The 144,179-nt window shown below is 32.1% G+C and overlaps 10 protein-coding genes, 1 long non-coding RNA gene and 2 pseudogenes across 18 annotated transcripts in view; 8 read left to right on the top strand and 5 right to left on the bottom strand.

Moving 5' to 3' along the window:
* LOC128177537 (uncharacterized) overlaps positions 1–396 on the top strand; it is a 5,754-nt gene extending 5,358 nt beyond the window's left edge. Inside the window, exon 1 of the mRNA XM_052844274.1 lies at positions 1–396. This exon is cut by the window's left edge and continues 5,358 nt beyond it. Coding sequence (XP_052700234.1) covers positions 1–396 — 396 coding nt within the window.
* Positions 397–27,820: 27,424 nt separating this feature from the next.
* On the top strand, positions 27,821–30,028 carry LOC128157702 (uncharacterized). Of its 2 annotated transcripts, XM_052820300.1 has the most exons (4): positions 27,821–28,127; positions 28,349–28,431; positions 29,195–29,285; positions 29,641–30,028. In XM_052820300.1, the coding sequence occupies exons 2-4, from the start codon at positions 28,371–28,373 to the stop codon at positions 29,963–29,965; spliced, it is 477 nt and encodes a 158-aa protein (XP_052676260.1). In that variant the 5' UTR covers positions 27,821–28,127; positions 28,349–28,370; the 3' UTR covers positions 29,966–30,028. The 2 variants fall into 2 exon arrangements, with proteins under 2 accessions (XP_052676260.1, XP_052676270.1); XM_052820310.1 differs by lacking the exon at positions 28,349–28,431.
* Positions 30,029–32,920: 2,892 nt separating this feature from the next.
* On the top strand, positions 32,921–37,982 carry LOC128189394 (uncharacterized). Of its 4 annotated transcripts, none has more exons than XM_052861016.1 (9): positions 32,921–33,032; positions 34,549–34,721; positions 35,077–35,212; positions 35,545–35,637; positions 35,812–35,904; positions 36,446–36,475; positions 36,554–36,595; positions 36,750–36,822; positions 36,955–37,982. In XM_052861016.1, exons 1-9 carry the CDS (start codon positions 32,936–32,938, stop codon positions 37,403–37,405), a joined length of 1,188 nt encoding a protein of 395 aa, XP_052716976.1. In that variant the 5' UTR covers positions 32,921–32,935; the 3' UTR covers positions 37,406–37,982. The 4 variants fall into 4 exon arrangements, with proteins under 4 accessions (XP_052716976.1, XP_052716960.1, XP_052716953.1 ...); XM_052861007.1 differs by lacking the exon at positions 32,921–33,032 and adding an exon at positions 33,433–33,543; XM_052861000.1 differs by lacking the exon at positions 36,554–36,595 and having other exon boundaries at positions 32,922–33,032.
* Positions 37,983–42,505: 4,523 nt separating this feature from the next.
* On the top strand, positions 42,506–44,824 carry LOC128164768 (uncharacterized). Its single transcript, XM_052828762.1, has 4 exons — positions 42,506–42,559; positions 42,837–42,924; positions 43,143–43,233; positions 43,683–44,824. The coding sequence occupies exons 2-4, from the start codon at positions 42,870–42,872 to the stop codon at positions 44,023–44,025; spliced, it is 489 nt and encodes a 162-aa protein (XP_052684722.1). The 5' UTR covers positions 42,506–42,559; positions 42,837–42,869; the 3' UTR covers positions 44,026–44,824.
* Positions 44,825–46,915: 2,091 nt separating this feature from the next.
* LOC128190420 (uncharacterized) lies at positions 46,916–57,073 on the top strand. Of its 2 annotated transcripts, none has more exons than XM_052862474.1 (7): positions 46,916–47,007; positions 48,875–48,993; positions 49,166–49,301; positions 49,735–49,827; positions 52,565–52,606; positions 55,758–55,830; positions 56,005–57,073. In XM_052862474.1, the coding sequence occupies exons 1-7, from the start codon at positions 46,965–46,967 to the stop codon at positions 56,486–56,488; spliced, it is 990 nt and encodes a 329-aa protein (XP_052718434.1). In that variant the 5' UTR covers positions 46,916–46,964; the 3' UTR covers positions 56,489–57,073. The 2 variants fall into 2 exon arrangements, with proteins under 2 accessions (XP_052718434.1, XP_052718426.1); XM_052862466.1 differs by having other exon boundaries at positions 48,875–49,056.
* Positions 57,074–57,191: 118 nt separating this feature from the next.
* LOC128190460 (uncharacterized) lies at positions 57,192–57,763 on the bottom strand (annotated as a pseudogene).
* LOC128190436 (uncharacterized) lies at positions 57,562–79,187 on the bottom strand. 3 transcript variants are annotated; one of them, XM_052862503.1, is made up of 3 exons: positions 65,451–65,716; positions 58,185–59,140; positions 57,562–57,802 (listed from the first exon to the last, which is right to left on the bottom strand). In XM_052862503.1, the coding sequence occupies exon 2, from the start codon at positions 59,131–59,133 to the stop codon at positions 58,186–58,188; it is 948 nt and encodes a 315-aa protein (XP_052718463.1). In that variant the 5' UTR covers positions 59,134–59,140; positions 65,451–65,716; the 3' UTR covers positions 57,562–57,802; position 58,185. The 3 variants fall into 3 exon arrangements, with proteins under 3 accessions (XP_052718463.1, XP_052718454.1, XP_052718445.1); XM_052862494.1 differs by lacking the exon at positions 65,451–65,716 and adding an exon at positions 79,100–79,187 and having other exon boundaries at positions 57,676–57,814; XM_052862485.1 differs by having other exon boundaries at positions 57,676–57,814; positions 65,451–65,715.
* A 6,571-nt stretch (positions 79,188–85,758) lies between these two features.
* LOC128190454 (uncharacterized) lies at positions 85,759–86,800 on the bottom strand. Its single transcript, XM_052862514.1, has one exon. It carries the CDS (start codon positions 86,798–86,800, stop codon positions 85,880–85,882), a length of 921 nt encoding a protein of 306 aa, XP_052718474.1. The 3' UTR covers positions 85,759–85,879.
* A 15,855-nt stretch (positions 86,801–102,655) lies between these two features.
* On the bottom strand, positions 102,656–104,513 carry LOC128177532 (uncharacterized; the record flags this gene model as incomplete). The annotated part of the gene is made up of 2 exons (XM_052844261.1): positions 102,656–103,442; positions 103,680–104,513. Coding segments are annotated over 2 exons (1,572 nt in total), but the record flags the coding sequence as incomplete, so codon positions are not given.
* A 5,092-nt stretch (positions 104,514–109,605) lies between these two features.
* LOC128159862 (D-beta-hydroxybutyrate dehydrogenase, mitochondrial-like) lies at positions 109,606–114,820 on the top strand (annotated as a pseudogene).
* A 4,597-nt stretch (positions 114,821–119,417) lies between these two features.
* On the top strand, positions 119,418–127,862 carry LOC128156398 (D-beta-hydroxybutyrate dehydrogenase, mitochondrial-like). The gene is made up of 6 exons (XM_052818513.1): positions 119,418–119,688; positions 125,030–125,236; positions 125,539–125,691; positions 126,117–126,310; positions 126,406–126,642; positions 127,547–127,862. The coding sequence occupies exons 1-6, from the start codon at positions 119,559–119,561 to the stop codon at positions 127,643–127,645; spliced, it is 1,020 nt and encodes a 339-aa protein (XP_052674473.1). The 5' UTR covers positions 119,418–119,558; the 3' UTR covers positions 127,646–127,862.
* Positions 120,990–122,511, bottom strand: LOC128156407 (uncharacterized). Its single transcript, XR_008239713.1, has 4 exons — positions 122,178–122,511; positions 121,898–122,037; positions 121,519–121,584; positions 120,990–121,311 (listed from the first exon to the last, which is right to left on the bottom strand). It is a non-coding gene; the product is annotated as an uncharacterized LOC128156407 (long non-coding RNA).
* Positions 127,863–132,301: 4,439 nt separating the features above from the next.
* LOC128177521 (uncharacterized) lies at positions 132,302–141,571 on the top strand. The gene is made up of 10 exons (XM_052844250.1): positions 132,302–132,535; positions 133,723–134,049; positions 134,153–134,259; positions 134,429–134,612; positions 134,695–134,800; positions 139,598–139,773; positions 140,343–140,669; positions 140,786–140,892; positions 141,071–141,266; positions 141,375–141,571. Exons 1-10 carry the CDS (start codon positions 132,367–132,369, stop codon positions 141,482–141,484), a joined length of 1,809 nt encoding a protein of 602 aa, XP_052700210.1. The 5' UTR covers positions 132,302–132,366; the 3' UTR covers positions 141,485–141,571.
* Positions 141,572–144,179: the final 2,608 nt, after the last annotated feature.

Genomic DNA, 144,179 nt, shown 5'->3' with positions numbered 1-144,179 from the left:
GAACTTCCCCAGAAGAATATTGAGGGTATGGCGCTAGAGCTTTGCAAACTGAACATCGTCATAATAGTGATATACCGACCAGGCAACATAAACGTTGGTTTTTTTCTAGATGCCCTACATAATATTATAGAGTATTACCAAAAACATAGATTTCAGTGTGTTGTTGTTGGAGATTTCAACGAAGATGCCAGATCGAAAGGACCAATTACGAGTTATCTACAGTCAAAAGGCTTTGAACAAAAAGTTGATTTTTCCACAACAGAAGGAGGGACTATCCTAGATCACATTTATGTTACTAAAGGCATGTCTGTTAAAGTTGTGAAAGTTCCTGTTTACTTCAGTTATCATGATGCTATCAAGGTGTACTTGCAAGGTACTTCACCGGTAATCGACTAATCAATTGGAAATTAGTCAATTGTCAATTGTTGTTCCATATTCTTGCTTCAGCGTTATTTTTCGTTATCTGATTTTTTAGGATAGGTAGACCATAGTTTGAAGTTGTGCCTATTGTATATCTTAACGTCACTAGCGCAAATTCTTGACGCTTGCCTAGACACGCAAATTGCGTACGAATTTTGAATCAAAATTTTCATTCGATTTGATCGGTATCTTTTTATGAGTTGATATTTTGTAAGTCATATATAACAAAAATGACAAAGTATGGAAAGTCCAGCGGTACGAAATTAAGAAAAAAAAGACGAATTCCCTTAATTAGCGGCCAGGAGACTCGTAAAGATTATTACAAAAAACTTAAAAACGATAAACATAATTTAATGCATTATAAAAGCATAATTGTTGATCGTAATAATCTATTATGACGTAATTAGGAATTTTTAAGAGCCAAAGTCCTTAACTTTTGATGCAATATATCTAGAAATAGGAAACTTATTTTGTTTAGCATTGTTTAAGAAAAAAATGTGTGTATTGATTGTATGAACCTTAATTTGAACATAAATGTTTATCCCCATTAAGGATCTACAGGACTGCCCCATTTGTATCTCAGAAATGAACAAAAACTGTGTAAGAACAAAATATGCTAGTAATCTTAAGGTCGTATGGGACATCTGTCGATATTAATGTGGATTAAAGTACTATATGATTAAAAAAAACTTTCACCGGTTTAGAATTTTCAAATTTTACAATATTTAACCAAAAAATGAAAGTCATATATAACAAAAATGACAAAGTATGGAAAGTCCAGCGGTACGAAATTAAGAAAAAAAGACGAATTCCCTTAAATAGCGGCCAGGAGACTCGTAAAGATTATTACAAAAAACTTAAAAACGATAAACATAATTTAATGCATTATAAAAGCATAATTGTTGATCGTAATAATCTATTATGACGTAATTAGGAATTTTTAAGAGCCAAAGTCCTTAACTTTTGATGCAATATATCTAGAAATAGGAAACTTATTTTGTTTAGCATTGTTTAAGAAAAAAATGTGTGTATTGATTGTATGAACCTTAATTTGAACATAAATGTTTATCCCCATTAAGGATCTACAGGACTGCCCCATTTGTATCTCAGAAATGAACAAAAACTGTGTAAGAACAAAATATGCTAGTAATCTTAAGGTCGTATGGGACATCTGTCGATATTAATGTGGATTAACGTACTATATGATTAAAAAAAACTTTCACCGGTTTAGAATTTTCAAATTTTACAATATTTAACCAAAAAATGGCTTGTATAAATATTTGAAAAGGTGAAAAATGTAAAACCCCTATCGGGATTCAAACTCATGACTTAAAGGTTCGTAGTAAACCCTCCAACCCACTGCGCTACGGAGTTAGGTGACCATTTTTGGAAAGAAATTACTTATATAACTAGATACGATCTCGTTACGAGTAACGAGTAGGTCTTCCGTTCAATTTTTAAAAGATGCGATTAAAATATCAATGAAATTTCAGAATTCTCCCTCAAACACTCCCTTTCAGATAATGTATATGATTGTCAATACATGTATCCTTTAAAATGCTTCACAAGGTGTTTTGCTTTGTCACATATTGCACAATTAAGATTTAACAGTTAAGTCCAATAAAATCCCTAACTAGGTCATTAATGGGTGTGGCAATGAATTTTACTGACTGATATTGTTACGATCAACAACTTTATTTCTGTAATGCATCGTTTTTAAGGTATGTGAAAAAACTTTACGAGTGTCTAGGCCCTTAATGAAAGGGGCCAGCCCCTTTTTCCTGAGTTTATTCAAAAGGTCTCACAAAAACTAACAATTTTTGATCTTACACGTATCTTAAATTGTTGTTCAATTTTTACATACAGATGATTCCATTAATCAAAACATTAATGTCTGTCCCCATTAAGGATCTAGAGAACTGGCCCTTATAATATTCAACCATTTATATCTAAAACACAACAATTTTAGATAAGTGTAAGAACAAACAATGTTATTATTCTTGAGACCTTTCGAATGAACTCAAGAAAAAGGGGTTGGCCCCTTAACTTAGGGGCCAAGCCACTCGTAAACTCTAAAACAAATAACTTTAAAATGATAAAGATTTTGTAATGCGTTATAGAAACAAAGTTGTTGATCGTAACCATATCTATCAGGTAAAATCATTGCCACGCCCATTCATGACGTAATTAGGGATTTTGGGGACCAGCGTACGGAAACTTTGACGCAATATATGTAGAGAAGGAGACATATTTTGTTAAGCTTTGTAGAAGAGAAAATGATTCTCATCGATTCCATCAATCAAAATACCAATCTCTGTCCCCATTAAGGATTTAGAGGGCTGACCCCTAAAATATTCAAACATTTGTATCTCAAAAACGATAAACAATTTTAAATAGATGTAAGAACAAAAAGTGTTAGAATTTGTGAGACCTTTCGATTGAATTCAACACAAAAGGGGCTGGCCCCTTAAATAAGGGACTAAGACACTCGTAAACTCTATTACAGATAACTTGAAAATGATAAACATTTTGTAATACATTATAGAAGCCAAGTTGTTGAACGTAACAATATCTATCAGCAAAAATCATTGCCACGCCCATTTATTACGTCATTAGGGATTTTTAGGTGCCAAAGTACTTAAACTTTGACGCAATATATTTAGAGAAGGAGTCATATTTTGTTAAGCATAGTAGAAGAGAAAATGTTTGCATTGATGATTCTCATTGATTCATCAATCAAAATGCTAATGTCTGTTCCCATTAAGGATCTAGAGGACTGGTCCCTAAAATATACAATCATCTGTATAAAAAAAAATGAATTACAATTTTAGATACTTGTAACAACAAAAATTGTTAGTATTTGTGAGACCTTTTGACTGAATCCAAGAAAAAGGGACTGGCCCCTTACTTTAGGGGCTAAGCCACCCGTAAAGTCTTTTTCACATACCTTTAAAACAATCAAGATTTTGTAATGCATTACAGAAACAAAGTAGTTGATCATAACAACATCAGTTTGTAAAACTCATTGCCACACCCATTGAAGACGTAATTATTGATTTTAGGGGACTAAACTCTTAAATCTCTAATATGCAAAATGTGAAAAAGCAAAACGCTTTGATACACATTTAAGAGGATATTGACAATCGTATACATTATCTGAAAAGGAGTGTGTGGGGTGGAATTCTGAAATTTAATTGATATTTTAATCGTATCGTTTAAAAATTGAACGGAAGACCTCCTCGTTGCTCGCAACGAGATCGTGTCTAGTTTATTATTATTATTATTTTTTTCCAAATTTTGTGCACGCGATTTCTCGGAATCAATTCGACCGATCTCAACCATTTTTTCACAGATGTTAGGGCGTGATCTAAACTTAATGCATTTTTCTTAATTTTTTCGTATTCACTTCCGGTACCGAATTGTCGGCCATTTTGTAATTTTTGACGACCCATTTTGTGCAGCTATAAACTCGAAAACCATAAGAGATATGAATATCAAATTTTCAGGATAGGTAGACGATAGTTTGGAGTTGTGCAGCATGTAGTTGTTTAATGCCAATTGCGCCATTTCTTGGAGCTCGCCTGGGCACGAAAATTGGGTACGAATTTTCATTCAAAATTTTCACACGTTTTGATTTATATCTTTTTATCAGTTGATATTTTGTTAAAACATATATAACAAAAGAGGTAGATAATCAAAAGTTCTTTCAAACAAAATCAAAAATAAGGGGCTGGCCCCTTTATTTAGGGGCCAAAACACTCGTAAACTCTATTACAAATAACTTAAAAACGATAAAGATTTTGTAATATTTTATAGAAGCAAAGTTGTTGATCGTACCAATATCTATTAGAAAAAAATATTGCCACACCCATTTATTACGTAATTAGGGATTTTTAAGGGCCAAAGATCTTTAACTTTGACGCAATATAACTAGAGAAGTAGAAATATTTTGTTAGACATCATAGAATAGAAAATTTTTGAATAAATGATTTAAATCGATTCCACTTATCAAAACACGAATTTCTGTCCCCATTAAGGATCTAGAGGGCTGGCCCCTAAAATATTCAAACATTTGTATCTCAAAAATGATCAACAATTTTAAATACGTGTAAGCACAAAAATTGTTAGTATTCTTAAGACCTTTTCAAAGAAATAAAAAAAAAGGGACTGGCCCCTTAAATTAGGGGCCAGGGCACTCTTAAACTCTATTACAAATACCTTAAAAACAATAAAGGTTTTGTAATGCATTATAGAAGCAAAGTTGTTGATTGTACCAATATCTATTTGAAAAAATCATTGCCACGCCCATTTATTACGTAATTAGGGATTTTTAGGGGCCAAAGTACTTAAACTTTGACGAAAAATAACTAGAGAAGTATACATATTTTGTTAGACATCATAGAAGAGAAAATGTTTGAAAAAATGATTTAAATTGATTCCACTTATCAAAAGACGAATTTCTGTCCCCATTAAGGATCTAGAGGGCTGGCCCCTAAAATATTCAATCATTTGTATCTCAAAAGTGATCAACAATTTTAGATGGATGTAAGAACAAAAAATGTTAGTATTCATGAGACCTTTCGTATAAAATCAAGAAAAAGGGGCTGGCCCCTTAAATTAGGGCCCAATAGACTCCTAAACTCTATTACTCATACCTTAAAAATGATCAAGATTTTGTAATGCATTATAGAAGCAAAGTTGTTGATAGCAGCAATATCTGTTTGTAAAACTCATTTCCAAACCCATTGATGACGTAATTAGAGATTTTAGGGGACTAAAATATTAAATCTTTAATGTGCTGTATGTTAAAAAGCAAAACTCTTTGTTAAGCATTTTAAAGGATATTGACAATCGTATACATTATCTAAAAGGAGGTGGTTGAGGGAGAATTCTGAAATTTCATTGATATTTTAATCGAATCGTTTAAAAAATTAAACGGAAGACCTACTCGTTACTCGTAACGAGATCGTATCTAGTTAAGGTCTTCCGTTTCCAACGGAAGACCTTATAGTTTTCGTACTGTTTCTTATTAAGGTCTTCCGTCTTCAGCGGAAGACCTTACTGTTTTTCTACGCGTTCTCATTCTTCTATATTATTATTTTTCTTCTTGGTAGTCACCCTTAATTTCTCAGCCATTTCTCAATCGATTTTAATGATTTTTACAGGGATGATGTCTTAGGTGAATATCTCTTTGCATCTTACTTCCTGTCTGAAAATTCACTTCCGCTTCTGAATTATCTCCCTTTTTCGTGAATTTTGGAACATGATATTGTTCACGCATCTCCTCAAAAACTGTTATAGTTAGGGACTTGAAATTTATATGCAAGATAGAGTGGTTATGGTAGATTTGCTTGCTTGTTTTAGATTTGACCAGAAGTCATCATCCTTGAAGCTCGCCCGGAACTGAAAATGTTGATGTTAAATGTTTTTGACAATTTTTACGAAATTTGAGATTTGATCACGAATATCTTTCTTCTAATCAATATTTTGCTAACACATGTAGAGCATCAAAAATTAATCTATAAAAGATCTTTCAACTGACACCAAGCAAAAGGGGCTGACTTCTCATATAAGGGGCCAAGAGGGGTCTAAAGTCTTTTATCTATATCTCTTTAATGAGAAATATTTTGTAATGTATTATAGAAGCAAAAATGTGTATCTTCCAGTTATCTACCTATATTTGTTAAGAGTTTTCTGATATGTTACATAATTTGGATTTTAAAGGGGCTAGAAGTCCAATATTTTGATCATTTATTTCTTAAAAAGGAGAAATATTTTGAAATGCATTATAGAAGAGAAGATACTCAGAATAATATTCGTAATAATATTTAACCACCAAAGTTTCGTTTAATGGTCCTTATAAGGAGATAAAGAGTCGGCCCCTAAAACAATCTTTCCCTAATATCTCCAAAACAGTAACAAATTTCTAAACACTTGTTGAACAAAATGTGTTTAATATTGAGGGACCTTTCATTGATATCAAGAAAAAGGGGCTAGCCCCTCAAATTACATGATAAGAGGGATCTAAATGTTTCAATCAAAGCTCTTATACATATATCAGAAACAAAACAAGGGCCAGAAGTCCAATACATTTATGATTTATTTGAAAAAGAAAAAGAGGATATAGAAATTGAAGAAAAGAGTCTGTTTAAAATCAAAGGATTTTTCATTCTATTTCCAAATCATGTTTAGCTAGTAAATAGCAAAATAAAGGTCAAGCATGTATCTCAAACTCTAGTGATATTGGGAATTTAGTATTTTCCGTTTAATATAGAAGTCACCGACCACCGCCCCCCTCCCCCCCCCCCACCTTCATAAAATCATTTAGTTTTTCTGGCCCGATTTTACTTGATCTTTGATCTCGGACCTTTAATTTCAACTTAGTACCATTCTAGATTACCGCACTAATTACCAGACCAATTCGTTCATTATTAACAGAGTTATGAACTTTTTGGCATTTGAGTTTTAATTTTCGTGTTTGACATGTACTGTAGAAAAAAATTCTAACTCCCGAGCCCTTCACTCAATCCTCATGAAATTTTGTGTAAATGTACCTCGGACCTCATTCTGTTTTTCTGCCAAATTTGCAGCGGGTTGAACAATTAAGAAGAAATTTCCGATATCAAGCCGCGAGTATAGCCTGTACGGGGACTTAAAAATTTACACAGTGCTAGGGATGTAAGCAGCCGCGTAATATTTCTGTTGCATGTATATTTCTTGTTTTCCGTTTAGTCTGTATCTACGATAGCGTGTGAACTACTTATGAATGTAAGAACTGTGGAAATTACTGTCATCAATTTTTTTATGAATAAATTTACGTGTTACTGATTTCGTTATTTCTACATTATAAGAATTTTATCAATCCTGTTGATATAAAACAGTCAAACATAATAGTAAACGACACAACAAAATCTCTACTCTGAAATACATGTGTAAAATGCATCAGTCATTGTTTTAGGACTTCCCCTAGTTGTCGTTAACCGAATCCGAGATCCACACCTCAAAATTCTACTTTCGATTTATTTACGACGAAAATCAAGCTCGGTCCTTTTCATCCCCCTCCAGACACAAACACGCATCAATATTTTAAATGACCTCGCACTGTTACCAAACCTGAATAGTGAGACATCTTACACGTTGTTTTTCATCTCATACAAAAATTCAGCTCCTGTCCCGGGCGGAAACGCCCCAAATTCAAAGAGAAAATCGGGAATTATTTCGCGTCAGCCATGTTTTGACGTGAACCTTCGAGGATGAAATATAGACTGGCAATGCCTGTCTGTTATGTGCGATATATATTTCGTACGATAGAGACAGAGGACCAGTCTACGATGAAATACTGTTATGACACATGCAAAGGCTGTGTGTTCGAATCTCGCTGGAGCCAAGATTTGTTCTTTCTCTCTATTTCCTTCTCTACATTTTTTTTTTGACTTTCTAACTAAGATGTTCAAAATAAAGGGGTTGTTTGACTGAAGTACAAGTTGAAAACACTCGTACATTAAGATTTTGACAAAAACATTCTTTTATTATTAGGGTCTTCCGTCTTCAGCGGATGACTCTTCTATTATTCTATTGTTTCTTTTTCACTTTTCTATTATTTCACTTATTAAGGTCTTCCGTTTCCAACGGAAAACCTTTTTGTTATTGCTTTGTTCCTTTTTCCCTATTCTTCTATATTATTATTTTTTTTCTTACAAATTTTGTGCACGCAAGATCTCGAAAACTACTCAATTGATTTTTATGAAACTTGTCGATCTAATAGATGACGATGTGAACCGTATTGCAAATTTTTTTTTATTGATGACGTCACTTTAGGTTTTGAGATATAGTCGTTTTGTCGATTTTCAGAGAGGTATTTTTTCGGCAGTACTGCTTTTAAACTATAGCAGACATACACTTAAAATTTTCAGTGATGGTAGACGGAAGATTGAAATTGTGCATAGAGGTTTAAAATCATTCTGATCGCAAAAAGCGCCGAAGCTTGCCTGGACCCAAAAATTGAGATTAAACAAATATCATAATTTTTCTGGTTTTCTTTGTATATCTCTTTTCTGAATAATATTTTGTTAAAACATATAATGTTAATTTTTTTTTACATTTATAAGACCTTTTATTTGACATCAAGACAAAGGGGCTGGTCCCTCAAATTAGGGGACCAAAGGGCTCTCAAGTCTTTCATCTATAGCCCCTTTACTGAGATATATTTTGTGAAAGATTATAGAAGCAAATATGTTTATCTTACAGTTATGTATCCAAGCAGTGTCATGATTTTATAATGTGGTACGTAATTAAGGTTTTTAAGGGGTCAAAAATCCAAAACTTTGATCACCGATATCTCAGAAAGGAAAAATATATTTTGAAATGCAGTATGGAAGAAAAGATACTCAAAATGATCTACTAAACAATATGGATTCTTCAAAATTTCGTTAAACGACCCCAATAAGAAGATAAGGGATCGACCCCTAAAACGCTCTTTCTGAGATATCTCAAGAATGGTAACAAATTTCTATACACTTGTTGAACAAAATATCTTTAAAAGTAAATGACTTTTCATTTGATACGAGGAAAAAGAGGCTGCCCCTCGAATTAGAGATCTAAATGTTTTCAACCAAAGCTCATACATCTAAAACAAAATAGTATCTGGCCCTTAGAATGTAGACCTTTGTCTTATATGTTAAATCACGTTAAGCCGTTAAATAGCAAAACCAAGGTCGTACATGTATTTCATGTTCTAAAACACACGGAAGACCTCCTCGTTGCTCGCAACGAGATCGTGTCTAGTTATTAAGGTCTTCCGTTTCCAACGGAAGACCTTATTGTTATTGCTTTGATTCTTTTCCTCTATTATTAAGGTCTTCCGTTTCCAACGGAAGACCTTCTTGTTATTGCTTTGTTTCTTTTTCACTATTATTTTTATTGTTTTTTTTTTTCTGTCACGTTTTCTCAAAAATGCTTCAGCCAATTTTCATGAAATTTTCAGATCTTATTCATGACAAAATTTGTAAGAAAAGTACACGGGCTTTTTTTGGTCGTCACTTCCGGTACCGAGATATTAAAGATTTTACGTTTTTGCTTGTTCACGATTTTTCTCAAAAAGTATTTACGATAGAACCTTCAAATTTTCAGAGAAGGTAGAGAGTGAACGGCCGCAGTGCCCTTCGCATATCCGAACGTCCGCCGTCACTTTAAGTCGTCACCGGAAGGAAATGAAAAACCTTAATTTTTCAAATTTTTAGATTTGAATTAAGGTCTTCCGTTTCCAACGGAAGACCTTATTGTTATTGCTTTGTTTCTTTTTCACTATTATTTTTATTCTTTTTTTTTTTCTGTCACGTTTTCTCAAAAATGCTTCAGCCAATTTTCATGAAATTTTCAGATCTTATTCATGACAAAATTTGTAAGAAAAGTACACGGGCTTTTTTTGATCGTCACTTCCGGTACCGAGATATTAAAGATTTTACGTTTTTGCTTGTTCACGATTTTTCTCAAAAAGTATTTACGATAGAACCTTCAAATTTTCAGAGAAGGTAGAGAGTGAACGGCCGCAGTGCCCTTCGCATATCCGAACGTCCGCCGTCACTTCCGGTCGTCACTGGAAGGAAATGAAAAACCTAAATTTTTAAAATTTTTAGATTTGATTTTTTTTATGTTTTTATTCGATAGAGACGCTTAAAACACTTTAGAATATGAAATTCGTGTTAAAATCGATCCAGGCATTCCCGAGATTTTGAGTTCAAAAGTTCTGAAGCGAGAGTCCGCGTAGCTCAGTCGTTAGAGTGTTGGACTTGTGCCCAGGCGACCCAGGTTCCATCCCCGAGTGCCGATTATTTGTTCTTCACTATTTTTGTTTTGTTTAACGATTTTACCTTTAAAATGATGGTTTTTATTGTTTTCCGTTTTATTTTTATCATAAATAAAAATAATAACAGCTTTTTTAGTACAAATATAGAGCTCGTTTTTGTCAGCAGTTCGCATCGCCGCCATCAAAGACATGCCGCCGAAGCGCCCCTGCAGTACGACCGCATTAGAGTTCACTGGGTCGCTTTGCCGGCATCAAAGAAATGCCGCCATCTCAATGACTGTATGCACACAACATTTAGCAATGCACCAACGTTATTCTACATGGCTTTAAAAGGAGGACTGATTAGTATAGATACACGCTTGCATGTATGCATGCGTTTATTGACATACGTTGCTGATATACTAATTCCCTAAACACTATAAAAAACTAGAAAATCTCTCTCTCTCTCTCTCTCTCTCTCTCTCTCTCTCTCTCTCTCTCTCTCTCTCTGAAGTACATAAGAACTAAGTACAGGTAACATGCAGTAAATTGGATAGAGGCTAAATGTACATTGGCGTCAAAAAATTATACATGTATTTATTTCAAGTTACGGGATAATGTCTATGGATTCAAATAATTTTAAATTCATTGTTTAATGATTGTCTTCTTACTGATTGGAAATCAACGCTAAAAAGTCATTTTTATTAATGATGGTGTACTTTTTCCTTTTTTGTGCATGTCTATATACTGATACAAATCTGTTGCCTGTCTGGGATTAAGAAAAACCTCCGAAGTTTATACTCGTAATTATACAAACGAACGGGTGACTGCGACAAGATTTGAAAACTGACCACCCGTTTATGAGTGTTTGAGCCTAAAAATAAACAGATGTAAAAAAAAAATTACATCTTTCAAACAACACTTATACATTGTTTTTAACATATTTTATTTAATACCACATATTGCAATATGTGATATTTAGAATTTAATTTTCTACGTTTAATATAGAAGTCACCGACCGACCCCCTCCCCCCTCCAAATTCATAAAATCATTTAGTTTTTAGGGCCCGATTTTACTTGATCTTTGATCTTCGACCTTTAATTTCAACTAATTACCATTATAGATTACTGTACTAATTACCGGACCAATTCGTTCATTATTAACAGAGTTATGAAGCTTTTGGCATTTGAGTTTTAGTTGTTGTGTTTGACATGTACTGTAAAAAAAAATTCTTACTCCCAAGCCCTTCACTCAATCCTAATGAAAATTCGTGAAAATGAACCTCTGACCCCATTCTTATTGTCTGTCAAATATGCAGAGGATTGAACAATTAAGACGAAATTCCTGAGATTAAACGGCGCTTGTTGCCTATACGTGGAAATTAAATTTACACACTGTACACGCACCGACCCCCCCCCCCCTTCCTATTCACAAAATCATTTAGTTTTTCTGGCCTTATTTTACTGGATCTTTCATCTTGAGCCTTTATTTTCAATCTAATTCAATTCTAGATTACTGTACTAATGACCAGACATATTCGTTCATTTTTAAGAGAGTTATAAATTTTTGGGCATTTGAGTTTCGATTGGCGTCCTTGACATGACTGTAGAAAAAAACCTTGGACCCCATTCTTATTGTCTACCAAATATGCAGCGGATTGAACAATTAAGAAGAAATTCCTGAGATCAAACGGCGAGTATAGCCTGTACGGAAACTTAAAATTTACAGACTACAAGGGATGTAAGCAGCCGCGTTATATTTCTGTTGCATGTATATTTCTTGTTTTCTATTTTGTCTGTATTTACGATAGCGTGTGAACTACTTATGAATGTTAGAACTGTGGAAATTACTGTCATCAAATTTTTACCGAATAAATTTACGTGTTACTGATTTCGTTATTTCTACATTTATAAAGATTTTATCAATCAAATCAAACAGTCAAACATAATAGAAAACGACACGAAAAAAAATCTCAACACTGAAATACATGGGTAAAATGCATCAGTCATTGTTTTAGGACTTCCCCTAATTGTTGTTAACCGCATCCGAGATCCACACCTCAAAATTCTATTTTCGATTTATTTAAGACGAAAATCAACCTCGGTTCTTTTCAACCCCCTCCAGACACAAACACGCATCAATATTTCAAATGACCTCGCACTGTTACCAAACCTGAATAGTCAGACATCTTACACGTTGTTTTTCATTTCATACAAAAACTCAGCTCCTCTTCCGGACGAAAACGCCCCAATTTCAAAGACAAATTCGGGAATTATCTCGCGTCAGCCATGTTTTGAGATACCTGCAAAGGTTGTGTGTTCGAATCTCGCCGGAGCCAAGCTTTGCTCTTTCTCTCTATTACTTTCTCTCCTTTTTGTTTCTTTTTCTAACTAAAATATTCAACATAAAAGGGTTGTTGGACTGTAGTACAAGTCGAAAAACACTCTTCAATTAAGATTTAGACAAAATCAGTTTTTTATTATTAGGGTCTTCCGTCTTCAGCGGAACACCCTTCTATTCTTATTGTTATTAGGGTCTTCCGTGTACAAAGGAAGACGCTCTTTTTTTCTTTGGTTTCTTTTTATTACAGGTCATTAGACCCGTTATTAGGTCAAAATATGATATAAAATGGGGCTGGTCCTTCAAATTAGGAATCCAACGGGGTCTATAATCCTTCATCCATCGCTCTTTTAGATCACATCTGCATTTCTTGATATGTTTCGTTGATGAAGATAAAAGGCAAGGTCATTTCCTCTTCTAAAAATCGGACGGAAGACCTCCTCGTTGCTCGCAACGAGATCGTGTCTAGTTATTATTATTCTTTTTTTTTTCTCCCACGTTTTCTCAAAAATGCTTCAGCCGATTTTCATGAAATTTTCAGAGCTTATTCATGACAATATTTGTAAGAAAATTACACGAGCTTTTTTTGGTCGTCACTTCCGGTACCGAGATATCAAAGATTTTACGTTTTTGCTTGTTCACGATTTTTCTCAAAAAGTATTTAAGATAGAACCTTTCAATTTTCAGAGATGGTAGAGAGTGAACGGCCGCAGTGCCCTTCGCATATCCGAACGTCCGCCGTCACTTCCGGTCGTCACCGGAAGGAAATGAAAAACCTTAATTTTTCAATTTTTTGAATTTGAATTTTTTTAATGTTACTATTCGATAGAGACACTTAAAACACTTTAGAATAGGAAATTCGTTTTTAAATCGATCCACGCATTCCCGAGATTTTGAGCTCAAAAGTTCTGAAGCGAGAGTCCGCGTAGCTCAGTCGTTAGAGTGGTGGACTTGTGCCCAGGCGACCCGGGTTCCGTCCCCAAGTGCCGATTATATTTCTTCCCTAATTTTGTTTTGGTTAATGATTTATCTTTAAAATGATGGTTTTTATTGTTTTCCGTTTTATTTTTATAATAAATAAAGATAATAACAGCTTTTTTAGTACAAATATAGAGCTCGTTTCTGTCAGCAGTTGGCTTAATTCAGACGCTCGTCGCATCGCCAGCATCAAAGACATGCCGCCGAAGCTCCCTTGCAGTACGACTACATTAGAGTTCACTGGGTCGCTTTGCCGGCATCAAAGAAATGCCGCCATCTCCTTGACTGTATGCACACAACATTTACTAAGCAATGCACAAACGTTATTCTACATGTCTTTAAAATGAGGACTGATTAGTATTTATTTACATAATTATATAGATAAACGCATGCATGAATACATGCGTTTATTGACATAGGTTGCTTATATATTGATTTCCTGAACACTATAAAACACTATGAAATCTCTCTCTCTCTCTCTCTCTCTCTCTCTCTCTCTCTCTCTCTCTCTCTCTGACAACCAGGTGACTGCGATACGGTGTGAAAACTGACCACCCTTGTATCTGTGTTTGGGCCTATGTATTAACAGATGTAAACACTGATCGTTGATATACACTGTTGAAACAAAGAGTCTGATTATTCACTTTTGATTTATAAAAATCATTACGGCAGGGTGGATTGGGATTATAATCATTAAACAATCAGTCTTTTAAAGTTTAGATTTATTTACAAAAGTCTATAAACATGTACATGCTCGCCCAAAAGCGGGATTAGTGATTAAGCAGCGGGGTCAATAATTCTCTCTCTCTCTCTCTCTCTCTCTCTCTCTCTCTCTCTCTCTCTCTCTCTCTCTCATTATAGCTAGATAAACAATGAATGTGCATATCCGTATAAATTAGCCTAGCGAACATTTTCATATGGGTATAATATATGTATTAATTTATTAAATCGAAATTTGAATTAATTATTCTCCCCTGGGAATAAACCCCGTTTCAAAATCGCCCTCACTTGGTTTCAGACTTTTGACGAGTCATGGGACAATATGCTTTGCCCTGCGTATAATCTCTCTCGGATGGGGATCCGATTACTATTGATGAAATAAAATCACTATTATTGATGAAATAAAATGTTTTTCTATTAACTTATATAGCAAATTAAAAATGCTGAGGTGGATTGAAAATACGCTTCATATATCAGACGTCCGCGTCAATTTGTTCCCGCCCATTTCAAACGTTTTGACCTGTTGCATTCATCTCCATGTACCTAATGTTAATGCTATACATATATTAGAATAAAGGTAAATATCAAAGAAAAAATCATAATTAAGATTTTGAGATTTTTAATTTTAAATCCATGGTACAGTGGCTTATACAGCGCTTATACATTGTTCTAACATATGTATTTTGTTTAGAAATTGTGTAATATGTGATATTTAGAATTTAATATTCTATTTTAATATAGAAGTCACCAACCAACCCCCCCCCCCCCCATTCATAAAATCATTTAGTTTTTCTGGTCCTATTTTACTTGATCTTTGATATTGGTCCTTTAATTTCAACTAAGTACCATTCTAGATTACTGTACTAATTACAATTAATTATAGTACAAATTATACTAAACTATACTTCTATAGTACAAGTTGAAAAACACTCTTCAATTAAGATTTAGACAAAAACAGTCTTTTATTATTAGGGTCTTCCGTCTTCAGCGGAAGACCCTTCTATTCTTATTGTTATTAAGGTCTTCCGTTTACAAAGGTAGACCCTCTTTTTTTTCTTCGGTTTCTTTTTATTACAGGTTATTAGACCTGTTATTAAGTCAAAAGACCTCTTATTAAATGTGTAATAAAATGGGACTGGTCCTTAAAATTAAGGATCCATCAGGGTGGATAATCCTTCATCCATCGCTCTTTTAGATCACATCTGCATTTCCTGATATGTTTCGCTGATGAAGATAAAAGGCAAGGTCATTTCCTTTCTAAAAATCGGACGGAAGACCTCCTCGTTGCTCGCAACGAGATCGTGTCTAGTTATTATTATTTTTTTTTCCAAATTTTGTGCACGCGATTTCTCGAAAACTATTCGACCGATTTTCAACATTTTTTCACAGATGATGAGTCATCATCTGAATTTTATATGTTTTTGAAATTTTTGTTGTCGTCACTTCCGGTATTGATTTATCGACCATTTTGTAGTTTTTTACGACCTATTTTGTGCAGAGCTGATCTCAGAAACTATCAGAGATATGACTATGAAATTTTCAGGATCGGTAGTCTATAGTCTGAAGTTGTGCACTATTATTTTGTTTTACGCCAGTGGCGCCATTTCTTGGAGCTCGCCTGGGCACGAAAATTGAGTACGAATTTTCATTCAAAATTTTCAAACGTTTTGATCTGTATCTTTTTATCAGTTGATATTTTGTTCACATATATATAACAAAAGTGGTAGATAATCAAAAGTTCTTTTCAACGAAATCAAGAAAAAGGGGCTGGCCCCTTTTTTTAGGGGCCAAGGCACTCGTAAACTCTATTACAAATAACTTAAAAACGATAAAGATTTTGTAATGCATTATAGAAGCAAAGTTGTTGATCGTACCAATATCTATTAGAAAAATTATTGCCACGCCCATTTATTACGTAATTGGGGATTTTTAGGGGCCAAAGTACTTAAACTTTGACAAAAAATAACTAGAGAAGTATGCATATTTTGTTAGACATCATAGAAGAGAAAATGTTTGAATAAATGATTTAAATTAATTCCACTTATCAAAACACGAATTTCTGTCCCCATTTAGGATCTAGAGGGCTGGCCCCTAAAATATTCAATCATTTGTATCTGAAAAATGATCAACAATTTTACATTGGTGTAAGAACAAAAATTGTTTATATTCTTAAGACCTTTTCAACGAAATCAAGAAAAAGGGACTGGCCCCTTTTTTTAGGGGCCAAGGCACTCGTTAACTCTATTACAAATAACTTAAAAACGATAAAGATTTTGTAATGCATTATAGAAGCAAAGTTGTTGATCGTACCAATATCTATTTGAAAAAATCATTGCCACGCCCATTTATTACGTAATTAGGGATTTTTAGGGGCCAAAGTACTTAAACATTGACGCAATATAACTAGAGAAGTATGCATATTTTGTTAGACATCATAGAAGAGAAAATGTTTGAATAAATGATTTAAATTAATTCCACTTATCAAAACACGAATTTCTGTCCCCATTAAGGATCTAGAGGGCTGGCCCCTAAAATATTCAAACATTTGTATCTCAAAAATGATCAACAATTTTAAATAGGTGTAAGAACAAAAATTGTCAGTATTCTTAAGACCTTTTCAAAGAAATCAAGAAAAAGGGGCTGGCCCCTTTAATCAGGGGCCAGGGCACTCTTAAACTCTATTACAAATAACTTAAAAACGATAAAGATTTTGTAATGCTTTATAGAAGCAAAGTTGTTGATCGTACCAATATCTATTAGAAAAAAATATCGCCACGCCCATTTATTACGTAATTAGGGATTTTTAAGGGCCAAAGAACTTAAACTTTGACGCAATATAACTAGAGAAGTAGAAATATTTTGTTAGACATAATAGAAGAGAAAATGTTTGAATTAATTATTTAAATCGATTCCACATATCAAAACACGAATTTCTGTTCCCATTAAGGATCTATAGGGCTGGCCCCTAAAATATTCAATCATTTGTGTCTCAAAATGATCAACAATTTTAGATGGGTGTAAGAACAATAAATGTTAGTATTCTTAAGACCTTTTCAAAGAAATCAAGAAAAAGGGGCTGACCCCTAAATAAGGGGCCAAGACACTCGTAAACTGTATTACAAATAACTTAAAAACAATAAAGATTTTGTAATGCATTATAGAAGCAAAGTTGTTGATCGTAACAATATCAGTTTGTAAAACTCATAGCCACACCCATTGATGACGTAATTAGGAATTTTTAGGTGATTAAAACATTAAATCTTTAAATGTGCTGTATGTGAAATGTGAGTGGAAATTCTGAAATTTCATTGATATTTTAATGGTATCGTTTGAAAAATTGAACGGAAGACCTCCTCGTTACTCGTAACGAGATCGTATCTAGTTATTATTATTTTTTTCCACGAATTTTGTGCATGCGATTTCTCGAAAACTATTCGGCCGATTTCGACCATTTTTTCTCAGATGATAGCCAGTGGTCATAATTCTAGAAGTTTTTTGAAATTTTGAAATCGGCACTTCCGGTTCCGATTTACGGCCGATTTTGTCAGTTTTTACGACCCATTTTGTGCAGACATAAACTCAGAGACTATCAGAGATAGGAATATGAAATTTTCAGGATAGGTAGACCATAGGTTGAAATTGTGTACAATGTAGTTTTTTGGCGCCAGTGGCGCCATTTCTATGAGCTCGCCTAGGCTCGAAAATTGGGTACGAATTTCGAATCAAATTTTTCATACGTTTTAATCTGTATCTTTTTATGAGTTGATATTTTGTTAAAACATATATAACAAAAAAGGTAGATAATCCAAAGTTCTTTTCAACAAAATCAAGAAATAGGGGCTGGCCCCTTAAATTAGGGGCCAAGACACTCATAAACTCTATTACAAATAACATAAAAACGATAAAGATTTTGTAATGCATTATAGAAGCAAAGTTGTTGATCGTACCAATATCTCTTAGGAAAAAAATATTGCCACGCCCATTTATTACGTAAATAGGGATTTTTAAGGGCCAAAGTACTTAAACTTTGACGAAAAATAACTAGAGAAGTATACATATTTTGTTAGACATCATAGAAGAGAAAATGTTTGAATAAATGATTTAAATTGATTCCACATATCAAAACACGCATTTCTGTCCCCATTAAGGATCTAGAGGGCTGGCCCCTAAAATATTCAATCATTTGTATCTCAAAAGTGATCAACAATTTTAGATGGATGTAAGAACAAAAAATGTTAGTATTCATGAGACCTTTCGTATAAAATCAAGAAAAAGGGACTGGCCCCTTTTTTTAGAGGCCAAGACACTCTTAAACTCTATTACAAATAACTTTAAAACGATAAAGATTTTGTAATGCATTATAGAAGCAAAGTTGTTGATCGTACTAATATCTATTAGAAAAAAATATTGCCAAGCCCATTTATTACGTAATTAGGGATTTTTAGGGGCCAAAGAACTTAAACTTTGACGCAATATAACTAGAGAAGTAGAAATATTTTGTTAGACATCATAAAAGAGAAAATGTTTGAATTTATGATTTAAATAGATTCCACATGTGAAAACACGAATTTCTGTCCCCATTAAGGATCTAGAGGGCTGGCCCCTAAAATATCCAATCATTTGTATCTCAAAAATGAACAACAATTTTAGATGCATGTAAGAACAAAATATGTTAGTATTCGTGAGACCTTTCGAATAAACGGAAGAAAAAGGGGCTGGCCCCTTCAATTAGGGACCAAGACACTGGTAAAGTCTTTTACACATACCTTAAAAACGATGAAGATTTTGTATAATATTATAGAAACAAAGTTGTTGATCGAAACAATATCAGATTGTAAAACTCATTGCCCGACCAACTGATGACGTATTTATGGATTTTCAGGGACTAAAACCTTAAATCTTTTATGTGCTGTATCTGAAAAAGCAAAACACTTTGTAAAGCATTTTAAAGGATATTGACAATCGTATACATTATCTAAAAGGAAGTGGTTGAGGGAGAATTCTGAAATTTCATTGATATTTTAAACGAATCGTTTAAAAAATTGAACGGAAGACCTACTCGTTACTCGTAACGAGATCGTATCTAGTTATTATTATTATTATTATTATTATTTTCCACGAATTTTGTGCACGCGATTTCTCGAAAACTATTCGGCCGATTTCGACCATTTTTTCTCAGATGATAGCCAGTGGTCATAATTCTAGAAGTTTTTTGAAATTTTGAAATCGGCACTTCCGGTTCCGATTTACGGCCGATTTTGTCAGTTTTTACGACCCATTTTGTGCAGACATAAACTCAGACACTATCAGAGATAGGAATATGAAATTTTCAGGATAGGTAGACCATAGGTTGAAGTTGTGCACAATGTAGTTTTATGGCGCCAGTGGCGCCATTTCTATGAGCTCGCCTAGGCTCGAAAATTGGGTACGAATTTCGAATCAAATTTTTCATACGTTTTGATCTGTATCTTTTTATGAGTTGATATTTTGTCAAAACATATATAACAAAAAAGGTAGATAATCAAAAGTTCTTTTCAACAAAATCAAGAAATAGGGGCTGGCCCCTTAAATTAGGGGCCAAGACACTCATAAACTCTATTACAAATAACATAAAAACGATAAAGATTTTGTAATGCATTATAGAAGCAAAGTTGTTGATCGTACCAATATCTATTAGGAAAAAAACATTGCCACGCCCATTTATTACGTAATTAGGGATTTTTAGGGGCCAAAGTACTTAAACTTTAACGAAAAATAACTAGATTAGTATACATATTTTGTTAGACATCATAGAAGAGAAAATGTTTGAATAAATGATTTGAATTGATTCCACTTATCAAAACACGCATTTCTGTCCCCATTAAGGATCTAGAGGGCTGGCCCCTAAAATATTCAATCATTTGTATCTCAAAAGTGATCAACAATTTTAGATGGATGTAAGAGCAAAAAATGTTAGTATTCCTGAGACCTTTCGTATAAAATCAAGAAAAAGGGGCTGGCCCCTTTTTTTAGGGGCCAAGGCACTCTTAAACTCTATTACAATTAACTTATAAACGATAAAGATTTTGTAATGCATTATAGAAGCAAAGTTGTTGATCGTACCAATATCTATTAGGAAAAATCATTGCCACGCCCATTTATTACGTAATTAGGGATTTTTAGGGGCCAAAGTACTTAAACTTTGACGAAAAATGACTAGAAAAGTAGAAATATTTTGTTAGACATCATAGAAGAGAAAATGTTTGAATTTATGATTTAAATCGATTCCACTTATCAAAACACGAATTTCCGTCCCCATTAAGGATCTAGAGGGCTGGCCCCTAAAATATTCAAACATTTGTATCTCAGAAATGATCAACAATATTACATGGGTGTAAGAGCAAAAAATATTTGTATTCTCAAGACCTTTTCAAACAAATCAAGAAAAAGGGGCTGGCCCCTTAAATTAGGGGCCAAGGCACTCGTTAACCCTATTACAAATAACTTAAAAACGATAAAGATTTTGTAATGCATTATAGAAGCAAAGTTGTTGATCGTACCCATATCTATTAGAAAAAATTATTGCCACGCCCATTTATTACGTAATTAGGGATTTTTAGGGGCCAGAGTACTTAAAGTTTGACTCAATATAACTAGAGAAGTAGACATATTTTGTTAGACATCATAGAAGAGAAAATGTTTGAATTTATGATTTAAATCGATTCCACTTATCAAAGCACGAATTTCTGTCCCCATTAAGGATCTAGAGGGCTGGCCCCTAAAATATTCATACATTTGTATCTCAAAAATGATCAACAATTTTAGATGGGTGTAAGAACAAGAAGTGTTAATATTCTTAAGACCTTTTCAAAGAAATCAAGAAAAAGGGGCTGGTCCCTTTTTTTTGGGGGGGGGGGGCAAGAAACTCGTAAAGTCGATTACAAATTACATAAAAACGATTAAGATTTCGTAATGTATTATTAAAGCAAAGTTGTTAATTGTAGCAATATCTATCTGGAAAACTCATTGCCACATCAATTTATTACGTAATAATGGATTTGTATACATTATCTGAAAAAGGGAGGGGGGATAATTCTAGAATTGTATCGATTATTCATGGTATGATTTAAAACAGAAATCGCAAGGAAGACCTACTCGTTACTCGTAACGAGATCGTATCTAGTTATTATTATTATTTTTTTTTTCCAAATTTTGTGCACGAGATTTCTCGAAATCTATTCGACCGATCTCAACCATTTTTTCACAGATGGTTGGTCGTGATCTAAACTTAATACATTTTTCTTAATTTTTTCGTAGTCACTTCCGGTACCGAATTGTCGGCCATTTTGTAAGTTTTGACGACACATTTTGTGCAGCTATAAACTCGGAAACCATAAGAGATATGAATATGAAATTTTCAGGATAGGTAGACTATAGTTTGAAGTTGTGCAGCATGTAGTTGTTTAATGCCTGTTGCGCCATTTCTTGGAGCTCGCCTGGGCACGAAAATTGGGCACGAATTTTCATTCAAAATTTTCACACGTTTTGATTTATATCTTTTTATCAGTTGATATTTTGTTTAGACATATATAACAAAAGTGGTAGAGAATCAAAAGTTCTTTCCAACAAATTCAATAAAAAGGGGCTGGCCCCTTTATTAAGGGGCCAAGGCACTCTTAAACTCTATTACAAATAACTTAAAAACGATAAAGTTTTTGTAATGCAATATAGAAGCAAAGTTGTTGATCGTACCAATATCTATTAGAAAAAATTATTGCCACGCCCATTTATTACGTAATTAGGGATTTTTAGGGGCCAAAGTACTTAAACTTTGACGCAATATAACTAGAGAAGTAGACATTTTTTGTTAGACATGATAGAAGAGAAAATGTTTAAATTTATGATTTAAATCGATTCCACTTATCAAAACACGGATTCCTGTCCCCATTAAGGATCTAGAGGGCTGGTCCCTAAAATATTCAAACATTTATATCTCAAAAATGATCAACAATTTTAGATGGGTGTAAGAACAAAAATTGTCAGTATTCTTAAGACCTTTTCAAAGAAATCAAGAAAAAGGGGCTGGCCCCCCTTTTTTTGGGGGGGGGGGGCAAGAAACTCGTAAAGTATATTACAAATTACATAAAAACGATTAAGATTTCGTAATGCATTATAAAAGCAAAGTTGTTAATTGTAGCAATATCTATCTGCAAAACTCGTTGCAACACCCATTTATTATGTAATTAGGGATTTGTATACATTTTCTGAAAGTGTGTGTTTGGGGGGGGGGGGGTAATTCTAAAATTATATCGATTATTCATGGTATGATTAAAAACAGAAATCGCAAGGAAGACCTACTCGTTACTCGTAACGAGATCGTATCTAGTTCTTTTTATTCTTTTTTTTCTTCTAGACGTTTTTTAAAACTCAAATATCTTGCTTGTTTGTTGTCCTATAAAGTTCAAATTTTCAGAGCTTATTTGTAGTTACTATTTCTCAATATCTAATGAAAATCGTTGAAATCGACACTTCCGGTACCGAGTTATTCCCCTTTTTCCCAAAAATATAGGCATTCTTGTGCACGCAAAGGCTCTGAAACCGCTCACAGCATGTGTTACAAAGTCACAAATCTTAAAAATAGAGAGTTTGAACGTTGTCTTCCGAGTTTTCTTTTTACAATTTTCCTCCTTTAAAGTTTCAAAAAATTAATTTGAATTTGTGTTTCCAAAAATGCTGATTTTTGGGTGTGTTTTTGTTATGTAGCTCTTTAGTTTAAAATTTTCTCTAAACACATATAGAACAAAATATGTGCAAAATATCAAGGGCTTTCACCTGACACCATTGCAAAAGGGTTGGCCCCTTAAATTAGGGGTCTAGAGCCCTTAAAAGTCTTCGCTTTATAACTCAAAAATGGTTAATATTTCGCTATAGCTGTCGATAGAAAAGTTGTTCATTATTGTGTTATTAATGTCGTTACAAAATTATTTTGTACCGGTAATGCGAAATATGAGTGTAAAAAGCTTGTCTTGTTAACATGTACCTGTATTCATTTGGCAAGTAAGCGAATCGTCTTTGTGCGCATAACGTACATAAATTAACAGCTGAAAGTGTACCAGCATATACGGGATGCTTTGATTCATTTGAAAAAGTGTCTAAAAAGTATACGTGTACATGTTTTTCTTACAGCCTTTTTTTTGGAGTCACCTCTGTTTAGGTCCTATAGTGGACAACCGTGAAGAAAAACAAAAACGAGAAAATATAAACGTTCTTTTTCTTATCTAGTGAGATACATAAACTAGATTTAAAAAAAAAATAACTTCCATGAAATAGATTTGAGTCATTTTACTGCAAGCATTTCAAATCGACCCAAATTCTTTGTTGTGTGCGTCATTACATAACCCATCTCGCCCGCGGCCGAGAAAATCGATCGCCAAGGTCGCCTATGGACTACCTAGCGGTCAGCGGTTATCTAATACACAAGAATCGCGTCTGTCATATGTGATTTTATTTAGCCGCAAACACAAGAATCGTACACAATGCCATTAAAGCTTACTATTCTTAATTTGAATTAAACGATAGAGTGTCAATAAGAAATCGTTCTGTTTAATCATAAAAGCAATGCTATTCTCGAACTGAAGCAGTGTCAGACAGAAAGATCAACTGTGGGATTAATTGGGGAAAAATGTTATATTAATTAGAGTTTAGTAATCATACTGCAAACATTGTAAATCTTCCTGGGTTCTGAGCTCTCTATGTGTGTTTTACCTTTACGTAAGTCGGCCGAGGAAATCGGTCGCGGCTGCACTACCTAGAGGGAAGCGGTTATCTAATAACAAGATATATATACAAGAAATGTTTCAATTTTATGTTCTTAAAGTTTGTTCACCTTCAATTTATTTAATTAAACATTAGAATGTGAATTGAGAAGCCCCTCTAAAAATTGATATAAGCGATATTATTCCAAATCAGAAACATCATCAGACATAAATCAATAGTGAATTTGTAATTCTAAAATGTTCTAAAAACTATACATGTACTAATAATGTTATAGATAAACAACGAAAAACCACAAAGATTAAACCTTAAAATGATGATCACCCCTAGAACATAGCCAAGGAGATCCCGCGCGAGTGGACAAGTGATCCGCGGTAGCTTCGTGTTCTTCTACATGTACTTTATCAAACGTGCATGTTTATTGATATTTTGTACGATTCCAACTATTTGTTTATTCGAGATTTTGACCGGTACATGTAAGATTGACTTGTGTTTCAATTTAAGATTTTTTTATTTACCCACGAATATTTCCACTAAATACTGCTGAGAGGTTTTATAGCTATCGTAGAAAGTAGTTGACATCTTCATAATGTTGCACATAAAATGAGAGAGAGAGAGAGAGAGAGAGAGAGAGAGAGAGAGAGAGAGAGAGAGAGATAGAGAGAGAGAAAGCTCAAAATTGGAAGCATTATTTAGCCGAATATAGAAAATGAAACAGTCCCCAAGCGTTCAAGGCAGGATAAAAAAAATCAAATATCAAATTAACACATGCGGTAGAGGCAATTGCAACCTCTCTGGCCTTTCCGGCAAGTTTGGAAATACACCTCGAATGTATTAACATCACCGGATGTTAGAATTTTATACAAAATGGAGTCGCTTCCCATTAAAATAAGTATCGGCAAGAAGTCTTGTATGTCGTTTCTGTGTTATATTTTAGTGTATATTGATACCTTTAATGAAGTATAGCTCACATCTCAACAGATCATAAAATGTGTTGTAATTATATCAAGTTTTATAAAAAGGGGGGTTGTCATGGACGCCTAGGTAAAACATTCGAAGTGTTTTTCCGAGCTTGCCGGAAAGGCCCGAGAAGTTGCGATTGGCTGTAGAGGCTGACACGATAAAAGAATTGTCCAGAATTGAGGGATTTAGTGATTATTTTTAGAATGTTCACATGAGTTCTTAAACAAGATTTGTTTAGATTTTATCGGTTTCATGATCACAGTGCAAGGGCTTTATTTTTTTTCAAAATGTGGCGAAGACCTATTTTTGGCTACTACTTAACATGTGTACATTTTTCTCCTCAATGTATGTCACTTTCCCACCCGTGTGTTTATTTGGTCAGTCTATGCTAAGTCAATCCGCTCCACGTGCGACCGAAAATCTCGTGTCGCGTCAGCGATCAGAATATTGCCCCCGGGCTGCAGATCAGCAATTGATAAATAATTGAGTAACATTTGGAAGGATGCTTTCACTGCAGCGGTCAATTGTTAAACAATAAGTGTCTAAATATTCGATGTCAATCAACCTCACATTAAACGTGCGATATCGCAATCTGAGAATGTGGATAAAAAATTAACCTGTTGAACACGCTAAACTTCTATAGTTATGAACAGAATAAAATATATATTATCAGAGACATAAATAACTTAATAAGTTATTTATGTCTCTGGTTTTATAAGTTAACAGTTTTAAGTCAAAGATTAAATAAAATTTGTTCTCAGGATTAGAAGTAATGATATAGAGTACTGCAAGTGTCAACAGTTTCTTATTTCTTTGAAATAATTGTAGTAGTTCAATTGACTTGCAGACTATAATATAGCGACTTTTCTGCCTCCCAAAAATGTTTGCATTTAATTGCGATAGATATTTGTTCTTGGGGATTTTACGTATTGTTATATGCACATTGAAAAAAAAATCATTGAAGTTGTGTAGTATGAGGTTGTAATGCAGATTAAGTGACCTAAAACTCAGCTGAATATTTTATTTTTAATCTAGCTTGTCAAAATGGGAGATTGTTAATTTGTAGTTTGTTAACTCTGAAAAAGTCTAGAACAGAAGAAATAAAGTCTTTATAGCTTTTGCTACATCTTCTTATTTATGTGTACGCGTACATAAAGCTATTTTAGATTTTTTTTTACTGTATGAAAAAGTGTTTTTTTTCCTAACCTTAAATTTAAATATATAGAAATTCAATATCTACATGTAACATCTCAAAAGCTTTGATAGCTTACCGCTTGGAAATCATTTAGTGATGCAAATTGACAAATGCCCATGAAAAGACATTATTGGACCCCAAGGGTTTCTTATCCTTTCCGACGATGATGAGAAGAACTCAAATGTGCATACAAATCATACATTTCAATGTATATTTATATGTGATATAATAGAAATAATTGAAAAATATAGGTCTTTTTTTGTGCCGCACAAAACGGGCGAAAAGGATTTTTATACTCCACGAAAATAAATTCAGGGGGGGGGTGTAAATAAAAATCACCTTGTCCGTCCGTACGTCGTGTCCGGTCTATATCTTTCTGATGGAGAAACATTGGAAGTGTTCTTACTTCATACAAATATTACTCATTACCTGACAAAGCGTCATGACCTAAACCCAAGGTCATTTGGACAAAGTAAAGGTCACTGGCAGGAAAAGTGCAAAATTTGTTTCCGGTCCACTTTGGAATTTATTACTTCACACAAAGATTGCTTATGACCTGAGGGTGTGTAATGATTTGTCCCTAAGGCATTTAAGGAAAGACATTGGGAGTTTCTATTTCATGTAAAGATTCCTGATGACCGATGATGTGTCACGAACTTGACCCAGGGTCAGTTGCGTAAGTTCAAAGTGATATTAAACATGTGCCATATATTGTATTAATGGAAATGAGTAAAAGCTAGAGTTTGACATAAAGATTACTTGTGACCTGTAAATATACCCTGCCTTGTCTGACTCACTAAAGAAAAAGAACGATCCATTATTCTCTGATAGAGAAATAAGTGATTAATGACTTCTTTCTTAGCGGGGATATCATTTGTGAACTTGCTAACAGTACCTTTTAGATGGTCCAGTGGGAGCAATGCCCCCCTTTCTCTCAGCCAAAATTTCCCTTAAGTTAACGCTTAGAAACTTGATTTTTGGGTCATTTCCCCCACCACCACATCCACACTTTTATTATAATTAAATTGATTATATACATGTACATAAATGATGTACTTTTTAAAGTTATCCTAAACTTGAAGTAAGTTAAACGAAGAACTTGCCTGGTATGAAAATAATACTTTGAAATTGAGTCTCGTTTTCGATTTCTTGAACTTACTATTATCATATTGATAATCCAGTATCATTAAAAACCATTTCCCTTCTCCTTACACTCGCCAGGTTCTGATAGACCTGTATCAATAACAGACAGATCTCCACTTGACCTCCACATTTGCATACAATCTAAATAAACACCTTCTTAGCAATGATATGCCTTTATCTGTTTAATGAGTGGTGCAATACTCAATCTAGAGGTTACATAGAAAACAGGCATGAATTAATTTTATTTTGTCTCCATTTGAAGAGTTCCAATCAATTTTCTAAAGCTCTAATTGTTAAGAAGAAATGGTCGTGTAAAGATGACCTTTTATCAAAACAGGGTCTGTCAGGCTCTGAAAAGTGTCAGGAGAAGGAGGTGTTTTAATCAGACTGATGGACAATCCTTTCGCGACACGAAGTTGCGACGGAAGACCTACTCGTTGCTTTGCAACGAGCTCGGCTCTAGTTTTAAATAATACATTTAGAGCTTGAGTCCTTGATGGAACAATGTAATATAAACGATACTAAATCCGTTTAAAATGACAATGCTCTTACTTATGGTTATGATAATGCATATAGCATTGTTCGATTTAGTTTTTCCAAAAAGTATTTTAATTGAGATTTGAAATAGAATTTGTATTATATTTTCCATTTAAAATCTAATTTCTATTTGTAAATGCATGCATGCGGAAAAAATAAAAAGTCAAAAGTATCCGTTAAGTAAAAATTCAATGAAAATGTGATGTTATTTCCTTATGAAATAGACATGCTTTGATAGAGGAACTAAGATTTTCCTCATTGACATATGGTTTGGAGGATTAATTCATTCATTGGTAAGTGCTACTTAAACTAATAAATCTATTGACCATATGCCAATAAACGATAATATTGTTATAAATTTATAATATAAAAAAAACCACACTAAATAAAACACACGCACACACACAAAAACAAAACAAAACAAAAAAATTTCAAGCTTGTGGAATTATAATAAGATATTTACTAATTAAATCAATTTCTAATATGAATTTCAATAAACAATTATCTTTTCTAGTTTGCCCTGGCTCATTATTTGAATGGCATCGTGCAATGAAACTGTAGAGACGTTATTCACACATCGACAAGGATTTGCTATAGGTATTTGATAAGTACGAAAGACAAATAGAGCCATAAAAGATATTTTTATCTCGTAATTACGAGAAAGGATCTCGTTAATACGAGTTAATTATCTCGTTATCACATGTAAGAGAAAAGATCTCGTTTTTACGAACTTGAATTTTCGTACAAGTTGAAATTCATTTACAAAAGAATAATATGTTTTTCTAAAATTTGCAACTGTGATTGCTTTATTAATTTTCTTTGCAGATATTTCAAATTACATTAATTGAAAAGAGTATAAAAAGGTTATCATATCATTTTAGATCTTTAGCATATGTAAAGCCTTTATTCAGAAATCTTAACTCTTTTCCGTTTCACAGAATATTCAACTCATAATTTATTTTGGGACGAAATATCTTATCTACAATGAATTACTTGTATAATTAGATTACCTCTTTTGAAAACTAGACGAAAATCCTTACTACATATAAAGATTAGAGAAAATTTGATCGAACATCCAATCCTCAAGTTTATGTCCCTTTATTTTAGGAAATAACTAAATAACCCGACATGCAGGTGACATCTTATAAAAAGTCGAAGGGTTTTTGCTTTTTGCACCGAGTCGGCCTCCTTAAAAAAGGCGCATGTAACCATTTTAAAAAGACAAATCATTAGAACCATAAGTGTAAATACTGTAGATTTTGTACAATTGCATGAACTTATCTTTTTAATGACGTCATAAATTATGAGGCAGTGATTTCCAATAAAAATACGCCATCGATTGTTATAATTATCCTGTTAGATGATGGAATGTTGACGACGGTATTCCTGTTTGTGCTCATCTTAGCCAACCTAATCCTGACGATCCACTTTTATCTGTCTTGGAGAAGTAGGTAAGTGGTTATTTATTGAGTCATGAAGCCAAACAAATCTTAACACAATCGAAAAAGCAGTTACTTTCTGGTATTTTCGAATCAATATTTAACTATTTGAATAGCCCGCGATAAATAAAATTTGTGACAAATCATTTAGCGGTCATTCCTTTAGGCTGTTGGAAGAGATGATAGTTCATATTTTCTTATTAGTTGTGAATTTACTTCATAATGATTGAAAGGTAATGCTCTATGTATGAAATGTAATTAAGTAATCATAAGTGTCACAAAAGGTTTAAAACAGGGGAAATGGTAGTATCAGTTGCATTACAAAACATGAATGGGGAGCATAAAAATTGATTTTTTTATTCAACAGACGAAAATACCTGCTTTTACCAAGAGGAATTAAAAGGAAACAGGGTGTCTCTCAAAGGCTACAAGCAGACCCACAAAGAGAAATAGATCCAATCTACGCCGACATTAGAGAATCTTACTTTTCCGACACACACGGAGAAATGTACGCATGTATCGACACCAAGCTTGGGGGTAAGAACACCTACAGAAGACTGAAGGACAAATTTACATGGCGTGGACGGAACAGAGATAAGACGAAAACTCTGACAATGTTGTTTGATATGCATTCACAGGACGTGAATAGAACGGTCAGGCGGTTAGAATCTGAAGAGATTACCACAGAGTGATGTTAACTATGAGTGTCTTCTTTTTTAAACAACGATCATGATGGCATGTGTGGTGCTTTTTCAAATTGTAATTGGTAAAATTAGGTGGACCAGAATATGCTTTTCAAACTTAAAGAACAACAAATATTTAAGAAAAAAACCTTTAAGGTCAAGATCTAGTAAATGATTCCAAACTGTCTTTTTGGTGCTAGAGCCATTGTGACGTCATAATTGATTTGATGAATCTTTCCCGTATTTAACGGCTTTAAAGCAATAATGTAGAAAATAAAATATTTTGACATTTTTTGACAAAAATATTTTGATTTTCTATATTTAATCGCGGGAAAAGGAATCCCGGTACCTATATTTAATTTGACATCATTTTAAAGAGGAGGTCAAAGGCTTGTTCAATGCCGTTTTTGGAGACACTCTAGGCATTCAAGATATATTTCATTAGTCAAAAATAGACAAAACCCCGAGATTTGTTACTTTTATCCTTCATATAGAAAATGATTGTTTAAAACATGATTTTTCATTGTGTCTGCCAAAAATTGCCCCCAATGAAACAAAGATATTGTCATGAATATTTCATAAACCTGTAGGCACCTTTCATTTACTAGATCTTGACCTTAAGAGACACCTCTGCATATGGACTTTTTTCGACTGCGGTACAGGATTGATAAGCTTACTTGTTTCTGTTCAGAACGTGATTGCTTTTTGCTATATCGCCTGGCCTTACTGGGATATTGTTTTGAATTTATTCAGCTTTACGTTATTCATTTGACATATTAATTGATAAAGTTATTAAGATAGCATAATTAATACCATAATTATACTAGTTATCATTGTTATTTGACAAACTTGATCAATCTGGATTTATATAACAAGCAAAAAATCTTCTGAAAAGAGATCATGTGTAGTTTTTATAATTTTTTGGTACATTAAGATACATATTCAGAGCACAGCCTAACATGTTAGAAAAATATTTTTTAGTCCGATGATGCTAATTATATATGCAACGAGTTATTTTTAAAAAGAATGATAAGGCCTTTTATACATTCCAACTCTTATAGTGTGTGTCACTTTGCGATATTTCATATGGGAAATAAAGTATGTAAAGGAAACCCTGCCTTACTGAATAAATCTAAAAATAAAATAATAAAATTAATGCATATTTTTGTGTTTAAGATTTAGGACAATTGAACCAATGATTAAAGATACTGTATCCGGTTCCGATCGAACCCACCTAACAGAAAGTTAACCTCAACTTAAACGTGGGTTTACTTTCTGGGTTTACTCCAGGTTTACTAGAATGGACCCAGAGTAAACACAAATTAAACCAAGAGTGTACACAGAGAGTAAACCCGCCCAAGAGTATACCCCTGAAAGAAGACGCTAACTGTGTATCCGGAATATACCAGGAGCAGGAATTACAGGCAGTAGAATGTAAAGATAAAAGACAGGTCTGCTTCACACTTCAGTACGTTCAGTTGACCTCAAAAGCAATTTCCAATTAAACCCAAAGTAAAACCCAAATTTTCAAAAAGCAAACCCAGAATAAACCTCAAGTAAACCCCAAAGGAAAACCCGGGGTTCAGTTGGGGTTTACTTTGACGTTAGGTTGGATCTGATCGGTACTGTACATAATATGAGGCTGATATTACCTTACGTTATGTCATTATTTCATTACATGAAATGCCAAGTCTGCCTAACAGCATTAAACTATAGTTATTAATATTTTGTGAAATTGTTATTTTATTATGTCTAATATACCATTACGTAATGTATATACATTTTTTCAAAACATTATAATGTGATGTCAAAGACCCATTAGGTGAAGTGATATCTTATTAAATTTACACCCCGTTATTAAATGTTGATACATTGTATTATAAAGCATAAATTTCCATCACGACGTAAAATGTTGACATCGTGCAAAGATAAATGTATGTTGACTTCACCTGGCGTTTTTCAAAATTGCATTCATCTTTATAGCACGACAGATTGAGACAGGGGTAAATCTTACACATTAATTTGTAAAACATGAACAGTATATATGAATTAATGATGCATGCATAAAACAGAGAAGTTGACTCCCTCTCTACTTTTTTTTTCAAAATAGTTGTTTTTAAATATTTGAATTTTGTTTTGGGACACTGATAAAAATTATAATTATGAAATTTGTCTGAAAGAACAAAATTATAAGATATGACGCCCAGTCTTTAAGGTTTGAAATAAAATTAAAAAAATGTTATTTTTTCCCAGTTAGCTGCAATAAGAATATATAAGAATGTTAAAGACACGTATATGTATATATATCATCCATTTCAGTTTAGATTTTTCGTCCCTGTTCGCTCCTCGTTCAGCCTGTTCAGCCATGCATTTTTTAAATATCATTTTTAATTTTGATAATAGGTTAATTAAGAAAAAATGGACACAATTTATACAGAAATAAAGGAAGAAAATTAGGGTTCATCTTATTAAACAATGTATCACATATATTAAGTGGTAACTCACATCATTCGGATAAGTAAAGATATTTATCCAATATTTTTTTTATTCTAAGAACAATGATTTAATTATGTGAAACATCTATTTTTTTTGGGAACCTCATTTAAATCATATGTAAAATGCTATGTGCAACAAAGGCAAATATTTACTAAAAGGATCTTTAACAACATACACAAGAGTGGTGATATTTCATAATCATAGCTTTAAAAGTTTAAGTTTCAACCCACTGTCAACTTGACATTTCAAAATGTAAAAAAAAGAGCACGCAGAAAAGAAAAGTAATCTGACAAGCATGAAAAAGTCACCTGTAACAATATGTCCTTAACATAACAAATATTTCCTCAACAAAACGGATATACAAAATCAATCTGAGTTTATGTTTTATCTTATTACACTCGAAATACTTAATTAACTTGATTGGTTTTCAAAATTAAATACTTAAAAAATCTAACGAGGCAATGATAAACATATTATATAGTTATGTTGATGCATATAAAAGTAATAGTCGAGGAAGATGCAATCTGTATAGCAATGGAATTGTTAATCCCTGTGATTGTAACAATCATCTTTATCAAAGGTGAGTTTTACTTTTTTTTATATATATATCAGTTCAAAAAAAATAATTCAAAATGCCAATCAAATCTAGAGTAACGAATTTAAAGAATTCAGCAAAGATTAATTATCACTAATTTCTGACTTAGTCTGTTTAAAGTGTACTTTCAAACTTGTCAGTTTTTCCATAATCAACAACTCATGATTAGTTTTACTCCTCTTATAATATCTGTTTTCAAATAACCAACGATTAATATCAAATGTTTGTTAATTTCTTAATGAAATTGTTTCTGTGTGTGTGTGTGTGTTCTATATACATTGCTAGGTGGGATTTTCCACGTACAATTGTGTATTCTTATTTGACCATTCGACTACCCATTTGACCTGTTCGATAACTTTCTAAGTTTAACTTCTATTAACGAGTTTTTCCGCCTTACTTACCAGGCCCGCTCACACTTCGTCCTACTTTGTGAGGAGATGGAGATGACTGTTAGATTAAGTGAAGCTTGTTCTATTATAATAGCTGCCAGTGTCTGGTAATACTTGTTCAATTAAGTACTAATTCATATGAATATATTGTATGATTCTCTTGTTTATAACATAACGATTCCATATTGATATGTATTTAATAACATAATTCTAAATATTTGAAGCGTATCCTGAGATCAAATGAATAAATTGTATATGCTTTATGTTTTTCCCGATGTATTGAATAAATTGCACACTGACCCTTACTGGTGTTTAATCTACTGCATGGGTTAAATTTGTTAAAAAAAAAATGATACCTTTTTAAAGTCTAAATTCATTTTATCCTATCAATCATGAATTTTGTTAGGGTTTGAATACATTCATTTTCTTTTGAACATATTATTTTTTATTGGATCAAAGATACTGTATATTCCTTATATTACGAGAGTATTTAATTTCGCGATTCAACGGTTTTTCATCAAATTGGGAGAATATTAAATCGCGAATGCCGAAATTTTATCATACTTTTATGTAGTCTACATATGTCCAAAAATTAAAAACGAGATTTTAAAATTCGCGAGACGGGTTTCTCGCGATCTTACGTGGATATTAATTCCTCGCATTTTATTAGGAATTTACAGTAATCCTAAGCTCAGACTTTTTCTTTATTAATTAAGATTGGTAATTGTTGAGCACGAGTTCAGACAGTAAAAAAGGAAATCTTGAGTCCATTAAACATGTACTTGTTTAACACGTTTACTGAAACAATTACATAACATTTTAAATTTTTATTTCATGCAACAATCTTTGCTATATGAACATGAAGGTAATACTAGATTAAGATATAATGAATTGAAGGCTCATAACAGTATAACCACTTCGACAATGTGACGCAACCGTCACTTTTTTCGAGTCTTTACTTACGACAGAGCTTCTGCAACAGTGTCAGTTACATTCTATGTAAAGTAATCATCGTTTTCAATATAAATCTATACAAAAAAACAAATTAAACATAGTAATAGCAGTATAAGGACTTGTAAAGTAACACATTTCATATTATCTCTACCTTTCAGAAAGCGCATGTTTGTGCGAAGATCACTTCAATAAGAAAAAAAGAGTTATATCCATGAAAGATGCCAACTGTACTTGGACATTTGCTGAACCAGAATATAATCGTGTTTGGATGAGAGTATCTGTTCTGCAGACCGACAAGGACAATTCAACAGATTGTCAAAACTATCTGATGGTATATCTACGGATCCAATTATAGTTTCACTGGTTCTTGTTTTATGTACATATATACAATTTATTGATTAAAACAAACTTTACCTTTGATTATGTTTGTAAAAATATCTAAAATTTAATGTTTTTACTTTTCAATGGTTTTTTATTTTAAAACTGTTTACTTCCCATTGATTTCCAAAATTTACAATAGAAAACAAACACAGGGGTTTGATGTGGCCATGGGTACCATTTATTTTGATCAAGGCATTGCTTTTGTGAATAAATTGACTTCAAATGTTACATTTAATCTGCTGTTTTGAAGTCAACGTTCTTTAACTATGAGTGATCTTAGTTTTTTGTTTGTTGTTTATTTGAAGCTAGAAGAAATCAAAGACAATAAGAGACATTTGCTTAAGAGATACTGCAATCCGGTGGCTCGTGATTATGTGAAATCGAACTTTAACCAAATCCTTGTGACGGCCAACAATATCAAGTTCAAAATTTCCTGGAACGGTAGTTTTAAATGGGGTTTTTAATTTGATATACTGTTGTTAATAAATGTTAAACAATACTGAACTGAACTACAAATAATATGTAATTTTGTTTTTTTCAAATATAGAAGATAAGAAGAGATAAGATTTAGTTGTTAATTTATGATTAACAGTTTTTAAAAATAAGATTATACAATCTACTAAAAAATAACTTTATTTAGTAACAAATTATTACATAAAATAAAGTTTTACTTTTAGTTACTTCTGTACAATCTGATAATCAGGTTAATAATTTTGTATGAACCAACCTGGTGGTAACATAAATTCATTCTATGACATTAAAATATGCCGTAGGTTTAAAGAGAAAGAAGAAAAGCTTTCAGACAGTTGGTTTGCATTCAACCACAGAAAGAACTTCCTTACAGAGAACAAAGAGCATGCTGACAAGTAAACCCTTTCTTTTGGCACAGTTTGTAATGTTAAAATTCAGCATGATTCATTAAAGTAATTAACGCCATCAGATAGAATAAAATCATTAAGCTATTATCAAGTTAATTTAAATTGATATGAACAAATGTGATTTAAACATTATATGATATGATAAATGGAAACTACTCGTAGGGTTGGATATAATGAAGTCAAGTTTTGAGACGGCTGATTTGATTTCTTATAAAGAAAAAACTTCTCTTCAGACTACAAACAGCGGAGAGAAAGGTAAAACTCCTCTTCTGGCGGAACTTTTCAATGTTTTAACTGACATTCGTAGTTAATTAAAGCTGATTCGTAAAACATTTTGTCGGCCCAATGTTAAAAGTATGTACGACGTCAAAACAGTGCTTTACTTGGGAATATTTTGTAACGAGTAGTTTTGAAATATGTGTGGATGTCAGGAAGTTCAGCGAGACGTCTCATTGAATATTCCACAAGAGTGCAATGGCTGTATTTTTTGCTTCAAAAAGCTTTTCTCCAAATCTTTGCACCCAATTGAGTTCGGATGATTTATATCTTAAAATGCAGTGCAATATAACCATCCTGATACAATGAACGATAATCAAGAAATAAAAAGTGAAAAAAATGAGGGTGTATTGGATATGAAAAGGAAAAAAATGCATATTTGTGAATTCATGTTAGCTTTATGATGTGTGTTTCGGTTAAAATTTATTCATTAAAATCTCAGAACTTTATTCAGCAAAGATTACGGTTATTCAAAGAATGGGGGCAAAATTGATGCAGTTTTTATTTTTTTTAACAACAGGTAAGACAAAAATAAACAGCTTCCAAAAAGGTAGGGCACTGTCAACGAAATTTTGAAAAAAAAATTGAAAGAACTTTTTAAACAAGTATCTTTAAATTTATATTTCAGAAAAAGCAATTTATGCTGCTATTGAAGAAAACAAATACATAGGTAATTTTCATGGTAGCTTGATAATAAGATGTTTGCATACTATCCGCTGACATTTTATTTTAATTCACACTGACCGAAATTTGTAGGTATAATGACTTGCAGCTTCATCTGAAAAAAAAAACCATACAGTCGTCTATTTACTTGTATATTTCAGTTATCGGGTCCTCTTCAGGGTTGCTTTTTGTTTTTGTCTTTGGCTTCATCACAAAGAAAATATGCAATAAAAGGTAGAAAGTTATAAGAAAAAATTGCATACATCGATCAAATTTCCATTTTCATCTCATAAATAGTGTTAACGATCAATAATCTTCCCTAGTACTTCTCTACAATAGCATACATATCAAGTTTATATTATCTAGATCAAATCATATTTCAAAAGACCAAACTACCGAAATGAACCCGTCATCTATGAAGACTGAAAATAAAAATTGTTCTCATGAAAACTCCCAGTCGACATCCAAGAAAACACGAGAAAAACCAAATCTAAAAAAATCGGAATTGAGTGGATCAGACAAGAGCAACAAAATGTTAGGGAAAACTGGTATCATGAGAGGTTATCAGAATAAAGGAGAGACAAACCAGTCCCCGACTCGAAGCCAGAGGAGAGCCGACGACTACAATAAAGAGCATGAATATAGCCTCGCAAATTTCACAGGAGGAGAGGAGGAAGACCACATTTATCAAGAATGTCGTTTTGTAAACAAAGTGGACGATGGAGCTTTCTGCGACGCATACAATACATCAAAGACAGATCATCGCCACTTGTCAGCCTTGTCGTACGAGAGTGCAGAATACATGAATCTGAATTGACCGTTGTTTGTTTGATTTTCTTGAAATTTTAATTTGTAAAGTCCTTTTTCTGCTACACTGTTGCGATAAAAATGTTTCTGTGGACAACGATTACATCAAATTCCTAAGTGAAACAACTCTTTTGACCTGTTGCAAAAACTTTATCTTTGGTGAAATGAATGATATAACTGAAGTTAATTTGTTTAACGAGGGAATATCCTGTACAGACTACTTTTTGTTGCGTGTAAATATTCAACATAATAAGTGTGATGATTTAATTCTTTTAAAAATATGCACATTATACCATTACATATTTTAGTCAAGCTTATGATTTTGCCATAATTTCTACATGTTGTACATTTGTTACGCATATGAAGAAAGTTTATTGTCAGTTTGTTATCAAATGACAAGTGTTGATTGGTTTGGTTCATTATTTAAAAATGAAATCAGCAGAATCATTCAGAGTATGAGTTGACAAAAGTTACATTTTGTACCATACAATTATGTGAAGTTTTTATAAACCAATACTATTTTCGTTTCAGCTTAAAGCATTAAACTGAAAAAGTTTTATTGTCGTTTTGCTGAGGTCATTTTTGTACAAATTGCCAAAATGTGTTTTATATTACATATGTTTTATGTTAATTGGAAAATTTTAAAACAAAGGTAAAAATCGAGTTTAATTCTCTATGTGCAAAGGAAGCAGCAATACCATGATCAAATAATCTAATCCAGTGAATTATGAATAATTGCTAATCTATAACAATTCAATTTAAAGATGTTACATAAACTTAAAAATATACCGGTGTACGTCCTTAAAGAAATGTCCTTGCGATAACTTGGCGGTCTGGGTTTAAGTGTGATTCAAACAGTCATGAATTAAAAAAATTCAAATATCAAACATTAAGAAACGATATTGATTTTTAAGTTTTCAATGCGTCTGAAGATAGCAAATAATAGATTTACTTGACATATTTACATGCATCACTCGTGTGGTTCTTATTATCAATCCTAAAGTAAAGGTTTTAAATACATTTTAATTAGAGCTAAATTATGCCCCTTCCCCCTTAAAAGTTTTTTAATGATAAAAATGAAAACTTTTTTGCATTATAGAAAAATCTGGCGCGGTCGTTTTCAGAAGAAAATTTGCTAAAACACACTTTTATCAACAACAGTTCAAACAAATTATATTTGCTCTTTCCAAAAAGTTTAATACCTCATTCAACCAATGGTACTTTTTGTCCGGACTGTACCATATATCATACTACTAATTATAAATATTGCAGTGTAGGAAAATAACACTGGAAATTGTCAATAAATATTCCCTGTAAATTCCACTGGAACTGGAGAGTATGTGCATGATTCTAGTATTTATCGCTAGGTAGGTAGTTTGAAATCATAAAGCAACTAGAGTTTAGAGGATTCTTTAAACATGCTATACATGCAGTCTGATTAGAAAAATCTTAAGAAAAACTAACATAAATATGCCCGTATATGCTTTATTCAAATAATTCATTCTAAATTTTAGACACATAGTACATGTATATGTTTAATATGTAAACACGACTCAGTTCTGCTTGGCCTCCACCATACCCACAATGCTAAATATTTCATAAAGGAATTCGTCAAACTGGGTGAAAAACACCAAAGTAGCAGAGTAAAGACACCAGCAAGAGTATTTTTTCCTTACATTCTTAAGACGTACAAAATGGAAACAAAATATGAATCCACTGTTAATTTATCCAGGTATTTGGGGGGAAAAATAAACACAAAGACACATAGATGTATTTAATGATTTAAACCCAGACTTTCTTCCTCAACAGCAGAAAGTGGATTTAATTCTTTGATTAAATATAACTACACTTGTTAGTCTTCATTACGTTTTCCAAAGCATGTTTTGCACAGGTGAACAGGAGAGGTTCTAATCTGAGAGGTTAATCATCTGATAAATAGAATACACCACAGTTTGATCCACATTTGCTGTGATCAGTTGTAATTCAAATCTGATGCATCATATTGCAATTTGATCAATGAGATATAATTGTTTACTATTAAAATTATAAAGTGATTATCATTTCCTGCTCAATTTGTTATATATTGGGGAAACACAATCGTTCACACGGAAGATATTCAATTGCAATACACGAAGTGAAAATGTATTTTTAGAATATAATAAGTGACCTGGCCACGCTTTGTGTTTATACACAGAAACGTTACCCTCGATTTCTACAAATATGTTGTACGTCAATGGAGCACATATATTGGTTTCGGTAACACCTCATTCTATCGGAGCATAATACATGTATATCAAACCAGTTTGTTTCTATGTGTGAACATGCAAAAAGTCTGAAAAAGGTTAAAGTTATCGTAATGGATTTTACTATAAATAATATTCGAATGACCTAAGTAATGTTAACATCAAAAATGAACAATTGTCGTAAATTTTATTGCCTTTTCAGTAAATTAAAGTCTAACAGAATTAAGACCCCCTGTCTGTCTGTCTGTCTGTCTGTCTCTCTCTCTATCTATATATCTTATCTTCAGGCCGTAAGGAAAATATACGACATCTTTCGTACTTTTATTAATACTCTATGAACATTATTCCAATTTATTGTTGAGATCCTAACGAAATAGGAGGGTCATGAAATAAAGGATGTGTGGCAAAAGATTACCTTGACGGAATCATTGTTCAAGACATGATTAGTTATCACAATTTGTCAACGAAAATATCAATTTTATTAAAATATGAATTGAAATTGAAAATGTCAATGTATAAGGTAAGATATCATATGATTAGTGAATTGGCTGAGGTTGTTTAGATATAAAAGGAACTTAACATTTGGATTTTTTATGACTTTATTTCCATGTTCCTGACAGCAAGGGCGTCTCTTCTTTCCGATGTCTGAATAATCTAAATAAATGATGTATATAACATATTTATAACGCGAAAAAGCTTGCTACAACATGACGATAAATAATCTTCAATCTAATGATCTATAAATTGTTTGATATAAGACAAATATGTAGCAATATTGAATTACAGTTTTCCTGTTAATAAGAACATAATTAGTTTTGAATGATAATTAAAAATCGTCACTGAGATTTTCAAATGTTCAATATTAAGCATACATGTAATACATTTCAATCCATCGAATGCAAGGCATGACCACAGTTCCGGTAATTAAACTACCTGTATGACAATTGGTGGACAGCATATGAGGTTTGTGTACAGACTGTCCATCTAGTGTCAATTTCAGTTTTTATTTGGGGACAGGATTTTAAAACAAGCAAATGTACGACAGACTTATCTCAGATCTGGAAGATGTAAACTATAAACAGACAACCAAGATACAAAGGTTTAGGGATTATGGGTGAAGTGATTAAAATTTGGTTAAGATATATAGTCTGTCGAAATTACAATTATTGTTAAATGTTTTTATATAAAGAAAACAGATAATATAACAAGTTGGTAAAAAAATCCTGTAAACTCATTGAATTTTTTGCAGGTATTGTTATTGTTTTTGTAAAGAATTGATATAAGACTGTACAATCTATTTCATATAAAGTTAAAATACAAACTTTTTTTTCATTGTAAAAAAGCTATGAAACCTGTTCTTTGTAATTACAAGAAAAAATCTTTCATGAATGGAAGTATAATTCAGGATCTTTTATTTGTATTAAGAAGGAGCAAGTTATTTGTAATATTAAACATACAGAGACATATCTTGAATAATTATGCTTCATTGACAGAAGGAACTTTGACAACAATGGACGAATCTTTTGCCTCCCCTCTTTTTAAGGATGCAGCAACATCTGTTTCGAAATGTTCTCTTCTTCTTCATTATTTAAACCAACGACAACTTAAAAAACAATGTACTCTAAACTATGAAGACCCCTAAAGCTGTACTGTATTGTTTTCATTTAGAATGAATATTTAAAATACATATCAGAAAGGATCTTAAGTGTTCACAATCATATGTCTTTAATAAACCTCAATTCTCAAGTTTGATAAATTAAAACATTCAAATACCGGTTACTGTGATTTATTTACTTTTTGTGGCAGATACAGTTGTTCTTGCTCGTCTGTGACCCTTTTATTATGTTACAATTTCTGCTTTTCCCGTTTAACAAAGGTCGTAAGACATTAAAGCTGAACACCGCTCGTAAATAGGAACCGTCACAGGGGTACCTGGTATATAAACCCTTCGATTTCGTTACACCCGATTGCACATCTGAAACTCGTGGCCGACGTTTAGTGTTCCTTTCGTTGTCTTTGGATTTTTATGCAGTTAATTCTTATTTATATGCATATTATGTCTGTAAATAATGCAATGACCAGTTCATTTGATGTTAGTACTCTCCTGGTTTGAAAAAAAGTGCGTAAAACTAGACAATTTCATCGCGACCGAGTAAATGGCGAGGCAAGATGTACGTCCACACAGGTGAGACCTCTACAGCGATATACTTTGAACTGTTAAGAGGTCTATTGCTTGTATAGGGGTGTAGGAAGAGCGGTGCTGCAAGAGAAATATGGCGGACAGTGCCTATTTACGAGCGGTGTTCAGCTTTAACCTGGTTACTTGGTTAGTTCATCTCACAGGAATTTTCATTTGTAAGCAAACGTTAAATGGTTGATATTACCTGTCACTTCAACGGTACTTACAGATATTTGAGGGTAAAAAATTCATAGCTTTTAGCAAGTCAAAATAAGATTGGGTGTATGGGGTAAAGAGCTTAATTCTTTTTTCATATCAGAAAAAAAATCCTTAAACATTCGGAACTAAAACAAACTCATTTTCAGAAAAAAAGTGTTTTTAAACTCACCTAATGCATGAAATATTGAAGCCCTATATTCATAAACGTTTTAAATGTGATTATATTTACATGTATATCAAACTTCTGTGTATCATATTTATTATCCCTTGTACATCTGACTTAAAATGCATCAACTATCAACGGTACTCCTTTAAGCAAAACAAAATTGGCTAACAAATTTGTCCGGAACGATCGTAAACAGGTTAATTACTATTTGTGTATGAATGCGGAACCTTTTTACAAACAATGCTAAAATTGTATGCATATATACACCCTTTCCGGGTAAGATATTACTATAGTGTAATTACTTGTCCTATCTTTTTCATCATTTACGTTTCATCTGAACGCATCACTTAAGCATTGGTAAGTGCTGTTTAAACCTAATGACATCTTTAAGTTTAATTATTCAAATTAAATTGAAGTATTTTTGAAATGAAATTTCGCACAACACAATAAACAGAAAGAAATGCTTCTTTAAATTGAAATATTGTCATTAATTTTTTTTTTATTAAAGAGATGGTTGTAAAATGATAAGTGTTTAAGATACAAGCAAGCGGTAAAACAAAAAATACTAATTATATTTCTTTGTTTTACCGCTTGCTTTTATCTTGAGCCGTTTTTTCAATTCTTCATTCCACAGATTTTGTTTTCTGGGCTTGTTATTTTGGTGATCATGTACAATGAAACTTCGAGGGCGTCTAGCAACCATCACAAGGAATTTGAAATAGGTTTGAAAAACTTTATTTAAAATTACACAAATCTAGAAAAATTTTGGATGATTATATTATCAATTATAATTGTGTCGCATTTTATCTTTTGGTGGAAGCTAATATATAGATATAGATATGTACTATTCTTCAGAAAATGTTAATGATAAAAAAGATAAAGAGCTTTGTTCAGTGTGTTCGATTTGATAAACTTCTAATTGTCTCAGTATCCCTTTCAGACGGAGGAACAATAACGACGATTTTTCTATTCGTGGTTATCAGTGCCAACCTTATTCTGACGATCCATTTCTACCTGGCATGGAGAAAAGGGTATATTTTTCGAATTTATGACTTGATAATAACATAAAGCGGTATCATATATCGGTAAATATTTACTCTCGAATTGGTAGTATTTTTTAGTATTTAAAGTAGTATAATATTAGATGGTCATTTAAAATTTGTGATTTTGTTAATTTTATAAATTTTTCTTTGAAGAATATTTACGCTCTAGACGATAAAACATACAATAATATCGGTAATCTGAGCAAGAAAACGTGATTGCATAATATTCTGGTAATTTTACCTTGCTATTTTTGATCTCAGAGTTTTGGTGTATAAAATAATAATAATAAAAGAGATGTGTATAATTATAAGTTATCTTGGATATAATGTTATTTTTTGTACTTCGCAAACATGCAGAACTTTGAGTTGTTGTTGTCACCAGAAGTGAATCAATTAGCATGAAGATTAGTAAATGTTTTTTCTTCTTCTTTATATAGTCAAATAACCAAGCATTTATCAACTGGAATTGAAAGGAAATCTTGTGCATCATTTCGATACCAAACAGATTCCCAGGATGAGAAAGATGACGTCTATGCTGATATCAGGGAGTCTTATTTTACCAACACCCAGAGAGGAACGTACAAATATATCGACCCAGAGTTTAAGGGAAGGAACACCTACCGAGAGCTAAAGCTTAAGTCTGCACGACGAGGAAGAAACAAAGATGGAAGAAACAGAAATGGAAGAGACAGAGATAAGCTGCAGGCTCTGAACTCCTTTTGTGCTAGAAATTTACAGGACGTGGACAAGTCAAAATCTGAAGAGATCCTCACAGAGTGAGCTTTTCTAAAGATTTATATTTGCGGCCAGAAACTTGACTGTCTTTACACTCATGAAGGCATGAACTGCGCATCCTCAAACATTTTTAAAAATCTGATTATGAACACATAAAATAGAAAAAATATAAACGGTGTTCAAATCAAGAAAAAAATATAAAAAGCCTGAATGAGCTGAACATTTTACCAAACGCGGTAAAGGAAACAGTTAAAAGACACGATTTTTGTTCAGGAAGTGACTATTTTTTTGGTCGGTTACCGGTAAAACCTAACCAGGGACATCGTTTCCGATCAACCATCCGTGATGATTTCCTCGGCAATGGAACTCTTTGTTAACACTAAAATTATAATGTTAGGTTAACGGTTGTAAAAAAAAAAGTTACATATAAAACACTTCATAATCAGAGATACCGCATTGGTTTCAATTAGAGATGGTAATCGATTGCAGAATTGCGAAGCCGTTAATCGCAATTCGTTTTGACCGATTAACCTATTACTCGTATTAGAATACGCAAATTTGATATGATATGCATGTTATTATAATTTTTTGAGGATAGTTATAACTAACAAAAAAGCACCATAGAAGTATTCTGGTTAAACGTAAATCAAAATATGATATGGAAATTGTATTTAATGAAAACTTTTCAACCACGATGCAATTTCGTAGTCAGTTCTATTTCACAACACAAAGTCCAAGTCTGTCCATTACAAGCTATAAATCTAAGTTTAAATCATCTAGTATCTTTTTAAATATTAAAAACAAATGCATGTATGCACCTACTTTGGACAACTGCATTTTCTATGTAATAAAATTGCTGATGTGTCACAAGATAATGGTAGAATAAAAACATTGAACGGAGGTTTAATAATGATAGTTGTATAACGGCTCTTGTCCTTTATGTTAGTATATCATAATCATTCATTAATTTATGAAAAGATGAACAGACAAAGTAGTGACTTATTGTTTTAACATCATAAAAATTAAAACCTGTCAACCAAATTTTATCCAAGAGTCTTAAAGGTTTCCAATTAAACTTGATTAGATTATAGTCTCAAAGACGAAAATATTGCGTTAAAATATGCAAATGTTTTTATTTTATACGACTAATCCATAACTGATTTTGTTCCCGGTCATCATCGTTCCGACCGAGCAATCGGTTACTAGTAACCGGTTTGCGAATGCCATCCCTAGTTTAATATATTCATTTTTGGATTTGTTAAACCACTCTGCATAAATGTAGTTGTAGTAAAATTTCAAAGATCAAATGCAATAAAATTGTAATTTCCCAACCGGTGAACTTTATTTTTTTATTCGCCGTTTACTATTTCTTTGTCGGTCAGTCTTTCCACATCGTTTTGGTAAAGGTTCAAGACTTAATTGGATATTTATTTCACTGTTTCATATCAAGCAACTACAGATAAAGTCCAACTTTTTCATTCACTCGACCAATTTTTAGAAAGCTTATTTTCTTACACAGAAATAACATATGAAATTATTTTTTTCTTCATTAAATCTTCTACTTCATTACTACAAGGAATTCTTTAGCGAAATAACACAAATAAATTGAAGTGATTTTCCCCATTCATACTTTCAATGTACATACAGTACTTGTTGTACAAATGCACGCTATTGACACTGTTGATAAGTGTTAAGATATTTAAATTAATCATCCGTTATCTTGGATTATAGATATTATGTTTTCTTCCACATTATTTAATCAATTTATTTAATCAAATTGTCGTGTTTATTACCAATATATGATATGGCATGAAAACGTTTAGTACTAACTTATTCTCAAAGTCCGAATTCACGTACGATGTTTAAATAAAAAAAAATGGTAATTTAATCTATTAGACAAATAGATTTACGGTTCTATTTCACAGATTACACCTTTTTCCAAAGGAGGATGAATTATGATAAAAAGGGTAATCTTGCACTTTTTGTTTTTTTTATCAGCAAAAATATTTCCTTATAGCTGATAGCTTAAACCCGAAAAACTAGAAAAAGGTGAAAATTTAAAAAAATCATTATGGGTACCAATATGAATAATGGATTTGACTAATAGAAACAAGCCCTTTGTGTTACCCCCCCCCCAAAAAAAAATAACCAAAAGAGACTTTTGATGATTTCATGGCACATGGCCAACAAACCCGATAATTTGATTTCAATAATTATTTTGAAAAAGAAAAAATGAAAATGCCCGAAGAGGCGCTTAATCTGCCAAAAGTTGTAATTGTAATCAGCAATGGTATCTGTAGGTCTATAGACGCAAATTAAAGCGCTTTAATTCTGAAAGTTACTCGAACAGTTGTGATACGAATAAGAGCAAACGAAACTTGGACATTCCACTTTAAAATAACCCATGATTTTTAGATGCTACTTATGTTTTCTTCATCTTCATCATCGCCGTCATCATCATCATCATCATCATCATAATCATCTATTGTTAAACTCACAAGATAGTGTGACATGCATGAATTAAATGCTAGAATCACAACAAATCTATATTCTCGAAATGCCTAAAAATAAACTGTTCTAATTAAAAATCAATGCATAGGCGTTAACATCCTACAAATAAAAAATTGTATATATATATATATATATATATATATATATATATATATATATATATATATATATATATATATATATATATATATATGAAATTATTTATTGCATTATCAGATGTAATTAGAAATATATATATATATATATATATATATATATATATATATATATATATATATATATATATATATATATATATATATATATATATATATATATATTTATATATATATATATATATATATATATATATATATATATATATATATATATATATATATATGGAGGAAATTATTTATTGCATTATCATATGTAATTAGAATAAATAACATATAACCACATACGTTGACTATAGATGTCAACAGTGAAGAGCCATGAAAGTGTTCTTCTTGGTGTTAGTAGTCCTTTTCGTCAAGGGTGAGTCAAGTATCTTTTGCATGCATTTTTAAAATTACATCAAACTAAAAGTAAGAATTGATATAAAAAATTGTTTATTTGACACAAAAAAAATTGACTTTTTTAAAATATTACGTTGTACTCGCCAAATCAATTTATTTGTAAAAACAACTTTCCCTACTTGTAAACAATTTAAATTCCAATAATAAAATTTTACTGATGACTGTCACACTCATTTCAAATTATCCTTAACTTCAGTTTTGACAAGAGTTTCATTCCTGTATAATTTGTACATGGACTCTCTCTCTCTCTCTCTCTCTCTCTCTCTCTCTCTCTCTCTCTCTCTCTCTCTCTCTCTCTCCACAATATAGACTTAAGTCGCCTGACACGGAACCCAGGGAAAGTTTCGCTTCTCGAAAAACCTTGAAGGTACATTTTTATCTACATTACTTCGTCACCCTCGTTTTGTTTATTCAGGAATTCAAAGTGCGTAGCCATGACCAGAAAAACGAAACAGAAAAAAAGAGCAGACGGATTTTAACATAAAGTTATTGTTTTAAGGATATTCAGTGAAAATATTTAAAACCACCTCGCTAGAATTCCGGGATAACAACAGGAAACATATGCCAAGTCATTAAGTCTTTTGGGGGTAATTATCACATTGCAAGAAGAGTTAAACAAAAGATGACTGAGGAAAAGAGATAGTATTGCCCTAAAGCTGAATGAGAAGATGAATAAAGTTTCATAAAACCCGCATATTATGATGCTTTACAGGCTAATGCTTCTTTCTTCTTTTCTCTAAAATGATACGAGTATTACAAGGTTTCCTGCCAGAGGAGAACACGACACAGACGAAAAGGCCTCTGTGAACTAACACTTGCTATCTTTAAGTTTAAGAAATATTTTTGATCTGAAAAATAATGAATGATATGATGTCTTAAATTGTATGTGTATGTCGGAGGGAGGATCAAAATAATGGATTCAAAATACATAACATTATTTTGTAAGTGCGATGAATGTCAGTTTTACTGAATTATTTAATGACATTATATAATTTTCAAAATTGTAAAATCCTGATAATCATTAAGTGTGCAATAAATTTGCAATTATTGCTAACAGAAAAACGTATTTTTTTCTTTAAGCTAATTGATCATGACACAATATTTAAAGTATATGAGGAAGTAAATATTATTGAAACTCTTGATTACTATCTATAATCGTAACATTCAATTATAGTCATAATCACATTGAAAAAATCCATGTTGAAATATAAAAAATCGTTCAAGACTAAAAATAAATATTAAACATACTCGTACATGAATTAAGTAGCCGGATACCTGTAAAAAGAAAGCCGTTATCTATCTATCTATCTATCTATCTATCTATCTATCTATCTATCTATCTATCTATCTATCTATCTATCTATCTATCTATCTATCTATCTATCTATCTAAATATCTATCTATCTAACACCATGCATCTTTTAAATGTCATATCTAATATTTAAATACTAAGCCAGTGAACTGAAAATATAAAGTACTTAAATGGCTAACGACTCGAACAATTGATATTGTCAAATTTTTGGGAAAACCAGTTCCTTCTTCAGGACAAAAGAAATAAATTTCATGGGTAAAACAAAGAAAACAAATTCTAACACTACAACTAACACGTCTTAAGATACTAACATAAGATTTTAAACAGTTTTGATTCACAGTGTTTGAAAAGGTGTTGGCAATGCGGCCGATTGCTCTGGAGTAATCAAGCGACTGCAGTCGATTGACAAGACTGTGAACTGTGGTACAGGTGGATCTGTGTACGGTTCAACTGTCATTGCAGCTGTTGTAACTTTAAGTGTCTGTATAGTGATTATCTCATTTCTATTCTTTAGAAAGCAATTCTTCATGCGAAGACCAAACCAATACAAACCTTCGGGTCTTAGCAATAAAAAGAGAATCTAGAACAATCTGTTCATGGAATATTACAGCGCCAGAATTTAATCGTGTGTGGGTAAGAATATCTGTTCTTGATTCCAAGGAGGAAAATTCCACAGTTTGTCCCAACTATCTTAAGGTATCCTTTCAAATTTTATGTATAATGTTTAGTATTTCTGCCCCATTTACACTTCAGGCTTCACTGATAAAGATCTCGATTTGTTAACCATTTTCCTCCTTTTTTCAAGCTAGAAGAAATTAAAGACAATCAGAAAAGTTTGCTTAAGAGATACTGCACTCCGGTGGATCGTGAATACATCAAATCGAACTCTAGCAAAATCCTTGTGACAGCATATAATATCAAGTTCAAGATTTCCTGGAACGGTATAACTAATGTTTAGTTAAAATCTTAGATACCTGCATGGCTTGTCTTTCTATAGTTTTGAATCTTCATGGTTTAAACAATATAGAGAGTGAAACTTAATGTAACAAAAATTGTGTGCTTACAGTCAACCTACCACCCGTAATCCCCCTCTCGACTTAATAAATTTTCCCGGACTCTTGTGCTTTTATTTATTTGTATTGAAATGCATTCTTTTTATATTAGCTTACTAGTATTTAAAACAAATAATAGAAGAAAATCTTGCTTTCGACCATTGTACATGAAGGTATACAAACATATCATTTTTGCTGTCGAAATTTGAAGTTTGTGCTAAAGTGACAATTATTTTGGTAAAAGATCAATCTTTAAGCAATACATTTTGAACAATTTATAAGCATTATTACAGTTAATTTCATCGGATTAATATTAATACAGGATTTGAAAGAAAGGAAAAAACAGTCGATGCAGATGAAAATCATGCTGTGACAGAGAAAACAATAGCTCAGACCACGAATAGTGTGTATGAAGGTAGATAAATGTTAAACAATTTTTTTCAAAGTTTGTAATTCGAAGAAACCAAGTTAAACTAGAAAACTGACCAGTCAGGAAGGGCCCCGCTATGACAATTAATATAGGGAAGTGAAAAAAACTTTGAATTCCATCCTCTTTATATTAACAATGATGAAAAATAAATGCCCGGCATAAGATGTAAAGAACTGCAATATATATAAGGTGGTAAAAAAAAAATGAAAATTATAAGTAACAACTGTATTTTTGAATTCCTTCCTCTTTATATTAACAATTATGAAAAATAAATGCCCGGCATAAGATGTAAAGAACTGCAATATATATAAGGTGGTAAAAAAAAAATGAAAATTATAAGTACCAACTGTATTTTTAAAATTTCAAGATAATTCCTGAATGTCCAAAAACTCTAAAAGTAACCTTGTATCTGCATAAAACAGGGATAACCTCATGTCTTATAAAAAAAACCTAAATTAAATGTGTATTTAAAAAAGATTTAAACAGGTGTTTTATAAAATGCAAGCCTTCAGTGAATACTAATACATTGTATCACTCAGGGTTGACCTCAACTTCAAAACAAACATCAGTTGCGGACAAAGGTGTTCATTAATCTTCATATGACAGATAGAGATAAGCCTCTAAATTTTCTGCAGCCGGCAAGATAATTAATGCCAGGGGATTAATTGTTCTGCTCTCTCATCCTTTTCCTCTAATTTTACAATAAGATTTTTTTTTTTCAGAAATGACAAAAAGGGGTTATTATCTGATTGCCTGTTAAAATTAACAGCATTAAGGCAGAAAAAAATAAAATAAATAATTAAAAAATAATATAGTGAAAAGGGATATCTTAATATATATCTTAATTTTAGAATTCCATAAAATTATCATAAATCATTGTGTACGGTATTTTAACCAAAATAAAGTATGAATATTATATTTTAAATCCATATTTCAAAGAATGTACACAATACTACACATCATTCAAAATTGACCTTAACTTCAAAACAAAGTTCATTTGCAGACACAGGCAGTGCAGTAATTAATCTCAATGTGACAGATAAAGATAAAGCTTAGGATTTTCTTCCTGTGGAAGGTTAATTAATCCCAAAGGAAAATATTGCACAGCCTTCGAAGTATACAGGGATGGTAACATTGTCAGCAGTTATCTCTCTTTGCCCATTCATTCTTATGCATAGTTAAGGAATCTACCCCACCATCCCAGCTCCAACCAGAAGACATAGAGAACCAAACAAAATATGTATTTCTGCCTACTGAACTACCATACCAAATTTGAACTTGATTGGGCAACCATAAAAAAGTTATTAGACAAAAACAGAAAATTTGTGGACGGAAGAGTGACAGACGGACAGACAGAAGGACGGACGGACAGAGTGATTACTATAGGGCACCCGCAAATCCTTGCTGGGCCCTAATTAGTTCATCCTTGGTCATATCTTACCAAATCAAGCTTTCTGGGCTCTTTGAGGTTTAACATTTAACATTTCTTTTCGTGTTCGGTAAATAGCCCAGTGTACATGGAGATATCATAACGTCCATTTTATTTGGAGTTTGTTTTAGCATATTCAAACCCCGAAAAAGGTATCAGCCCAGAGTTCAGTAGCTTTATGACTGATTTTTTTCTTTGCAAAACTTAATGCGTTTAAGGGGTATGTACGGCCATCTTGTACATTTGAGAATAAGAATGTAAACATTTCTTGAACTGGCTTGTTTCTGCCCGAAACTATCCATAACTGTCGCCAAAAGATACAAAAGCAATAAATATGATGTTTTTCATGTCATTTTGTTTGAAAAGTATGCTTACGCGAACAGGGAAATGCCTTTTTAATCTCTTAAAACAGCTGTCAAACTGCGCAGCTACAAACTTATTTTGGAGATTTAAAAATCTGAAAAAATATGACGGGGATTCATTGTTGTCCCATCTAGTACCATTTGTTGAGAAAAGGTTTGAATATTGCACTTTAATGATGTAACTTTGCCAAAAAGTAGTGTGCCCTTGTTACATGCATATGTTGTAAATAAATTATACATTTTAGTTGTGTGCAGGAAATGTCGCAATTCGTACCGAATTTGATCTTACGAGACATCTATTATCGGAAGATCTCACTATTGTAAGATCCTCCCGTTTACTCTGTTTTTCTTTATTGTAAAATAAATTGACAATAATAACTTAAATATGTTTTATGTTATTGATAGTCCCGGCCAGATCATTAATATTACATAATTAAAGATGGAAGAAATAATTATAAAAGAACGTGTACCGGTATATTGAGCGAACAAAAATATCGCACGAGCCTCGCAATTGTTTATCTAACAAAAATTGTGAGATCTCTTTCTTCTTAAAAACTCGCGATGGTCTCTCGACTTTTGATTGATCATTAGAAATACATTATCAAAGCATTGTCAACAACTGAAATGAAAATATAAAATTTGACCAAAATCGTTACCATTCGTCTTTAAATTGAATTTGGATTCTTATTCAGAAGCATATATGACGTTCAAATCGACAAATAATTTCATTTTTGTTTATTTGTAAAGGTCGTTGGTTCATTTCAAACAGAATGTGATTGTAATAATGATCTGGGCCTTTTTGTTCTGACTGCTTTATCATGTCAATGTCCTATACCTATCTGCCCACGACTATTTAAGATACATAAGAGATGATAAGAGGTGATAAAAAACCTCAAATCAAAGATTTTACATTTTAGAAATTGTGTTGCAGATAAAACATCTCATGCGAGCTACAACGAAAGGGACTTTTTAGGTAAATGTTTTGATTTTTTACATTTATTTTGTTTAATTTGACTGCATGTACATTAATTTTTGTTGATTCAAATGTTAAAAAGTATGTATCAATTATATCTCTTTTTGCATAAATAAATAAATTCTGAGGTATTTGTTTACGTTGCTTATGAAACAAACACACACCAAAATAATGATAGGGAGACAGGTACATGTATATATAAGCATGGCTATATTGCCATGCTCAGCCGAGATGAGAAGCAAAAAAAGTAAGTGATGGTTGTTTTAATGTTGCTGAAATTAATGACCTACGCTTTTATACCTTAAACCTTTTTGAATTTGACCTTCTGCCCTAACTGCCTTATATGTTGTAGAAACTTTAGGTAGGTATGAATGTAAACGTGCCAACATGTAGTGTGTAGGCATTTGCAAAATTTAAATCTCAAACTCATCATACAAGATAAGCTTTGAATAAATGAAATTAGGACAATTCGCACATTCAAATATAAAATGGTAGAGTTTTTTTCTAAAAGTAAAAGTGTTCAAATTTGATCGTCCGTTACATTAGTATAAAAATGATGATACTTCAACATTTGTCCCGTTTAAGATGCCATCAAAGAGATTTATAGATTTAGAAAATTTGGCTATACACCAATCTGAATTGCCATTTAAAGAATTAACGCTATTTTCCTGAAAACCAACATGTTTTTTTCAAACTTTGCACAACTTGATTGTGATAAAAATGTTTGCAAGACCAATCTATGAATTTGTATTGTTATTACTTTTTTTCATTAAAAAACTGTAAGTAGAAAAATGATGAAATCTGGCTGTCCGCCTTTTTTTAACCTATTTACCGCGATCTTTAAAAAACAATAAGATTTTGTTGGACTTAGCATGCCTTAGATATGATAAAATACTATACTCAACCCATATATAATCGTTTGTTACATTAAATCTTTTAAAACTTCAAAAGAGAATTATAAAATTAAGCTGTCATTTTGACCTAATTAGTGCCATTTTTGCTATAACCAGCATATTTTTCTTAAAGAATAAACACGCCTAAATTACATCAAACACTTTGTTATACTGAATTATCATTCTTTCTTTCATGCGTTTTCCCCATTTGAAAATCTTAAGGAAAAATATTAAATTTGGGTGTCCGTCAGTTTGAATCGCCACCTTGATCTTAATAACCCCTTTTTGGGAAAGAGAAGGCAAATATTTTATTCTTTAACCCGTTTAGATAGGATAAAATTACATCCTGGATCAGTTCGTTACTGTTTGTCAATAATGAAAAGACTTAGGAAAAATTATTAAAGGGACATGGTTACGATTTTGGTAATACAGTCAAACTTGTATTAAGCAGTCACCTCCGGGAGGCACCCAAAGTGACCTCTTAACAGAGGTGACCTTTGAATAGAGACTTGTGAATTTGCCAACATCAAATATCTTATTAAAATAATTATCACAATAAAACAAAAATGTATCAAAATGATAGATAAAGAAATCGATTAAATGTTTTTATAGTAGGCCTATCTATTATATTAACAAATAAGTACAAATACATAACAATGCATTGTACATGCAATTTCTGTATTTTTTAAAATTATTGAAAAAAGACAATACGTGGTAAAACCTTGTTGCTGACATTTTCACAATTATAACACAAATTATTTTCATGAGTACCGTGCATATAAAGAAAAAAAAACACTTTTAATACAAATCAACAATTAAGTTTTAACTGACCGTATCTGAACTTAAATCATATAATGAAATCAAGCAATTTTCTCTTCCCTCGCCGTGGACAAATTTGACACCTATTTCATTCATGTTAAAAAAAAACCATTGTTAATACATGTTTAAACAATTCACTTGATTCCCATTCGTATCTGATCTGCCAATAATGTATTATAAATGCATCGATTTATTTTGGTTTCTCTCGCCTCAAGCGTATAATTATTGTTTACGTTTATCACCCGACTTCGGTAGCCATGTTTAAAATCCCCGGGTGTTAATCATGTGACCGGCCAAAATGGCCGCCTAATGCAAGTCGACTGTACAGTTTCGGATCAAAATACGATGACCGCTGACCGCGTTAGACAGGTGACCGCTCTTTAGAGGGCATTTATATAGAATTTTTCATCGGGAGGAAATAAAATGACCGCATACGAAAGGTGACTGCTTAATAGGGGTGACCGCTTCGGCAGTTTTGACTGTATATTATTTTTCCGATTTTAATGTTTACAATGCTTCAGAAAGGAATTTTTAATAGGCATGAGTGTCATTCGTTGAGTTATAAGCAAGTTACAGAGCTTGCGATTCTTTGTTATTTTGAATGTTGAAGTGAAAATTCCAATTTTAAACCTTAAACGAATGTGTTAAACGTTAGGAACTGTTTATTTATGCTTAAAACGAATAAAAAGATACACAAATCAGCTTGTAAACAAAAACAGGACACGAGCCTTGTTTACATGACAAAGAATTGTGAGCCCTGAGTCTTGCTTATAACTTTACGACTGACTCTCAACTTTTATATGATCATTAGAAATGCTTTCCTAAAGCATTGTAAATAATGAAAACAGAAAAATAGAATTTGACAAAAATCGTGACCATGCCCCTTTAAGTTTGGTTGACTGCCATTTTAAATCGCCATTTTGACCTATTTAAAGGGACATGGTCACGATTTTGGTAAAAAATTATCTTTCCGATTTTAATATTTACAATGCTTTAGTAAGGCATTTTAAATAGGCAACCAGGATTTGAGTGTCATTTGTTGATTTATAAGCGAGTTACAGAGCTAATAATTCTTTACTTTGTAAACAAACCTTTTGTTTACATTTTGAATGTTGATGTGAAAATTCCACTTTTAGACTGAAAATGAATGTGTTAAACATTAGGAACTGTTTCTAAATCGAATTTCACATTTTTATGAAAAATGATATTGATTAAAATGGAGTAGCTTGACTAGGCTATAGATGATATAACTATATTTTAGGCCTATAATTGTAAAAAGGACATTGAAAAAAAGGAAACACCCTAATTATCTTATAAATTTGAAGCAAATTCAAAATTTTTTTTTTTTTAAAATCACATTACTCAAAACTCTAAGGAAACTGATTAATAATTTATAACAAATGTCTTCTGAATCAATTTATATCACAAGATGTATCTAGTTATAGGATCCTCTTTTGGATTGCTTATGGTTTGTGTCATCGGTTTCATCATAAAGAAAAGGTGTTGCAATAGGTATTAAAGTTTTAAATTTTTAATTAGTACCAATTTCGCTTAGATGTTTCACAAGTTTAAATTGTGGACAGATCACACGTTTTTAATATTTTAGAATATAATGACAAACGGAAAAATTCTATTTTTCGTACTTGACATTAACTGAAAAATCTAACACGCATTGTTCATATTCAGGTCATATTTTCCTGCAAACCACGAAATTTACAAAATGAATAACATGCAAACAAATATTACGATTGAACTTGATGACCATGGAAAGTTACAGATGGCCACACAAGGGAACGGTACTATAAATTTACAGAAGACTTCCAAGAAAACACAAAGAAACTCAGAAGTATGCAATTCAAAGATCAATGGAATTGATAAGAAAAATAAAACTGATGGTAAAAGTCAAACACAGGGAAGAAGCTGGGGAAAAAAGGAAAATCACCCCATCAATCGACGCAGGGAGAGACCAGGCGGTTCTAAAGAAGAACACATTTACAGCAACACGAATTTCACAGATGTCGAAAAAGATAATTATTGGTGCTTAGAAACTCCTTATGTAAATCATTTACAAAAAGAAGTTTTCAGCGATGTCAATGAAAAAACCAACCAAGACGCATGCCATTCGTCGACCTCGTCCTTAGATAGTGAAGATTACGTAAATATGAATTGATCGGAGTTGTTTTTTGAGTGGTCATTCTATATACATTTAGCCGGAAAAAAATTTGATATAGGTAATGATAACAGGTTTTCATCAACAGTGATATTGACAGTATGTTACTCAAATAGGTATTGTAGACTTTGCTAAAAGATGATGGAACAAAACGTCATGAAATTATTTTTTGTTTGAAAGACATAGGGTCTCGTACAAGCTGTGTGAGGTGGAATGATAATGAACAATTGAAATCTGAATTTTGAATTCTGAAAATTCTGAATTTATAGTTTTTTAAATACATATTAAACATGAAATAATGAAATGTACAATTGCTTAAAAATTTGCATGGTAGACAAAAGAGTGTAAATATAATACAGGAAACGTATATAGAGTATATCATGATGTACATGTATCTTATAAATCATTGTTTTGAACACATTGTAATGAATTGAGAATTTGAAACATCTTCTTGTAAATAACGAATTCCTTCCCTTACATACAAGCCATGTATACAAGGAAATAATTAAATACATCTCTCTCTCTCTCTCTCTCTCTCTCTCTCTCTCTCTGTGAGATCAATTTCTTTCTAGTAGTAATTTTAACATCTTTAGTTTTTACATGAAATTCAATTTGAGCATTTTGAAACGTCTGGAAATATTTTATGTTTTTGAACAAACACTTCATCTAAAGTTCCATCGAAAGTTAACTTGTTGAATGTTCATTAAAAAAATCTCAGAGAATTTAAATTATCAAAAGAATTTTTATAAACAATTTGTTTACCATCCAATACCTGATATTCAATCGACCACACACCCTCCGTAAAGCGATGTGATTTGAAACAATCGTTAAAAATCTCAGGTATTACCATTTTGTGCCCCTACAACTTATAGAGAAAAATAATTAATTTTCACTTTGTGTACCTTTCAAACCAAAACAAACTGTGCCACCCTTTATAAAAGTTATCCTTTCTAAAGTACTTTAAAATGCATGCACACATCTTCCATGCATGCAACTGTACATGTAGTTTATCGATCTTTCGCCATAAATCCGGGTTGGTCTTGATAAAAAGCCTTATCCACATCTGTTGTCCTTCTAGTCACGGTGTGTTCAATAGGAATTGTTCATCATGAGCGTCTTTATCTACACAGAACCCGGCTTTTTATAACCATGTCGTATACAACCCAATATGATCTTGATTTGATCAGGAATATCGCTTACTTGCGTTTTCACTTCCTGATAAGGGTAATGAGCCAGTAGATAATCCTTTAGGTGTCTTTTTGTTGCTAGACCCATTATGACGTCATAATTGATCTTTTCCTCCGTACCTTACAGCTTTAAATAATGCTGTTGATAATAAAACAATTTTTGACATTATATATAAAATCAAGTAAATAATAAATCACGAGACCTATATTTAATATGGCATCATTTTAAAAAGGAAGTCTATATCTTTTTATTACCGTTTCTGTGTAAATACTGTATTCTAGACATATTTTAATTAGTAAGAAATTGACAAAACTTCGAGCTCTGTTACTTATTTCCTTCATATTACATAAAAAATAACAGTTTAAAACATAAACAAGGTTTTTTAATTACCGAGAATTTAAGCCTCGATACACACTATCAAAAAAAGCTATTGTTATGAAGCATAATTGAAAGAACTTATATCTTGAATTCATAAACCTGTAGGCACCTTTTATTACTAGATCTTTACCTTAATTCTTTCCTGGACAGCGGGCTCCATTAGGGATTTTTTCTCGTGATCTACACCATTCGCTTGTACGAACAAATACAACGTCAAGAGCGTACCCGTCTTTGTTATTACTATCGGTAGATAACTGCGAGTGTTCGAAGTAGCCCCCGAGTTCATTGAAATATTTTCTTAATGCATTCAAGTTTTTTTTGGATTTCCCAACAACAATCTGGTGACCATCCCACACTCTGTATTCAATAGCCCACACGTCCACTGTATACACTCCATTTTCAAGACCAGATTTCATTGAATTCAAAATTGGCATTTCTGCTCCCTCAACATCTAAAGAATAAAAATCAATATGATGGACTCCAATCGCACTCAAGATTTGTTCCATACTAAAACATGGAATGGTGATCTTGTTTTCCCGATCTAACATTTTCATGTGGTGTTCATCGATGTTGTCAGCGATACCACCGACAGTGTCGCCTTTAATAAAAGAAACACTGTTTTGAGAATCGGACAAACACGCACACAAACGCCATGCATTTCTTTTTAATTGATCGATTTTTTGGCAAAGGTCAGGATTTGCTTCGATTAACAGGCCTGTCCAATCGTGTTGTCTTTCTAACCAGAGTGTGTTGGACAAAAATTGGCCATCGTGTGCACCAATATCAAGGAAAAAACCATTCTTTTTTTGGAGAATTTCGTACACTACTTCATCCTGTTTGACTTGCGAATAACGTTTGTCTGTGTTAATGGTATTTTGTAGTTTTCCGTGTGGTTTCATCAGATATTTATTAAGTTTTTGGTCGGAGATTTCCTTTATTTTGTTCATGACGTTCACATTCTGTTGTTTTTTCTGTCTATTTTTTTGGACTGGATCATTATTTTGATAAATGATCCAAAGAACAAATCCAACACAACAAAAGGAAAGGATTATAACATTCTTGTTCAAATGCCGCTTCATCTTTATCCTATGAAGAAAAAATCCAGAAAAAGAACATTTTAAGATTTCCATTTCTATATGTCTCTGTAGATATGTTACAGTATATTTTAAAATTGTATTTCCCTGCACAACAAGGATGATGAAAACTAAAGTGTGATGCATATGTTGATATTTAAAAAAAGTAGACACAATATATTTCATATTCAAGTATTCAACGTAGACCCACTATATTTCATATTTACGTGATCAACGTTAGTTTAGTAAGGGGAATTACATATTACAAAATGCTATACAAAATCAGTAATATATCTTTATACTGGTATTCTCCATCCTCTAAACTCGCATACTCATATCACTGTATTGAACTATTTAAAAAAAGCTGATACATGTATATTGTTACAAGTGTAATGCTTTCCTTGTGAGTTTCAAAACTTAAAGGGGCATGGTCACGATTTTGTTAAAAACTTATTTCCCCGTTCTTAATGTTTACAATGCTTCTCTTAGGCATTTTAATAGTCATCTAAAATTTGAGTGCCATTCGGTGAGATATAAGCGAGTTACCGAGCTTGCATTTATTTGCTTTGTAAACAAAGCTTTTGTTTACATTTTGAATGTTAAAGTGAAAATTCCAGTTTAAGACCTAAATTTAATGTGTTAAAGTTGAGGAACTGTTTATTTATGCTTTAAATGAATAGGTAGACAGACATAAACTTGAAAAAGATTTTTTACTGGTTTATTGAACCTACGTATATATAAACAAAAAACAGGGTACGAGCCTTGTTTTAAAGACAAGGAATTTTGAGCCCTGTTCCTTGCTTATAACTCTCGAATGGCTCTCAAATTTCACTTGATAACTAAAAATGCATTCCTAAAGCAATATAAGTAATAAAAACAGACAAATAGAATTTGACCAAAATAGTGACCATGCCCCTTTCAAGTGGCCGACTTCAGTTTTCATTGCGCATGTTATTGCACAATCATGAAAAATACAGTTTATTTATACATTTTTAGAAACTGTATCAATACCATTTATGAAATTGAACACAATAAACATAATGCAGATAGAAATATTTAGATTTTAAGTAAAAAAATATTTTTAAAACGATTTTTCCGTCGTTCGGTTTGTAGGCATTGCCATTGTGCTTTTATGACGTTATGAAAAAAATGAATCTTTTTTAGGAGTTTGTCATAAGAAACAATACATAAGAAAAAGTAATAGGTGTACTCCGCCTTCAAAAATCTACATGCTTAATTATTTTTTTTATTTTTTTTTTTATTTTTCTTAATTTTTGAATGAATTCATTTTTCATATACTAAAAGACCCAAATTAAGTACTAGATGGTTGATTTTAGTTTTATTAACCGGGTTTTCCAATGGAAAATCCGTTTATGGAAATGAAAAAAATGGCCGGCTGGCGGGCGGCTGCCAAAAAGGTACCCTTATTGTACGGATACTTCCTTCTACAGTTTTCAAGATAGGAAGTTGTTCATTTGCAGATTAATTGTACAATATCAGAGGTGTGCATATTGCTAGGATTTTGATTTCTGATAATTTATGAAAAATATACGGTTATTACTGAAGGTTCTTCGACACATCAATATTTTATTAGATTGATCGCTAAAAAATCTTTTTGAATTATGATTTTACAAAACAGAGCCCAGTATCGGCTTTCAAAAATTGTATATGGTTTTCTTTTGTGTATTTTTACAGTGAAACTGGAAAACTATTTTCACTGCAAACAGAGTATTTTAGAGCTTAAAATTTGGCCTCAATTGATGTGTAATATAATTATGTATAAACACAGTTAATAATTTTTTTAATTTTTAATGGAGAAAATATTTCTGAAATTAAAAATTGTTATTCTTTTATATCCTTTGAATCTATGGATAAAATCTGAAGAATAACAAATTGTGACAAAAAACACTTATCAATCAGTGATTTTCTACCAAGAAATTGAAACGACAATGCAAGAGTTTAGAAAATTTGTAATCTTTCAAATTTAAACCGATCCTGATTAAAAAAACCCGATACCGGTCAAAATTATTTAAAAAAAAAGAACTATATATGATATATGTCAAATTTGTCCCCGATAATTCGTCATTTTTTAAAGTGTTTCAAGTACATTGAATTGTTGTGTTATTTTTAAAAGAGTTAATATTAACTATGGTTTTCACCTATTTACTTGATTTTTTTGCACTCACTGGTAGTCAGGCTTGGGGTAATGCTAAATGTAATGGTAATGCATTGCAATGCATTACATGTTTTCAAAGTAATGCTAGTAATGTGTAATGCCACAAAATTAGCATTACAAGTAATGGTAATGTAATTCATTACTTTCCAAAATCTAGTGTAATGCTGGCATTGCATGGCATTACTTTGCATTACTTTGCATATTTATGCATGTTCACTTTAAAAAATGTGATGAATAAATGAATAGTTGAAATTGAATTTGATTGAATTTATTTTTAAAGAAGAAGGAAATAATTCTTGAGATAAAAATGTTTTAATTGTACATGTATTATCTAAAAAGGTTTTTTTAAAAATCATTTTTGAATTGTCAATATTACTCAAGATAACAGCACAATTTCATAACATTTTTAAGAGTGTTGTTATTAAGAGTTTTTAATCATTTAAACAATTAGTCTGCACTTAATAAGAAATGTGTCAACAACACACTATGCCCCCAGGATAATCTAAGTATCAAAACAATCTATTGTTATAAGAAGTGCTAAACACCCAAATCCCCTTCCCTTCGCTATGTCACAATAGAATAGGAGACAGACATGCACCTTTAAAAGCAAAATGAATGCACTGTCCATCCATGATGAAAATCAATATCACTTCCAATATTATAACCCATTTGAAAATAATCTTATTTATTTTCTCTGTCTGTCTCTCTGTCTGTCTCTCTGTCTGTCTCTCTCTCTCTCTCTCTCTCTCTCTCTCTCTCTCTCTCTCTTTTGTATATGAATTACACTGTACATTAGTTTGGACTGGTAGTAAATACAAGATTCATGTATTTAATCTATTATTGCACTTAATATATCCTAAGATAAAGATCGTCAAACAGTATTTTCCAGTCCAAGCTTCGACTGCTCCTGTAAAACATTTATTTAGTATAGCCCGGAAGATGGATGCAGTTAAAAGATGAACCCTTTGAAACTTCGATCATAAAGTGCAACAGCAATCTTTTGTCTTAAATTGTCCTCAGTAGAAAGAAATAGATTAAAATATATTAAGAAATATAACTGGGAAAAACCATCTGTTTACAAAATTAATAAAATTAAGTGTCCAAAATTATAAAGATTTGTGTAATCTGGGGATGTATCTATATTTAGCTTTTAAAAACCGTAACATTATTCCATAAATTGTTACGCAAGTAATTCTGTGTCTCTATTTCGTATCTGATATTGTATCATGCCAAATGTCTATGAATATCGTTTAACTTATATAATATGTTATTTATAATGCCACAGGATGATTATATATTCAGCAAATAAAGAAAGACTCTTGTATAGTCATTGAATTTGAACCTGATACTGAGCATGAAGCTGTAGATATAGTAAAGAGTGTTTAATATTTGAAACATTTGCAAAAACTCTTTAATAGCTTTACTTTTAAAAAAAAGTAATGGTAATGTATTACTTTACTCATGTAATGGTAATGTAATGCATTACTTCAAGAAAATCAAGTAATGGTAATGGTAATTTAATGCCCTAATTCATGAAGTAATGATAATGTAATGCATTATTTTACAATGTGATTCACCCCAAGCCTGCTGGTAGTAAATGACGTCAGAAGAGACGCTTTTTTAATAATTCAATCAAAATTGGTCATTATTCAACATTTTTCTTATCTTTTTTTGAATGGGAAATATAGAGCGAAGCTTTGAACTAGAACAAACTTTTTGTCTCTTATAAGTACTGGATAAATAAATCTTTGGTGAACATACTTTGTTTGTTCAAGCAATCGCTCAATGTTTTCTTAAAGAAAAAAATGTTTGAAAACAAGGCGTTTTATGCAAAAAAAAAAAAGCGAAAATGGCGGGGAAAGGTAAGCTTTATGGTGTCATATTTCTTAATTGTCGGCACTTTACTCCGATTGAAAATTATAATAAACTTCAAATGTTTATCTTTATAAAGATAACAAAGAACTACATTAATATAATGATGTTCATTTAAGGGGGCCATTTTAGGCTCAAACCATATATAGTCCTTACCGCGATACTGCAGTTTATTACGAGTAATTAATATGCATTGTAAGATAAGTAAATAAACTAACCATTTTACACCTAAGCAACCTTTAAACTTTTGCAAAATTGTGATATATTACAACTTAATATCATTTTGGTAGTGTTCAGTTTAAATACAACCGGGATTGGTTTGGATTAAAGATTTTTTAAGTTTAATACGACTGACAGTTGATTTGTAGTTTTAATCCATAGATTAAAAAAATATCTACAATTATTGATTTCCATTTTCATAAATAGTTTTTATTTGAATTTTAAAAGTAAATTTATATCTATTTAGTGCCAGTACATTGATGAACTTTTTTAAATTTTTAAAGAGTGAAAAATATTTGTAATATTTTCACAATTAAACAAACTTCAATTCTAGTGTAAAATTTAAAGGAATTTTTTCTTTACAGTGACATTGCAACAAACAGGTCAAACAATTTTGTCTCCATCGTCTAGATGTATAAACATAAGCCAGTTTCTCAAATTCATTAAATTAACCATTCCTATAAAAAAATTCAAAGTTACATTATATCTGCTTGGTTCGTATGTTTTGCTATTACGGAATTATATATATATATATATATATATATATATATATATATATATATATATATATATAAATATATATGAATTGACTCAAACGATAAACAATTCCTCCTTGTGTTTATGAAACAAATACTATAGGTTGAAGCTATAATTATTGATAAAGGGTGTTTTCCTATGGTGAATGAAAGTCTTGGGCTGCATAATTACTGTTAGTATGTTTGTTTATGGAATCACAGGGGCTTGTCACGAACTGTTTTTTTCTTACTATGTGACCATCCCTATATCAATCATACAAAGGGAGAGAACTTAGAGCCCAAAACTATCCCGACGTCCAATTTTCGTTCTCCTCGATCTAATTTTTCGACACAACTAAAGGCGTTCTGTTTTTGCGTTGTCAGGAAGAGACTTCCATTTAGCCAAAGTGATTTGCTTTTAACTTCATACATATCCATTTCCCTTCAGTTTTCAAAAATATATCTTCATCAAAATCCATTTTTAATAAATATAAAGTACTAGAAATAGTAATGTAGAATCTTTTAAAACTATGCCACTAAAGCATGGAAGTGAAGGACTGCGTTAGAATTAGTTCTGACGGGAAGTACATTTAGGCATCCGTTGATGAGGCAAATCTTTTTTTAACATGATAAGTATACCTACACGTATGAAATACATACCTACATTAATATATACTATTGTATCGCCCGATACCAACAGAAAAACGGCATTATTGATATATATATATCAGAATGTCTGTTTAAGTACTACATGTACGGACAGTGCACTGCTTACATATTGATTTCATAAATACTTGATGAGGGGAAACTTATGATCGAATGACTTTAATAGCATATGGATGTAAAGGGTTGTTCAAGGTCCAAGTTAAACAAACATCGGAATTTTAACTTTGAATTTACTCATTCGCGTCATCGAGAATGTATTGAATAAATATATAACAGGCAATGTGTTTTTTAAATATCTATTTTAGAATATTTTTTTGGCGCAAAACATGCGTTTGGGTTAACAGTTATATACTCCTCTCAAAATCAAATATAGATTAAAATACAAATCTTTATTTTAGAAAACACCTATATCACATTTACTTTACTCCCAGTAAAACCTGTTATATTTTTTTCATCACTGATCCGGACGTCGGAAATTGAAAACGTAATATCTGATGTATCAACATTTAATATTTGTAAAGAAAAATGCAAGCTTCACAAAAAAAGATTAGAAGATGAATTGTGTTATTTATGTTAAATAAGGTTTACAAATCAAACACCTGTTTTAATTGTTTTTAATTACGTTAATTAAATAAAACACTTATTATTTTTGATACAATGCAATCAAACAAATAATATACAAAGTAATATTAAAAAATAAATACATGTACGACTGAAAGGAAGTATATACAGTGATCGAGTTAATGATGTTCAGTTGCAAAAAATGCTGCAAACGTATTAACAAAAATAATTACTGAAATACTAATAAGATTGAATATTGACAGTAGAATATTTAGAAAGATATTCTTAAATATATATCAATATAATAAACTGACCAGTTCGGATCTGTAGATCACCGATTTGGACTCGTTGTCTATTTCACAGGGGAAACAGGTAAAGCAAACTTCCAACACTGACCAGATATCGATCGTAACACAAGGTAGATTTACTCAAATGCCATCAAAAACGTTACTCCTGGTCAGTCCTGCTTCACAAAACAATGGGAGCGTACTCTTTACATGTACTAATATTAATGCATTTTACTTCTATGGAAATGCTTTATAGTTCGCTATGGAACGATAAATTGCGTTAAACCTAACAAGAGTTGTTAAGCATACACGGTGAAGCCATAAACTATTTATGGCACCTCTTCAGCTTATGGTCCTACACGTATATCGACATGGTTAATTATTTATAACTGTAATAAATGTAAACAAACCCTCCTCTACCACTCGACATATTCACATAATGTTAGTTTACAATGAACAAAATTTTGCTTGTTATTCTACTTTTTTAAAGAAAAAGAATCGAAACTTTTACTTGGTAAAAATTAAGGTACACCCCTTTTTCCAATTATTTCGTTAACACTTCTGTTTGAACGGAAAATACCTTTTGGTAAAAATAGATCAGTTATCTGTCGCATTATGATTTTCAAAACCTAGGTACTGATTTTAAAATGGTTGCTGTAACCATTGTTTTGTCACAAATTCAGGAAACTTGCATCGAAAAGAAAGATATGCATTTCAGTGTATTAAGTCAATAGATTCACTTCAAGCAAAATACAATGAATATCAGTGGAAATGCGCAATTACATCTTGTTTTATTAGCCCCAAATTTCATATAAGTATAGTAAAACAGATAGTACAACTTTATCAATTAGAACCATTTTAAGAAGAGCTTGGATTTTGGGTAGTTGTGTCAAACATTAGTGTGACGTAGGCCTGTATATTTCCTTGTAAGCCACTCAGCAATGCCTCTTTGGAATTAACAAGATTTGTTTGGCTTTTGAGTTGAGACTACGCAATCGATGCACATTTTGCTTGAAGCCACGTCATTTTAAACTTGTTTTGACACACGGAATAGATAGCTACGCCCTTCTGAAAGTCCAAGGTCTTGTTCAAATGGTTCTAAGTCCAACTAAATATTAAACTAAAAAAAACCAATTTTTTCTCATTATACCATACATAGCTTTTGAGCACCGGTACCCGAACATAACCCAAAAATTGTTATGATGTAATGTAAGACATCTTCGCTAGGGATTCGGTCCACTCCACTCCCTATAAAACCTTGGCAGATCTCATTTCGATAACTTGGTGACAAGCTACGTTTTTTGATTGGCTGCAGCTGCGAGTAGCTGATCTAATCGTAGCGTTTTAAAACAATGGCTTGTAATAAACAAACATGTGATCTTTGGTCAAACTTTCGGTGCTTTTAAATGAGTTACAAGTGCTCGGGTAAAGTGCCTCCCTTACGATGGTCTAACTAGATTGCATTGAAAAAGAATTATTTTACTGCACGGGATTGAACAGAGACAAGGCTAAGGTGATACAACGGGAAGTAAAAATGGCGAACGTAGAAGTTGCCTATCTCTTTAGTATAAATACGTCCCGCTTATGGTATTGCTTTTAAAGGTTCAATGAGCTGTATTTTATTAAATGTCTTTGGTACGCTATATTCAGGACGAGGATACCTGCTTTTATGGCATGACAACTTCCATATATCAGCGACTTTTCACATACGGTACAGGCCCCTACAGACACTCTAAATCAAACATTTCAAGCTTTCTCTAGGTTATATCTTCATTCCTATTTAATAGCATCGTTAATTATGTTCTAATTTTCTGGTCAACATGTTCTCAAATTGTAATCATACCGTAGCGTGTATTTCACCTGTTGTTTCATTTAATTAAAATGTACAAATGCAAGGGTAACAACTCAAGTTGCTCGCTAGATAGCGCCGAGTTTTTGCAATGAGATCTACCAAGGGTTTATGGGTTGCAAAGTGGACCGAATACCCTTGGCTATCGACAATGGAGACTCTTTTAACCTTGTTATTATGTAGTTTGCGTTCCTTTAAATATATAATAAAACTTAATTTTGTATAATATTGAAAATGTCTGATCTTTGCAAAAGCGCGGCATAGTAGGTAAAGTATACTAAGTGCGCTATAATAAATATAGTAAAAGTGTTCGTTAAGTTAACCTGTTTGAATGGTTTATTGTCTTCCTTTTTTGCATGAACCAGTTTACGCTCTTAAAGAATCAATTAGCAGGAACAGAATTATTTTCATTCATCTTACGTTTTATTTTAGATTTTTAATTCTTGTAAGAATGCATGCACTTTAATTTTGTAGACCCAATAATTAAGATGTTGGTTTTTTGAGCTAGATCTACAACAAGAGCTTGAACTTTCGGTTGGATGTTACTACTCAGTTTGATTATCAAAAACGCTGTCAAATATTGATGTCCTTTCTCAATTAATATTCACGGACTGTCCAAATTTTCAACCCCTATGATTTGATCTGTTGTGGGAAATCGATGCTGTTTAAACTTGAATATACAACACTGGATTGAGTCCAACAAGTGTCATTGCGTTTAATGTATATGTATTTATTAGCCATTGACTTGACATTTAACCACTTGGAGATCCCGCCTTTTTCAAGTTGGAGTTTGTCACCACTGATCAAAGTTCAAGCTCTTTATGTAGCTCAATTAACCTTTGTGATTTGTAGCCTTTTTAATAAAAATCTGCTCTTATCTATATTAAACAAATCATAATCATGGAGAAGAAAAACCCCATTTAAACAAGGGCGTCTTGATTACATCCTTATTTCAGAAAATCTTTCAAATATTACTGAAACTGTTTCAATCAAATCAGGCTATAGATCAGATCATTCTGTTGTTGTTTATGAACTTAAATTTAATTCTTTTGTGCGAGGAAAAGGCTTATGGAAATTTAATAATAATTTACTTCATGATAAAATATATGTTGAAAAAGTTAAAAAACTTATTGTGTCTGTTAAAGATCAATATAATAACTCTATTGATGAGTCTGCCTTTTTAGACATCCTTCTCATGGAAATCAGAGGAATAACTATTTCATATTCATCATTCATCATACAGAAAGAGAGAAAATGATAAAATTGAAAAACAATTAATTTCTGATATTAATGAATTAGAAAATAGCACTGATTTTGACTTTTCATTGTTAGAAGAAAAACAAGCAACTCTAGAAACTTTAAGAAAAGAAAAATTGCGAGGACATTTCATACGTTCTCGGGCGAAGTGGATTGACGAGGGTGAAAAACCTACAAAATATTTTTGTCATTTAGAATCCCGGAATTTTCTCAATAAAATTATTAAAAAAGTGTTTGTTTCAGAAGAAAAGATTTTATATAAACAATCAGAAATTATGGAAGTGGATTGACGAGGGTGAAAAACCTACAAAATATTTTTGTCATTTAGAATCCCGGAATTTTCTCAATAAAATTATTAAAAAAGTGTTTGTTTCAGAAGAAAAGATTTTATATAAACAATCAGAAATTATGGAAGAGGTTAAGTCCTTCTATGAGAAGTTGTTTAAAAATTCAGACTCAGAGCTTGTAGATATAGATATACAGTCTGTTGTCCAGCCTTTAGACATACCAAAATTAGACAATATAACAGCTGACTTTCTAGATAGAGATATTAGTGAGAGAGAAATTTTAAATGTTTTAAAGGGTATGAAAAATAACAAGTCTCCAGGGAGTGATGGTTTTTCAGCTGAATTTTATAAATTTTTCTGGAATGATCTAAAAATATACATTACAAGCGCTATTAATCATATCTTTGTGCATGGTCAGTTGCCAGTGTCCCAGAGACTAGGAATCATATCATGTCTGCCAAAAGGGGATAAACCCAGGCAATTTTTAAAAAACTGGAGACCTATTACTTTACTTAATGTTTTATACAAGCTAATATCTGGATGCATCAGTTATAGAATAAAATCCACCTTAGACCTACTTATTTCAAATACACAAACAGGTTTCATACAGGGCAGATATATTGGAGAAAACACTAGATTTATATATGATCTAATGTCTTACACAGAAATTAATAATTTGCCTGGTTTACTTATGCTTATTGATTTTGAAAAGGCTTTTGACTCGGTATCATGGTCTTTTCTTTATAAGGTGCTGCACTTTTTTGGATTTGGAAACAATATTATAAAATGGGTAAAAATTTTAAATACAAATTTTAAAGCTTCAATCCTTCAAAGCGGCTTTCTATCGCAGCAGTTTGAAATACAGAGAGGTTGTCGTCAGGGTGATCCCGTAGCCCCATATCTTTTTATTCTCTGTGCAGAAATCTTAGCTATACTTATAAAACAAAATAAGGATATAAGAGGTATTTTTGTCTATGATAGGGAACACAAAATTTCCCAATATGCTGATGATACGTCACTTATCCTTGATGGTTCAGCTTCATCCTTGTTTAATGCTCTTGAAACTTTAGAATTATTCTCAAAAATTTCTGGTCTGCAAGTTAATAGCTCAAAAACTAAAATTGTATGGTTTGGATCAAAAAAATTCTCTTCTGAAGTTTTCCATCATTCTAGATGGAAACTAGATTGGGGGGGCCACTGAATTTGTACTATTAGGTATTCATTTTTCAGTGGACTTAGAAAAAATTCCAGATTTAAATTATGACATTCAAATTCCCAAAATTATTGCTTTGATTCAACAATGGGAAAGAAGAATTCTTACTCCCATTGGAAGAATTACAGTATTTAAGAGTCTTATTGTACCTAAATTAAACCATTTACTCATTTCCCTACCGAATCCTAAGAAAGATACAATTACATTTTTGAATAATGAGTTTTTTAGATTTGTTTGGAAATCCAAGTGTGACAAAGTCAAACGTTCAATTGTGACCCAAAACTTTTGCACTGGAGGTTTGAAAATGTTAAATTTTAAAAATTATATAATTTCGCTTAAATGTTCTTGGATCAAAAGAGTGGTGCAAGGGGGACAATCATGGATGAGCATTTTTAAAGCTATCTTTGGTGACATAGGGGTTGGTTTTTTAGAGTTTGGTGATAATTTTATTAAAAAACTTATAGAACAATGCAATAATATATTTTGGAGAGATGTCTTTGATGCTTGGCTTAATGTTATGAACGTACACTCTAACCAAATTTCTGATTCTAACAATAATATAATATTTTCTCCAATATGGCATAACTCAAACATCAAAGTAGAGAAGAAGTCTATGTTTTATAAAGAATGGTACAAAAAAGGTGTAAAAATTGTTAAAGACTTTTTACATGATGATGGGTCATTTTTATCAAAATCTGAATTTGAAAAAAGATTTCATTTGAACAAAGTATGTTTTATGCAATATAACAGCATAATTAGTGCTGTTCGAAAGTTTGTTAAAGACTCAAATTTTTCAAAGGAGAACTATGTCAATTTTGTTGGTCCTTTTCTACCCTTTTACTGTGTTGAATTACTTTTGTACAAGAAATGCACTAAACCTATTTATAATTTAATCAATACAAATGTCCAATGTATTATTCCAAACTCAATCATTCGATGGAATTCAAAAATTGTCATGAGAGGCTACTCCGAACTAATTTTACAGGATATTTTCAAAGTATGTTTCAAAGTTACAACAGATACTACTGTACAGTGGCTACAATATAGAACTCTACATAGAATTCTTCCTGTAAAATCGTATCTAAAAAAGATAAAAATAGTTGATAATGATATATGTTCTTTTTGTAATAATGAAGTTGAAACTATTGAACATGTATTCACATCCTGTTCCTTTGCTTTAGATTTATGGAGTAGTTTAAGTATGCATATATATCATGCTGTTTCAAAAAGAGTTGGCTTTAATGAGTATAACATATTATTTGGAGAGACTCCTCCTTCTAATTCTAACTTAGTCATCAACTTTTTGATCCTGTATACTAAACAATATATTTTTCAATGTCTGTACAACAAAAAAGTTCCAATACTTGCAGGTCTACTATGTCACTTAAACTTTAGATATGAAATAGAAAAATGTGTTGCTATAAGAAACTCTTCTTATGATAAACATAATGATAGATGGTTTGAATGGAAAAATCTTTTTCTTAATATTTAACTTCAAGAGCTTTATTCATTTCAGTTTATGCAAAATTGTATCAACTTGAATAGTTTTCAAAAATTATGAGATCATGACTTGTATGTATGTGTGTATGAATGTGTTATATGTACAGTGTATTATAAAATGAAAAACTGCAAATAAAAAAAAAAAAAAAAAAAAAAAAAAAAAAAACAAATCATAAGTCTGCATATTGCTATGAATGTGTATTTCAAAGTATATCAATATTCACGAACTGACAGTTCTGTGAGCTGGCGCAACTTTTTGCAGTCCTCAAGTTTATGGTGTGAATTAAATGATTTAAGAAACCAAACATTTCAAAGAGAATTAATTAAGTTCTTTAAAAAAACATTAGAGAATACCCTTAATTCAACTTACTTAATACACTAGAGAAAGTTACAACCGCTCATAGAACTGCCAGTTAGTCAAATGCTTATACATTTTGAAACACACATTTACTACTGAAAGTTCTTTTAATATTCTAAGAGTCTGTATGACAGGAAAATTGAATTTGGAAAATTTGATAATCCTTGTTCCAAATAATGTCATTTCCACATATATAGCATTATCTGATATCTCTTTTTTAGAAATGGCTTTCAGAATAAACTACCAAGATGGTATCCCTTAAATTTTAACAGAGAAAAAATTGGTCATATAATCGAAAATTTTATCGTATGAACTGTATGTTTTTTTTTCCAGGTAACTTACAAAACGTAAATTCACAATGACGGTCATCCCGAATTCTCCGTTTGGGCTACTGTTCTGCAGCTACAACAAACCTCACAGCCTACTCAATACTAAGGGTCTTGAACCCTGGGGAGTAATCGTTTTTGTATGCATTAGAGACAACTCTTTAAAACGTGCATTTACTATAGCACATTTCTTAATCCTTTAAGGTAAATGAATAGAGAATATTTTTTCATATATTTTAATTATACGTCATACTTATAGCAATGAGTATAAGGGAATACAAATACATATTAAATTTAATTGAAAATGTTTAAAAAAATAATAAAAAAGTATATAGTCAAATATAGTATGCAGAAGGTCGTAACATAGAGGGTACTTAAGTCTAAGACAGTGCTTAAATAGGACTTATGTACATTCTTAGACTTAAGTCCGTAACTAGAAGAGTACTTAGCTAGGACAATGTACCCAAAAATTAGGCACTCGATATAGGTGACCTAAGTATGTCGTAAGTATTGCTTTCACGCATTCAGAAGTTTTATTGTTGGTTATTTCAATTCAGCATTTGATTACAGAGTCATATTGATTTTATGTGAATATAATCACATATCTACATAAAATCAATATCGAAATATTCATCAATATAAAAGTTGAGATATGATTGATATAAATATTAACATTGGTCGTAATGAATTGTAACAATTTCCATATACCGGTATAATGCAAGTGGGCTGGAGCTCGTAAAATAAAGCATGCTGAGATCTTGACTTAAGTAGGGTCATAAGTAGGAAATAGGCGGAATCTTAGGACCTACATAAGTCTTACTTAAGTATGTCTTATACCATAACAAAAAGCAAACTTAGCAATGTCTCAGCTAAGTCATGTTTATGTTGAAAAGAAAAAACGTATTTTTTTAATTTCCTTTGTTGAATTTGAATGTATTGGTAATAAAATCATTATCTAAGGTTAATATCTTGTTTATTTATAGATTCATGTGCTTGATATCTTCGATATTAGATGGTGGTAGATGCAAATGTACAGACACAAAATTCGAGATGGCAAGAGTATACATACATGTGTACCTACAATGTTTAAAAAGCTCAAAGCGATGAATCTTGGACAATGTATTTAGTCTATTGTTGTCTCGTCTTTGTTTTGACGAATATTCACTATTTTAGTCGTTCTCGAAGACTGCTTGTGGCGTAATATCACGATGCTGTTAGAACTTGATATAATTATATAAAGGATTTCTTTTTTATCAATAAGGCTATTCACATATTCTGAGTATGATTTCTTCATGAAGTCAATATATTGAAATGAGGCAATCGTCGTCTTTAATATCACTGAGGGTTTTTCTGTCTGCAAACGTCCTTTCAAATTTCTCAAGTTTGGCGAGTTCATAAATACCGTTACTTCTTGTAAACTGACCATTACGTGTTTATAACCTATTCAGCAGCCCACTTGCATACTATATGGAAAATGTTACAGCTCATTACAATCACTGTTAATATTCATATTAATCAAATCAAAACTTTTATATTAGTGAATATTAAGATATTGGTTTTGTGTAAACATGTGATTATTATTCTGTATTCAAATTCTGAATTGAAAAAGTTAACAATAAATCATCTAAAGGTGCAAAAACAATACTCAAGACATACTTAAGTCACCTCTACCCGCCGCATGTTTTGGATCAATTGTCCTAGCTAAGCTCTCTCCTAGTTACAGACTTAAAGGGACTAGGACACGATTTGAGATAAAAAAAATTATTTTCATTTTTTATGTATAAAGTGGTTTACTGGTGCATTTTGAATGATTGACCAAAATATTGAATGTTAAAGTCAAGTTACAAGCGAGATACAGAGGTAAGAATTGGTTGTTATGTAAACAAAGTTCGAGTCTTATAGTTGTTTACAAATCAGTAATATAAAGATTTACCATTTCTAAGACAAAATGACATGTAAAAAACAATTTAATCTGACTCAATATCTCTATAAATACCAGTATCAACAAAAGAAAGATACATTTGATTGAAACTTCCACAAATACAACACATATTTAAATGACAATATTCGAGTCTTGTTTACAAAACAAAGAATTATGTATCTTGCTTATAACTTGATATTTGACGTTCAAATTTTGACACAGCATTAAAAACTTCTATAGTTACCAGTATATACATTCAAAGTGGAAAAATAAAATTTGAAAATTTTAAGTCAAATCGTGTCCAAGTCCCTTTAAATCTAAGAATGTACAAAAGTCCTACTTAAGCACTGTCTTACACATAAGTATTATTCATGTTACGAGCCCCTGTTGAATAGGTTGTGAACATGTAATAGTCAATTTACAAGAAGTAACTGTATATATAAACTTGCGTAACTTAAGTAATTAAAAAAAGGGCGTTTGAAGACAGCCCCCGTAAGATGTAGAACAAAAAATAAAAATAAAACCACAACATTTTTTTTTTTTTTTTTTTTTTTTTTTTTTTTTTTTTTTATTTTCAAATTTTTATAGTATATAGACAGACAGACAAGAACACCCCTTTCTCACAGACTCTCACACACAGCAAGTTGGTACAGTGAATTTGTATACACCTATATATATTTAAAGATACATACAGTACAAATTATCTAAAGAAAAAGAAGAAGATTAATATCTACATCATCATTGATGTGTTAATTAAATATTTATACTGGAAAGAGACAACTCCATGGTGACCATCTCTTAGTAAAGTCTACAGTAGTAAATAGTTTCCTCTCAGTATTGTAATAGGTTTGTAAATAGGACATTAACATTTCAAAACATATCTTTATATCTTTCCTCGACCTTTGAAAAATAAATTTTTTTACTAATATAATAATCAAATTAACTACATGATCCATATCTGGATCACCTAATAGTACACTCTGGATATCAAATGTTATTCTCTTGCCAGATCTATTAAAAATATAGTCTGACAATTTTGTCCAGAGATTAAAGATTAGTGGGCATTGGTAGAATAAGTGCTTAAAAGTTTCAGGTTCCAACATACATATTGCACATAAGTTATTGTTTTTTATCTTAGAAAGATACAAAAATTTATTTATACCTAAAATTCTATGAATTATTCTGTAATTAAACCATACCAGTTCTGTATCTTTTGTGATTAACTTAGAGTTGCAATATATGAGGTTCCAATTAAAGTCTGGTTCGAGATTTAAGTCAATTTCCCACTTAGATTCACATATTGGCCTATGCTGTAGTTTTGAGATAAAAAAGTCATATAATGTTCTTGAGCCTTTTTTATCCTTACACAGAATTTTTATAGATTCTAACTGGTACGGTTTTACTACTAATTCATGTGAAAATTGCCTGATACTGGGCCAGGAGCTTAATATAGCCTTTTTTAAGCCTTCATATTTAGTAAATGGTAGCTTAACTAGGTAATCATTGGTTATTTGTTCATAACTAATAAAATTCCCCTGCTTATCCAGCAGATCATATAAAATATAAAAACCCTTTTCATATAAAGACTTATAAAAAATATAGTTATTTTGCACACTGATCTTCTCATTAAACCAAAGTGGTTCTAATAATATATCATGTTCACATTTTGGCTCTATAGAATCCAGAAAATCAGCAAAGTAAGAAAGAGTTTCTTTCCAAAATAGGTTTGTTGTTGAATTAGCTTTTTGTTTAGAGTACTTTGATCCAAATTGTATGAGATGAGCAGTGTTACAATTAATTACTTCATTGAAAAACATGGACCATTCCGAATTAGAGTGAAGAAGCCTTCTTATCCAAGTAAGTTTAAGAGATTTTATGTATGTATCAATATGAACCATTCTACATCCCCCTTTATCATAGTCCAACTGTAAAGTTTTCCTAGATACTTTATCAATTTTATTACCCCAGATATATTTATAGAAAACTTGCTCTAATTTTTTAATCCACAATATTCGAGTCTTGTTTACAAAACAAAGAATTATGTATCTTGCTTATAACTTGATATTTGACGTTCAAATTTTGACACAGCATTAAAAACTTCTATAGTTACCAGTATATACATTCAAAGTGGAAAAATAAAATTTGAAAATTTTAAGTCAAATCGTGTCCAAGTCCCTTTAAATCTAAGAATGTACAAAAGTCCTACTTAAGCACTGTCTTACACATAAGTATTATTCATGTTACGAGCCCCTGTTGAATAGGTTGTGAACATGTAATAGTCAATTTACAAGAAGTAACTGTATATATAAACTTGCGTAACTTAAGTAATTAAAAAAAGGGCGTTTGAAGACAGCCCCCGTAAGATGTAGAACAAAAAATAAAAATAAAACCACAACATAATAATGCCATGTTCTAACGGTCTCGCGATATGATGCCGCAGGCAGTCGTCGATAACGACTAAAATAGTGAATATCCACCAAAACAAAGAAGTAACAGCAATATACTGAATACATTGCCCGAGATCTATTAGCTTTTTAAAATTTTTAGGTACATATGTCAATATAAAAATGTCACCTTGAATTTTGTGTCTGCACATTTACATGTACCCCCCATCTAATAACAAAGATGTTATGCATGTGTACATTGTATCTATAAATAAACAATATATTAACCTAAGATAATGATTTTATTACCAATACATTCAAATTCGACAAAAGAAATTGAAAGTACGTTTTTAACTTTTAACATAAACATGACTTAGCTAAGACATTGCTAAGTTTACTTTATGTTACGGTATACGACACTCGCTTTCACAGGATTGTTATAGATAGTTTTGAATTCTTTAAATTACAAAACTTTAATGTAACAGGTTATATTAATTGAATTTTATCAAATGGTCACAATGCATATTATCATATTTTTATACTGATCATTTATCAATTTTTCTATACGAAGTTTTCCTTTAAATACGCAGGAAAATGCTAAGAATTAGTGGTAAAATAGACAACATTTTTATTAATTTGTGCTCAATTTCATTTGTTTTATTTTCTTCTTATTTCTCCTTTAAAGTGTTTTTGTTAAGATTTCTACACAACGAAAATGTCAATTATGCCTTTATATGTCACCAATTAACTGTCACTAGAAATCAATCTGCTCTGGCATCCGCTGGACAAATAAGTAAAATTATTTTTAGATTCGGTTCTTTTGAAATTACATCTTTTGGCAATTAGAATGACACCTCAAAATATAATTCTTAGAAAATCAACAAACAGATAGACATGCTGTTCAACAAAACTTATGTGATAATTTAGATATACTCTACTAGTTTGCACTTCTTGTTAAACGTATAGGGGGGAGAATACACATTGCGAGGAAATGCAACTTTAATTACCAAAGCAAACGCATTCTTAACAATTTGTTTATTAATTAGATTTGAAATAAAACATTTCAGACAATAAAAAAAAAAACCACAACATAATAATGCCATGTTCTAACGGTCTCGCGATATGATGCCGCAGGCAGTCGTCGATAACGACTAAAATAGTGAATATCCGCCAAAACAAAGAAGTAACAGCAATATACTGAATACATTGCTCGAGATCAATGAGCTTTTTAAAATTTTTAGGTACATATGTCAATATAAAAATGTCACCTTGAATTTTGTGTCTGCACATTTACATGTACCCCCCATCTAATAACAAAGATGTTATGCATGTGTACATTGTATCTATAAATAAACAATATATTAACCTAAGATAATGATTTTATTACCAATACATTCAAATTCGACAAAAGAAATTGAAAGTACGTTTTTAACTTTTAACATAAACATGACTTAGCTAAGACATTGCTAAGTTTACTTTATGTTACGGTATACGACACTCGCTTTCACAGGATTGTTATAGATAGTTTTGAATTCTTTGAATTACAAAACTTTAATGTAACAGGTTATATTAATTGAATTTTATCAAATGGTCACAATGCATATTATCATATTTTTATACTGATCATTTATCAATTTTTCTATACGAAGTTTTCCTTTAAATACGCAGGAAAATGCTAAGAATTAGTGGTAAAATAGACAACATTTTTATTGATTTGTGCTCAATTTCATTTGTTTTATTTTCTTCTTATTTCTCCTTTAAAGTGTTTTTGTTAAGATTTCTACACAACGAAAATGTCAATTATGCCTTTATTTGTCACCAATTAACTGTCACTAGAAATCAATCTGCTCTGGCATCCGCTGGACAAATAAGTAAAATAATTTTTAGATTCGGTTCTTTTGAAATTACATCTTTTGGCAATTAGAATGACACCTCAAAATATAATTCTTAGAAAATCAAAAAACAGATAGACATGCTGTTCAACAAAACTTATGTGTTAATTTAGATATACTCTACTGTACACCAATTTTAGATAAAGGGGTAAAAAAATTCCAATGGACTCATTTTCAAACATTTAGAAAAAGGGGAAGAATCTTTTTTATTTTTTATTTTTTTGCAACATAGTTTAATATTCTAAATAATGTTATTTATTGTATTTAATGGCTAAAAATGAATATTTTTCAGTTATTTTTTTTATGTTCATGAACAAGACCTATACATTTACTGTACACTGCTTTAAATATTAATGTATATATTTTTTTTATCCATTGTTACTTAGTATTTTTGTTTTGTTTGTAGTATATATAAAAAAATTGTACAAAATGATAATGCTACTTTTCAATTTTAGGACAACTGTTTCAAAAATATTTTATGAATATGGTTGATAAAACACATGTTAGATGAATAAAAGATATACAAAACAAGTGCACTCAATAAAATGTTTCCTGGTATTCTGTACATGTTCTATAAATCTTGTTTTGAATTTTGAACTTAAAATTTCACATGAATAAACAATTGTTCTGCAACTTTAAATAATTTAAAAAAGCATGCCGACTAAAGACACATAAACATTTTATCTTACTTTTTCGATCCAAACTTCTCGAAATGGTCTCGTTAAAAGCCCGTGAATGACGTAGTTTAAGTGTTCTTAGGTTTTTCCAGTTTTTCTATAACATAAAAATGAGAAAGGTTCCGATTTTGCTTAAACGACTGTGAGGTGTGTACAAATCATGAGAAAACCCGAACAGTACGAGGCATTTAAACATTTTATGTTAACATCAAAAGTTATTGTTCTCAAGGAAAATGTACATTAGAGAACAGATAATTTTTTACTCATGTTTTCGTAGCAGAGGGTTTAGGAACCTTCAGGACTTTTACCGATTTGATTATTCTTGTTGATAAAATCACTAAGTGCCTACAAACTGATAAATAATGTTGATAAGTTTTACACAAATTGTCTACAAACTGATGAATTGTGCTTGGATTCATAGGAAATGCAGACTTGTGTTTTATTGAGATAAAAAATCCTTTCACATTCTTCTATTTTTCACTACTACTACTAGTTTGCACTTCTTGTTAAACGTATAGGGGGGAGAATACACATTGCGAGGAAATGCAACTTTGATTACCAAAGCAAACGCATTCTTAACAATTTGTTTATTAATTAGATTTGAAATAAAACATTTCAGACAATTAAACCATTGAATGGGAGGGGGATATACAGTGCGAGCAAAACAAATTGGAGTTGTAAAGCGATTGGTACTCTAATTTTTAGATTACTTTTTCGATTTGAAATAATGCATCTAACTTAATTAAATCATTTAATTGGAAGTAGTGCAACAATTATTAATGTAAGAAGATACTAAATTGTACTCACTTATGGTCCACTCTATCCTCTGTCCTTGATACGACTGCAAGGAATCAACTGCATATGCAAATGATATTCATTTTGATCAGTTCAGGCATGTAGCGCGTGACTCCCTTTTTTAAACTCCTTCCATCGCTTTGATGCAGTGATATATTTTATCTGATTTGCATATGGAAAATAATTATTTCAACCACTGGTCCTTCCACTTCCTTGACTCTTGTTTAAAAACGTCGGAAAATGTCATATTACATATGCTTGCATCGAAAGATCGTTTATAAGTTGCGAGGTGATATAACTGTTTATAAGATTGTTTATTAAGTCAGTAAGTTAGCTTTGTTTTTTGTTTCGCTTGTTTTTTCTAATATTTTTAGTTGCTGACTCGATTGTCAATGGAATCTTCTGAGCTTACTCGATATTGTGTATTGCTTAATCATCAAAATCTGCTAACTGGAGTAAATCTGAACTGCATTAGGAATTTTTCTTGACCGAGTCATCAATAATCAGAGCCGATGAAAATGCAAAGATGAATTATGATTTATAAGATAAGATGTATATATTTTACCCTCTCAATACAAATAAATTATCTGATGTATGTTTTAGGTTTCAAACCTCTTGCAATCCCGAACAAAAAATACTCAAGTTTTGTGATCTATGATAAAACCAATATCAATGTAGTAAATATGACGTACAGACAGACATTCTTGATTTCCTCTATGAGGAAGATATTTTATAAAATCCTTCAAACAACATATGTTAACAATTGATAGTGCTTAAATTTCAAACATACTATTATCACAAACACATTTATACAATTACGTAAATGCGGTACACATTGAATTTTCATAGTTTTGAACCATACATGTTTAAACATAACAACGTTACAATCAACGTTACAATTATTAAATTATTAAATGGTACCAATTACCCAGGGAACCATTATTCAATAATATATATAAACACGCAAATGCTCTTCTAAAATTTTCACGCCCCATGATAAATTTGTGCTTACAAGCAACAGAAAATAGGTTTTTAAAAAATCAAACAAAATTGTAAGCGCGTATATCCTGTTTTCACCGTTTTTAATTTTCAAATATTTTATAAAAATTAATGATTTTCGATATCATTTTTTAAATATATATTATCACACGCTTAGCTTAAAATGCGGCGAATATCACTCGTGAACAGCATTTTTCATATTACATTGAATATTTTTACGCCATGTGACGTGATAATTAATCACAACGTAACTCAAAGTCAAATAATTGACTTAGGAGACAGTTTTCATTAGATTATATGTTTAATTTAACAGTTTAAACAAGTTCAAATAAAAAATAACCTAAATTGAATGCATGCATTATCAAAATTAATTTCATTTGATTATTTAAAATATCAGTTTAAAGTGTTCAATTTTTTTTCAATAACGAGTAATGTGAACACATGGAATTCTTCAAATATAAAATCCACTTGATCACAGTATAATTCAAAAATAATTTACTATAATCTTGCCGTTACAAAAGAGTACTCTCTCTCTCTCTCTCTCTCTCTCTCTCTCTCTCTCTCTTTTGTTTTGTCAGTAAATAAATATTATCTTGAGAAAAGTGTTTTGTTACACTGGCTTCAGTATGATAACATATGCAATTTGACATATGTTCAGAAAAATAAATAGTAACTAATATCTTGATGGTTTAAAATCTCTGTGAATAGTTATGACCTACTGCCCGGAACTACCCGAATTTCCCCATGATTGAAAAAGTAACAAAATAATGATGCTGAAAAACCTTAAGTTATAGTTGGGAAGCATTTATCACGGATTCATAAATTGATAATAATATATCATAACTGAGTAACTGACTCTTTACTCCATATTTAACATTCACGAATAATGAAAAATTAACTTTTATTGCTCATTTTAATTTAGAATTTCCTACAAATCAAGAGATTTACTAAATTGACATTTTGCACAGAAATTCTACTGATGAACTAGATGATCATGGAAACTTAGACATGTCGACAAAGACAACACAAGGGAACCCTTATATTACTTTACAGAAGATATATAAAAAAAAACAGGAGGGAAATGAAAAGAAAGAATCAGAGATAAGTGGAATAGACATGGACACTGTAACCGAGGATAAAATTGATACCAAAGGAAGTATAAGTATAAAAGAGAGTAAAAGAAAGGAGAAGGTACTCAATCCATGCAGGGATAGAACAGGCAGTTCCGAGAAGAACATATCTAGAGGACCGACCATCTAGCAGATACAAAACACGAAAATAATCAATGGTGTCTAGATATTTCGTATGTGAACCAAATGCAAACTGTTGCCTGAAAATTTGTTACTTGTTCTCTGATTTTATTGTATTACTTGAAAAAATATTGATATAATTATGAATTATAAATACTGTTTTTTTTTTCAATTTGCTATTGCATCGGTTTAAATTACTAATCTTTTGTATTTCTGTTTACCATGTGAAGGATATTTAATTGAAACAGTCAAACCAAAATTTAAATAAATACATTCAACATGTTTAGAATTTATATATTTGTTTATTCCATGCAAGTTATAAAGTTTGCAACCAATCCAGAAAATGTTACCGACTCTGGTTATGGTAATTTACTATAATGCCTGCAGCCTGTAGAGGGAAACACGAAGAAAACACTTCATTGATAAAACATTATGTCCATTTTCTCTTTACTCGCGAGTGCCCCCTCCGCTGAACGTGCACTTGGTAGTATATTTAGGCGTTTGATTAACGTTTGTCAGTTTAATCATAATGATAAGAAGATCATTAAATTACGGATATATTTCATCATAAAACACATTTTACCACAAATTGGAAAATAAATCGTGCTTATTAGTTTCAAAGCTCACGTTTTATCATTTAATAAGCAAACAGCAATGTCGACTGTAGGAAAAAAATTCGAAGTAGATGTACATGATTTGCACTTAGCATGTAGAACTACTAATTTTTGTAGTTTTTTACCGTCGAGAGTCTTTGATTGGAAACATCCAAATCTTAAACAATTTATTTGAGTGCTGATTTCGTACAACTTTCAGATATTTCGTTAATATTACATTCATCGAGTATTGTCTTCTATTTCTTGTTGTGATTCATAGCTCTTTAAAAATTAACATGACTGAAATCATAAAGGTCCAGTTCTAACCTGTTTATCGACCGTTTTAAACTTTAATAAACTTTAACAAAATAACAGACTGCATGAAATTATCAGAATGTTGTAAGGCTCAATTCCCATTTAGGAATACTAGTAATTGGTTATTTCTTCTATCTAATTTAATGATGTGCCTAACAGTGATTTTTGTTACTTTTCGATGAACTCAATAAGTTGTTAAAAGAAAGGTTTAAATATACATCATGAAATATTTGGCGATTTATGTGGGTTAAAAAGGCAGATATCATTGCAGAGAAAAAAAAAACAAAACCCGCTAACGGAATTAATTAATTTTTCTGCAAACTCGCTACCCTTCATCTTTGCTAGCCACAGGTTTTCGGTCCACTTCGCTTCACTTAAACCCTTGGCGGATTTCATTACGAAAACTCGGTGATGTGGTGGCGCTCTCTAGCAAGCAACTTGAGTTGCGCCCCTTGTATATCTACATTTTAATCGAAATAAACAACGGATTATATACTATGGTGGCATATCTCTGCCCCTTGTGGGCAAGTTATTTTTCTATCAAATATGTCAACATGCAAGATAAATATGTTGACATGCAAGATAGTTATGTCAACATGCAACACAACTACGTTGACATGCAAGAAAATTGCAATTAAATGAGAATTATTAAAAGTTCCAGAAAATCTCAATTATCGCCCACATGTGACATCCAAGATGGTCGATGCTACTTATTCATATCGAAATACAACTTATTTATGTTAACATGTATGATAAATATGTTGACATGCAACTTATTTATGTCGACATGCAACTTATTTATGTTGACATGCAACTTAGTGATGTTCGCACACTACTTATTTATGTCGACATGCAAAATAGTTTCGTTTACATGCGAGATAAATATGTTGACATGCAGGTTAGTTATGTTCACATGCAAGATAAATATGTTAACATGCAACTTATCAATTGCATGTCAACATAACTAAGTTGCATGTTAGCATAAATAAGTTGCATGTCAACATATTTATCTTGCATGTTAACATAACTAAGTTGCATGTCGACATAAATAAGTTGCATGTCAACATAAATAAGTTGCATGTCAACATAAATAAGTTGCATGTCAACATAAATAAGTTGCATGTCAGCATAAATAAGCTGCATGTCAACATAAATAAGTTGCATGTCGACTTAAATAAGTAACATCCAGCATCTTGGATGTCACAAGTTGGCGCTATTTGAGATTTTTTGAGATTTTTTATAGTTTTCTTTTGATTGTAATTTTCTTGCATGATAACATAGTTATCTTGCTATCAACATACTTATCTTGCATGTCGACATATTTGATAGAAAAATAACTTGCATACAAGGGGCAGAGATATGCCACCGTACTATACACATCATGGCACTAATACAATTTGAAAACATGTTGACTACCGAATATCAGATTATAATTAATGATGCTATTAACAGTGATTAAATACGAATTAAGTTATAACCCAAGAAAAGCATGGGATGTTTTATTCATAGCGTTTTGTAAGGACCTGTACCGGGAGTGAAAAAGTCGCCGATTTATATGAAAGCTTTCATGCCACAAAACCAGGTATTGTTATCGTGAATAAAACACATCTCATTGAACCTTTAAAAGCAATAACCATAAGCAGGAACGTATATACTAACGGGATAGGCAACTTCTACATTCGCCATGTTTACTTCCCATGCTATCACGCGAGCCTTGACAAGTTTGTAGAACTATGTTCGATCCTACTAAAATATATAGGTTTTTAAAGCGACCTGGTTAGACCATCGTTGGGGAGGCACTGTACTCGACAACTTGTGTCTCAACTTGTTAAAAGCACCCAATGTTTTACCGAAGAACACACGTGTTTTCTTTCAAAGTTTATATTTACAAGCACTGCGATTGGATCAGCTACTCGCAGCTGCAGCCAATCATAAAACGGAGCTTGTCACCGAGTTTTCGTAATGAAATCCGCCAAGGGTTTATGGGGAGCAAAGTGGACCGAAAACCCTTGGCTAGCGAAGATAGCTACCCTTATACTCGCAAAAATCACCAAAAAAGCATTTCATTGTTTTATTATCGTTGAATTTGATAAGAAAATTTAATTGACTCCGTAGTTTATTCATTTCTTTCATATAAAAACGCCACAGCCACCAATCATTAACCTGCAGATTGATCAATAGTATAGGTAAATATAAGATAAAAACACGTGTATTTTTCATATTTGGCATAGTTTTCAAATTAACGTGACACCATTGCAATAAGTACATCAGCCGCTGAAATGATAAAAAAAAATCGAATTCTGAATTTATATTTTTTGAAAAATCAAAATTTCATTGCTTCAAATCATATGCATTATATGCGGCAAAAAATGTTAATATACAAACAAGGGACGTATATAGAGTATATTATAAAGAAAGTAAATTACCTTTTATATCAATCATTGTTTTGAACATAATTTATTAAATAAGGATTCAAAAACAAGTTTTTTGTATATTACGAACTCTTTTTTTTTTAAAATACAAGTCATGCATAAAGAAAAAAAATCTTACCTACTATAATCTCTCTCTCTCTCTCTCTCTCTCTCTCTCTCTCTCTCTCTTCAAAGATCTTTCTCTTTCGTAGGAATGTCTTTGACATACATGTACTTTTAGATTTACATTACATTGGGTTTGAGCACTTTGAACCGTCTGGTAATAGTTTATTTTTTTTACAATAAATTTCATTTCGTACAAACACTACATCCAATGCATAACCATCATTGACGTTTCCATCGTTTGATAACTGTGAGTGTTCACTATAACCCCCAATTTCCTTAAAATACCGTCTTAGAGAATTTAAATTATCCAAAGATTTTTTTATAAACAACTTGTTTACCGTCCCACACGCGATACTCAATCGACCACACATCCACCGTAAAGCGGTGTGATTTGAGTCCATCTCTCAAAGACTCAAGTACCGCCATCTCCGCTCCTTCAACATCTAGGGAATAAAAATCTATATGATAGGTGTTTATTTCATTAAGCACACCTTCCAAACTAAAACAAGGGACAATAACTTGGTCGGTTCTGTTTAACATTTTTATGTGATGTTTGTCGATGTGACTCTCCACACCACCCAGCGCACCACCCTTTATAAAAGTTACTTTTTCCAAAGTATTTGAAACGCATGCGCAGAGTCTCCATGCATTTCGTTTCAGTTGATCGATTTTTCGACATAATTCTGGGTTAGCCTCGATAAGAAGACCTGTCCACCTGTGTTGCCTTTCAAGCCACAATGAGTTTGAATATAACTGCCCATCATAAGCTCCCAATTCCACAAAGAACCCGCCTTTTTTCTGAAGTATGTCGTATACGACTTGGTCCTGATTGGCCTGGGAATATCTTTCTTTTGCGTTTTGAACTTCGTGATAGGGGTAAGGAGCCACAAGATAATCTTTGATATGCATCGTTTTATCCTCTCCGTGTGAATAACGTTTGTTTTTGTTTTTTGTATGATGAATATTTGTATGTGGTTGCAACAAATTTTTTTGAAGCTTTGCATTTGTGATATTTTTTGTATTTTGTAGCTTTCCGTGAGGTTCCATCAGCTTTTTGTTGAGTTGTGTTTTGGGGGTTTTGTTTATTTTTTCCATGACGTTCACTTTCCTTTTTTCCTGTGTATATGTTTGGATTGGATCATTATTTCGATAAATGATCCAAAGAACAACTCCTGTACAGCAAAAGGAAAGGATTAGAGCATTTGTCTTCCAATGCCGCCTCATCTTTATCCTGTAAAGATGATAAAAAAAACCACATTTAAGGATTTCCATTTCAAAAAATCTCAGTAGAAATGTTACATTAGAATTAAAATTATTGATTCTTCAAAACACCACATATTTAAAAAACCCAAAAACAAAACAACAACCAAAGTGTGATGCATATGTTGATGTTAAATAAACGCAGACTCATTATATTTCATTGGATAAATATTTAACGTTCCTGTAGAAAGGGTGGTAAATTTTAAAATTATATTATGCCGCGCATCTTACTTTAAATTCACTATTCCTAAAAACATACACTCACTTTTAATGTTTGGAACTATTTTTCTCTTGCAAAAACGGTAATTAAGTTTTAAGAAATATGAATTAGCATGGAATGCAATTGTCCTTGTCAATTTGTTATATTTAGTTTTAAGCTCTTAAACGACAAAAAGATGATAATCTATAAACTTATTTTGGTCATATTTTGTTGGAAAAACTATTTAGAGGCCTTATTTATAGCAAGACTAGATTATTGCACCCTTGCGCTCATATATTTAAAAAGCTTTATAAAGATGGGTGGGGCTAAAATGAAAGTAAACAGTGTACCTAACATTTAGTAATAAATCTTAAATCTGGTCTTTTTAATTTCGGTAAAAGTGGGATTTCATAAAGATACATATGTCAAAGAATTCGTACATACAAACACAAGTTGAAAATTCGGATATTTATTTTTTGTCACTCTATCAAGGGGCCGCACGGCACATGATCCTTTATTTACTTAGAAGTATGAACAGTGGAGATGATTGTTTTTTGTTAGCTAAAACGAAAAGGTCTGCGTAGTCTAGTGTTTGTAAAAAGATCAGTGCTTTGTTTCAGCACATTTTGAGAAATAAGGCACTTGAAAAAAAAAAATTAAAGTGTGTTAATTTTTGGATAAAATCAACGCACTTTGAAAAAAAGGAATTTTATATCGAAGTGCATTTATATCGTTCATATTTACGCACTTTTAAAATATACGTAGGGTTTTAAAAGAAGTGTTTATCTTAACTTGCTTAGCTCAACTTAATCTAATCTTAATGTTAGTGGAGGGAACTTATGAAAACAGAAATTCTATAAAAATTGATTATAGTACATACGTTAATTATATAGATATAATTCTTTTTGCTCATGGGGAGGTGTGTAATCCTGTGACGAGCCTGTCGGCGCCGGGTCATAAAATATTCATAAACTTCTTCCGCTGACTACGGTGCGTAAATTCATCAGTATGGACTTACATGTAATTAGGATGAGAATGTTGTAGCGCAGTGCCAGTGCCTGTAAAATGGGGGTACAGGAAACATAGCTCTACAGAAGTAATCTTAAAGCTGTCTTTCACCCTCCTCTTTTAATAGAGGGAAGATAAATTATAACACTTGCGCAGATTCTTAAAAGTAAAGTTAATAGATTCAGAGGGTTCAACTCAATTTTATTTTCAGAGATTTTTTTTTCAATATTAATGTTGATAAGCAATATTGTTATTTATATGGATAGTTATTATTAAGTTAAGATGTTATCTCTGAATAAAAAAATATTCATCTGGAAGCTGTCTTTCCGCCTCTCTTTTAATACAGATTGGGACACGGGCTACTCCCCATGTAGAGGAGAAGACTTTCCAGTAACACCTTGGCTAGGGCACCCGCCAGGTGTGGGCATGCTGGAAATAAGATCTCGAGGATCTATATACATATATCTGTAGACTAAATATCATAAAGCTCCACAATAACAAAGAATGGAGCGTGTATGATAATACAAAATCTATGGAAAGTATCCTACGTGCATATCAATTTAATGAACATTTGATGAAGTGTCCTATCATCAAGTATTTATTAAATTAAAATCTCCCATTATATGAACGGAAGACTCTAATTGCCTCAGGATTCTTAGGGTTGTTCTAAGTATCCAAGTTAAACTCTGACCTGATTTGTTCGTGTTTAGTATTTTTAACGTACATTGAATAAATGAATAAAAGAAAAAATGATTTTCATGTCAATTTTATGGAAATGTTTTTCGACGTAAAACTTGGGTTTGGGTTAACTCTTTGATCTGTTATTAAGATCCAAGAATGAAACATTTTGGAAATCTGAATTGAATTAAATCTTTAACCATGTTCTGTTTTTATACTTGCTCAATATAGAGTTATTCGGTGCAATTCAAATTAAAAAAAAAACTTGTTTGAGAATACCGACAGTACATGTAGCATTCTAACGTTATATCGATAAAAAAATACCAGACACTTTTATCATTGTTTCAAGAGTCGGAAATTTAGAAAATGTCTTTTCTGATGAATCAACATATAATTGTAAAAACAAAATTAACGTTTTACATAATATAATTATAAAACGAAGAGTAATAACAAAAACAATAAATACAATTCTTAAAACTATTAAAAGACAACTTTAGTATTTACAATAGTTAATGCAATTATAAAACAAATGCTGCAAGCGTAATAACAAAGATGATAAATAAAATTCTAAAAACTATTAATACAACCTTAGTATTAACAGTAGAATATTAAGAAATATCCTTAAAAAATGAATATATAAGTAAAATCATTTTAATAAACATGTATTATAAACTGACCAGTTCAGATCTGCAGATCCAGGAATTTGACGTTTGTGTATTTCACAGGTGAGACAGGTAAGACAAACTTCCAACACCGACCAGATATCGATCTAAACCCACGGTGAATTACCTCATCTGTCATCACAAACGTCCTGATGACCCGTCCTGCTTCACTCATTGATGGAAACGTACTGTTTACATGTTTTAACATTAAATAACTGCACATTACTTTTATGGAAATGCCTTAGAGCTGCAACATGGAACGAATGGCATACTCTAAAACCTGGCCTGGCCTGGCTTGGCCCCATTGGCCTGGCCTGGCCTCAAAGTTGGCCTGGCCTCATTTTTGGCCTCAAAATTGGCCTGGCCCCAAATGTTGGCCTGGCCTCAAAAATTGGCCTGGCCTCTAATTTGGCCTCCTCAAAAATTTTTGGCCTCAAATTTTATAACTTCTTTTTTTCTCATTTTCTTAGATTTCGATTGAATTTTTATTGATTTCTTTTAGAAATTGAATATTCTTAAGGAGTAATCATATGAAAAAATATATATGACCAGATGACCGATTTTTCAAGTTGAATTACTTTAATCCATGTCTAAACACACACAAAAAATACCTATGACATGCATGTACAGCACTGCTCTTACTATAAGGAATAGATTTTGCCAATACTAAAGCGATTATGTTGCCACTCCCATCTCCCATTTAAAATTTAAACACCATTTTAAGAGACTGGCCTGATTGATATCCAAAACATTTGTAAACTGGTACATAACATTAAATTGTTATCACTGTGTAATGCACTTTAAAATTTGCTGTTTGTTTACATTACCTGTCAACACCAATCAAGCCCAAATTTCCCTCCCCAGCACCAATTCAATATCAACCTTTTCTGTCCCTAATCTGCTACATTGGGGTCAGATTCATTGGTTATCCTGTCGTTTAGCGTTTCACATGTCTAATTTAATTAACGGCATTTGTGAACAACTGCAACATTGCATCCTTTGATAGCTTGACTCAGTGATGTTCATTAATCATCACCTCCTGATTATAGAGTAGAGTTTCCTGTATGTGTTGCTTGTATATTTAGGAAATAATTGTTCTCACATGGGGAATTGTCATTATCAGAATTTGAACAAAGCAGAAAATTTTGTGATTTTGATGTTGGTTAGAATAACCAAATATTGGCCTCTTCCATTATTTTTTTTCTCAAACAAGTCATTGGTAAAAGAAGAGTTGCATAGATATTGTCCAATCCTGAGACCAGTTTGATCTAAATACATTGCAAAACCATACCATAGTATACAATGGCAGGGCAAAATCACATTAAGTTCTTAAAAATAAATCAGACTGAATAAAAATCTGTTAGAATTGATTACTCAACATACTTGTAGTCATAGATATATATTGTTAGTACTATATGTTCAATTGTAACTATTATTTTTAATAGACTATCACTCTAAGACACTATAGCCACAAAAGGAATGTTTAATGTGCATTGAAAATAAATCAATAAAAAATCAATAAAAACATCAAATATGTAAAGAAAATATAAAAATAAATTTGAGGCCAAAAATTTTTGTAGAGGCTAATTTTGAGGCCAGGCCAATTTTTGAGGCCAGGCCAAAATTTGGGGTCAGGCCAATTTTGAGGCCAAAAGCAAGGCCAGGCCAACTTTGAGGCCAGGCCAGGCCAGGCCAAGGGGCCAAGCCAGGCCAGGCCAGGTTTTAGAGTATGCCGGAACGAATTTTTGCTTTAAATCTTGCAAGATTTTATATCGCTCATCCAACATGAGTGTACACGCTGCGAGCGATAAACTGATGCGTTGAGTGATGACACTATTGGGATCGCGAGTTGCAGGTTTTCAAGCAAGCATTTTCATTGGCTGTTTAGTATCCGCCCACATTTATCTGAACCGTGGTATTGGTAATTTATGCACCAATCGTTTACTCTGTATCAGGACTGCAAAACCTAAATTTTTATGGTGTAAATAATTGTCAAAATACACCGTTTAAACAGGTTTCCAATTATATTTTTCAGCACAAGGCGTCATCAATAAATTCAATCATTTTTAACGCATCAGTTTAAAGGGGCATGGTCACGATTTTGGTCAAAAATTATTTTTCTGATTTTAATATTTACAATGCTTCATTAAGGCATTTTTAATAGGCAACCGAAATTTGAGTGTTATTTGTTGAGTTATAAGCGAGTTACAGAGTTTGAAATTCTTCGCTGTATAAACAAAGCGTTTGTTTACATTTTGAACGTTGATGTATAAATTTCGGTTTTAAGCCTAAAACGAATGTGTTAAACGTTAGGAACTGTTTGTCTATGCTTAAAATAAGTAAATAGATAGACAAATAAGCTGGGAAAAGATTTTTTACTGGAATATTGAACCTATGTAAAAAAAAAACAACAAAAAAAACAGGGCACGAGCCTTGTTTACATGACACAGAATTGTGAGCTCTGTATTTTGCTTATATTTCTACGAATGACTCTCAAATTTAATTTGATCATTAGAAATGCATTTCTAAAGCATTGTAAATTATAAAAACATAAAAATAAAATTTGACCAAAATCGTGACCATGCCCCTTTAAATTGAGGCAGTATTTATTTTGTTGTAGCTTATTCCAAAGAATTCAATAAACTGGATAACGTATGATATTCGATGAGCGAAGTCCAATCTGACTTTAATCTAAACATGTATGCGCTCATCCCTGCTTTTAGAAAACTTTTTCTTTGTTTTTTTTTCACTAACATTATCTACACATGTACGTAAACATCGCCGCATTTGTTCTCAAATAACACTGTATGTTATTTTTAACTTACAGGTACAACTTTTAGTTCCACATGTTAGCAGCATGTTCTCTACACATGCATTTGATAAATGGGCGGGTCTATATAAATGCACCGGTCAGAATCTCTGTTCCTAATCGCAATTGAAATTGACACGGATTAGAAAGTGTCATCACTCAATGCAATGCAGCATCGGTCGTAGCGTGTACATCCATGTTGGATTTGCGATAAAAGCATAAATATTGTAGTCATTTAAAAACGATTTACTGTACATTGTTGATAATCTATAACTGTAGTAAATATTAACTACTGTAATTGGTTAAAAGGGAACATGAGCGATTGCAATATTTTAATTTGATTTAAACAATACTTAATTATGCATAACATAAACGGACGGATTCCAGGGATTGCCTATATATGTGACCGCGTAGATTTTACGGTGCTAAGGTATTCTTCTGAAACTGCATTCGTCGTGAGCTGTACGGGCGGGGGAAGGGAATGTTGGCGTAAAAGAATAAGTTATAAGGTTGAGGCACGCTGTGGGCCGTTAAAACGAAGTTAAAACGAAGGTTGTATTCCCAAGGGTCCACCAATATGCAATTCCAGAGAAGTAAAACCAAGTGATAAAGGATTCCGTATTTATTATTAATCGAATTTAAAACACCCCTGCGAATGTGTTTGGAATGTTTTCTTTATCGTTGCTAAGTATGTAATAAATCCAGAGGTGCCCGAATGAAAGTTCACGAGACTTCACCGAGATGTGCTCAGTTCCTGTGAAATTTCGAGCGGAAGTATGGGTGCTCGGATAATATTCGCAAAATACGTAAGTACTGGTCGTTTTTATATCATATCCTACTTGGTTTTATGTTAAAACATGAAAAACTTTCAAGATGTATGTCTTATTTCACCATCTAGCGGTTATTTATATTAAAAGCTAATATTCAGAACAGAGTTATCGTTCGTGTTCAACCACGTGTAAAGTGGTTGAAAGTATAAACATTAGGTTGCTTAATAAAATCATAGCCATGTTTGATGCTTGTGGTGTGCAATACCATGTTTTTTGAGAAATAATGGGTGTCTGTTCTGTATAAAAACTAAGTATATCGAGCCATTTTCAAGGAACATTCTGCATAAAATAGTATAGTCTGTTGCACTATTGATGCTATTACTAGGTCAGGCGCGGATCGAAAATTAATCATCAGGGGGGATCTCTACAAGCATGTTAATTGTTGCAAAAGCAGACAAGAACTATTTTTTGTATTGTCGCATTTGTTTCTAGAACACATTTTATCCACCAATTATTAATGAAGATAAAGTTTAGAATCAATAACCCTCTAGATTTATATTTGACTACAAATACCTAGATTCTATGAAATAGACTATAAACACGAGGCATGATTTTTACTGCGAAACTGAAAGGGTCAAATAAAATCACGTGGTCTAAAATTTAAATGACAATAACATTCGCAGGGGTGTAAAAGATGAACAATAACAAACAAATAAGCGACACAGACGGAAGTGGCCGGTAATGCGTCAGGCCTCCGAACTGAAGATTGACAAATACAATTCAGTATATATAAGAATCTAAATAATGAGTAAAAGTGACAATTTGATGACATCAAATGAATTGAGTGAAAGATTCACAGGTATTAGGTAGTTAGATTAACTCAACGAGTCTTTGATGGCCAAGACATGAAAGGCATATAATTACGCAATGTTGTTTCAAGAGATTAGCAGTTCTTGGGAGAAACATCTGTCTAATTGGGTGTCAATGGCTAATTCGCTTTGTAAACATTAAATTCTAAGAATATATAATGACAAAATAACTGTTGTATTTGAAAAGTAAAGTCCGAAATAAAGATAATTATAGAACAGTCAATTTTGCACTGTGACACACACACACAGATATATATATATATATATATATATATATATATATATATATATATATATATATATATATATATATATATATATATATATATATATATATAATCCAAAATGAGTAAAGTTAATCCACACAAGTATTAAATAATAAAAAATAACAGAAAGCCGATTCAAAACTCTACCGGTTTCATTATAATCAAAAAACTCCTGAAGATTATAATGAAACCGGTAGTGTTTTGAATCGGCTTTCTGTTATTTTTTATTATATATATATATATATATATATATATATATATATATATATATATATATATATATATATATATATATATATATATATATATATATATATATATATTCTAGCTTTTTTCATTTATTTAATTCAGATGGCGTTCGAGACTTTGACTTGATTGATTTACCCTTAACTATAAATTTGACATATTGAATAGCTTATAGTAATAACTTTTTACGTGTACATTGATAAACAGCCAAGGTTACGCTTGGTCCATGATGAAGCAAATAGTTATTTATTTTTATGTTCTCACAAAATATATGCATCAAAACAATATTTTAGACTATGAATAGATCTAATGATGCCTATATTCTAATTTTGTAGATCCATTATGTAAGTGTTTTATATTTTGAGCTTTGTTGTATTAACTATTGTGAATCGTAATCTATGATTTTTCTTATGGAAAAATAATAAATAAAAGTAAATACAGAAAAAAACCCATGTGCATCAATCTTACGGTCATTTTTATCCTTTAAACGTATTCTAGTTTAAGAAATATATTCTTAATGTTCATTTATTTCATAATATGAGTGTCCCTTTTTCGAATCCAAATCTTACATCTATTATCTGTGTTTGTCATTCACTTCGTGTCATGAACATATTTGTTTATCTACCCTGTTAAGCATACGTCCTCTTATTTTGATACCTTTTTCTTTGCACATTTGTGAAATCAATTAGTGTCGCGCAAATCAAATGAAGCCAAAAATACAGAATAACTTATTAAACCAGAGCAAATATATATGATTTGGTGTCAAACGATTATAATGACTAAACTTTCAGTTCTGCTTTTGTTATAAATACGTGTTGTGATTGAAAGCCTGTATAAAAACGTGTTATGAAAAAGACAGGAAGAAAATGATTTAGGGAAACTATTTGTCGAACACAGTTTGTGTAATTGTTTCAAAAACTCTTTAATCAATGAGAAGTTTAATGGCGAGTTAAATTTTTGAGGGTAGCAAGCATTGTTACATGTATATACATGTGCTCATGATTCATATCAGGAATTGTATTTTAAAAGAGATCGAACCCGCCTAAAAACACGTAACCGTATTAAAAACCGTATTTAAATCTTTCTAAATATTTTGAAGACTATGTGCAAGTTTAAAATTGTTGCATGGTGTCAATATTTGGTAAATAGTCAAAATTGATGGCATCTCTCACATTTCTATAGGGCTGATATAATTTTTTTAATTATACGAGTAGACTTGGACATTCAAAATAATAATATAATAATTAGCTTTCAAAGATCACCGGGATAATTTAAATGCAATAGTAATCGTCTAAATTTTCCACCAGACGGTGCTATTTCATAGAGACACCGCTATGTAACTTGGTACTAAATAATCTTATTTACAGAATTGAATATTACTTCTCTCGATGATGCATTAATACACGAGTATCTTATTTTTATGTCAGTTTTTTTCCTTCTTTACCAGATCAAAAGTAATTCTCTCGGGAAAAAACGGGAGAAACTTTTATAAAATATGCGTTAGATCATGGTGTTAAGATTTTTATTTTCATTTTGATTGAAATAAATGTGACAAAGGGGTATATTAAGTTGGATCTTTGGGGTAACATGTTCATGAAGGAAATTCGACGCATGTTCCATGTTTTTGTTTTATTTGTTTTGTGCTTTCTTCTGTTTTCTCATAAATATATATCAAGAAATTACAGTCCGCAAAAATCTAAAATGTGCAGATTTAGAGGGGGTGAGGTATTTGTTACATGAATCCATGTTTGTATCATTGGGTTTTGCATTGTTTATGATTATGTTATTCAGATGACCGCAGATTGCCAGTTCCCACGCGATGGATCTCCTTGGTCAATGTTCGAAGGATGAGTTTCGTAATTGTGTACTCAAAAGTCAGGGGTCTGTAAGTCAATTGTAACAGAATATATGCTTGACAGTTTTATTCATATTTAATTTTTAATTATATACCTGTACAATAATAGTAATGATATTTAAATTAACAATTTCTGCATTAACAAAGATCGTGATAATACCTCTCATCGCACGTAGGAGCATCGCAGGTACATAAAATGAAAAGTAAAAATACAGAAGTATAAAGATCTTTAAGGATTTGTTTAAAAAAAAAAAGGAGGAAAATTCATATACAGTGCTTAATCATTGACGTATGACGGCGACACACATGAACTTCGCGTGCTTCTACCTAAAGGTAGTCTAAGCGTGCGAAGCGTCTGTACAAAATAATCACTAATCATTCAAGGCGTGATAACTCTCCACGGCCAAGTGCGAGGAATACATTACACAAAGCTTACGTTCTAAAATGTTGCAGTAATTGTATGCTTATTTATAATATAATCGTAAGTAGGCACTAAAACGTATTTTGATAAATTTGTTGATTTCAATGTAAACAAGAAAAGTATTTATTACGACTTTAAAACACGATTATGCACAGGGAGTTATTGTCTATTTGCAAACTGAAAGCGGGTATATATGTTTTCATGTGAAGTTTTTAACTCTCATATTTATGCAATATCCAAACAATACTAATTTACCATTGGATTAATAAAACTAGAGCAAAACTCGTTGCAAAACAACGAGTTGGTCTTTCGTTAATGTCGAAAGTAAAGGGAGAAGTACCTCTAAGAAGCAGAGTTCTTAATCTCGTAGTAAAAATATCTAAGGTACAAAAAAGATAAAAAAAAAATGAATGATTATAGGTACAATTCATATTTGTAAAAAACTAAAATTCAAAAATCAGAGGACAATATTCAAAGTGTCAATGATAAAGATTTTTAACTTTAAATTATTTGCTACGGACCATTTCGGAGCCTTTGTCTGGAAACGAATGCCACTAAAACTTTAGAAAAAGGGGAATAACACAAAACATCAGGGGAAAATTGAATATAAGATCTCTTGATATTCATGAGTTCGCTGCTACGTTAAAATCCAGCGAATGCCAACAAGACCATTTGATACAAATGATTCTTCGATTATAAAGATTATTACAAAAGTTTCAAATACATGTATATACAACGTATATTTTCAACAGTTATTGGTTCTATCTTTTGAAAAGGTTTTGCCACTATACGTTTCCCACCTTCCATAATGTTTTTAACAAACTGATTGTCAGTCGTAGAATTGAAACCCACAAGATCATGAACCCATTTGATTCCATAGAATGCGTCAGCAATAGGGGATGTAGAGTTTTCCCGTTGAATCAAGCATGCTAAATAAATAGATACATTGTCACCATGACCGAGTCTCTGATCAGTAACAACAACAATACAATATACAATAAGATATTCATATACAAAAATTACAAATATACAAAAAAGTCGGCAATATACGACGCGAGATGGTCCTTAGGCTCTAATCCTTCTGTCTTCGCCCATCACCATGCTACCCTGAATTATTGTCCATTGTGTCCACCAGTTCACCACTTCACCTGCTCCAGGTAATCAACTTCCGGAAACTCTTCCGGTCGTCCACCATAGGCCGTCAGTCACCATCACCTAAAAAAATTGGCCAAAAGGCTGATGATTCCCATAGCGCAACTACTAATGTTCCATATCCTTTGCATTCATTCAAATTCTCCAAAACTTTTGGAATAAGATAAAATGGCGAATTTTGTACGACCCATGCATTCTAACCCGTCCAATTAAAAGTAAATGCATCAACTGCATACGTAAAATGATTCCAATACCTGGAACAAAATTTATCTACTTTTGCATTGAAATCACAAGCAAATAAATCAATATTATACGGACCCCATTCCCGTGATAGGTCATCAAAAACAGTTTTCACGATACCCAAATTATCAAAGTCGAAAATTCTGCTCAAATAATTTGCTTGCTCGTCGAGTTCTCTTGGTATCCATTCAATTTCAATGCATATCTTATATTCTAAACAAATTTAAAAGTTGTTCATTGCAAGATCTTGTAAGATATTTTTCATACTCCCTTTTTAAACAATGGAAACAACATTTGCGTTATCTGTAAACCCTTTTATATTCTCACCTTTGAGAAATTGTACAAATGACCGATGAAGTCTTTCAACCGCGGCCAATTCTCTCCATGTGGAACTCATAATTCTCTCAGTTTCTTCCCATAAACCATGAGAAACAGTTTTACCTGTTCGTACGCAATATCCGCAATAACCAGTATCACTTGCATCTGTGTACACTACCTAGAACTTGGTTTAACTTTCTTATCCCTTCTATTCAACATATCTAAAGACGATTTCCAGAAGCTTATCTGTTTTTTGCTTTCCTAAGAAATTAAAATCATGCTGTTTCACGTTGGAGCAGATACAATGTCAATATTATGACATTTAGTAATTAACTGAGCTAGACTTCCGATAACAACAGACATAGATATAATTTGTCCAACTAAACTTGCTAGGCGTCTTACCTTAACTCCGCGATTGTGGTTCATATAATGCTCAATTTTGAAAATTATTTTTTGAATCCTAAATACACGCTTTTCAGGAATGGCAATTTTTCCCATGTTACAATTCAAAACAACACCAGGATAATCGATAACTTGACAAGGGATCCACATGGACAATTCTACTTTAGGCACAAACCCTGAACAAACTAAATCATACTGTACTTCTTTCGATATTTTGCATGCTTCGTCATACTTACTATGACAGGCAAACCCATCATCTAAATACATAAGTACAGTTTTACATTCTCTACGCAATTTTTTAACCAAGGGCCGTGTGAGTTTAGTAAAAATATATGGCGCAGATGTGAGCCCAAATGGCAAAAGATTAAAACAGAAACATCGATCTTGAACTACAAATGTCCATGAAAATCTTAGACATTTTCTAAGGTCAGGAAAAATATCTGTATGGTAATGTGAAATTGTGATGTCAATTTTAAAACACCAACTATTTTATTTGTATACATCGTCATTGTTACACGCAAAAACTAAACACAATCAAATGATTTCGCATCAGTTTATTCCATGAGTGTATCAATGCGAGGTTGAACAAAGACTTAGAGTTTCTTATACAATATCTTTTAAATAGAAATAAAATGTCAAATTCCCACGGACAGGATGGAGGTAATTAAAAGTTAAAACAAAGATTAATGTTAAAATGCCTAGCCTGTTTATAATCTAAAATTTAATTGGAACCAAATCTGCCAAGTCCCACGATTTGAGCGATAAGGTGTGAAAGATAGCGGGGAGAACTGTCAAAGCCTCTCCCCATTCATAATTTACATCATTTGCTGACCTTACAAGAATTTGTAGAATTCTTACTACAATGAAATTAAGGTTAGAATTTACTCTTAAAGGGACTTGGACACGATTTGACTTAAAATTTTCAAATTTTATTTTGCCATTTTAAATGTTTATGCTGATAAAAATAGAAGTTTATAATGCTATGTCAAAATTTGAAATCAAATATCAAGTTATAAGCAAGTTACAGAGTTCGTAATTCTTTGTTTTGTAAACAAAGCCCGAATATTGTCATTTTTACATATATGTTTTATTGATGTAAGTTTCAATCAAATGTATCTTTTTTTGTTGATAATAGTATTTATGAAGATACTGAATTCGTTTAAATTGTTTTTACATGTCATTTTGTCTAAGAAATGGTAATTCTCTACATTACATTTTTTGTAAACAGCTATAAGACTCGAGCTTTGTTTACATTACAACCAATTCTTACCTCTGTATCTCGCTCGTAACTTGACTTTAACATTCAATATTTTGGTCAATCATTTAAAATGCACCAGTAAACCATTTTATACATAAAAAATAAAAATAAAATTTTTGATTACAAATCGTGTCCAAGTCCCTTTAACAGTCATATTACACAGACTGTTTCCAAGCATGCTTATTAACTTCCCTTAAATCTAATATGTCTTCTTTCCCACTGGAGTTCACTGAAACAGCGAGAGGACTATTAACCAAAAGCTATGTGTTTTGTTCGGAAATCAAACCATTTTCTAATAGCTCCATTATTGCTTCCTGTACGAAAACATCTTTTTATAAACCAAATTTTCCGTACAAAAAATATATAAGCATTTCCGAGAGAAACACTTTATTAATTTTGCCCAACTTTGAGCTTTGCTGCTACAAGTAATTTACCAAATACAAGTAACTGAATCAAAATCCTTCCAATGAGTCAAAGTTCATTTGAAATGAATTAGAACAACAGATTGCGTTAAAGGTCGTTCATTCAATGAACCAAATTTGTATTGTTTAAATTGAAAACAATAAATTAAACAAAAAAAACTAATTGAATAAAATTAATGACAGATTAATTTGCAAAGGTGGTGTTAAAAACGTCAATTCACAATACTTCAAATACTCGAATGAAAGTTAGAACAAAATTTCACTATGTAATAATGTGCGTGCATATGTAAAGGGCGTAGGTGGGTGGGTAAAACAAAGTTCATGGAAAAATTAACGTCCGGCAGCAAAATCATAGAAAATACATGTAAGAATGAGAGAATTACATCTGCCAGGTTCTGATAAGACGTTAATTTATTACCAAAAATGATTGGATGCTGGAACTGTTAATTAACCTATTATGTTCAACAATCTTGAAACCTACACCCCCCCCCCCCCTTAAGTGACCACGCTGTGCACAAATGCAAATTTCAATCTGTAACATGACAAAGTATTTTGACCATGGTCGTTAATGAGTGTCCCCTTTACATGCACACAAACATTATTTTACAAGCTTGACTTACAAAGCAATACTAATAAAACACACACAAGTATATTATTACAAAAGGACTAAATCCATGTTTAGCCAAAATCGGCCTAACGTCAAAAGCAATTAAAATTGTATTAAAAATATTCTAAAACATTTTTTCATTCGTTATGTAACTTTTTTTGTGTTTAAGGATTCAGAAATTATATTTCTGATGTTTATTTGAAGACACTATAATAGCGAAAAACGCGTGCTTTTTATAGCGTCAAGCATGACGTTACGTCTTTAAAAGAGCCTTCAAGTAAATTACATATTAACTATATTGTTATCTATGAAATTGAATGTATTTGTCATTAAATTGAAGTTAAAGATAAGTTCATTATCAGAATTTAATCGAGAAAGAAACGGAATTGAATTTTTTTTTACCCGAATGGCACCCCTTAGTTTCCGTAAAGTCGGCCATTGTGACACGATTTCGCACGGTGACAAACAGGATTGTACAGCGACAAATGCAAAGGATTTCATCGACGCATTTGTAAAGTAAGTGTTATAAAACATCTCGATATTCTCTCTGTAACGTAAGGAAATATAAAATAAGAAATATTTGAATTGTTTTTATAAAAAGAGTTAGATCAACGATCGAGTCACATGTAATGTACAACACGCTGCATAGCCGCATGGTATGGTGTGTTGGCAGCGTTTCCATTTCATTGCGGGAAAAAGTTCACTTCACTATAGATTGGTTTATTATTGTTTAATTGCTATTTAAAGTATTATTTATTAACACATATCATTCATCAGCTGATCTGAGACACTCACACATTTACCCAATTCCAAGAATGTACAAGGATATACATTAAATCCAACTTGAATGCAAAACAAAGAAGAGCTACATGTATTTAAAAAAAACAACGACAGCAATAACTATACTCTATTTGTAACATATTTTAAGCTCTAGTGACTATATAGCATATATGTAACTACCATTTTCAACCCAAACAATGACTCATATATTTCAAAAATATATAAAAGAATAATTACATGTAACATATTTAACACAGAAATTAAAATAGCAAATAATGGGTAACAAATATGGTAATCATAAAGTAAATGATTCTTTGTTATGGCACATTGTCAATTAGTTTAAAAATGAGATGACAAAATGATTCAATATTAAACGAACATGATAACAGAACACATCATGCAAAATGCACTGACATTAGTCTATACAGAGGAGATACCCCTATCTAGTGCAAACAATGTTTTCAAGTTATACAAACATATATATATACCAGTAATCAGGGTACAATTTATCTGCAGTGAAGATTTTGTAATTGACAAGAAAGTTGCATAATAAAAACTAGGTAGTGTGCTTCCATCATGATTTAGATAGATTGTATATACTTATTGACAACAATAAACATCTTATTTAAATTAATACACAAAAATATCTTTTGACACTGTATAAGAATTTTCTACTAGTATATATGTAAAAAAAAATTATGATATAATTCTCGCTTAAGTCATAATATGTTACAATTGACAAATTGTTGATTACAAAACATTTGTGTGATAATAATGCAACCAGATCTGTATTGTGTTTAAATGAATCAGATAAATGAATATTTCATATTATAAATCAAAAATGTTCATATTTTCAGGATACCAACAGAGTCTGATTAATCACTAGAAGAAGAAAAATGAACTCAGTTACTCCTCTACCTCACTGTCATCACTGTCCTCAGATTCGTCAATGACAGCTGCATCAGTGACAAACTCGGACCAGTCTTGAATAGACGAAATAGCCTCCCTGTTGTGTCTCCCAACAGCGAGAAACCAGATAACGGCGGCGACATGGGAACATACTCCCACAACCCGGGCACCCGCTCGACATCTGCAATACCATGCAGTGATATCAGACTCGGAAAACTGGATCCAGAGCAGATACTGTCGGGAAGAAACATGACGACTCTGTAGCTTGACCCTGATAAGCCCATGGAACTCACTGTGAACCAAGATATCCACATCCCCCTCCAAATACTCCTGAATATAACTTGGACACAACTTCAGTTGATAAACTCCACAGGTCAGATTTCGTATGTCATCTTCGCTGATGTTGGGGAATTCCAAAGAATCAGTAGCCACTTCCCACTTTACAGACTTCTTATCCAGACAGTTTTCTTCAACAAATGTCTTTAAAGAGTTAACTTTTGTTGACAAATACCTCATTTTGCATGCAAGGGCCATGTCTTCATCTTCACTTCCTGTCGACAGAGGCTTGCAGTAACGGTTGGAGAGGGCACACACGATGCGCACATAGTCACCGATAAATGGCACTTGATTGGTTGGAAGAACATGAGCAAGGTACTTCCATCGCTTTATCCTTGCATTGGCTGCCTCAACAACCCAACGAATCTGAAAAGTTAAGAACAAGCACCACTCATAAAAAAGGTAAAAGTGCCTTATTTAAAATTAACAGTGGGTATATTTCTTTACTAAAAGAAAAAAAATTTAAATGATAAAAATCATAAAATCAATGATTTGGAACAGCATTTGTTTATATTTCAGATGAAGACAGATGTAGAATAATTGTATAATGTAATTGTATTGAAGTTTTTCTGACATCATGATTGATGATTGAATTTATGTTGTAGGTCTGGTAATCAAAATATGAAAACAACTAACCTTGGTGACCAGACGAGAGGCATTGGCATCTAAGGTTGTCAGTTTCAGAAGAAAGATTCCAAGTGACATCCTTGTGCCTCGGTTTTGTGTGTTTCGAATATCACTGGAAATAAAGGAATGGAGGTCTTCAAAGTTTTCTTTAGAGATACTAGTCAGTGCCATATAATCACTGTTGCTCATGGTAGACAGTTCAAAAGAAAATCTGCTTGTTGAGGTCTGGAGGGCATAATTTCGTATTTTTTGGATCAGTTCCAGCACTGTCGACTTGTTTACAAATGAAGACTCGAATGTCTGTATTTTGGTCAAAACACCAGGTCTAAACTCTCCTTCATCAATGTGGGATGGACAACATCTGCTTCCAGGTGGGATGATGATTTCATGGTGAAGAAAGGCTGAAAATCTAGCTGCTGAAGACACGACAACAAGTTTAGGACCCGGTCGCTTGCAGATTAAGCAGTAAGCATGTGAAGAAGGTGTTCTCTGGAGAGGCAAAGATATAGATGGTGGACTGCACATTCCTGGTTGTAGAGGCTGACACACAGGAAGGGAACTAGACTTCTGCTGGCATGTTTTCTGGTTTCCATGGTAGCGATGTCTGCACTTGTTGCACAAAATGTCATTTGAGTTTGCCTCAACAAGAAAGTTCTTTCTGAGGAAGCGACGGATTGCTGTCGACTCACATTTTTTTCTGTCATTTGGCCTTGTTCTTTTTTTGCAAAGGATGCATGGGAAAATCTTTTTACTCTCTGTTTTCATTTGATCTTCATTCATTTTTATGTTCTGAAAATACAAAACAAAAATGTAGTGATACACAACTTTAATGTTCACTAAAAAATAAAGATATCATTTTATATGTATTGTGAATATTTATGTTTACAACTACTAAGCAAATACTTGCAATGTATCAAGTATAAATTAACTTTATAGAAAAACTCAAATTGACAAACTGTAGAATTACAGTGCCCCCCCCCCCCCCAATGTATTTAATGGAACTGTCAGTCTAATATTTTTTGGAGCTGCAGACCTTCAGTTGTGTTACAAGTGTTGTTTTTGACATGTGATCAATATATTATCATTTACACATATTTTTCTAGATTAACTTTAATTAATTGCTATAATATGATGATAAACTATAATTGCCAAATTATGATGAAAATGGTTTTTTTAGGGGGGGGGGTTATAGAAACAAAGTGTATATTGAAAAAAGGTGTACTCAATAATTTTTCTATCCAATATTTAAAGAAAAAAATAAAGCGCGCCGAGCGGTGATCGATCCCGGATCGTCGGATTTGCAGTCGAGAACGCTACCTTTACACCATTCAGACTACAGTAGATGCGGGAACGATATGCTGTACAGTACACTAAAAAAAACTTTAAAACAAAACACTTGGCCGTTTTTCCTTCTATTAAGAAAATAATTATGGTTTATACAGGTTGATTTATTTACTAAATATATATTTTCCAAATTTTTTTATTTCTAAATATAGACGACTAACGTTCACTCTTTGCCTACATGATATCTGCTATACTGGCTCGCCAGTATGCATTTTAGTATCGGCTATCGAATATTGATTGTTTTTAGACCAAATCTTCAGATTAATAATCATTCTTGTATGTTTTTAATTACATGCCTATATAAAAACAGTCTTTAAGGCTGAGTAACGTATACACGGATTGAACAATCTTCTCATCTGTCAAATAGTATCATGCAGACGAACGTTGCGAACAATATTATTTATTCAAGAAAAAATCAACAGAAATCTACGTATTCAATCAAATTCTTATACATACCTTCAGAGTTCTTCTTTCTTCATTTTCTATAGGTTTTGTTGATCTTTCGTTCGAGTATTTTCAAGATTAATCACGCAAAGTAAAAGTCGCTGTTTGTTTACGTATGCAAATAAGCATGTATGGAATGTCGTGCATGCGCAAAATTTGGTGTTAAAATTGAACACATATACGTTTCATTAACAACACACTGTACCTTTTTATTTTTCAGATTAGATGACAATTACACAATGTGTTTGATTCTTGTGGTTTTTATATTTTTAAAACAAAAAGGTGTGAAAAAACGTGCAATACTGTCAAAAAATAAGTAAATCCGGATTGCTCCTCTTCTTGTTTACATTTTAATTTTCATCAACAGCACACCCTCTGATCCAAAAACTTTCACTTTGAATATCTTTTTTTATTGATACAATTTCATAATTTAAAAACAGTTTTTAGATCAGAGGGTGTGCTGTTGTTGAAAAACACCACCAAAGAACGAAAATGCTGTGATTTTACCCCAAAACCGATCCGGAACCGGTTTTGTCATTTACATATTTTTGCAAGCAGACGTTTTGGCGGGGAAATTCTGGCATGTCAAAATAGTATCAGGTCTAGACTAACACATAACACCAATTTTATTTCATTTTGACCTAGTTTAATTTTTGACATATCACAGGGCCATTTATAGCTAAACATGGATTTTGTCCTTTGTTGCCAAAAATGATTTTATTTACAATAAAAATAGTTTTTATCAACCAATTTTTTCCATATATATAATATATAGGCATTTCCAATTACAATCGTTGGTCTGGTTAGTACAGTTTAAGTTTCGATGATACAGTTATTCGGGTTCAATTTGCGACCTTTGATGGGGAAGCACTACGCCCGGGTTCAAAATCCATCATAGTTCAAATTTCCCTGACCCACGTCTACATACTGGGCTGGACGGTGCCCCTCTTCTCGTCTATATATGGAATACTGAGAGGCGTGTATAGCAACGAAAGGTGTCTTTGATAATACATTCAGTTCTTTAGCGATATTATTGCAATGACTTCATGCGCAGCTCATGGTCTAAAATGCTTTCTACCTTTGTACCGCATTAACAACCAAAGAGAGCATTTCATTGTTTACACAGTACCTTTAATTTGTGATTGATATGTTACATGTATATTATCTATAAGTACTCTTGTATTTTATAAAAGTAAAATGTACAAAGTACTGCAAAGCGGACCATCTCTTTGCGTCATAAAATATTGTGGAAAATAGAGACATACAGGTAAATAAATTCTGTTCTAAATTTTGCAGTAGTTCCACTCGTATATATAAACTTCCATGTCATGGATTTGAACTGTACTTCTTTCACAGGTATGTGTATTTTTATTAAAAACATCAATAAGTGATGGAAGCAATAACTTGGTACAGACTATACACATATTTCGATTTTCTTCGGACTTAAAAACTTAATGTGGTGCAGCTCGTGGGCTGATTTGATTGACAGACGTTAACTCTTAAGTCTTATAAAGACAAAGTCAAAAAACTTTAAGGTAGTCCTATACTCGGCACTCAATGGGCTCAATCATTTAAAACTTAGCTTTAAATTAAAGATGTATGTTCTAGCTATACATATACAGAAGAAAATATGTCTGTTTACATGCTGATTTTTTTGTTATCACTTCTCAGACGAGTGCACCCCCACTGCAAAAAATTAATGACAATGAAAAATTTGCTAGACGTCCGTTTTTCCTAAATATAATTACCAATTTTTGGGGGAATTAGAACTAGGCATACAAAAGAGAATATAAACATTTATTTAAACTATATCTCATAAAAATTTTGCGCGAATTGTCGTAAGTAAGTACGCTTTATGGACTTGATATATCAAACAAGAATACAAAATATGCGAGACTTGTACCATGTTTGGTCACTATTTAAAAACTTGTTTATGGACTCAAACTTAAATTCATGGTGTTTAGTTTATAAAATGACATCTTAGAAAAAAGATTTGGTAAAATAAATCACATGTTGATGAATTACTTTTCACGCTATTAGCTATAAACCAAGTAGACCCTGATGAAAAATGCCGTAAAAATAATATTTCTTTACAGTGCTTTGTTTAGATCTGTCAACAATGTCGGATATCATTTAAACATGTATTAATGGACGATTAATTACATTCAACGGAACTTCTGTCTCTAAATTCTAACCGGATTTAGTAAAAAAAAAGAAAAATTCTGGTGGGGGATGTCAATGCAAAGAAGATGTATTAAGAATACCCAAGATCCTGGTTAATTTGGTTTTTCATTTTAATTTAACAGAATCGAGTTTCGCAACATTAAAAATTTTTTTCTCTTATAGAATACATATATTACCGTTCTAATTGTTTGTTCTAGCCATTAATTTATTGTTTACAACAGCGACGTAGAGCAAAATCAACACCAGGTAAAAGTCGAACCAATATTGTAAAATCGGTATGATGACGTTGTGCGATACTCGGACTACTTTAAGACAAGATCAAGAGAGAAACTTAATCTACCGATCCACTGATTCTACGCGTATAAAAATGAATATACTCAGTACAACATGCACAGTGTAGGAACGGAAGTGTACGGTTTTGGGTAGCGCTGTTTTCGAGGCGAAAAAACATATAGAAAATGTAGCCCTGCGACCAGTCAAAGATTTTAATCAAATGAATTGAAAAATGGATGTAGAGATAACAAAACTTCCTTAACAATTCAATATGTTATGGTAATAAACTGGCACAAGCATAAAAAGTTGTATTCCTTTTTTCATTTGCAACATGATTTTCAATGAACGTTTTGACAATCTATATCAAAAGTCACATTCCAAAATTGAAATGATTATTATGAACGCAATACTTTGTCATTTCCAAATTTAATCCATGTTTTGATTTAAATTTTACCAAAACGAAAAAAAAAAATGAATGATGATAATTAAAAACATTTATAGCGTTCAGCTGCGTACATTGACACTTAAATGGTTTATATGGTTAGTTTGTGAATTATCAAGAATAAATAATGATACCTATGGCATGTCAAACGTAGCAATATTCAATATTTTCCGTTTGTATTAAATAAATATTCATTTGTATTGTATAATTTTCTATTTGTATTGTATAATTTTCCATTTGTATTCTATAATTTTCCATTTGTATTCTATAATTTTCAATTTGTATTGTATCCGAGGGATTGTTTATTTGCTTTGTTACGGAGGTTATCATTGGTTAAAGTTTTATACTGTATTGTGGGGAAACCAGTAAGATGTTCCGGATGCTGAACGCAAACTGGTCCCCTTAACATGACTAGTTTAAACACGTGGTGATCTCATTTAGCGACAGCGACGCTAGTGTGAGGCTCGCCGTATTGAAAAACTTGGGACTGTTCTGGTTTTTTAAGGTAAACAGATAGGGCCATTGTGATAAAAGATATATCAAGGCATTATACACATGAAGCTGGTTAACCAAACCAGAATTTTCAAATCTGGTATAGACCAGTAGAGACATACATGTATATACATGTACGTCTCTAGACTTATTGTCAATTAAAGGACAGGGGCCTCGTTCATCAGGTTGGGACCAATCTCCCAAATGGGATATAATAGCCCGTTTGGGTTATAATAGCCCAAATGGGATAAAATTTTAAGTGCAAATAAAAATTTGATTTAGAATTTTTTTTATATAAATCCACATTAGAATAGATTAATGCAACAACTTTTGATAAATAACCTTTTCTGGAACCGTATTGTTACGGAAATTGATCCCTCAGTATATCCAAAACTTCTTGGGGATCAACATTACAACCCCTAGATAAATAGAAAAACCTCTTAACCAAAAATTGTTGCATTTGGTACATATTAATGCGGATTTATATCAAAAATTTTAAAATCAATTTTATTTATTTTTTGCACTTAAAGTTTATATCCCATTTAGGCTATTATAACCCAAACGGGCTATTATATCCCATTAGATGATGAAGGGGAGGGTGTGGGGATCATGCATGCAAGTACTTCATTGCTAGGAGATAAAACCTTAGTGACTGTGTTGCCATGGTAAAATCTGACATAAAAGACCCATTCATTTGACACAAAACTTAAACTGATAAGCTGGTAAATTGATAAGTCAAACGACAATCACGCATCGAGTGCATCATGCATGGATAACATGTACAGGTTTATGAAGCAATCTGATGGATCCGAAATGATTGTGTTATAAGACATTCTTGTAACATTCAGGTATTCTCTCTAAGTATGTGGATGATAGTTGTGATATTGAGCGTTCTTATTGGAGTTTGTTTCTATGTTTACAAATCCAGGAGGTCCAATCTACGAAGAATTCACGGTGAAGGGCAAGGGATTTTTATAACAGGGTGCGACACTGGTAAATAATTCACCGTCAACAGAGAGAGAGAGAGAGAGAGAGAGAGAGAGAGAGAGAGAGAGAGAGAGAGAGAGAGAGAGAGAGAGAGAGAGAGATTATTATTTAATATTTTCATTTTTTAAAATTGATAATCACTTGGCCGATATTTGTATTCAATGAGAGAGAGAGAGAGAGAGAGAGAGAGAGAGAGAGAGAGAGAGAGAGAGAGAGAGAGAGAGAGATTATTATTTAATATTTTCATTTTTTAAAATTGATAATCACTTGGCCGATATTTGTATTCAATGAGAGAGAGAGAGAGAGAGAGAGAGAGAGAGAGAGAGAGAGAGAGAGAGAGAGAGAGAGAGATGTATTAAGAAAAAATGGACCGACGGAGAAATTATACATTTTTGAATTACTAACATTGATTTGAATAACTTTTTGCAAGGTCATTAAAGCATGCAATAGCCCGGTTTCCATCTATAAGAAATGAGAAAAGTGAAAAGTAATGAGCATTTTTTGATACTAAACGCTTTAACCACTTATTCTTTAAACACATTATTGTATTCAAATGCTTCACTAATGACACAACTATTATTTTGTCAAAAACTATAGTGGGTCTCTATTGGTCGCATCAAGTATCCGTATTTTCCTAACGTATTTAAAAACATCTTTATATCAAATACGTGAGCAAAACATCTAATAGAAAAGTCGACGTAATAACTTTATTTGAAGAATTGGATGTGCACAATTTAGTTGCATAACTAATAGAATGCTAGTTTCATATACATATTGGATGGTCAAAACAAAGCCCCGTTTTTGAAATTCGATATTATGATAAACATACAATGTCAAGGGAGTGATTTTATTATTAGACATGTTATCATTTTTAACGTTATATTCTATCTTCTTTGGGTAAATTTAAAAGGGATGTAATTTTTTAAAATGCTACCACAAAAATTTAAGATCCTCTGCCATCTGTCACATTCGATGTAGGCCACCCTGGCCTATAATCACCATTGTACCTTAAAGTTTGCCAACACGAAGAGGGCACCAAACTGACAGGAAATCATAAAAGATGCATTTTGTTTTTGTACCAAAGTTAAAATTGACGGTCAAAAGCTCAATTCATATGATTGGCACCAGCTCATCGCAGGTTAACCACCAGCATGGGTCGACACCTATTAAAGATGGATGAACTGAGACAATGTAAATAAAGTGCCTTATTTAAGTGCACAACACACGACATCAAGTGCGGTTTGAACCAGCGACCCTTCGCTTACCGTTCAAACGCCTGTGACCACAAAGCCATGTGCTTCACCAGTGGAATTTAATGTTGTTTCTTTTTTCCTCCACACATTTACGACATTTAAAGCAACATAATTATAAAAACATTGATCAGATTTGTAAATGAATTGATCATTATAGCAAAAATGTACTAGGTCCTTACCACACATTTTCAGCATAGTTTTTCTTTACATATGATTTGAAAAAAAAAGTTTCTTCAATTGAGTTAATTGTAATTTAAAAGCAGTGCCCTTAGATTAAGTTCCTCTTGTGATAAAACACATGAACCTTTTGCATATTTTACATGTACATTGCAGTTTAAAACCGTGATTTTATCAATTTTTATTTTCATTGCTTGCAATGAATCAGTAATGCATTTCTACTGATCAATTAAAATTTGAATGTCAGTCAGAGAGTGATAAGCAAGATACATGGACAGAACTCACAATTCTTTGTTATGAACATACGGCTCGTGCCATATTCTTGTTTACATTGGCTCAATGTATCGGTAAACCTAAAATTTTCTGTTCAACTACAAAACATGACCTGATCGGAGCAAAGAATTGTTAGATCTGTATCTTGCTTATAAACCAACGTCTGACACTTAATTTTGGTTGACTATTGGTGATGTCTTACTGAATTGTTGTAAAGATAAAAAAACGAAAATTAATCTTTTTTACGAAAATCTTCACTATGCCCCTTTAATCTTTTTGAAAAGAAAAACTCTCTAATCACCCTCTGCCTCTCTTTTATAAAAAAAAGACTCTCTAAGATTGTGGAAAATTCATTAATTCATTTGTTTATTGAAACTTAACGAATATTTTGATTGTCTGAACAGGATTTGGCTATGATCTTGCGAAGCGACTTGATGGTTTAGGGTTTCGCGTGTTTGCTGGGTGTTTGAAAAGTAATGGCAAAGAGGCTGGAGAACTTGCGAGATCTTGCTCGAAACTTCTTTATGTAGTCCAACTAGATGTCACCAAAGAGGACCAAATAACAGCCGCAAAAGCCTACGTAGAAACAGTTCATAAGAATACCGGATGTGGTATATTTTTCGAAACACATGACTGTATTTATATCAAATGGCGCGAAAATTAAATGAAAGCATATCAAAATTGGTATCAGGTTATTTACAAAATATTGATTACTTTACAAAATGTTTTATTCAACTTCAACATCATGCAATAATTTGAACCAATAAACTTCCTGTTAAAAACCAAAATTAAAATTTCATCTTAAATCAGAATTTTTGTATACTTTACAAAAAAAATTACTATAAATTTAACTCAAATTTGTTATCAAAACGCAATTATTTATAACAAAATCTATAGGAAACGCTTTGTGCTTTACATATGTAACTTGCACAATTGCAGGTCTTTGGGCCCTTGTTAACAATGCTGGGATCGACTGTTATGGCGACATCGAGTTTTCTCCTATGGAGTTTTACAGACGTGTGGCCGATGTCAACCTCTTTGGGATGGTGCACGTGACGAAAACCTTTCTCCCAATGATTCGAAAATCAAAGGGTAAACAGTCAATTTGATAAGTTTGTCTGTAATCTGCATATTCTTTATAGAATTGATACTCTGAGCACAGGATCATGTTAGATCTAGATCTGAGGCTTTCTCTTAATGACCCGAAATCAAAGGATATATTTTTCGTTGTATCTAATTCAATTGAAATTAATATTCAGATATCCACATATGTATGATACGTTTTTGATATACAATAAATTGTGCATTTGTATTCGTAAAATTGTGTATGGTTTAATTTTTACAAATTATATGATTTAACAAAAATATGAAGAAAATAATTCATAATATTACATAATATTTCTTTGCTTTTTGACAGGCTGCATTATAACTGACGTGGGATAATTGATCAACATGTACAAACATGACAAAAAACGGGATGTATACATGCACACACTTCGAATTCACACATAATGTTATTGTTTTTTATTGATCTTCATTTATTAAGGTCGAGTAATAAACAATACCAGTGTCAAAGGTCGCCTGTCTCTCCCAAGGATATCTGTATACGGAATAACGAAGTACGGGGGTGAAAATTTCTCAGACTGTCTCAGACTGGAAATGAGGAAATTCGGAGTGAAGGTGGTCATAGTCGAACCGGGAAATTTCGGGGGAGTGACCGGCATTTTGAGCGGCAATAATGTAAATCTTATAAAGTTATTTCAGAGAGACATAAACTCGCTTAAAATGTATAAAACCTGTATCCATATGTACACATAATTATGTTTAATTCACAGTTAAATAGATTAAAAGATGACAAAGAAACCATGTGGAACAGAGCTGACCCGGAAGTGAAACAGGTGTACGGCCGGAAATACTTAGAATCTCAGTTTTCCGAACTAGAAAGAGCAGCAGACACTTCATACCGTACGACGAATCGACGCGTTTGAAGACGCTGTGACTCTAGAAAATCCCAGAACCCGATACCTGGTCCACGGCGGCAGGGGGCTGTTTGATAAGTGTTGTGTAGGGTTTCTTTTTCTTTCTTTCCTGTACAGATAAAAGTGATGCACAGTTTATATTAAAATTTCAAATAATTGTTAATTTTCTATCTATTAGAAATATTAATATCTATATTTCTGTCTATTAACTCATTGAAACTACAAACTAATGACTACGGAGGTCCTTGAATAAATTATGTAGAATATTTCGCTCTTTGTCGTGATTATCAACTTTAAAGAAATTCTAAATCAAGAAACTATACGGTTATTTTATCGATAACAGTGCTAAGTTTTGTTTAATGTTCGTGTATTCCGATTATAAATCAAGTATCTGTAATGTCAAAACACACCGTCGAGGCGGCGCATTGCAAAGGTTTCTATGTCTAAATAATTCCTTTTATTTAGATATGTAAATATAATGAAACGAGGCCTAACCAATCAACTACATTTCCCCTCCCCTTCCAAGTTAACGTCTGAACTCTAATGGGATTTTCAATGGTATCGCTAGTTTTTCAATGCGTAAGTCAACTTTTACAATTAAAACTTTCGGAAAAATTCTTCCGACTCGGGGTTTTCTTTATATAATCGTTTCCGAACCGTTTGTCGTGAAAGAGAAACGCAAATGTAACTTCAAATTTCATTCTATATTAAATTAACGCCAGCTGATAGAGAGTGTATAAAACCAAGTTTCGACATGCGCTGCAACACTATTTTCACAGTTTTTAAAATCAAATTTTCTTTTTTAAGTTATGTTATGTTTCATTTCATTTTTTGTTATTAATTCGTAATGTCTTCCAGATTTTGATACGAGGTTAATTAAGAAAAGCTATGGCAGTAATGGTGTTTTCCATATATAACTCTTCATGTATTTAACGACCCCCATTCACACAATCTGATTAAAATCAGGCCCTCGATCCGCTCTTTTTCTAGTACAATAAACACACATTACATGCTACCTATTTGTAAAAAGGAGGAACAGTCTATGTTTGCATCGTTTTTCGAATATTCAGGTTAATTTTTATTTCAGAAAAATATAACATGTAAATACATGTAGTTTGATATATTTCTCTCTTTTTTTAGGTTTATGCCACACTGAATAGCTACTTACCAACTGCATGGATGGATCTCTTAGTAGATCGATGGTTCAACTCTTTTGGAGTATCAGAAATAGGAATATGAATTATGTTCATATTTAAGAGCAGTGTACATTACACCTTTTAGCAAATGTAACTGATCAGTTTGGATCTTTGATTTTTAATTGACACAAAAATGAATAAATAAATATTCAATATCATGATTGTGCAAGTGAACTTTCTCCAAAAGTTGCTCAACAACCATTTACAATTACATATTCTTTCCTTTATACATGTATATAAAGCACAAAAAAAATGGCTAACGAAACGAACCATTCAAATTGTCAACTTTTCAGTACAGCCATTCCCTTCTTCCGATGGAAAGGAAAAGGGAAAAGTTTTATAATTATTATGAAAAATAAAATAAAAGGAGAAGCGGAGTTGACAGAATTGCAGAATTAGTAAAATTGATGTATTTTTTTCTTTTTCCCGACGTTTTCTTAATAACGTTTCAGTCGATTTTGATAAAACTTTGAGATCTTACTCTGGCCGTCGCTTCCAATCCCGAGATATATCAGAGTACACGTTTTTGCTTGTCGGCGATTTTTCTTTAAGGTATCAAAGGTCGAACTTTCAAATTTTTAGCTATCATATAGGGTTTATAGCCACAGTGGCCTTTGCATACATAAACGTTCGCCGTAAGGTCACCAAAAAAAAAAAAAAAAAAACACAATTCCTATTGTTTTACTTTGTTTTTGTTTTCAAATGTTTTTTTTAGTTATAGTTAGAGAGGTGAATTAGTTCCCAGGCGACCCATGTTCAATCCCTTAATGCCAATTTTTTTGTATATAACGGATTTTACTATTTTTTGCATTTTTAATTTTAAATAAAAAACCACAATAAAAGTGCCCGTTAGTAGTATAAATATATGTCTGTTTATAAAAGAACCTGTATCCCGATATCGTATAATAACAAAGGTTTATTCAAACGAAAGACCTCCCGTTGCTCACATTGATATCGAGTCTTGTTTTTGTAATTTTCATTGGTTGTTAAAACGTGCTAAAATTTTAATAGAGGCAAAATAACGCTTGACCCTTTTTTTGGTTAACAAACTTTGTGTATCATTTTCTAATTGGAACACCGTTGTTTCATCAATATTCGTTTAATACTTATTTTCGTGGATTCTTTTTTTTGGTAAGTTGATCCTTGAAATTGAATGTTCATTGAAGGGCAATTTCTACAAACAATTTGTATTGATAGGGTCATTAGCCACGAATTTTGGTATATTTTAAACGGTGATATTCACTTTATCCACGAAAAATGATAACCTTGAATATTAATGAAATTTATGCATTTTATTACACGTACTAAATAAAACCGCCGTAATAAAAAGCACATACAATTTAATTTAAAATTGAACAAAACAGTTTTATGAATGGAAATAAATCCACTGATGATAATAAAAATCCTACTTATATATAAGGAATAAGGAATTATTCGTTGAGTATTATGAGGTGATAATTTCGGTCGGAGCGTGATCAAATCCAATAAAGCCCGAAGGGACTTATGATAGATTTGATCACGCCCCGATCGAAAATATCACCTCATAATATTCAAAGAATGATTCCTTATTACTTATATTTATATAATTTTAAGCCATCGTACGATTAAATTTAAATATGGCGTCATTTGTATTATGGGTTTTATAGTACAAAATCGATACGCAGTGTTATCACAGGCAAAGACACTGGAAAATGAAAATATAAACTCTTAAATGCAGTGATTTTTCCGCTTACAAAAAACTAGGTTAATAGCTTTCTTTTTTAGTTCATGGTCTTTGAATATTTTTTGAATAGTTATATAATCCCCGAAAATTTTACCATAGGAATTTACGAAAATATTAAAAGTGAATGTATAAACTCTTTGAAAAAAAAATACATCTTAAGAATGACAATGTAGCTAAATGTAATTTAAAGTAAAAAAAAAACCCAAAAAACCCAACTTATCAAAATTAATGTTTCAGTCCAGATTTCCTATTATATCATTTCTAAATTCTATCCATGCTTTGATTAAAATTTTACCAAAAAAAAAATAATAATGATAACACAACATTTATAGCGTTTAAATGCGTACAATGACACTTTTATTGTTAATTTGTGAATTATTAAGAAAAAAAATTTGATACCACCACGGGGTTTATATTTCTTATTTTTATAAATGTTTTATGAATTCAGTACAGTTACATCAGTTTTTACTCTGTTGATTTCTCGTACTTTCAGAATTTTAAAAAGGAGGTAAAATCTAAAGCAACAAAATCATTGTGAAAAAACTCTCAAACACTGGATTAAAATGAGGGTCCATATCAGTAATCATTTCATAAGTCATAGTCCAACAAGTATATTATAGCACTCCTTACTTATGTAGCAATATACCTTCATCACCTGCATAATTATGGTGTTTTTGTCTTTAAGTTGATTCGATACGCAAGGGCATGCTCTGTTACAACGCACTTTGAAAAATAACGCACTTTGAAAGTTTCGAAGTGCGTTAATTTTTGGACCAAGTCAACGCACTTTGAAATTTTTTTTTCATCAAAGTACGTTGATATCGACGATATAAACGCACTTTGAAAAAAAATTCAGGGTTTAGTCAAAATAATTAATATTTTTATATACAATAAATGATTGTTTTACCCTTGTGTAGCTTAATTTAAAAAAAAACCCATTGCATTCTCAGGTTACTTGATATACATTATCTAGATGAGAATTTTTTTTCAATATCGACAATATCGTCAATTTACACACAAAGAACAATTTGGGAGATTTGAATTATCCAAATATGGCACAAACTTCATCGCTTAACAACTGCATTTTCCTATTTTGAGTATGCAGCAAATTTTCTTTTTATCATGTATATCAGGTATATTGAGCTATGCAAGAACGAATATGATTTGTATATATTGATAATGGAGATCAATGTATATGTATAACATATTTCAAGTGGCTTATTGCATGTGCTTGTAAACAAACATAATGTGATAAAAGGATACGTTAGTTATTTTTATCAAAAACAATATGATCTTTTAGAAGATCAGTGCGAGAAAAAAAAACCAACCACATCCTAATGCTCATTTTAAGTTTACAATAATTTAATGTTTGTTAATGTAATTTCTTTTTATTTTGAAGTGATTTATTTGATTAGAAAATAAAAACAGAATGTTGAAACTCTTATAAATTCTTTAACATACCAATGGAGAAATTGTTTGGCAATTTCGTTTTTTCAATATCACTCCATGTACTTAATTTACAACAGAGCATATTTCTTTTTCCGCGATTAAGTTGCTGAATATCATGATCAAATGTGTTGGAAGGAAAAATGAGGGGTAGGGGTCTTTCTTCCTGTAATCAAGTAAATGATGCACTGGTGATTGACCAGTATCTTTGGTTAACCCCCACCGCCACCCCACCCCCATCCCTGTTCTCAAATACGGTAAATTATAGATTCACCAGTGTTAACAAATCATCATACTATCAATAAATTAGAAATTCAATTCCAGAATTTGTGATTTATACATATTTTTTCATAGTGCGTTAAGAGTGTCCATACTAAAAAATGTTGATGTACCATCTTAACGCACTTTGAAAAAATTGTCAAAGTGGGTTAACTTGGTCTCAAATTTAACGCACTTTGAAAAAAATTTTCAAAGTGCCTTGATTTTGTCCTAAATTTAACGCACTTTTAAAAAAATTTCAAAGTGCGTAATTTTTTCAAAGTGCGTTGCCACAATGCTCTTCGTATGAACAGTTTCTAAGATGAAGCAAGCTACTGACAAACAAGTTGATAAAACAGGACTATCAACAGTCGTCTTTTCGTAAGTGCTATGGTCGATACAAGACCTTGTAAGCAAATACAATCTTCCACTAGGTCGCTTGCTGACTGACGTTTTTCATACTAATTGTTAAACCATAATTAATTACCTAATTGTCAACGGACTTTTCCGATTATTTTTCCCGATTACGACAAAGAGCACACGGCGGGTGTGACCGGTCAGCAGAGGATGCTCACTCCTCCTAGGCACCTGATCCTAACTCAGTCTATTTGGAAGTCCCTGTTGCTCTGCTTTGAATTTGTATTTCGTTTAATTTATTTTTGAGATGGTTCACGGTTTGTTATTGCCCTTTTTTCATACATATTTTCTGTCCGCCAAGTCTGTTTAAAGAAATATGAGCTGCAATTTTCATGAATTTTTTTTTACAAAATGTAATTTCTACTAGAATGACAAAAATATAATGGTTTTTAAATTTCTATTAGCCAAATTTTTGTGGAAAAAAACCCATTAAGAAGCCTTAATTGGTGCAAAATTGAGTTATTGTCGTCCTGTGCAAAAATTGATTTGCTATGTTTTCCTTCAAAGAGAAATCTTTCCTCTGACAAAAATTAATGATTATTTCAAACCTTATTTATCATAAAAGTTTTATTTGTATGCAGACTTATCATACTAGCAGGTTTTTGCAGCAAAAAAAAAAAAAAATTAAAAATACAGCTCATATTGCTTTAAATAAAAAAAAGTGTATATGTGTCGTACTAGTAAATTGGTTCTTTTTATGAAAAATTATCAATATTCCTTGACTTCATGCGGGGATCTAGATGATAAAGGGGAGGGACGGGGGATCATGTACACAAGTACTTCATTGCTAGGAGATAACACTAGATTGACTATGTTGCCATGGTTCAATCTGACATAGAAGACCCATTTATTTGACACAAAGCTTAAATTGATAAGGGTCCAACGACAATTATATCGAGTTGTTAGTGGATAACGTGTACATGTTTATAAAGAAGTCTGATGGACCTGATATGATTGTGTTTTAAGACATTCTTGTAACATTAATGTTTTTTCTCTAAGTATGTGGATGATATTTGTGATTTTGAGCGTTACTCTTGGAGTTTATTTCTATGTTTACAAATCCAGGAGATCCAATCTACGAAGAATTCACGGCAAAGGACAAGGTGTTTTTATAACAGGATGCGACACTGGTAAATAATTCAGCGGAGAGAGAGAGAGAGAGAGAGAGAGAGAGAGAGAGAGAGAGAGAGAGAGAGAGAGAGAGAGAGAGTAGAAAAAGGTCCGAGGGAACGATATTAATGCCCATTGTTTTTATAGTAATCATACATTTTTGAATTATTGATATTGATTTGAATTACTTTTTACAGGGTCATTAAAAGTTGCAACAGACTAGATTTTTCTATAGAAAATGAGAAAAGTAAAAAATAATTAGCATTTGTTGATACCAAACGCTTTAACCACTTATTTTATTTTTAATCACAACATTGTTTTAAATGATTCACAAATGACACAACTTATATTATTGTCTAAAACTTAAAGAGAATCTTGTATCGCATCAAGCATCCATATTTTTCCAAGCTTACCCCAAATACATGTACACCCTTCTATTAATATCGTATGCAAGCCAACTCAGAGACAAGTTAACACACTTACTTTATTTGAAGATTTGGATGTGCATAATCTAGTTGTGTTTCTGTACGAAATGCCAGTTTCATAAACACGACTGGTCAACACAAAACGTTTTTGTTTTTGAAAAAATTCAATACTAGGATAAATATACAATGTTGATGGAGCGATTTCGATAGTTATTAGACATGTTACCATTTTATTTGTATTGTTATATTCTACCTTTTTTGAGAAGTTCAAAATGGCTTAAATTCTTTTTACGCTATCACAATACTTGACACACTTTAAGATCATCTGCCATCTGTCTCATACGATGTAGGTCACCCTTGCTGATAATCAGCACTGCAACTTATCTAAATACGAACAGGGCACAAGTCTGACAGGCCATCATAAAACTCGCATTTCGTTGATATAATTTGTTTAGAAGAATAATAATACATATAAATTTTCATTAAAACATGGCATTTGTGATTGAAATAAGTAAAGTTAAAGCTGCATGGTCTGATTTTTTTTTCGCTATCACTTTCCATAAAGACAAATTACTTTTGAAAGGTATAGACTTTCGCCTAGTTACATCAGCAGAATCGATCTCCTTTTAAAGTTAAACCCCCTTAAACAACAACAAAACAACCCCCCTCCCCTAAAAAAAACAAAAACAAAAAAAAAAAACCCAAAAAACTAAACAAAGAAACAAAACAAACTGCATCATGGGAATTTTTAGAAAAGGGAACCGTTTAGTTTCCCCAAAATGATTAGGTTTATTCAACCCGCATAAGGAAAATGTCCATTGGGTGGCTACAACCCCCCACCCCCCCCCCCCCCCAAAAAAAAACAAAAACAAAACTGTTTATTTTTCAAACCGTTTTATATAAGTTACAAATGCGTCTAAAACATTGAACAGATACATTTCTTCATATTATGGGGACATTTTTCACTAATAAAGGCTGAACATCCTAGCAGGGGGAATAAATCACATGAATTGGTGAAGTAATTAGGTTTATATGGACTGTGGATATCGACCCGAGCTCTTGACTAGAGTTGCAGGGGTCCCAGGTTTGATTCCCAGTCAAGCTTTATATTCTCATTGTATCTATAAGCTCATGTCTCCTTTCTTACTACACATGCATTATCCATGTATTTGATTCTCCTCTTCCTCTACCACATCTAAGTCACAACAAAAATGACATCTGCAAAAAAATAAGTCCAATTTAATAATGCCTTATCTAAAACAGTAACAGCTAGTTTATACCGAAACACTATAGATATGAAGACACAAATTTATTTTAATTTGAAATAGAAACGGAGAAAAGACTTATTTATAATTTACAATTAATGATTCAATATCTATGCAATCACAGAGAGTGCATCTAAATGAATATATATACATGAATTACTTGAATACATCAGGTTTCACAGAGATGTCCACGCTGCAGTATTTATATTCCCCTGCTATTGTGCGGCTATGAAACGGAAAGGGAAAATCAATATTTATTTGTTTGCCCAATGCTTAATTCTAAATTTCTCTTTTATTTTAAATTTGATTTATTTACTTTTGAACACCGAAATTTTTCAAAAGTTCATCTTTGTATATGATATAAAAAATATTAGGATATTGTGTTAAAATTTGATATTTGATAAATCATAGGTTTATATGTCACCATGTCCTCTTATTAGGACTATGCATATCACAGAAATTATTTATGTAACAACTTTGCATATCACAGAAATTTTTAAACGGGTTCAAGGTAATCACTAGCCTTTATGTCAGTTTACCTGCATTCAAATATCATTTGGTCAGTCAGTCCTGTTCAGAGGTTGTCCTGTTTTTAGTTTGCAACTTTTTTTTTTTACAGTAAACAGCTTGAACGACTCTAATCCAGGTCTCCCATCCATCAATTTAAAATCTGAGAGATCTATAATGCATCATGATTGCATATTAATAACAGATGTAAACATAGTAAACTTTCTCTGACACAATTAATTTTGAATTTTGAAATACAGTTGAACATTTGCTTTTTTAAAATAAGGGAGCACGATATAAATTGGAACTAACCTTTAATTATTGTCAAAACTGTAGTGACTGTCAATAACTTCGTGCTGTGCCCATGGTGCCAAAAGCCCAAAGTAAAGACACGTGAGTGTCAGATGTGTATGTGTAAGCCCAAAGTAAAGACACGTGTGTACCAGCACCGGATTCATACTCCTCCACCACATTTCTTTGAACTGTTCTATATTTACCATTCTCACTGAAACATTTAAAGATTATGTCCTGAAAAAACACGGTTCACTGTTCCCAGACTATGGCAGACAAACTAATCTCATTCGATAAGATGATTGAAATCATATTCAAGCTGAAAATCCCTGTTAAAGTCGTTTACATGATTTTGATCAACAATATGTAAAATTCAAACCAAGAACGGACATTTAAGGATTTCCGACTAAAAAATATGGTCGGCGGTAATAAAACGAGCGTTGAATAGGTTCGCTCCTTAGAATTTGGGTAGCCATTTTGGTCACCTCTAGTCTGAAAATTCTGCATCACATATTAATTCTAAAAGTATCCTTGTATTTTACAATGCCAAATAAACTTTATTGAATAAAATTGTTTTAATAAAATTACATTTTTACAGAGTTTAGATAGGGGCTATATATGGTGGCGGAAGGTTTTCAAGAAGGAAATGAACAATTTTCATAACTCAGTAGTTTTAGAGTACTGTTGGCTTAGCTTCCTAATTTGCAGCGCAGACCAAACTTCTATAGCTACATAGTTGTGTATTACGATACATTCATGATATTCTAAAAAACATATTTAAACAATATTTTGATATTTCTATCGATATATTTTGGCATATTAAGCATATATATCATAGAAGTTAAGAAAAATTTGACTCCAATTTGGGCCTAAAAATAGCTTATTACATGCTATTTCTCAAATTTGTAAAATGTGACTTCTACTTTTTTAATTTTTAAATGATAAATTAAATGTATGTCTACTTGTATTCAAAGTTTTGGGAAGATGACATTACTATTATTTTTTTTATTTGCGTCATTAATTGATTACTCCAAAATTTTGTAACATCTGTTGTTGTGGTCATTGTGTACTGGCATTTGAAGCAACCAGCTGTAAAACAAGATTTTTTTAAAACTTTGACTTAGCTATTACTTTTATAATCACTACATGTGTTCAATTTCATATTATATTAAAACCATAATCGAATGATAGTTCAAACTATAAATATTTGTTTGATTTTTTTTTTCAAATAATCAATTTTCATGCAAATTTAAGCAAAACATTCAGGACAATTATCATTTCTGTTTGAGGCCCTATATTTCCAAAAATGGCACGTGCCATGGGTCACAAATAACCATATGAACATTTAGGTCCATATCTTTATATCCAAGTGGTTTTCGGATGTTTGACATTACTAGTATTTCAAGTGCCAACCTCCTTTAATGAAATTTTATTTTTTTTCCAATCTTGCAAAAATAGGGTCGGCGGATCCGTAAAACAACTAATTAAAAAAATGACCGAAAGACGGTGCTTTACCCAGTACTCTGTGGATTTAGGCATATGACAATCATTGACTGCCCCTCGATGGGGCAACAGTCCATCGCAGGTCAACTCCCCGCATATACCGGTACCCAATTTCAGATAGATGGACTAAGATAGGGTAGATAAAGTGCGTTAACTAAGTGCACAACTCGCAACATCAAGTGACCACAGCGGGATTTGAACCAGAGACCTTTCGGTTACTGGCTTTACTCGCATGAACACTAGGCCATGTGTATCATCAATGGGATTGAAAGTTGATTATTTATTTTTCACACATTTACCATAAAAGCATCATAAATACACAAGCATCGATCAAAATTGTAAGAAGATTGATCATGGTAGCAAAAATTGTATTATGTCCTTACAACACAATTTCTGCAAAGTTTTTCTTTGTATATGATTTGAAAAACTTTTCTTCAGTTGAGTTAATTAAGGAATAAGGAATCATTCCTTAGTATTATGAGTTTCGGTCGGGGCGTGGTCAAATTCAATAAAACCCGAAAGGATTTATGATAGACTTGACCACGCTCCGACCAAAATGATCATTTCATGATATTCAAATAATAATTGCTTATGACTTATATTTATATTATTTCCAATCAGTACACTTTAAAACACCATTTTAAAACCACTATTTTTAAATGTTACTTATGCTATGTATTATTACGCTGTGCACCCAATACCGTTTTTCAGTTTTGCTATAAAACATGAATATTTTGTTTAAACCAATCTTTTATGAAGCTGTAGGCTTCAAAATTAATTCGTAATGTTATCACAGACAAAGACAGTTGAAAATGTAAATATTTTTAATTTAAAAGTTTTGCCCTTCAGATGAAGTTTTTGTTGTTATAAAACACAGAATAGTTTGCTTGTTGTACATGCACATTGCAGTTAAACGGATGTTCACGATTTTGATATAATTTTTTTTATTTTCATTACTTATAATGATTTAGTATTGCATTTTTTAATTAAAATTAAAAAGTCAGTCTTTGAGTGATTAGCAACATACGGATATCACAATTCATTGTTATGAACATACTGCCTGTGCCATATTCTTGTTTACACTAGCTCAATATATCGGTAACTTAAAATTTTCTTTCCTACTCCAAAACATGACCTTAAATCGACGACTGGTTTTTGGTTGACTATTGGAGATGGTTTACTGAAATATTGTAAAGATAAAAAAAAACCGGCAAAATAATAAATGTTTATTGAAATCGTCAGTAGGCCCCTCTAATCTTTGTGAATAGAAAAACTCTCTCATCTCTCTGCCTCTCAGTTTTTAAAATTTCTCGGTAAATTCATTAATTATTTGTTTATAAACTTAACTAATATATTGATTGTTTGAACAGGATTTGGCTATGATCTTGCGAAGCGACTTGATGGTTTAGGGTTTCGTGTGTTTGCTGGGTGTTTGAATAGTAATGGCAAAGAGGCTGGAGAACTTGCGAGATCTTGCTCGAACCTTCTCCATGTAGTCCAACTAGATGTCACCAAAGAGGACCAGATAACAGCTGCAAAAGCCTATGTAGAAACAGTTCATAAGAATACCGGATGTGGTACATTTTTCAAAAGACATTACTGTATTAATATGAAATGGCGCGAGATTCAAATGAAAGCATACCAAAAATGGTATCAGGTTATTAACAAAATGTTGATAACTCTACTTAAATTTACAGTCAGCTTCAAAATAATGCAAAAAAATGAACTAGTAATCTCGCTTTTCAAAACCAAAATTGAAATTTTATTCTGATTCTTTATTTTCGTTTCACAAACACTGTTACCGAATTTATTATAAAAAATAACTTGAAGTTGTTATCAAAACGCAGTAAAGACAGTTATGTAACTTGCACGATTGCAGGTCTTTGGGCCCTTGTGAACAATGCTGGGATCGACTGTTTTGGTGACATCGAGTTTTGTCCTATGGAGCTTTACAGACGTGTGGCCGATGTCAACCTCTTTGGGATGGTGCACGTGACGAAAACTTTTCTCCCAATGATCCGAAAATCAAAGGGTAAACGGTCAACTTGATAATTTTCTCTGTAATCTGTATTTTCTATGTAGAATTGATTATTCTGAGCCCAGTCTCTTGAAAGATTTGAGGCTTTCTCCCAATGACCCGAAATCAAAGGGTACATTTTTCTTTGTATCTAAATCAAGTGACATTAATATTCAGATATCCACTTATGTATGCTACGTTTTTGATATACAGTACATTGTGCATTTGCATTCATAGAATGGTCTATGGTGTCATTTTTACAAAATGTATGATTAAACAAAAAATTGGAAGAAAAAAATTAAATAATTTTACATGCTATTACATGTACTTAATATTTTGACAGAATGCATTATAGCTTACATGGAATAAAATATCATATACAAATGTACACATGTTCCCACAAAGTGTTATTTTTTTATAATTTATCTTTATTAATACAGGTCGAGTGATTAACAATACCAGTGTCAAAGGTCGCCTGTCTCTCCCAAGGATATCTGTATACGGAATAACGAAGTACGGGGGTGAAAATTTCTCAGACTGTCTCAGACTGGAAATGAGGAAATTTGGAGTGAAGGTGGTCATAGTCGAGCCGGGGGAGTTCGGGGGAGTGACCGGCATTTTGAGCGGCAGTAATGTATAATTATCTTTAAAATTATTACAATGAGACATGAACACGCTAAAACAAGTATAACGTTCATCCATCCAAATGCACATGTGTTTTATTCACAGTTAAAGAGATTACAAGATGACAAAGAAACCATGTGGAAAAAAGCTGACCCGGAAGTGAAACAGGTGTACGGCCAGAAATACTTAGAATCTCAGTTTTCCGGACTAGAAAGAGCAGCAGACACTTCGTGCCGTACGACGACTCCTGTAATCGACGCGTTTGAAGACGCTGTTACCCTGGAAAATCCAAGAACCCGATATCTGGTCGATGGCGGCCGAGGGCTGTTTGATAAGTATTGTGTAGGTTTTTTTCTTTCTTTCCTGCACAGGTTATATTAAAAAAAATTGAAATTATAGGTATTTAAGATCTATCTATTAAAAATATTTATCTCTCATTAAAACTACAACCTAATGCCTTCGGAGTTCGTTAAACAAAATATGTAGAAAATCTCGGTCTTTGTCATTATTATCAATTTTAAAGAAATTCAAAATTTTTATTTCATTTTTGTGTTTTTTGTTTTTGTGTTTTTCCGACTCTAAATTAGGTATCTGTAATGTCAACAACAAAACGTCGAGGCGGTGCATTTATGTGGAAGTAACTCCTTCTAATTCATAATTTATACTCATCCCAATCCTTACCAATCAAACCCCTCGTCCTATTTAAAGTATGTGCTCTAATGGGGATTTTCATCGTTTTCGTTAGTTTTATTCCTTGTAAGCCACTGACAGCTTTTACAAATAAAACTTAACAAAGAAATTCTTTCGACTTTGGTTTTACTGTATATAATCTTTTCTAAACCGTTTATCGTAAAATAAAAACGAAAATGCATAATTATTCAAATTTAATTTCATCTTAAATTAACGCCAGATCATTGAAATTGAATAAAACCAAGTTTCGACATGCGCCGCAACCCTATTTTCACAGGGTTTTTTTTTACTCAAAATTCATGTTTTAAGTTTAAAACAATGATTTTTTTTGTTATTTATTTATAATATTATCTTCAGGATTTTGATATGAAATGAATTTAAATTATTCAAAATTTTTTTTTAATCAGATTGCTCATACACACACCTTGCATGCTACCTGTTTGTAGAAGGAGAGTCAGTGTATGTGTGTATTGTTTTAAATATTAAAATATATATTTAGGCTCATTTACCTCAGAAAAATATTAAATACATGTAGTCTTATTTCTCCCTTTTTCAGCTTTATGCCAGGCTGAATTGCTTCTTGCCTACTGCATGGATGGATTTCTTAGTAGATCGATGGTTCAACTCTTTGGGAATAGCAGAAATAGGAACATGAATGATGTTCATCTTAAGGACCTGTGTACTATTGACTTTCTTGCGATTGTGAATTTGGATCCTTGATTTTTTATTGACGCAAAAACAAATGAATGTTATATATCATGATTGTTCAAGGTTAAATTTCTCCAAAGGTTGCTCAACAACCATTAACAAATATATATCCTATCCAATATACACGTATATAAAGCACTAAAAATGGCTACCGACACGAACAATTAATATTGTCAACTTTTCAGGACAGCCTGTTCTGTCTTCAAATGTAAAGGAAAAAGGGGAAAAGTTTAATAATAATTATGAAAAAAGGAAAAATGAATAAGAAATTAAAAGTTGACACAGAGTCGACAGCTTGGTTAAAATTACAGGATGGGTAGCAGGTGACAAGGCTATGAGAGATGCCATCAGATTTGAACCATCCAGAAATTTTCCTTGCTTTTTCTCTCCGCGTCTGTCCAATGCTGGTTATGAGCAATAACCACTACTGTAATGTCTTCCCATTTGTGACCACTGAAATTGAAATTTTCCCCGACGGGCTCCTTGAATTGTTTGGTCTTTCTGGTAGAATCTTCTGCGGAGGTCACCTGTCTATCCAACGTATCGCCCAGACCTAACGTCGCAACTTATGATATAGATGCAGTTGTCTGTGTGACAAGACGTTTTGCCCAATATTTTGTACGCATGACCCGTAATGTAGCAACTAAAACCGTGTTAGTGCTGTGCTTGTACAAAGGTAGCTGGTGCCTGAACAAGTTTTACAGCCACCATTGAGCAATGGGTTGTCTCATCTCGCTATTACTACCATGTGCGTAAAGTTCCTTGGGCGTTTAAAAGCAGCCCTTTGTGAATCCATGGAAAGGTAAGCCGTCTGGCAGATATAAGTGTATCGGGCTGGCACGGGATTGGGAAAAAGGATAGGCATTATTCTCTATAACAAACTAATTATCTTACAAAGGTTAGGCTATACACTTTCGCCTTTTTACAGCAGCAGAATCGATCTTCTTTCAATGCTAGAAATATTCATAGTTAACCCAGCCATTTGTGTCAAACCAAACTTATTTAAATTTGAACAGTTTAAACAACTGATTGACTTATTAAAAATGCCAAAATAGTTATACCAATGCACTTTTATTTTCCTACAGCGAGATTTAGCTCACTTTGTGTAAAAAGTTCAATAGCCACATTTTAATACAATGAAACATGATCTCATAATTAAATTATGCACTAAAATACATCATGTTAAAATATAATTGAAGAAAATGTATTGATAGTCATTAAATTAAAAAAAATATTGATTTTTTTACAAAAGATATAAAAAAGTACATTTACATGTATTCTTCGCACGACCTCTCAACACTTTTTAAAAATGCATATTTTTCGAAATTTCTAAAACATTTTTCTGTTTACAAACCATTTTATTAAACATTCATTAAGAGTTACATATTTTGTTAGCAAAAAAATAGCTTATCGAAATTGACCAACTATCTTTTCTCGATTTTTATTTCTTGAACATTAATACCCCCATTTTGTGGATATACATGTAACTTTAAAAGTAGTGTTTTTGCCAACGTTAAAAAATCAAAATGTACTAAAAAGACACAATCAAATAATCAATTAAATTATAAATCAATCAAATTGTATTCCTATTAAAATTTTGGTCCTAGCAAAACGGCAAAACCGTAGGAACGAGTGCAATTGCTTAATCAAAGTGCATTGCCACAATGCATTATGAAATTATTTTTTTTTAAAGAAAAAAATATTTAAAATTGGTTTTGATTGATAAACACAGAATTGTACATTATGAAAATGATATTTTGTGCGACTTTTTTCGTTGAAATCATCATCCTCATCCTTCATCGATTGTGGTTTAGTTTGATTAATTTTCACGGACTAATACATGTTCATTTTGGAATTGTTATTTCATATAGATGTTTACAGACAATTCGTGTCTGTAATCAAACGTAGCGGTGCCATTTAGTCAACTCTTACTTTGCCCGACATTTTATTTATCTTTCAGTTATATGGATAACACAGGCTCATCATTTCATCATGACTTGAATTTTACTAACATTTAACATAATTACATCAACCAAGACGAATCGAAAAAGAATTGATGACAATCATAGATCTAACAATTTATTTTGAAATTTTAATATTATATTGGCTTAAGTTTCCAAAAAATAAGAATACATTCCCCGATTCATATTTATAACATTTTGCAATATCACAGTAAATATAAACTAACGCGGTATCCTTTTATGTTAAATTTGTTTTGTAAAAAAAATATGTAGGCCTGCATCATTTTCTAATTGAAATATGGCTTAATTAGCCGGGAAAACTAATGATATTTCTATCATTATACATATTCTTAGCATGACTATCGTTTAAAAGCGTACACAAAAAATTATATTAAATCGGAGTTTTAAATCAATTGTATGATTTTTGCTTATTTAACAATAAATTTTAAATATCTTTTTTAAAACGTGCTAACATTGTTATCTATAACATTCTTATATTCAGAGAATAAAAGTAAAAATACTTTTCACCATTTATCCTTATATAAACATTCGACCCCACCTTACCATTGGGGATCGTGATTTGAACAACCCTGAATCCACACTACTTGATGATGCCTCACATAATTTCAGCCGTTTTCTTGTCAAATGGTTTTTGAAAAGAATTTTTAAATTGCTCACTATATTTATTTCAATGTAAAAATCTCCCCTCCCCATTGCGGCAAGTTTGCTCCCGAGAATCATGAATTAAACAAACTTGAATCTACACTAGGAGGGTCCTTCTACATAAGTTTCATTTTTTTTGGTGAAATAGTCTTTTTAAATGAATTTTTAAAAAAAAAATATTTTCGCTATCTATTCCTATTATAACAGATAATTTTATAAATAAAACCGCCATTGTGGTTCACCCTACCCCGAGGATCCTGATTTGAACAAACTTAAATGTATATTAACTGAGAATGCCTCTACACAAGTTTTAGCCTTCCTGGCCAAATTGCTTGAGACGAAGATTTTTAAAAATTACTAACATAGTTTCGACAATTTTTTATATCCTCATGAAAGAGGGCGGGAACTTTCTTTTTTTTAAACAAACTGAAATTCCCTTTACCTCAGTATGCTTTGTGCCAAGTCTGACTAAAAAATTGGCCAATTTGTTTTAAAGAAGAGGAAGAAGTAACAAGAGGACCAAGGGCCACATCGCTCACCTGAGGAACAATAAGTATAAAAAAAATCAGCTTAATAAATATCTGGACAATGTACAATAATACATGTAGATCCTGTATAAATAAAATCCATTTTCCCCCTGGATATTCTTATGTTTATAATCATCAGTCCCTTTTCTAACAGGATGATTTTATAGTCGTATTACATGTTGAGTATTGCAGTTCTCAAAAAGATCCTTAACAATTGTTTATATATGGGATATAAACCTACATCAAACTCTGAACCTTCTTGTGAGGCCGAAGAATTGTCCTGGGGCCAAAGTCTTAACAATTATAAAGAATCATCTGGCTGATTAGTTTCTGAGAAGAAGATTTTTAAAGTTTTACTCTATATATTCCTATGTTAAAACTTGACCCCCCCCCATTGTGGCCCCACCCGACCCCTGGGGATCATGATTTTCACAACTTTGAATCTACACTACCTGAGGATGCTTCCATACAAGTTTCAGCTTTCCTGGCTGATTAGTTTCTGAGAACAAGATTTTTAAAGATTTACTCTATATACTCCTATGTTAAACTTGTACGCGCCATTGTGGCCCCACCCTACCCCGGGGATCATGATTTTCACAACTTTGAAGGATGCTTCCACACAAGTTTCAGCTTTCCTGATTTTATGGTTCGTGAGAACAAGATTTTTGTATATTTCTCGAAAATTTTCATAAATTCTTAATTATCTCCCTTTGCAAAAAGGTGTGATCCTTAATTTTCACAACTTGGAATCCCCTTAGGCTAAGGATGCTTTGTGCCAAGTTTGGTTGAAATTGGCCCAGTGGTTCTTGAGAAGATGTTGAAATTGTGAAAAGTTTACAGACAGACAGACAGACGGACGGACAGACAGACGGACAGACAGACGGACGACAGACAAAATATGATCAGAATAGCTCACTTGAGCTTTCAGCTCAGGTGAGCTAGAATAGCTCACTTGAGCTTTCAGCTCAGGTGAGCCAAAAAAATGGGAAAAGTTTACAGAGACAACAACGAGATCGACGCTAACGACAAGGATCGACGAAAACAGACAATGGAAAAATAATGTTTGCATTTATTGATTGTGTGTTCCTGTTAATATCGTTTTGAAAAGTGGACACTGTTATTTAAGATACACGGTTTTCAGCAAAAGGCCCTCACGCTTTTTTAAAAAAGCGATGATATTGTCTTTTATTAATTAACAGTTTTTAATTGTTAATGATTCCATGATTGATTATGATTAGTCATGGACTCAATGACAATTAAAAATTGTTAATTACTAAAGAACACTAGCATAAGAATGCCAGAACAACAAACGAAATATTGACATCAGCAATACTTAAGTTAACTCCTTGCTTCCTTCAGTGGTGCATTCCGATAATGCATGTCTTATTCATCGAGCATTTAATCTAGGAGCAAGCGTGCACGAAAAGCGTGGGGTCAAAAACTAGAATTATATCATTCTATTTATAGTATAGCGTTTTCAGTTGTTCAGGGTTTTAATTTGGAACAACGAAACCAGGATGGAAGAGAAAGATTCTAAGCCAAGAGAGTCTGGACCTGTTATTTTTGATGGAATGGTCTTGCCCCCTTTCCCTCCTTTAGTACAAGATGCAAAGAAACGATTTGAAGAAATAAGGAATATGGAATACAGGAAGGACGACATCATATTAGCCATTTATCCTAAATCAGGTAGGACTATTTTTTTTTAAACATGGAGCTGTACGTTTACAAACCCTGGGTGGTCAACAAATCCATCAGATTTAACTTAAATGTTATATATGATTAAATCAGCTCTAAAGCAATATTTAGTCTAGAAAAACTCGATAAATTGGATTTAGTATTATCCTATATCTGTACTTAGATCTTCTTCAAAAAGATATAAAAACGGTCTAAAAATGACCACGGCCACCCAACTCTTTAATGCCTGTTATATCTGTCCTATAGAAGGTAAATGTTATGCTTGTCCAATGCATATAAAAGTATAATACGTGTATTCTTAAGATAAAATCAGTTACATAATTTCCTATTAACACAAGCACTGTGTCTGCGGTTACCTGGTTTATTTGGTTTTAAAGTTTTAAAGACACTCTAATCAGTTACCTATAGATGTTCATTCTTAAATACTATGGACAGAGAAAGTTCTCATTTTATATATGTTCTGTAGTTAACTAAATGAACGGTGAAAAAATTAATTATACTCGTAGTTTAGTTAGTAGACGGCTGCTGTTGAGAATTACAGATTAACGCAATAATCAAGTATTATACTTTTCCATCTTTTAGAATAATATTTCGGACTTTTTCATACAAAGTAGTTCCCAAAAATAAATTGAAACACACTTTACTGACACTATTTTTAGTAATTTTTTTTACTTATTCAGAAGATAAAGAAATTCTTACATCATCCAAACATCTCCCTCGCTTCTTTAAAAAAAGTTAATAATATTAAATCCTGACCCCCAAACTACTTCACACTGGGAAAATTCCTGCATATTAACCTGTTCCTGATTTCTTTGTTTTGCTTTGATTAAATTATCTTTTAAAATGATAGTTATTTATCGTTTAAAAAATAATTTCTATGGTGATTCATATTACTTTTATATAACTATTGCCATTATAATGTGACCCTTACATAAATGCATTTATTTATTACATGGGATTCATTTTACATAACATGGGCTTTATTTTACATTGGTTTTTAGGAACACAATGGGTGTTGGAGATTTTTTACAACAAGTTAACTTTTTAATCAAATCTCATTTTATTGATATTTTCATTATTCAAACAGTATGTGTATATATTCTTTTTCATTAACACATTGATAAATTGAAATAAGAAAATAATTGATATTTTGTATGTAACAATCGTTTCCTTTTTAGGAACACATTGGGTATGGGAGATAGTCTCCATGTTACTGAAACAAAAGGCAGAATATTCAAAGATTCCAAAAGAGTTATTTTTTCTGGAAGCCATGCCAGATTTGAGCATGGTAGAAAGCATGGAGTCACCTCGAGCTGTAAATACCCACCTTCCTTACAGATGGCTCCCAAAACAACACATTGAGAATGGCGGGAAAATTGTTCATGTGGTCAGAAATCCAAAGGACGTTTGTGTATCGCTGTATCACCACATGAAAAGTTCAAAGGAAATCGGCGAAATCAAAGACTTTAAAACTGTTTACGGAATGATGTTCTTAAACCAAAAAGGTTGGAGAGAGAGAGAGAGAGAGGGAGAGAGAGAGAGAGATGTTTGATAAATTTTTCATAAATATGTTCAATTGATACCAATTATTTTTCACCGTTTTTATAGAAAAATTAACGGACGGATGGTTCAAGTACGAAAAGGATTTCGAGGAAGCAGAAAAAAATGACACGAGAGGAGCTATATTCACGGTACATTATGAGAGCTTAAAAAAGGTATGATTCTCGTACATGTTACAAATTTTTTTGCAATTTTAGTTTAAATCAATAAGTATTACTTTTATGTAGCCTATTGATGACATTTAAAATAATATATTATATTAAAATGCCTCCTTTAAGCATTTCATGAATATCACTGTTATAATTATTTTGTTTTTATCCCCAGAATCCAATACCAGAAATCAGTCGACTTGCCAACTTTCTGAATATCAACGTAAAGGCCGAAGAGATAGCTGATATAGCAGATAAATGTAGCTTTAAAAAATTGAAGCTGGCAGATGAAACCATTAAAGACCATTCAGGACTAGGGGATTTTGTTGACAGAGATAAACAGTTTGTGTATAGAAAAGGTCAGATAGCTTATAAAATATACCAGTTTTACTTTGAGTAAGTAATAAAACATAGTATTATAATATTTTTAATTTGTTTTAGGAGAAATTGGTGATTGGAGAAACCATTTTACCGTTGCAATGAATGAACAGTTTGATGCAATTTACAAAGAAGAAATGAAAGACTCTGACATTCAAACTCAGTTTGAGTGATGACGTAAGAAGCATGGATAACGGATCTTGCTGCAATATCGACACACATTATACGATTACCTCCAATATCCTCCGAATTGATCATGTATATAATTATAGAGACAAACCAAAGAAATGAACATTCTATGGACCTCAGAAAATCCAATATAAGACGGTCGTTTATATTGAGTCTGGTCTGCAATCGGAATAAAGTTGGTTATATTTTTTGGCATAACGTTGGCTATCGTATAGATCAATAATGCAAAAACAAACAAGTTAATTCATCTTTGGTTTTTGTCAGATTCAGCTTAGTTTATTACTAGTTCATTCACTATTAATATACGAGGTAATGTGCATGTCATCTTACGAAAAATAACCCATCACTGAAAGGTGTTGATTACTAGGATATGTTTAAACAAAATATAAGAAAACAAAGAAAAAAAGAATAATTACAAATATAGTATCTGTATACATTTATATATTGATAATTTATATATAGAAACTTTTTTTGTATAAAAACAAATTTTGGCATTCACAGGTAAGTTTAGTTTGCATCAAAACGTAGATAAAAGCATATGAATATATTCTTAATACATGAGAACAATGAGACAGTATAATATAAACTACAATTATATCATAGAGTTGATATTTTGTGATTACAATATTTTTTCCGTAAGTGGTTTTTAAAGTATATTTGATCATACATGTATAAAAGAAACCATTATGGCGTCACGATTGAAAATACTATTATATAACATAGGCGTATTTAAAAGCATTTGCGAAAATTGGTTCGATACATTACACACTGACATTCAAATAACTGTACATGCAATACTTAAAGTCAAATTTTAGCCTCAACACATAATCATTTAGTCTTTTTTTTTTTTTTCAAAGATCTTTAGCTCAAATTGTTGAGACCAAACATCATTTCTTATAGAGTTTGTAGGTAACAAATTCAAAATATTTTTTGAACTAGTTACCATAGATACATTATCATAATAGCCCTTGTCTTAAACCAGCAGATATTTTAACTGTTCATCGAATCACACATAAGTTGCAAAGAACACGAAAGACAATAGACTTAACAGTTTATGTTCGGTGGTGCTACTGCATCTGTCGCGAGAAATTCCGGGAAGAAAAATTTAAAAAGACACGGACAAAGGCGATTAAGCGTCTACGACTTCCTGACTCACAGAAAGCATTGTGCATGTTTGACGTATTCAGGGCGCAGATGGGAGAAGATTTTATAAATGATTTAAAGAAAAAGGTTAATATATGTATTGTGTTCGTGCCCCCAAGTTGTACCGACCGACTACAGCCGATGGATTTGACCGTGCAAAAAATCGTCAAAGACAAATTAAAAGAACGCTTTCAAAAATGGTACGCCAATCAAATATCAAAACAGCTGGAGAACAGTAACACTGACCAAACTTTGACACCCGTTGATCTGAGACTTTCATTTCTAAAGCTATTGTCGGCAGAGTGGCTTGTCCAAGTTCATGCTGATATCAAATCCGACAAAACCTAATCTACAAAGGGTTTGAGAAAAGCGGGATCGCTGAGGCCGTCGGCTACAAGTTTCCATCATGTGAACAGTGATCTACATGTATAGTGTCCGTTGATTATAGTTACATTGTGCATAAAACTGATCTCCTTTTAAATGGAGTTATCTACTGAAGTATTTGTATCTTGTCATTTTAATAGTTATAAAAGAAATTTGCATGCTTGTATGAATACTAATATTTTACAATAGTATTTTGTATTAATACGGAAATAAAAACGCTACAATAGTGTGAGTTTGGTTCTCTAGTTTACGTTCCCTAAGGCAAATCCGGTAAACATATATATATATATATATATATATATATATATATATATATATATATATATATATATATATATATATATACACATGTATATTTTTTGGTGGTCTAATGTAACCGCAGAAATTGAAAACGCAGAATATAATTTGATACTTTTTAGGGGTTAAACTGCAAAAATTTCAAGCCGCAGAAAATACCCGTTATACGGTATACATAAAGATGCCAAAGATAAATTCCCTATTTTATATTATTTAATTTCATGTACTGCAGTTTTCCTTCCTTTATTTTTACATATCTACAACGAGTCATTGCTCATTACACACGGAGTGCTGTTATTTTCACAAATATTCAACTTTTATCTAGAAAGTAATAAATAAACTGAGGGGAGAAACTATGTTTTACAAGAATTTATAACACAAGGACAGGCATTACAAGAGAACTAGAAGTTTCACCGGTAATTACACCTAACAACAGCAACATACCAATGTAAGTTCCATGTCATATCAAAAAAGCAAATATCAAAGTCTTGTTCCTTATTTTGAAAACAAATATCTATCTATCTATCTATCTATCTATCTATCTATCTATCTATCTATCTATCTATCTATCTATCTATCTATCTATCTATCTATCTATCTATCCACAGTCTTTCATTAATCAAAGAAGGGGCAAGGGATTATTCTAGGGTATTATCCCTTCCTTCGTTTATTGCATCTCGACAACAACCATATACATGTACACATGTATATCGTTCATTAATGTAAAAAAAACCCCCAGTTTCCGAGATAACATGAGCAAGAATATTACTCTGGGAACCCCTGCTTACCTGCTTGTTTAAGCTTTTTACTTTCAGGAGAAACATACGCCTCTGACAACAACCATCCATCTTGCTCTGTTGTGTGCTGCTTTTCCAGTTGGTACCACTTGTGTTAAAACATTCCTCCGCCACCTGTTCATTGGTCTGCCCTATGGATTTGGTCTTTTTTCCCTTCTCGTTTCCACTGGAGGGTCTCTCGAAAGATGGAAGGAAATGTATGTTTCCTTAAGGTCCGGCAAATCCATCGCCACATGTTTTGAATTCCACGCCCTACTGGGTGTTGAGGTGTTCTCTACCATAAGCCTTCGTTTTGAATTTTGACATGCTATCGGATGTTAGAATTTGCACCATCATCTGCTGATGAAGACTTGATTTTTTCCTTAAACCTTTGGTTGTTCTTTAGGTTTCTTATCCTAAGAGCATTGCTTCACATATATTGCTGATCAAATTGAAGTGGCATGGGACAATATTAATGTGAATAAAAGTACACATAAATCAAAGTATTTTCACTGGTTTAGAAATTTCAAATTTTACAGTATTTGACCAATAAATATGTTTTAAGATTTTTTTGGGAAAGGTAAAAATTATAAAAGCCCAAGCGGGATTCAAACTCATGACTTACATATTCGTAGTTAACGTTCTAACCCATTACGTTGTTAGGTACTGATTTTTGTAAGTAAAATATTTATAAAAATTACTTGGATTTATTATTTTTTTCTTTTTGAATAACGTCAGAATATGGAGGGCGTTATAATTACTTCCACCGTGTCGTTCTGTTAGATTTTCGGGCTAGGTTGTTGTATGGTGTTTGCTTGGAGCACTTTGGTCTTCTTAAGGTGGAATCACGTCATCACAAAATAGCTGACCGCTGATCGAAACATCTCGTTTTATTCAAAGGATTTTATCGACTTAAACATGTGGTGCTATTCAATCATAATATATATTCTGAGCCCGGATTCTGGTGTCATTCTGTCCTCTACAGCAAGTTTTCCCCGTATCTGTTGATGATTGTGGGATGTTTGGGTGATATCATCTGCAAAATCCAGATCAAGTTGTAAGAATAGTCTATTGAATTTCTTGTGCTTATTTATGGTAGCTTGGTTTATAATCAACTACTAAGTGCAACAGCGTTGGTGGGAGTGGGCATCCTTGTCTTAACCTTGTGACAATGACGAAGGCTTATGTTAGTGCTCCTTCATTAATCATGCATTCAAGTGTTAGTATTTTTAATGATGTTAATAAATTTGTCGATAATACGACAGTACTTCATTAGATTCCACAGTGTTTCTCTGTCCAGACTGTCAAATGATTTCTCCAAATCAACAGAGGACATACATGTAGAATAGTAACTTGAATTCTTTGGATTATTCTCATTTAATTCTCAATATTGCTATTAAGTCAGCATATGATCTGCTCTCTGTCTCTCTCTCTCTGTCTCTGTGGATACTTACATAGATATATAGATAGATAGATAGATAGATAGATAGATAGATAGATAGATAGATAGATAGATAGATAGATAGATAGATAGATAGATTTAACATAAAAAGTATACGATTTCTCCGATGGTCTAATCATAACAGTCCACGTATATATATATATATATATATATATATATATATATATATATATATATATATATATATATATATATATATCGGTAAAATTACAAGCTATGTACTTATTCCAGCATTACCCCCCCCCCCCCTCCTCCAAAAAGGGGCTTACATTTGTAACACATGTAGGTGATGAATTATCATCGAATTAATGCTTTTTATTTTTATCAAATTAGAATCGCATATCTATGTTATATCCAGGAATCGTTTAACGTAGTCAAAATAATATTCAGGATTCTGTTTGGTAGCCTCACCGTGACCCTGTTCAATAACCAATATAAGATACATTTATAATATTCTAAATCTTGAACTATATTCTATTTCTTCTCGTAAAATGTGCGTTCTGATAAGATAAAACAGTAATCACATCTATTGCTGATTCATCGTGCATCTTATCAAGGAAAACATCTTATCTTACCTTAGTTTATTGACTATGCCTGTACGTAATCCGTACAAGTTAGACGTACGTGTCACAAAGTAGATCTTCATCTGATTTATTTAAGAGTAGCAAATCTTGGAGTCGTACACACGGACACTGGGTTTTCATTGCAACAGCTAAATCATGATGGACAAGAACGATTCTAACTTCAGACAGACTCAACCGATTATGTTTGATGGAATGGCCTTACCTCCTTTCCCTCCTCTATTACAGGACGCAAAGAAACGATTTGAGGAAATAAGGAATATGGAGTACAGGAAGGGCGACATCATATTAGCCATTTATCCTAAATCAGGTAAATCGCACAAACAAGCAATAAAATATATACCTGATTATTCTATACATCCTGTGTTATGAAAATAATCATAAAAGAAATTAAATGATTGTTTTATTTAGGTTATGCTATGGAAGGGGTTATCAAATGTAATTATATAAACCCAAGACATATCAAAATCATACATGTGCTACATGTATTCTTTATGTATTAAACGCATCCAACGTCCCCAATATCATCAGCCATTGAGACTTCGGCTCCGTAGTCCAGTGTAATTGTATATATTGAAGAAGTGTTTCTGAAATACAGATTCACAAGTATATATCTGTAATTTATACAACAAACAAAAGCTATATTCATCTTTATTGTTGTAGGTATGATACAAATATATATCTTTATCACTGTTGCAAGGGGTTTTATCATACAATTGTTTAGGTGAGGGGGGGGGGGGGTATACAAATATTAATTATACTCTGATTGAAAAAAAGAAATATGCATCGATTTTTTTTTAATGAATGGTTTATAAATAGACACTAAGTAATAAATAAATATGTTACAAATTCAATGCATTAATTTTATTTCCCTTCTAGGAACACACTGGGTGTGGGAGATAGTCTGTATGTTACTAAAACAAAAGGCAGAATATTCAAAAGAACCAAAAGAATTATTCTTTCTGGAAGCCATGCCAGATTTGAGCATGGTAGAAAATATGGAGTCACCTCGAGCTGTAAATACCCACCTTCCTTACAGATGGCTCCCAAAACAACACATTGAAAATGGTGGGAAAATTGTTCACGTGGTCAGAAATCCAAAGGACGTTTGTGTATCGCTGTATTACCACATGAAAAGTTCGGAAGAAATCGGCGAAATCAAAGACTTTAAAACATTTTATGAAACCGTGTTCATGAACCCAAATGGTAAGAGAGAGAGAGAGAGAGAGAGAGAGAGAGAGAGAGAGAGAGAGAGAGAGAGAGTAAGAGAGATGAAAAGAGTGAGAAAAAAACATACTACTGAATTATCCATTGTTTTGTAGCAAAATTAATGGATGGATGGTACAAATACGAGAAAGATTTCGAACAAGCTGAAAAAAATGACACGGGTGGAACTTTTTTTACTGTTCATTACGAGAGCTTGAAAACGGTAACTGTTTCAAAGGATTTCTAAGGATTCAAATTGATATAAAAAGGCATTTCCTGAACATATTAGACACTGAAAATTTAAATTGAGATAATGCATATTCATGATTGAATACACTGTACTAGCACGTGAATTGCGATTTTTCTCTACTGGCATTTATATTTTTTTCTTCTACTTCCAGAATCCAATAACAGAAATCAGTCGACTTGCCGAATTTCTGAACATCAACCTAAAGGACGAAGATATAGCCGAGATAGCTGATAAATGTAGCTTTAAAAAACTGAAACTCGCAAATGATACCATAAAAGACCATTCCATACTGGATATAGGTGAAAAATCTATTGGTGAAAAAATTAAAGAATTTATGTATAGAAAAGGTAAGGCAGCTCTAATACTAAAGTAGTGAAATTAAAGTTCATATATAAGATATCAAATAGTTTCAGTGCTCAAAATTAAAAAAAATATATAAACGTGTTGTTTTTTAGGGGAAATTGGTGATTGGAAAAATCATTTTACCGTTGCAATGAATGAACATTTCGATGCAGTTTACAAGGAAGAAATGAAAGACTCCAACATTAAAATTCAGTTTGAGTGATGACTTAAGAAACATGCGTGACGGATCTTAACGCAATATTGATACACAGAATAGCATTCATTTTCGCCAATAAAATTTATAGTTCAACATGCTTTTTCCTTGAGAGACACTAGTACATGTGTTCTAGAATTTTGAAAATTACAAAGCCAATGTTATTGCGTTCACGTGCTAAGTTTTATCTATATTCCGACAAGTCAGTTTACTCTTTTAATGTTATAGCATTACGAGAGTCAAAAATGGATTATGTAAATACGACAATCAAGGTCAATAAATACCGGTGTGCAAAATCATAAGCTATTCCTTGGGTATGGCAAACTGTCCCAAACATAATAAAAACGAAATATAATAATTATTGCGTTTGATTCTATTTGATTATTATTGTTAAATAGTCATTTTTGTTCCAATCATTAGAAACGTAGGAAACGTTTCAGGAAAGTTATTATCAGTGTTTTTGAACTCACACTACACGTTACAGTTCATGTCTTCCCGCGAAAAATACTCATTGATAAAGAAGTCATTATAAACTCATCAACAGAAATTGACATACAAATGAAGAAGTTGCTTGCAAATAGTGTTTGTTCATATACATGCATACGTATCATGTGAATAATGGGTTGGTGCAGGGATAAAATTTTGACATGCAAAGTGGATTCCAGCCTATATGTATTTTGCATCAAAAGGCAAATAACTGCATAGGTACATTGCACATGTACCTAGTACGGTGTAAATGTATTTCTAAATGCATGGAAACAATATTATTAAGGTGGTATGGGACACTTATCAATATTAATAACTCTTTGCGCTATGCAGTTAAGTAACGTTGTTTTGAAAGAAACAAGTTATAAAAATATCCTTCATTTTATTATTTCGATAGGAGCTACGTCACATATGGAGTGTTCTGTATCACCTTAAAAGAACTGCAATTTTTCTCATTAGTTAGTGTTTTGTGAGCACGTTAGAATATATTTGTTTCTATTAAAAATGTATTTACAGTATTTGTTTACAAGCTAGCGTATTCAATCACTTTTTGAAAGAATCTTTTTTTAAATTAATTTAATGTATGCATATGAAAAGAACAAAAAAATATTGCTAAACGATTTAATGCTATAACAGACGCACATATAAAATATTTGCAACACTTTGGCTTCACACATCATACAAGGATAATCAAAATACTGCACATATAATATTCGGTCAAACTATCACTCCAAACACATAATTAAATAAATTGAGACACTAACATCTTTGAATCGTTGAAATAAAAGAAGTATTTCTTGTAGAAAACCACTTCAAAATGCCTTAATTTTAATTCACAATTTTCATAAGCACAAATATTGCAATAGCTCTCTAATTGACATATACCTGCCAATAGTGAATGATAGAGATATACATAAAGCACAGAAAAATTCGCCTTATTGAAGCTCCATCTCCGCCCCGGTCAGGGTTTGAACTTATGACCCCTGGAACCTATTATCCTAGCAGTGAACGGCCACGTGCACCGCACTAACCACTCGGCCATCTAAGCAAAACAAAAGAAATCTTGCTTTCGATGACGAACGGAACCTAGCGCACTGGTTGTTCACTACACAGTCGTTTGAGATACAGGTGGAATACAGTTAAAAGACAATTAGAGAGGATCGGGATGATACACATTGCATAGATATATACATACAATAAGCATTGCAATAACTCTCAAATTGACACATACCTCCCCATAGTGATGATCTAGATATGTTTAAAATAATCCAAACGATAAGCGATTCAACTTTCTTTTAGAAAGTAAAGAATAGATTGTAAGGAGAAACAATGTTTTACTAGTATTTAAAACACAAGGACAGGCACTACAAGAGAGTCGCAGACGTATCTACAGAAAAGAAAATTAGAAGTTTCACCGGTAATTAGACCTTATAAAAGCCACATACCTATGTAAGGTCCATGTTAGATCAATAAAGCAAATATCAAAGTCTTAATTTTGCAACTTATTTTGAAAAGCAAATATTTTATATCTATCTATCGATCTATCTATCTATCTATCTATCTATCATCTATCTATCTATCTATCTATCTATCTGGAAGAGGTATTTTGAAATTTACTTAAAGAAGAGGCAATATCTGATTCAAAGTTACTATCCCTAATTTATGTATTTAATGCATCTTGACTTACCAGAAACCATATACATGTATTTATTTAGAAGTGTCGATAAAACAGTTTCTGACATATAATTAGGCCTATAATTACTCTGGGAACACATGCTTACTTGCTTGTTTAAGCTTTTTACTCCAGAAAGAAACATATGACACTGTCAACTATCCCCTCCATCTTTTTTCCGTCTTGTGCTAGCTTTTCCAGTCAGTACCACTTGTACCGTCTCTGTTAAAGCATCCCTCCAGCCTTTAGATTGCCCCCCCCCCCCCCCGGTGTAGGTTTCACTAGAGTGCCTGCCGGGTGTTGTAAGTTACTGTTTGCTTCCTTAATGTCTGGCAAATCCATCGCTACCTCTAGTTTGAATTTCAAGCTTATAGGTGTTAATATGTTTACTACCATGCCATAAGCCTTCGTTTTGTATTTTGACATTTGATGTTAGAATTCACTCCAACATTTGTTGATGACTTGTTTTTTCCTTGTGTTTTTTTTTTCCTTCGTTTTGTATTTTGACATTTGAAGTTAGAATTCACCCCAAACATTTGCTGATGA

This window comes from Crassostrea angulata, chromosome 1, assembly GCF_025612915.1.
Source record: "Crassostrea angulata isolate pt1a10 chromosome 1, ASM2561291v2, whole genome shotgun sequence".
In the NCBI taxonomy this organism is placed as follows: Eukaryota; Metazoa; Mollusca; class Bivalvia; order Ostreida; family Ostreidae; genus Magallana; species Magallana angulata.
The sequence above is the reverse complement of the archived record's forward strand: the minus strand, read 5'-3'. Positions and strand labels throughout refer to the sequence as shown.

Excerpts from the sequence above, each read along its gene's own strand:
- LOC128190436 (XM_052862494.1), bottom strand. The coding sequence starts at position 59,133 with ATGAAGCGGCATTTGAACAAGAATGTTATAATCCTTTCCTTTTGTTGT.
- LOC128157702 (XM_052820300.1), top strand. The coding sequence starts at position 28,371 with ATGGCATCGTGCAATGAAACTGTAGAGACGTTATTCACACATCGACAA. Across the intron at positions 28,432-29,194 it reads TCGACAAGGATTTGCTATAG|ATGATGGAATGTTGACGACG; the intron begins GTATTTGATAAG and ends TTATCCTGTTAG. Across the intron at positions 29,286-29,640 it reads TATCTGTCTTGGAGAAGTAG|ACGAAAATACCTGCTTTTAC; the intron begins GTAAGTGGTTAT and ends TTTATTCAACAG.
- LOC128164768 (XM_052828762.1), top strand. The coding sequence starts at position 42,870 with ATGTACAATGAAACTTCGAGGGCGTCTAGCAACCATCACAAGGAATTT. Across the intron at positions 42,925-43,142 it reads TCACAAGGAATTTGAAATAG|ACGGAGGAACAATAACGACG; the intron begins GTTTGAAAAACT and ends TATCCCTTTCAG. Across the intron at positions 43,234-43,682 it reads TACCTGGCATGGAGAAAAGG|TCAAATAACCAAGCATTTAT; the intron begins GTATATTTTTCG and ends TTCTTTATATAG.
- LOC128189394 (XM_052861016.1), top strand. The coding sequence starts at position 32,936 with ATGTTGATGCATATAAAAGTAATAGTCGAGGAAGATGCAATCTGTATA. Across the intron at positions 35,638-35,811 it reads AACAAAGAGCATGCTGACAA|GGTTGGATATAATGAAGTCA; the intron begins GTAAACCCTTTC and ends AACTACTCGTAG. Across the intron at positions 36,823-36,954 it reads AAGAAAATATGCAATAAAAG|ATCAAATCATATTTCAAAAG; the intron begins GTAGAAAGTTAT and ends TATATTATCTAG.
- LOC128156398 (XM_052818513.1), top strand. The coding sequence starts at position 119,559 with ATGTGGATGATATTTGTGATTTTGAGCGTTACTCTTGGAGTTTATTTC. Across the intron at positions 125,237-125,538 it reads TCATAAGAATACCGGATGTG|GTCTTTGGGCCCTTGTGAAC; the intron begins GTACATTTTTCA and ends GCACGATTGCAG. Across the intron at positions 125,692-126,116 it reads AATGATCCGAAAATCAAAGG|GTCGAGTGATTAACAATACC; the intron begins GTAAACGGTCAA and ends TTATTAATACAG.
- LOC128177521 (XM_052844250.1), top strand. The coding sequence starts at position 132,367 with ATGGAAGAGAAAGATTCTAAGCCAAGAGAGTCTGGACCTGTTATTTTT. Across the intron at positions 132,536-133,722 it reads AGCCATTTATCCTAAATCAG|GAACACATTGGGTATGGGAG; the intron begins GTAGGACTATTT and ends TTTCCTTTTTAG. Across the intron at positions 140,670-140,785 it reads CGTGTTCATGAACCCAAATG|CAAAATTAATGGATGGATGG; the intron begins GTAAGAGAGAGA and ends ATTGTTTTGTAG.
- LOC128190420 (XM_052862466.1), top strand. The coding sequence starts at position 46,965 with ATGAAAGTGTTCTTCTTGGTGTTAGTAGTCCTTTTCGTCAAGG. Across the intron at positions 49,302-49,734 it reads GTTCAAGATTTCCTGGAACG|GATTTGAAAGAAAGGAAAAA; the intron begins GTATAACTAATG and ends ATATTAATACAG. Across the intron at positions 49,828-52,564 it reads CACGAATAGTGTGTATGAAG|ATAAAACATCTCATGCGAGC; the intron begins GTAGATAAATGT and ends ATTGTGTTGCAG.
- LOC128190454 (XM_052862514.1), bottom strand. The coding sequence starts at position 86,800 with ATGAGGCGGCATTGGAAGACAAATGCTCTAATCCTTTCCTTTTGCTGT.